This window comes from Rhinopithecus roxellana, chromosome 11 (assembly GCF_007565055.1).
Source record: "Rhinopithecus roxellana isolate Shanxi Qingling chromosome 11, ASM756505v1, whole genome shotgun sequence".
In the NCBI taxonomy this organism is placed as follows: Eukaryota; Metazoa; Chordata; class Mammalia; order Primates; family Cercopithecidae; genus Rhinopithecus; species Rhinopithecus roxellana.
In genome coordinates this window covers 105,883,786-106,027,964 of record NC_044559.1, presented here as the reverse complement: position 1 = coordinate 106,027,964, position 144,179 = coordinate 105,883,786, and the positions used below count along the sequence as shown (strand labels likewise).

Sequence of the window (144,179 nt, the reverse complement as noted above, 5' to 3'; positions counted from 1 at the left end):
CAAAGCTGTTCTTCCTGATTAATTGAAGGACTGTGACTTCCCATATGGCTAAAATTAAAGTCGACACTTTGTCTTATTATTGCTTATTTGACTGAAAGTCTACATAAGCAAATTGGTGATTCTGGCCATCCGGAGTCACGGGTTCTCCTTTGGCTGAGGAGGGTTGGTTCTCTGTACTCATGGGCTTTCTTCCACCTGCAGAGGGTGCAAGATGCTGGCATCTGGCAAGGCTGGGCGAGAACAGGCAAGAATGGCTGATGTTTTTGAAGAGAGGAGGATTTTATCTTCTGAATCTGATGGAAACTGTGGACCTCTTCCAAAGACACATTTCCATACACAAACTTTTGCATAAATTTCTAAAGATTCATAGACCTTCCTGAACTCAAATTTAAGGTCCCTTGCTAGAGAAATAACCTTTTCTTTTTTTTTTTTTTTAGCTTTGGTGCTAGGCGTTCATGGAAGGTATATTCTAATGGAGCTGAAATTAAAATTATCTAGTTTTCAAGAAAACAGTGGGTAGGCTAGACAGCAACAAATGTAAAATATTGATAAGTGTTGAAGCTGAGTGATGTTTGTATGAGGGATCATTAATCTACTTTCTTTGCGGTATGGAAGTAGAACAATAACAAATATTTTTTTTAAATCTTATTTTCTTCTACCCAATTCACATTTTGTGTCTTAGTTATTGAGGGAATCTCGGATGCCAATTGAATGTCAAAGAAGACTGATCAGGTCATGTGGACAAGATGCAATTTGCAAATTTTGCAGCTGTAAAAAAATCCTGTATTGCACACCAAACGTCAGATTCCACTTGTAATTTACAACCTGTTCTATTTTCCAGGGATTTATGTCAGTCAATTGTTGCCACAAAATTCTGCTTACTATGCCATCCTCAAACTCAGTGGCATACAAAAGTAAACTTGTATTTGGGATCATGTATCTGCTCGTCAGCTGGGATAGGTTGTCTTCAAACTTCAGGCAAATTGGGACAGCTCTGATGATTTCAGCAGGTCAAATGTGTTCCAGGCATTTCTCATTTTCTTGGAATTGTTGAACTACCCATAGCAGGTTTTCTCATGACAGAGGCTCCAGGGAGCAAGCCACTGCTTGTAGTGTGTTGCCGACATGCTGTCGAACAAAGCAAGTTACATGACAAAGCCCAAAGTCAAGGGGAGGAGAAGAACATTCGACCTCTAGAAGGAAGAACTATAAAGTCACGTGGCAAAGAGACTGGATACAAAATAACCAATAATCTGTTAACTATAGGGCTAGTGCATTGGTTTTTCATTTCCAATAAAACATAGTGACCTCCCATGGGTACTGGAAGCTATCCAGGCCTCAGTTTCAGGTAGAGGAACCCATGACAGACCTCTTTCCCCAATCCAGATTTCCCCTCCCTTTGGTTTCTTTGGAGTTTGGCAGGATCGTTTCCAATCCTGTTTCTCAAATCTCCTAAAAGAATTATGTCAGTGATTAGGTGGTTATAACATATAAAATCCAAAAGGCTGTCAAATTGGGTGCAGACATGTAAGAGATAAATAGGCACACAAATAGGATGAGTATATAATAGATATTAAAACCCACTAGGTCTGTGTTTTCAGGAAGCTGTAAGAAGTCTGAATGTACTAGCTCACACCACCAAAAGTTGGTAAGCTTACTTCCTGTTGTGAATGCAGATTGTGGAAGGTCCTTTCTTCCCTCTGATAAAGCTGCTTTTCTTTAAGGCCAGATGGGAAAACACCCAACTCTTTAAACCTGAAATTCAGGTGAAAGGTTAGTATCTTTTCTTTTTCTTCTACAACCTGCCCTGGTTAATGAGAATATATATATACATACACACACACACACACACACACACACATATATATATATATATATATATACATTTTTTTTTGGTCACTAGGAGGCATATTCCAAATCCCCTTTAGAAAAATACTTATAGTAATTTTCCTTTTGGGACTTAATGTTACAGGCATCCATCGCTGAAAATGTATTACCTTTGAGTGTAGATAGGACAAAGATTTAGGGTAAAGTATAGAAATAGTTACTGTTTTCTTCTAATGAGGAAACATAAGGCTTATCTGTGCCATCCATGTAGGGAAAAGGTTTGGTGGCTGGATTATAAAAACGGCCCCACTTCTCTACCTCTTCCTGGATCCTCACCCTTTGCAGTGTGACTTGGAAGCAACTTCCTCCCACCAAGAGATAGAGTCTGTTTCCCCATCTCTTGAATCTGGGCCAACTTTGTGACTTGTTTGGTCTAACAGAATGAATGCTCTAAAAGAACGTTCTGAGTCTAAATTTGAATAGGCTTTGCGCACTTCTACTCTTGTTTAGAAACTTTCCCTGCAGCCATGCAATCAAGTCCAGGTCAGTCTACTGGAGGATGAGGGACCACGTGGAGCAGAGACGGTTTGTCCCAGCCAGGCCCCAGCTGACCACGTGAGCCTAGCTGAAATGAGCCAGGCCTGCCCAGATCAGCACAGTTGTCCAGTTGACCTATACAACTTCTGAGTGAGCAAAAACAAAGATTTATTGTTCTATGCTACTGCAATTTTGTGGTAATAAACAAGGAACATGGGAGGAGTAAGGGAACTCAATTTAACATGACGAACCTGCTGAACAGAGAGAATGATCTCATCTTCCTGGTGGGATTAAGTGACAGTGGGGACCAGATTAAGGGGGAGGACATCAATACAAAGAAAATGAATTAGCTAACTTTAAGGTGCCCCTGGATGGTTGACAATGATATGTTATTGTAACAGCAGATCGTTTGTTCCACAGTATTTTACAAATATTATAATGTGTCAGGATTTTTAGATGAAATTAAACTCTTAAACTGATGGGTTTAAGAGTTCTTTCTTCTCCTTCTGCTGGGTGCTAAAGTGCTGAATGGAAGGGCAGACTGAATGTGGAGGTGTGGGAACCACAGGGCGGATTGGCTAAAACCCACTGAACCTGTGCCAAACCTTTGAATATCAAAGAGGACCAATCAAGTCACATGGATAAGACGTAATTTCCAGATTTTGAGGCTGTAAAAAAGTCCTGTATGACACACCCAACATCAGCTTCCACTTATAATTTACAACCTGTTCTATTCTCTAGAGATTTGTGCCAGTCAACTATTGCCACAAAATGCTGCATAACATGCCACCCCAAAACTCAGTGGCATAAAAAAATAAACTTTTATTCTGGATCATGTATCTGCTGGTCTGCTGGGGTAGATAGTTGTTGCATGTGTTATAAATGCCCTGTTCCACCTTCCAGAGATGTGTTCAGAGAGTTCAAAAGAGTTCTTTCAACTGACTCTTGGTTCTTGGGAGACTCTTTCATGGAGGCCACAACTCCGTGTGATCAGGGTGTGTGATGAGTGCCTGATTCTTTAAATGCACTGGCATTCTAGGTAGGCCTTAGATAAGTTGAGGAATTTGTCTTCTGAAATGACGGGAAGTCTACTAAATGGTTCATGTAGTTTCTTCCATGAATAATCATTCCAAAAGCCAGTCAACTTCTCTAGCCCTTCTCAACAGTGGAAGACAGATAGGTCTGAAACGTGGGATTGCAATTCTCACAAGTCAGGCTTCCTCTGAATTTCCCACATGGAAAACTACATGGCAGGAAACTATGAGGCAAGGCTCCAGATGTCCCCAAGCTCCAGTCCTTTCAGGCCAGCTGGCTTCATGCAAATCCAGAACAGAGTCCCCTATTCCTTTCTCCACATACCACCTTCCATCTCATACTGGCCTTCAAGAGACACTAGAAAAGCTGCTATATCTTACTACAGGTTAGTTACCTGCTCTGTGTCCTCTACCCACTGCATGAGTTGCCTAGAGTAATTTGGCAACAACACATTCCTTATAATTTAAGGCACTTCGTGCCTTAAAGTTTCTTTCTGTTCTTTTCTTATTTTATCTTTTCTTTTTTTTCCTTCTCCTCCTCCTCCTCCTTCTTCCTTCTCCTCTTCCTCCTCCTCCTTCTTCCTTCTCCTCTTCCTCTTCCTCCTCTTCTTCTTCTTTTTTAGTTTTAAGAGATAAGAGTCTCAAGCCTGACCAACATGGTGAAACCCCGTCTCCACTAAACATATAAAAATTAGCTGGGGATAGTGGTGGGCACCTGTACTCCCAGCTACTTGGGAGGCTGAGGCAAGAGAATTGCTTGAACCTGGGCAACAGAAGTTGCAGTGAGCCAAGATCATGCCACTGCACTGCAGCCTGGGTGACAGAGTTAGACTCTGTTTCAATAAATAAATAAATAAATAAATAAATAAATAAATAAAAAGAGACAAGGGTCCTACTCTGTCACCCTGGCTGGAGTGCAGGGGTATAATCATAGCTCGCTGCAGTTTCGACCTCCCAGGCTCAAGCAATCCTCCCACCTCAGCCAGCTAAGTAGGTGGGACCACAGGCACATGCCACCATGCCTGGCTAATTAAAAAAAATATTTTGGGGGGTATTGCTGTGTTGCCCAGGCTGGTTTCAAACTCCTGGGTTCAAACAGTCCTCCTGTCTCAGCCTCCCAAAGTGTCAGAATTGTAGGCATGAGCCACCATGCCTGTCCTAAAAGTGCTTTCAATATCTTGTCTTAAATATAAAAATGATTTGGTAGGAAAGAAAGGTTATTTTATCGACAATGGCAATGGAGACACAAATACTCAAAGGTGACTGCAAGACCCTTGTGACTAACCCGTAGCCTGATGCTTTTGTGACCCAAAGACCAACATTGCATGTGCAGTGTTGACTCAGCTCATAAATGTCATAACATTGCTCTCATGTTGAAAGACTGCTGCAGAACACATCTTCTCAGAGCACCGGAATTTTCCTAGAGCGGCTCTTTTACTTTGCTAATTTGAGGATTTTTGTTTGGATGCCTTAGAGTAAGTGACAAGAGAGGGGAAAGTTTATTTTAATGCTGCTGAATTTAATGACAAGTAATTGGTTCCACAGGTACTGTATTCATTGACCTTTTTCCATATGGAGCTCTCAGAAAATTCCACTGCTATTGATCCCCTCCAATTTTAATGCTGTAATGATGTTGTTCCCACATACAAGAGAAATGATTATGTGCTGTGACTGCTATACTTTGAATTGTGTGAATAACTGTATACATATTTATATACGTGTCTTTGTTGTCCTAGTGGAGTTCTCAATGCACTTGAAATGGTTTGTGAATGTCTTTTCTAAATCCCCTCCAGATGTGTCAAACAGCATACTGTAAATCAGACTTTTCTTTCCATTTTTTTCTTTTTCTTTTGGTCTGCTGGTATTTGGTTTTAACGTGCCGAGCATTTTGGATTATACAAAGGAGATTACTATAGAAGGGGTTTGTTCTCTCTGCTGTTTCCCCTTCTCTTCCAAATAACTCTTTTCAATGTAAGAAGTCAACAAGCTTCCTGTGTTATTCTTTGGATTTCTCCCTACAACATTCAAACCTTTGTCTAGGCCAGAAGAAGAGTCGAGGAGGCTCCCTCCAGCCTGGCAGCCAGCTTTCAGTCTCCTCTTTCTAAGTGAAGAAATAAATTAAAGGTGACACTTGGAGTATGTGTATGCCTGCTGCCTTTATGTTTGTACTCGAACAAGCTTATTTATTTTTGGTCCATTGCAAAAAGATTTATGACCCTTAATTATGAATTCTGACACTCTTGTGCTACATGGATGCACTTAGATTGGTTTTTCACTTGCTGATGGCTTTGAAAAGCTTTCCTTTTCAACTTGAAACCCTCAAGGGCAACAAGGGTCCCTTTTTACAGAGGGTCTGGCCAGAGCCACCGCCTACAAAGGCTGTGTTTGCAAGGCTCAGGCTTCTGCAGGGCCTGGGGATTGATGGATGGATGGTAACCTTGGCCACGGCTTTATTTACTCTTTTTTGGTCCTATCCAGAGAATTCAAGTGAATATATAAAAATGTGTTTCTAAATAAAAGCTGGCAAGCAGAGTGTCAGCCTGGAAATAACCTTTTCAAGACATTTCAGGAAAACAAGAGCACTTCATTATTTGGAGTTTAAAAAGATAACACTTGATGGCTGATCTGGCTGGGATTGTGGTATTGGCTCAGCAAGTGTGAAATTGCATTGATTTTGCAAAACAGAAAAACTGACGTGACTTTCACGAACAACTCATCCAAACAGACATGGGAAGATATGAGACCCTTGTGTATTCTTCTGCTAACACACTGCTGCTGCTTCTTGGCCACGCCTCTTCCTTACCTGTCTGACATGATTTGGCTGTGTCCCCACCCAAATCTCATCTTGAATTCCCACTTGTCATGGGAGGGACCCAGTAGGAGGTAATTGAATCATGGTGGCAGATCTTTCCTGTGCTGTTGTCGTGATAGTGAATAAGTCTCACAGGATCTGATGGTTTTATAAGCTGGAGTTGCCCTGCACAAGCTCTCTCTCTTTGCCTACCGCCAACCATGTGAGACGTGACTTGCTCCAGCTTGCCTTCCACTGTGATTGTGAGGTCTCCCCAGCCACATGGAACCGTGAGTCCAATAAATTTCTTTTTCTGTGTAAATTACTCAGTCTTGGGTATGTCTTTATCAGCAGCATGAGAACAGACTAACACACTGTCCCTAATGCCTATTTTCCCACATGTGGTTATGATGAGATAGACCCTGCACTTGACCATGTCTTCAAAATTAAGCAAGGAGAGAAGTCAGTCTGATGGAACAGTAGTGGTAGAACTTGGCATTGGCCTAAGCCCTGAGTGTCCTGCAGGTAACATAGGAGTTTGCCCTGCAGAGAGGGGTGACATGAGGAACTTGAGCATCATCTAGAAATCCAGGCATATACTGGAACATGGGCCAGATTCTTGACTCCTCCATTTCTGCCTCCCTTTCTCAGGCCAATCTCCATTTACTGCATTTTTGGTGTGTGAACCAGATTCTTGGGGCTCAGGATGGTGGTGGTAGTGATGGACCTAGAACCTGGCCTTTTTCGCTGGAGAGCAGGTGGAATATTTTTAATATTTTTTTGCCAGAAAAATTGTAAGAGAAAATAAATAATTTAAGTGTAAATTTAATTATAAAATTTAGAATCAAACATAATTATAAATTTAATTATAAAATTAAGAATTAAACATCATTCTAAATTTTAAACCAAACCTATGTATATTATGGAATAGGAGGTTGAATAGACATAACATTTACGGGCAAGGTGTGGTGGCTCATGCCTGTAATTCCAGCACTTTTGGAGGCCAAGACAGGAGAATTACTTGGATCAGGAGTTCAAGACCAGCCTGTGCAACATAGCAAGACCCCATCTCTACAAAAAATAAAGAAGTTAATTGGTCATAGTGATGTGTGCCTGTAGTTCCAGCTACTCAGAAGGCTGAGGTGGGAGGATCCCTTGACTCCAGGAGTTCGAGGCTTCGGTGAGCTATGATTGTGCCATACACTCTAGCCTAGGCAACAGAGCAAGACCCTGTCTCTAAAAACAACAACAACAACAAAAAAGACATAACATTTATCAGAGAGTCTAAGCCTGCAGTGAACAGGCTACCTTCCCAGAGGTCACTGTCACTCACCTCCAGGTGTCAGAATAGTTTGGTGGATAACTTTGCGAAGCAATGGTCTATAGCACTTTCTATGGCTGTTCCCCCAACCCCCACCTGCTAGCTGAACAGGGTTAAAATAAATTTCCTTGCTGGAGGAAATGACACAATTTCTTTGGTAAATTCATCCTTGTGAGAGGACAGCAAGTCAAACAACTCCAACTAAAGAAGTCACCTTCTTCCTCCTTCACCCCTGACATTTGCTGTCCTAAGTGATGCTCAAGCTACAGTGGGGACACCCTCAAATGCCTGGGCCAGGGCCCCTAAGCCTGGTCTCCAGGTTCCTGAAGGATTTCTCTAACCAAGAATTTTGCATAACTTGTTCCAAAAAATCCCCCAAATGAAATAGTTGCCATGAAGAGCCCTTTTGAAGACCCCTGCTAACCACAATAGAAAGCTTGCTGTTGTGACTTTTCAAACCATGAACTAGAATGTCCCTAGTTTTCATTACATGGTCCCATAAGTCCCTGTCCCCATAAGTCTTTCAAATGCCAATTAAATCACACCACTGTCCTGCTCCCTTGCACCTCTCTGATGATGTCCCATGAGCTGGAAACAAAACCCGGATTCCTTGCCGTGGCCTGCATAACCGACACGACCTGCTCCACTCTTCCTTCCAATCCCATCTCCTATCTCTCTCCCATATCCCACTAAAAGACAGCCACAGTGGTTCTTTCTCTAACCTAAATGCGCTCACTTTAGCTTAAGGAATGTGCATCGTGTGGAATGTTCTGTGGCCTCCCTCTCTGCATAGCTGGTCTGTTCCTGTCACCTCTGTCTCTATGCAAATGCCTCCTCTCAATTATGCTTCTCTGACAACTCCATGGGGTGAGGGATCCCACCTATCCCCACCCCATCCCCCAGGGCTGCATTCAGAAGCAGATCACTCTCTTTTACTTTCTTCGTGGAACTTAACAGTATCTGAAGTTTTGTTCATTTAGTATGTACTTATATATTGCCCTTCCTCGTCTCCTTTTCTAACCCCAGAATTTAAACACCATCAGAGCAAAGAAAGCCATTTCTGCCTCATCCTGTACAATCTCTGTAATGCCGGGGATAACTCCTGATACACAGGAGCACAGTGAACAGTTGCTGAATGAACAAATGAGCAAATGAATGCATGAGCCAGACACTGAGCTGGTGACTGAGAAGCAACAGTGAGCAGAAACTGTCACACACCCACCTTACTGTGACTTGCAAGCCAGTGGAGAAAGCAGAAGATCTAACGTCCACGCTCCACAGTGGCCCACGGTGACTGCTGCGGAGGAAAATCTCAGGTCCAGCAAGAGAGTTTTTAACAGGAGACTCTGGTCTGGTTGGAAGTATCCAGGCTGCTCCTCGCGGAAGTGAAGTTTGCAGATATCTGAGGCATATGAGGGATAATTTCTCCAGATAGTAGTTTGGTATTAATTTGGTTGTTAGCTCAGCTTGAAGAAGATAACATACTGAGAGAAGGAAATCAAATGGGAGTTAGCAACACCTTGGAAAACCTGCTGAGTCTCTCCCAGCGCAGTAGATTTCAGTTTCACGTCTTTTTACACTTAAATGCACTGACTTGCGGGGTGTGGTGGCTTACACCTGTAATCCCAGCACTTTGGGAGGCTGAGGCGGGCAGATCACCTGAGGTCAGGAGTTTGAGACCAGCCTGGCCAACATGGTGAAACTCCGTTTGTACTAAATACATACAAATTAGCCAGGTGTGGCAGCACGTGAGACACAGTGAAACTCTGTCTCAAAAAAAAAAAAAAAAAAAAAAAAAAAAATTCACTGAATTTCCACTTTCCCCCTTTTATTTCCTCGTTTCTCTCCTTTTTGTTTGTCTGCAAAGCATTAAGGAATTTTCCTCATCAAACCTTTTTTTTGACCTACATTTGCTTTTCTTTCTTCTTGAGTTCGTTTGTTTCCAACATTGATACTTTGAACATTATCTTTTCCTACACGTATTAATCTTTTCTATTTGTCAAACGGCGATAGTCAGAGCCGAGCCAGGCTCTGCCAGGCACATTTTTGTTTTTCCTTAAATTCTGTGTGCACTACAAAAGAAATCTCTTTATTTAAATCAGCCACTGAGAATGGTGGCTGCAAGAGCCATTTGAAGCTTCCTAAATTCCTAGATGCCTTTTTACCTTTCTTAAAGCAGAGCTGGTGGAAAGCAGTAACATTAAGTGGAGCCTGGAGATTTAAGAGCTGCTTCAGGTTTCCCATGCTTTCACCTGGGAAATCCATTGTTACCTGACTCGTAGGGCTCAGTGATTGCAGGGGAGGGTTTCTTTGCAGCTGTCTTTACATCAAAATGAATGAAGCACTCAGGTGACTATTCCTGCCCTCCATGCCTGGATTACCTGTACATTTCAAGGAAAGGATTTCTTGTCCAGAATCATAGACAGACTTCCGTATGGCCAGTTAGAAAATGCCAGTTCTCTGGACCAATAGCTCAAGGTCCAGCTGCCACACTAGATGCATAAGTTGTTTCTCACAGCTCTGAATTACCAACTGCCACCCTATAGTTGGGCAAAGGTGTGAGCACTGGAGCCCTGCATATGAGGCAACCTCTGTGTGCCATAGGCCAGGCGTCCAAGCTTTCAAGTCATCGAGTGTCCCATGGGCTTTTTTTTTTTTTTTTTTTTTTTGAGACAGAGTCTCGCTCTGTCGCCCAGGCTGGAGTGCGGGGACGAGATCTCGGCTCACTGCAAGCTCTGCCTCCCGGGTTCATGCCATTCTCCTACCTCAGCCTCCCCAGTAGCTGGGACTACAGGCGCCCGTCACCACGCCCGGCTAGTTTTTTGTATTTTTGGTAGAGACGGGGTTTCACCGTGTTAGGCAGGATGGTCTGGATCTCCTAACCTAGTGATCCGCCAGCCTCGGCCTCCCAAAGTGCTGGGATTACAGGCGTAAGTCATCACGCCCAGCAGGGATTCTTAAACAAAAAGAGCAAACATCCCTCTTATATCCCTCTTTGGAGCCGTGGGGATGCATGCTAAGTGCTAACTCTGCAAAGGCAGAGATGTGTACAGCCTGTGCATCTTGAACAATTACCTAAATAAAACGTTGATGTGGATTTGAAAAACACAAAGTTTCTGGTCAAAGGGTCGGATCCGAGAGGAAGAAATTATAACAAAGAAAAAGATCCCACTTTTGGGGGTAAGTGTGCTTAGAAGCTAAGAAGAAGACATGCTCTGGATGAAAATGTTTTCTGAGATATTCTTGCAAGTAAAGATTGGTCCTTGCTTTACGTAAAAATTGAAATGGAAAGAAAAACATATTCAGGGAGACAAAAAGCTTACAACAGAGTATTGGAAAAAGGTCTTTTTAGACTAACGCAGTTTTGGAATTGTTTTTTGGAAATTGTCTTTTAACTCTTTGATCTGAACTTGTGCTTAAAATTTTGCAGAATAAAGAATCTTTTTGGTGTTGGCTGCATAGTGTCCTATTAAGAATTCAGCAATTATCTTATCAAAAGATATAATATTTGATCTAATAGAACAGAAACATTATCTTTCTTTTTATGTTTCTTCGAACTGAGAGAATCTGAATTCAATATGAAAAGCAAACTATGATGTTCATCCTTCAAGGGGCAGCCAGCTTGGTTAGCAATGGCATCTCAAATCAAGATGAAGTTATAGTCATAGCACCAGGGATAAATCCTCCAATCTTTGTCTCAGAAATTTATAACACCCTAGAAATCAGGTATTTCTGAGCTGTTCGGTTTCCATTTCTAATGGAGTTTTAAAATTTCACTGAAGTTCCCCTACATGCTAGATTTCTCAATACATGTTTCTTGTTAGATGTACCCAGTATGTTTTAGCTTTTGCTTGTTAAAGTTATTTACATGGCTTTAAGGTCAAATGGTATTGTTTCACATTTCGCTCAATGGAAATGTCACGCGACTCCATTGTTTTTATAGGAAAGGATCAGTTTCAATGAGGTGGTAGTGAACTTCACTTCTAATGTGTTTGTTCAGCAATACATTCACCAGACATGCAAATCTCCTGGAGAAACTATAAAACCATGAGCTCTGTGGTCTGGGGGTCCGATGTGGTGGTTCCTGATCAGAGCCAGGCTGGTTCTCACATTGTCATGCTAGCACACCAGCAAGGGAGAAGGTCAGGAGTAGCATTCTTTCCAAAAGAGGCAATGGAGCAGTGGCGTTGCTTGCTTGAGGATTATGTAAGAAATTGAGATGTCTAGAGGTCATCGATGGTAACCGGAGGAGAAAGTGGAATTGAACAGGCTGCTTCCACTTAGCAAGCCTCCTCTAGGAGATGATTTACAAGTCTCAGTCCAGCTCTGGTTGAGCTCAGTGTTACGGAGTTGGAGAAAAGCTGTAAAATAAGCTTAAATCAGCCCATCCAACATTTGAAAGGGCAAAAAAGAAAAGGCGGCAGGCAGGGAGAAAAGAGGAGTGGGGAGAAGGAGGAGTGGTTCCAAAATCTGCTTAATTTATTCCTTTCCTCTTTGTCTGTGTTCCCTTGGCTCTCATCTCTTTCACTAAGTCTGCAAGTAGAGCAAGAGGGGGTGAATGGCCAAAATGGTAGCCATCTCTGCTGTTCTGGTTTTAAAGCCTCTAGACTTAGGCGGCCATTTTCTCTTGGATCATGGATGTCCAAAGTCATATTCTATTAGCTCAGCAGCACATGCAAAATAATAACCATAAACCCAGAAATGTGCTGTGGAATTTTCTCCAGCTCTCTTAACGAGCTTTGCAAAGTTCCTCTGTCAAGGAGAGTGGGGAATGTGTAATTTCAAACACATTTTTAATAGTTTCTCTTGGCTCCCTCTGAAGAAGAGGGAGGCATGCTGACGCGGCCCTCGGAGAGGCAGCAACTTTACAAGAGCAATGTTAAACGAATCACCCAGTGCTGGTCGCCCTTGGAAAGCAATGGGGGAGCTGCCTGGGAAACTACGGATTGTCAGGCAAAACGCAGCACCAGAGTCTGACATGTAGCTCTAGAAGTCAAACCCGTGTGGCCTATGGTGGGAACAAATGGAGACAGGCAGCTTCAAAGCTCCCCCATCCAAATTATTCTCAGTTGCATCTGCTCTCCAGTCCTTTTTCTTCTTATAACAAAGCAGGATTTTGAGAAACAGAAGAAAGAAGTAGCAAGCGTGGAAATGGTGGCAGGTGCCAGACCACCAAGAAGCATCAGTCAGGATGCCTGGCGTTCTTGGCTCTCGCCTGCTGCAGCAGATAGATACCTAGTGCAGCCCAATGTCTTGGACATGTCGAATGGGATTCAGGAAGCCTGGAAACCAGGAGAGAGGAGATGCATGACTCCTGGGCTTTTTTTTGCTGAAGAACCTCCCATGTGAGTCCATTGTCACATATCTATAAAGAACTATCTGAGACTGGGCAATTTATAAAGAAGAGAAGTTTAATGGGTTCACAGTTCCATGGGCTGTACAGGAAGCATGGTTGGGGAGGCCTCAGGAAACTTATAATCATGGCAGAAGGTGAAGGGGAAGCCCACACGTCCTGCATGGCTGGAGCAGGAGAGAGAGAGGGAGTGGGTGGGCATGCTACACATGTTTAAACGAACAGATCTGGTGAGAACTCACTCATTATCATGAGAACCGCAAGGAGGAATTCCGCCCCCATGATCCAATCACCTCCCACCTGGCCCCTCCTCCAACATTGGGGATTACAATTCAACCTGAGATTTGGGTGGGGACACAAATCCAAACCATGTCACCCCTCCAAAAAAATTGACAAGAAAACCTTATACTAAGGACAAGAACAGTCACGGGAAATGAAAACTCTACACTCTCCTACCTCTCTCCATTTCCAACCAGCATTTATAAGTAATTAGCCATATTTTCTTAACTGAATGTTAGAACTCACCATTTGAGAGCCAGTCAGAATATTCAAAATTGGGACTATTTTGAAAAATCCCCTGTGACTATAGTCACTATAATAATAGAGGTTTACTTCACTGAATCTACTGAAGTAATTATAATTTTCAAATTAGGAAATGCCACCTTTATTGAAAAAAAATATTTTTTTATCTGCTAACTGATCAATAAAAAAGTGATTTCCTCATGTTCAATTTCAATGTATTATCTATTTGTAAGGAAGATAGAAGTTAGGGAGTGGGGTTTACTGATGCAGGGGGCTGGAAACAGTGCTCAGGTTCATCTGTTCCCAGCCCCTCGTCAGAGAAAAAAATGACCTCAAAGAAATGGCAAAATCTGTAGCTGGGAAACCCAGGGCCCCACTGCCAAGTGCAGTGTTATTTCCACTACATTCTGCAGCCCGTTGTCTATCTGCTTCATCTGGGCCAGTTCTGTCATGAGGGGTTACTGGCCATCAACCCTTCCCTCTCCTTGAGTTTCCAGTGGAGACAGCAGGCTGCTTCTTTTACTCCCAAACCATCCGTAGCATTGCAGCCCAAGTGGGATCCTTGGGAAGGAAAATGCTAAGTGGAGTCTGGCTTCAGTACAAGTAGGCTAATCACGGCAAATGGCTGGTTGGAGCTCTGAGAAAGACATGAGCTCTGGGCAGAACTGTTTTCCTCCCCCAAGTCCTGAGTTTGTTGTCCCAGTCTCCTTTGGGTCATCTCTTTCTTCCCTGACAAAAACATCTGGTTGTTTCAAAACTGAAATTTTCATGCATTTCAACTCATGCAGGAATGTTGAAAAGCTGTTCTGAAAAATATAGCTCCTCCCTGTGCCAAACCAGTTGGGCTGGAATGAACAACTGTTGTTATAAATCTCCGCTCCTGCCTTCTTCAGCAGCCTCAGAAGGTACAAAATAGAATGTTTCATGAGACCATCCAGACAGATTGAATCAGACCTGCCCAGAAGAGCGCTGGGCCTTAAGAGTATGGAAACACCCCTTTCTCTCTTCCCTCCTCCCACTCTTTTTCTTTCAGACAATTTCTGGGACTGCTGATGAGACGAGGGCATGTCAGGGTTCTCTGTGTTCATAACAAACTCTTTTGTGTCTTTCAGTGGAAAAATATTTTATGACATGGCAGAGCAATTTCTTGTTCTATGAGTGATTCACAAAGAAAACTCAGCAACCTAATGATGTGTGTTCTTGCCAAAGCCAAGGGAGGGAAAGGGATTTAAAAAAAGACTACCCAGAATCAAAAGGCTGAGACGAACCTTGGAAGTCACTTAAAATGCCAGGCCACCTTGTCCCTTGAGAACTCCCAGCAGTGGACCTTCCTCAACCGCTGCCCCTTACTTCAAACCCATTACTCAGTTTTCCTTGTCCAGAGTGAAACACCCACATCAACATTCCATGCACAAAACATCTTGTCCGCTTGGTCTTTGTTTTCGTGTTTTATTCACTAGTCATTATTTCCCAGGAATGTGCATTCTCATCAAGCTTGTCTGTTGTAGCTCTTTGTTCTGTAGATAATTAAGTGCTATAATTTCTGTCTGCAAAGTATCTGTCTGCAGATGACTTTGATTTTGCCACCACAGAGAGCTCATGCTTTGCAAGGCAGCCCATATCATTCACTGTTAAACACCTGTAACTGCAAGGAAGGCCATTCTCTCGTTGAACGAGTCTGTCTCCCTGCCTGTCCTGAAGAAGGAAGAATTCTTCTGCAAAAATGTCTTCCTCTTGATAAGACAGTCCTTTAAATATTTGTAGGGAATGCTTCCATATCATCAAACAATGATCCCAAGCTGCTCATCCACTTTTTTCAGTCATTTCTCATATTTTTCAGAACATACCCTGTTCAGTCTTCTTCCTGTGCGTTCATTCTAGTTCTTCTGAATCCTCCCATCTTCTTCATAGGAGTCTATGCCAACCTGAGTATCCTCCATTCCGTTTTTCTGTGATTTATTTTTGGAGAACAAATGTAAGACTTTACATCTCTTCTCTGTTGAGATTCATTCCATCAGTTTTAGCTGGTTATGAGACCGTTGACAGCATTTTGAATTTTGACTCTGTATTCTATAGTCCTGGCTATCTGTCTTGAAATTTTTTACTTGCATTGTTGACACAGTGGGCCCTCCCCTCTGCAGATTTTACATTCTTATATTCAACCAACCATGGATGGAAAATATTTGAAAAAAAGCAATAAAAAATAACCATTCAACAATAAAAATATTACAAACAGAAAAACAATACAGCATGATAATAATTTACATAGCGTTTGCATTGTACTTGGTATCATAAGTAATCTACAGATGATTTAAAGTATATGGAAGGGTCTGTGTAGGTTATATGCAAATACTATGTTATTTTTTATCAGGCACTTGCGCATCCTCAGATTTGGGTATGGAGAGGTCCTGGAACCAGTCCCTTGTGGTTATTTGTTATCTTTATGAAATGTATTTTGTGTCTTCATAAAAGTCATTGATGAAAAAGTTGAAGATTTAGAAACTATTCCCTGGATGGTATCAGGCCAAGAATCAGTCTTCAGATTCAATTGTTCATCAGTTTCAAATCCAGCCCCTATTTCACCATACTTTCTATAAAAAGATTGTTAAATATTTCATCACAGGTTTTGCTGAAATTATTGCATAGCATGTCCACCACAGTTTTCTCATCAACTTGGAGACGCTGGCAAAAATGGGAGTAAATTTAGCATGGAGAGACTTCCCTATAGGAAGCTGTGGTGGCTCTGCCAATAGAAATTTTCTTTTCTAAGTAGAAAAGAAACTTCTCATAAACCCATTTTGTTAGCTGCCTTTGTTGCTGGCATCTTCCTTGGCTTCCCTTTGGCCCCCACACCCTGCTTTTTTTTTCCAAGCAGGATCTTGCTCTGTCACCCAGGCTGGAGTTCTGAGGCATGATCATAGCTCACTGCAGCCTCAAACTCCTTGGCTCAAGCCATCCTCCCACTCAGCCTCCTGAGTAGCTGTGACTACAGGTGTGCACCTCCATGCCTAGCTAATTTTTAAGTTTTTTGTAGAGATGGGGTCTCACTATATTGCCCAGGCTGGTCTTGAACTCCTGTGCTCAAGTCATCCTCCTGCCTTGGCCTCCCAAAGCACTGAGATTACAGGTTCGTGAGCCACTGTGCCCAGCCCGGAACTCCTTCTAAATGACAGAGTACCAAGATGCCTTTTATTGACCATTAAAGAATTTACCTAATTCCTTTCCAGTATGACACCTCTATTTAATGGTAGCTTTCTGTGCCTTAACCCAAAAGAATGAGTAAAGGGAATTTGCGGTAACGCCAGTTCTTGGTGTCATCACATTGCCTGGGAGGCTCTTATTTTGCAGAGTTGACTCTTCTCTTCACATTAAACATTGTTTGTGCCTCTGTACTCTCCACCCACAACCACCTCCCCAAACCCTATGCTCTAACGTGGGCAAACATGGGAATGCCTGTGGCACAATGGGAATCTTCAGTGTTCCCCAGGTCAGGCTTCTTTTAGCTAGATTTGAAATGGTCTCAAAGGATTTTTTTGCCTTCAAAGGTAGTTTCTAGATGATGCTATCCTAAGTTAGACTGGTTAAGGTGTTTTTATTTGCTTGTTTGTTTTGTTTTAAGGATCTCACTCTGTTGCCAAGGCTGGAGTACGCTGGTGCAATCAGCTCACTGCAGCCTCCAACTCCTGGGCTTGAGTGATCCTTCCACCTTAGCCTCTTGAGTAATTGGGTTTACAGACCTACCAGATGCCCAGCAGTTGTGATTTTTCAAAATGTCCACCTCTTCTTTTTCTCATTGCCTTTTCTAAGAGCCATCATCATGAGCAGCAAGCAGGAAGGCTCATTCATTCATTCATTCATTCAGCAGAGTCATGACATACCTACTATATGCCAGTCCACAGTAGGCACACAGGATTCAGAGGTGAGCAGCGCAGGCAAGCCCTGCCCTCGGGTTGTTACCAGTCCAGCTAGGAAGACAGAAATTACACACATTAAAAACAACAGTGTGGGATGGAGGTGATGGGAAAGATGGCAGAGCATAGTTCAGCTGAGAGGCTGGGGCAGTGAGCAGAAGGTAACCCAGGAAGGTGATCACCTGAGTGTGCTCCAGAGCCTAAGTGAAGCCAGCTGCCCCTGGGGACGGTGCCAGAATGATGTGACCCCCAAACTCTTCTGAATGCCCCCAGGGTTGAGGGTTTGTCTGCATCTTAGAGGGAATCTAATACGGTCTCATTTCATAGCCCATCTCAATTTAAACTCCGGGGCTTCACAGCCTTTGTTTATCTACAGAATATTTACCTAACTGTGGGCTTATTTGTTTTTTGGAGGACGGCGTCTGTAGCACTTCCATTTCCTTGCTGCCATTTCCAGATCTCCCCACCGAGACTCCCCTTCCTCTTCAAAACACCGGTGATGCCCAGAAGTGCCCTCAAGTCACCTTTTATAATTAGACTTTCTGACTTCTATCCCAAGGGCAGTGGATTTAAGAAACCAGAGCTGGGAAATGTGTTTTTGATGACCATAACCAAGGCTTCGTTTATATGGCCTGACAGCCTCAATGGAGTGCACTGTGCTTCTTACCCCCTTACTGGGGGCGTCAAGGTCTCCTGCGCTGGCACGGAGATGCCCAGGACAGAAGAAAGAAAGGCAAAAAGGAATTTTACTAGAGGACCTTTCTCAGATTTGTCTGTCTTTGCTCTTGCTCTGCTCAGGTAGGGGCTGCTCAGATCCTAAGTGCAGACTTCCACTCCTCTGGGTCTGGCCCCTGCCCCAGAACCCTCCCCTTAACCAGACAAGGTGACTCGTGCAGACTGTGGCTGGATGGCCACTCTGTCGTCTCGCCAAACATCCTTGAATTCCTCTTTCTCAGACCATCCCAGGGCTCGTTCACTCCAGAAACACCCAAAACAGGAGTGAGAAGCTTTGCACAGAAACCTGGAGCTGCAGAGTCACAGAACGCGTGTGCAAATGTGGAAAATTTCTCTTTTGCACTCTCCCTAAACATTTGACAAGAATTAAAGTTTCCCCTGGGGGAACCAATTTCACAGATTGAAACCAAACTTTTTTCCTTCTTATATGGTCTCTCTCTCTGTGTCTCTGATTGGAAAGAAAAGATTTCCTATGAAATAAAGCCGCTTGTGCTGAGAGTGCAGTGGTAAACACTGCCTGCCTAGAATGCCCCCGGTTTAAATTAGGGTGCTGCGGCCAGGCCCATGTTTACTGTTCTGAATGCTTTTCAGAGCTGTCACAAGCCATATCCTACCGTGGCACCAAGGCCTGGCCAAGGCAAAACCTGTTTTCCCTGGAAAAATAATAAAATGCGGAGCCGGGTTCTTTTAAAATGGCTTCTGTTTCACAATTCCAGTTGACTTTTCTGTTGGGAAATGATTCCCCATTAGACCTTCAAGGTGGAGGAAGGGGCGGTGAGGCAGGCAGTGAGGACAGGGAGGGGGATGGAGGGGCAGAGGAAGGCAGAGAAGGCCCCCTTTACACGCTGTGCTCTCTCTTTCCTCTGCCCTGGAGCCAGGCTGGCTTGTGCTGAGCCCTTCCTGACTGGGCTGGGCTCACCTTGTCTGACAATGTGGGACAATCGAGGCACCGCAGAATCTACGTTCAACAAAGAGCAGCAGTTGTCCTCTGTCTGTTCTTATGCAGCTCTGGCTGGGCAGGGCTCCCTTCAAACAGGGACAGGGGCCAGCATCACTAGACAGAATCTACATCTGTAATGAAGCTGAGCTGCCACTGCATGTCAGCAGCTGGTGTCATTTTAAAACCATGGGGATGGGCCAGGGAAAATCCCAGGCCTCCAGGGACAAGTCAGCTTCCAGGAAAACAAAAAATACAAATGAGGGGCATGGGGCTGGGGAGGAGAGGGGCAGGAGTCCACTGAGCAGAGATGTACAGCCATAAATATGCATGTCTGGCGATGCGCATTGCAAATTGAATTCTAACGCACATACACAGGGTATATTGTAGCATGTTTATGACTATCCCAGAAAGGGTGGGGAGCTCAAACACACATTTGGAATTTTCATTGGAAACACATGTGCAATTAACAAAAATGAAGGCATATCTTAGAAGAATTAAACCTGCACCTAAGCACTGGGCAAGCTGGCTTGTTTCAATTTGCTCTGTCGGGGAGCATTGTAGCACCCTCCTGATGTGGTGGTGGCGGTACAAGTCGAAAAGGCTTTGGGACACCTTTAGCCCTAAGGCAGGCTTTCCAGAGTCATGCTACCTACGGGTACAGCAAAGGATGCTGGGCCCAGCCTTTTATATTTAACACCCCATGAGTCTCCAGTTATCCAGTTTGGAAAAGCGATTTAGAGAGAATTGACTCATTTTAATTTTAAACTTTTTGTTTCTCAAATTGAACACATCGGTGTGACCAACCTCTTGGCCATGGAAAAGAATGTTAGTAGCGCCCAGAAATCTCACTCAACTTCTTTTGCAGGTATCACCTTCTCCTTCTTATTCATTACATTTTATTATTTATTTATGTATTTATTTATTTATTTTTAGTGTTGGTGGGTATGTAGTTTTTCTTGTTAGCTACTGAAGATGAGGGTGATTTATCTTGTGCCAGAACTTCAGGGCAAAGCCAACTCAAGTCCCCAGTGCTGTGATGTGCCAGGCCCATGCTATCCTCAGCAGCAGTCTCGGCTTCACTTCCCTGACTGTGCCTCCAGCCTCCCAAGGCTCCCAGATGTTACCCAGTCTTCAGGGACGGGCTCAAATACCGTCTCCCTGCAAGCTCTCCAGATCTCTCCCCTCCCAATTCCAATGGCACTTGGAGTTCATTAATTCACTCATATGTATTGAGAGTCAACCAGTTCCAGGATGTTTACTGTCAAAGAATTTAGCACCATCTATGGGGAGATACACAAATGGTGATGATGCACTGGGAAAAAAGACAAATAACATGCTATCATCACTGCCAGGGCTGGAAAGTACAGAAAGTGAGAGGGCATCCAAAGTGGAGCACTTCTCTCAGTCTCAAGAGGTTAGGGCTCAAGACCAGCCTGGCCAACGTGGTGAAAAACCATCTCTACTAAAAATACAAAAATTAGCCGCCTGGGATTATAGGTGGGCCCCTATAATCCCAGCTACTCAGGAGGCTGAGGCACGAGAATCGCTTGAACCCAGGAGGTGGAGGTTGCAGTGAGCCGAGATTACACCACTGCACTCCAGCCTGGGCGATAGAGTGAGAGAGTCTGTCTCAAAATAAAAAAATAAAAAAAAAAAAAAAAAAAGAAAAAGAAAAAGACGTTAGGGCTGCTTCCGAAAACGAGAGGAGCCTCAGCAGGGATGAGGCACTAATTCAGAGCTGTCTAGGTGAAGTGGCCAGTGATAAGGAGAATAGAATTCGAGGCAGTGTGAATAACATATGCAAAAAGAGGAAAAGACTGGGAGGTGAAGTTGGAGAGATTAGCTGGGATTAGATCATGAAGATATATCCATTTGTGCTCTGGGTGACTATGCATATCAGTTTGCCCTAGGAGACACTCTATTTGCACCTGTGGTCTCAGCATAACTATTATCATCTTCCCTCCTTCACATTCAGTAAAGATTGGTTTGGCTGGGTGCAGTGGCTCATGCCTGTAATTTCAGCACTTGGGAGGCTGAGGCAGGAGAACTGATTGAGCTCAGGAATTTGAGGCTGCAGTGAGCTATGATCACACCACTGCACTCCAACCTGGGTGACAGAACAAGACCCATCTCTTTAAAAAAAAGTGACTGGTTTAGACAACTAGTGATCTGTCACCCCAGTTAATCCATGCCAAGGTATTTAAACTTAATCCTGAAGATAGGTCCAAGGAGCCAGTGAAATGTTTCCAGAAGGAAAGAAATATGATCAACATTTGCATTTTAGGAAGATTATTTTGGCCACAGTAGAAGAAAATAATGCTGGAGGCAAGAGATGTTTTAGGAGATTATTGTATTCATCCGAGGTAGAGATGGTGGTAGTCAGGATTAAAATACTGACAGTGATAATGGATAGATTCAAGATAAATGATAACTATTGAGAGAGAGGAATCACAAAGACTTGGTGATTTCACTTACTCTATGTTCATTAGCTGTTTATATATGTTACTGCCTTCTAAGATTTAGATCTAGATTCTGCTGGTAGCCTGGTGCTCAGGTTCCAGGAACACAGAACCCTTGCAAGAGCTGGAAGAAGAAGGGAATGAGAGCAAGCTCCAGTGTGGTATCTTCCCTGTCTGGAACATAGAGCTGTCCTGTGTTGAGTAGACTCCCAGAAAATGGTTCGGGTTGAGTCCAAGGTCATGGCTGGGGCGGGGTAGTACTAGTTTGGAGTGTTAGAGACAGCGTGGTAGCAATGGCGTTCTCCCCAAAGATCTCACCCTTTGACTAGGAGGTGGGTTTGCATCCTGTAGCGCTGAGGAATGTTACAGGCTTGTGAGTTGCATTTTAAAAAGTATTTTATCAACACTCCTAGAGTGGAACAAACTCCAGTCAGTGCCACATGTGTTTTCCATGTGCGTTCCAAGTGTAGAGAGTAACCAAACAACTTTATATTGAACTTGTCAGAATATAATAAAAAATTCCGCTAATTACTTCAGCATGAAGCCAACTGAACACTCGCCCTTAATCATCAGAAGCAGGTCCTATTAGTGAGCACCTTGGCTCAATAACACCTCTTCATTGTGTTTCTTGGATAACTGCAAAAGCTTATCTTCCACTGAAAGTTTTTCTCATTTTTGGATCCTTTATCCCCCTAATAGTCATAATTACTAACGACATCAAGGGTTCAGTGCTGGGAAAAGTACCATGCCAAGAAATACCTGAAATGGGAATGGACATTCATGTTGGAGCAGTGATGTTTGCCAGAAATTGAACTCTAGCAATGAATTGAGTTTTCTAGGCTGCCGATTTCATTGCCTGAAAGTGCAGTAAGTATAAAACTCTGCCAGTGTGGACATGCTATTTAGCACGTTTGCTTTATCTCTGAGAGACCAATAATAATGACAGAACAAAGTTAAAGGAGCTTTGAGCCTAGGAGGAAAAATTAAAAGGTTTGTAACATTTACAAAGAAAAACAATTATTTCTCTTGATCTTTCTCATCTCTTGTTTCATGAAGCTCCCTTTAAGCATCTACACGATCTGGAAAAAAAAGAAAAGAAGAAAGAAAGTGAAAGCAGTGAAAAGAAATAGTAAGTTCTCAAGTACAGAAAAGGCATAATTATTTATATGGATATGAGAGAGTTACAGGGCAGAGTCTGTAAATGTTTATATTTGGTTTTAAAATGAAATATGGTAAGTTCCATTTACTATTCAAAAATCCAAATTTATAAAACAGATTTTTTTTTGTTATTGTTGTGAGTGGGAAGAGGAGTTGGAAATGGTTGGGATAGGAGTTAATACATATTGCAAAAAAAAAAAAAATCCTTTATTTTGCAAAATGATTCACTGAAAGCTTCTCTTAAATAATAACTCTGCTGGTGCATTTAATTTACCAAAAAAATCAATTTTAAAGAGAGTTTTGGAATAACGTCTGTGTTAAGCAGTGGAAAGATTGCAGGCATTTGAAAATAAAAACAGACTGGGGTGAATATTCAAGTAAAGTTGTATTTTGTTAATAGACTTTTCCTAGGCAAGTGCAAGGATGAGGGCCTAAAACTGTGATGGGAGGGTCAGTGTAAGGGGAGAAACCTGAAGGAGTAAAGTGGGTAGGACTGGGGTAAGAGCACCAACTTATACTTAAAAATTGGATATAATATAATCTAAGGAATGAATTATAATATGAAACCTTGCTTCAGTAAAAGTAAGTTTAAAGATTTCTAGGCCAGGTGCGGTGGTTCACACCTGTAATCCCAGCACTTTGGGAGGCTGAGGCGGGCAGATCACCTGAGGTCAGGAGTTTGAGACCAGCCTGGTAAACATGATGAAACCCTATCTCTATCGAAAACACAACAAATTTACCAGGCATCGTGGTGGACGTCTGTAATCCCAGCTATTCAGGAGGCTGGGGCAGGAGAATTGCTTGAACCTGAGAGGCGGAGGTTGCAGTGAGCTGAGATCACACCATTGCATTCCAGCCTGGGTAACAGAGCAAGACTCTGTCTCAGGAAAAAAAAAAAAAAAAAAAAAAAACATTTCTAGGTCGAGAGATGATCCTTACATTTAAGCTGGCGGGGAATTTCCTTTCTCCTTCCTAATTCCCACTGAAACAAACGAATAAATATGCAACACAGAAGTCTGCATCAATATTTACCTGGTTTCTACAAAAGCAAGTATGTCAATTAGAAAAGAGCAAAGAGTGGAGAGAGAGTTGACCCTGATGGCTTCAGGCTGGTATTCCCGGGAAGACTGACAAGTGTACTTGAAAGGTAACATAAATAAAGTAAAATAATTTATATTCATAATTTGGATCTAAAAGCTTAGATTATGTTAACAGTAATTGGGAGTTGGGAGATGAGAGATATAAGACTGTTAAAAGTCTTGTTTTACATAATGGGAGGGGAGAACAGTGAATAGATATAATTTCTTGCTTAATTATGATCAAGAATTTAGGCTTGACTTTTACTGAAAGGCAACTTTTTATAGAACAAACAAAGGAATAGAGAGAGAGAAAAGAATTACAGCGTAAATCAAGTCAGTGGGAAAAAGCAGTCTTCCTATTGATTGTTTCTATTAATACAGAGGTAATTTGGGAGGAAAGACTGAAACTGAAAATCACAAGCAAATACTTTGGTGCTGGTAAGCATACAACACAGAGATACATGTCCCTTTTCTAGCTTAATGTGCCAATCAGTTTTTGGATCTACAGAGGTAGGTAGAATTGAATAGAAGTGAAGAGCTAAAAGGCTGCCTACACAAAATTCGAGGTCTGTTGAGAGAAAGAGGTCAACTTAGCAAGTTAAGAGAACAGTTCCCTGTGGAAAAAGGTGACTTCTGAGTGATCTGTAAGGCCAGGATGATCAAAGAACTTTTAGGAGGAGATTCACCTCATTTGATAATACATTGATTGCTTGGCTATAATTCATTATTCATTACCTCAAGTCTTCAGAAAAGACTTTACAGAAGGTTTGGAGGTAAAAAAAAAAAAGCTTAGTATAAGGTTTGAGGTTAGGCATGGTAGCTCATGCCTATAATCCTAGTGCTTTGGGAAGCTGAGGCAGGAAGATTGCTTGAAGCCAGGAGTTCAAGTCTGGCCTGGGCAACATAGCAAGATCCCATCTCTAAAAAAAAAAATTGGAAAAAAAAAAAAAAAAGATTAGCCAGGCACGGTGGTGTGTGTCTGTATTTCAAGCTACTAGGGAGGCTGAGGTGGGAGGATCAGTTGAACCCAGGAGTTAGAGGCTACAGTGAGCTATGATGGTGCCACTGCACTCCTGGGAGACAGTGAGACTCTGTCTTAAAAAATAATAATAAGCAAATAAAAAAACAGGCTTAGAGTGGTTAGGAGGTTGGGGGAGGGTATGAGAAAAGGGAATAGGGAACACATCTGGGCCAGAATGAAGCTGCGGGGATCATGCTATGGGAATCACTGCTAGAGATGTTCAGAATGGAAGACACAAACATTCAGAAGCAAAATTCTCCATGAAAATGTAAGCTCCTGCAATCTCGGAAAGGGCGTTCAATTTCTTATTGAATACAGTTGAGAGAGTCAATAGTTTTGTTCGTTTTGTGTTTAGGTATCGAGGGGCCATGTGACTTCTGGGGGTATACAATAGAATATCTGTATTATTAGAGTTAAAAAGATAAATCTATCAAAAAGTAAAATGAAAAATAGCCACAAACCATTAAATAAGATAATAGAATTTAGATCAAATAAAGCAGTTATCACATTGAATGTGTATAGTTAAACTTGCTATTAGATCAGGCAGAATGGCTCACATCTGTAATCTCAGTGCTTTGGGAGGCCAAAGAGGGAGAGTCACTTGAGGCCAGGAGTTCCAGACCAGCCTGGGCAAAATCGCAAGACCCTGTCTCTAAAACAAATAAATAAATAAATAAAAATCTGGGCATAGTGGCACGTTCCTATAATCCTAGCTACTTGGGAGGCAGAGGATAGGTTCTGGCCAGGAGCTTGAGGTTACAGCGAGCTATAATTGCTCCACTGCACTCCAGCCTGAATGATAGAATGAGACCCTGTCTCTAAAAACAAAAACCAACAGCAAAAGCAAACAAAACAAACAAAAACCTTTGCTATTAAATGACAAGACAGAGGCTTGCGCTTCATGGAAGGATGTAATAGGTCATAATAGCCCAATGCTCTGGCTGCAATAACTAAAGAAGAATCCCAAGATTTTCCAAAATTATATTTTTAAAGACATAGGAGAATTGTGGAAACAAAGAGACTAGATGAGTTGAAATTCTAAATGTGAAGTGAAAATTGTGAAGTGAATTTGCAATTACTAACTCTTTCCTTTGCTAGATGAATGGGCCAATTTGGTTAAAAAAGAAACTACTATATGCTGTTTGCAAGAGACATACTTTAAATACAATACTGTTTATGAAAGACTTATTGATAAGGACACAGGAAAATGGAAAAATAAAAGAATGAGAAAAGATATGTCATGTAAACACTAAACAAAAGTTAGCTGATACAGCTCTATTAGTATCACATGATGGGACTTATGGAAAGAAATGTTAATAGAGACAGAGTTTTCATAATAAGAGAGGTAATTCATCAAGGAAACATGATAATTTTAAATTTGTATACACCTAATGTAGTTAAAATATGTACAGCAAAAGTTCATAGATCCAGAAGTAGAAATTGGTAATCCACAATTATAGTCAGAGATTTTAATACATCATTCTCAGCAATTGATAATAATAAAGAAAAAATATTAATAAAAACATGGAAGATCTGAATCTGATTCACAAGTATAGAGCATCACACTCAATAACTGCAGAACATATTTTTTTTTCAAGTTTATATGAAACCTTTTTTTTTGAGACAGAGTCTTGCTCTGTCATGCAGGCTGGAGTACAGTGGAGTGGTCTCGGCTCACTGCAAGTTCTGCCTCCTGGGTTCATACCATTCTCCTGCCTCAGCCTCCCAAGTAGCTGGGGCTACAGGCACCCATCACCACGCCCGGCTAATTTTTTTTTTATTTTTAGTAGAGATGAGGTTTCACCATGTTAGCCAGGATGGTCTCGATCTCCTGACCTCATGATCCACCGACCTTGGCTTCCCAAAGTGCTGGGATTGCAGGCGTGAGCCACTGCGCCCGGCCTACATGGAACATTCACCAAAATAGAGCCTGTGCTGGATCGGGTAAGTCTCCCAAAATTTCAAAGACTCAGAACATAAAGAAAATGTTATTTGACTACAGTAGAATTAAACTTGAAATCAATAATAGAAAAATAAGTAGAAAATCCACAACTTCAATAATATATGTATTAGAAAAGAAGTCATAACAGCAGTTATGAAATATTTTCAAAACTTATGGAATGCAGTTTCTGACCAAAGGGAAATTTATACTTTTGAGTGAAGAAGGTAGAAAAAGAAAAGTCGAAAATCAATGATTTCAGTCTCCTTTCTGAGAAACTAGAGAGTGAAGAGCAAATTAAACCCAAATAGGAAGAAGGAAAAAATAAAGCTAAGGCAGAAACCAATGAAAGAGAAAGCAAAGATTATTCCTAATAGCCCCAAATGGAAACAATTCAAATGTTGATCAGTGGAAGAAAGGATATATAAACTGCAGTTTGTTCTTACTGTGAAATATTATATAGCAATGAAAAAGAATGATTTCTGCTACATGCAACAACATGATGAAATTCACATATGTAATGCTAAAAAAAATAAACTAGAATGAAATTAGTCCATACTGTGTAATTCCATTTAAAAGAAATGTAAAATCAATCAAAACTAATCTAAGGTAACAAGAGTTAGAATGATGTTTTTCTTGGAGGGTTTTCGACAAGGAGGGTGTGGTACACATGAAGAGGCCAGATTCCTCCTTCAGCTGCAAGGAGTGCTGTCAGCCAAGAGCCATCAGCTGTCATTGATCTAGGGATTGCGTCAGCAACAGAGACATGCCTTGACCAGGGTCACACACTCTTCTAGAAGCAGTTTACAGCTAACAATAGATCCAGGTGGGGGTATAAAGACAAAGGACTGGCCATTTTGGACAGTCACCTGTCCATTGGACAGGACAATTCAGAGGACGCTTTCAGCTCCAGAGCTTTCCGTGGATTTGGCTGAGGCTGAGGGTCCTGCATGATACCTTTACATTTTCTACCCAGGCCTGTTTCCTTCCCTCATGATCAACAGGTATTGATCATGATTATTCAATAACAAATATCCTGGACACAAAACAGTCTCAGAGTCTGCTTCCAAGAGAACCCAATCTAAAATATGGTGTTAGATGGGATCCTGCTAGGGTGCTGGAAATGTTCTATAATTTGACTTGAAAGTTGGATACACAAGTGTATGAATATGTAAAACTCCATTTAATTATACATTTAAGATTTGTTCACCTTATGTAAATTGTACTGAAGAAAAAAGAAAAAAATGGCAAAGACTCAAATTGAGATTTTAAATGACTATATGGTCTTTTTAAAAAGACACACCTAGAAGACATAGCAAACAAGATATATTACCACCATTTTGGAAGCTGACTAACTCTAGAGAGAAAGTCGAAATCTAAGCCTATGAGCAAAAAAACCAATAAGGAGTAAGCCAGTTTCTACGCATAGCCCCAGAAAAGCTCACCGATTCTAGGTGTCAGGTTATAAAGACAAGAGTGTAGAATGTGGCTGGAGTTGGAAAGATTGGTTGAAAGGCCTTACACCAAGCATTTAGTCTCCTGAATCCTTCCTTGACCCCATACTGCTGTGTCATGACTTCTCCCCATTTTTAGCAGCCTGAACTTGGCACACAGCAGAAGCAGAAAAGTGAGTGTGAGGTGCCTGCCGAAGCCCTTGGGAGCCCATCTTTTGCACCAGTGTGCCCTGAATGTGGGACGTGGGGTCAAAGGAGACTTTTTTGGAGTTTTAAGATTTAATGAATGCCCTCCTGGGTTTTGGACTTGAGTGGGGACTACAGCCCCTTTCTTTTGGCCAGTTTCTCCCTTTTGGAACAGAAATGTTTACCCAAAGGCTATACCCACATTGTATCTTGGAAGTAAGTAACTTTTTTTTTTTATTTTACAGGCTCATAGATAGAAGGAACTTGCCTTGTCTCAGATGAGACTTTGGACTTTTGAGTTAATGCTAGAATGATTTAAGACTTTGGGAGATTACTGGGAAGGTATGATTGCATTTTGCAATATAAGAAGGACATGAGATTTAGGAGGGGCCTGGTAGAAGCCGTTTGGGTCATAGAGGCGGATCCCTCATGGCTTGGTGCTGTCCCTGCAATAGTGAATAAGTTCTCATGAGGTCTGGTTGTTATCAAGTGTTGCACCTCCCCATCCCTTGGTCCTGCTTTTGCCATGTGACCTGTCTTCTCCTGCTTCACCTTCGTCCCTCCTTGTAAGCTTCTTGAGGCCTCCCCAGAAGATGAGCAGATGCTGGCACAATTCTTCCTGTATAGCCTGCCCAACTGCAAGCCAATTAAACCTCTTCTCTTAGAAGTTGCCCAGTCTCAGGTATTTATGTATAGTAATGAAAAAATAGCCTAATATAGTGCCATATTGAAAATAGGCAGATCAAATGAAAGTTAACATCTTCAATAGTGAGACCTCTGGTCCTCTCCCTTCACTGGGGTCTCAGAATACCAACAGTCAGCATTATTCTCTAGCAGAAGATTCATTGATTTCTTTTTAAGGGAGCTGACCAGCCCAAACGAAAAGGTCTCATTCTTTCTTTCTGACTGCAAAATAGTGCTGTGTTTTTGGCACTCAAGCTATTGACTTTCAGCAGGACCCAAGTGAGTCAAGTCAACCAGGCTATTGGTTCTCGACATTCTGCACATTGCCTGGGGAGCTTATAAACTATACCTCAACCTCTCCTCATGGCTTCACCTCCTCTGGGTTTCTCACTGTATTTGGGAGAGTGTTCAAGGCAATTTAATTAGAATGTCAAGATATTTGCTGAGTGCAATTGACATCTGGGTTATACCTACATGAAGAAAACAGAAACATTTTAAAAGAGGAATATTTTTAAAATAAATAAAATTACAATGATGTTAAATGCACTCTGATTTTATATGTAAATCCTAATAGAGATTTTTATCAAAATCAGTCAAATGATGATAAATTTTACCTCAAATAATAAAAATAAAAGAAAAGGCTTTTTTTTATTATTATGCTTTAAGTTCTAGGGTACATGTGCATAACGTGCAGGTTTGTTACATATGTATACTTATGCCATGTTGGTGTGCTGCACCCATCAACTCGTCAGCACCCATTAACTCGTCATTTACATCAGGTATAACTCCCAATGCAATCCCTCCCCGCTCCCCGCTCCCCGTGATAGGCCCTGGTGTGTGATGTTCCCCTTCCTGAGTCCAAGTGATCTCATTGTTCAGTTCCCACCTATGAGTGAGAACATGCGGTGTTTGGTTTTCTGTTCTTGCGACAGTTTGCTGAGAATGATGGTTTCCAGCTGCATCCATGTCCCTACAAAGGACACAAACTCATCCTTTTTTATGGCTGCATAGTATTCCATGGTGTATATGTGCCACATTTTCTTAATCCAGTCTGTCACAGATGGACATTTGGGTTGATTCCAAGTCTTTGCTATTGTGAATAGTGCCGCAATAAACATACATGTGCATGTGTCTTTATAGCAGCATGATTTATAATCCTTTGGGTATATACCCAGTAGTGGGATGGCTGGGTCATATGGTGTTTCTAGTTCTAGATCCTTGAGGAATGCCATACTGTTTTCCATAATGGTTGAACTAGTTTACAATCCCACCAACAGTCTAAAAGTGTTCCTGTTTCTCCACATCCTCTCCAGCACCTGTTGTTTCCTGACTTTTTAATGATTGGAAAAGACAATATTTTTTTAAAATTATTGAGATATAACTTAATGTAGTGAAATGCACAAATCTTGGGTGTATAGCTCAATAAGTATTTTCATATGTATACACCTATACAACCACAATCCAGATCCAGTTATAGAACATTTCCAATATTCCAGAAGGCTTCCTTGCACCCCTCTCAGTCAGTAAATCCAACAAAAGGCAACTATCTCCTGACCTCTATTACCATACATTGGTTTTGTTTATTTTGAATTTCTTGTTAATGTAATCAATTAATACACCTGATAACATTAATAAGATTATCTTTTAATCTTTTGTGTGTGGCTTTTATTCAACATTATGCCTGTAAGATTCATTGATATTGCAGCATGTAGCAGTAGTTTATTCTTTTCATTGCTTCACAGTGCTCCATTTCATGAATATACCAACATTTTAAAAAATAAATTCTTCACTAGTGGTAAACATTCAGGTTGTTATCATACTCATGTGCATGTCTTTTGGTGAAAGTAAATATTCATTGTTACTTTAAATATACATTGAAAGCCAGGAGGGTTAATGTTGGGTCATAGAGTATACAGTACATATGTTTAGCTTTAATAGACACTGCCAAACAGTTTAGAAACATCTGTTCTAATTTACATTCCCATCAGCAGTATTTGAGAGCTCTAGTTTCTCCGAATCCATACCACCACTTTATGTTGGTATGGATTCTTTATGTTTATTCATTATTTTTAGCCATTCTGGTAGATATGAAAGTAGATGTGTTACTTTCATTACTTTTTTTTTTTTTTTTTTTAGACAGAGTCTTACACTGTCGCCCAGGCTGGAGTGCAGTGGCGTGATCTCTGCTCACTGCAAGCTCCGCCTCCCGGGTTCATGCCGTTCTCCTGCCTCAGTCTCTTGAGTAGCTGGAACTACAGGCGCCTGCTACCACGCCCAGCTCATTTTTTGTATTTTTAGTAGAGACGGGGTTTCACCTTGTTAGCCAGGATGGTCTCGATCTCCTGACCTCATGATCCGCCCACCTTGGCCTACTTTTATTACTTTTAATAGCAAAAACTGCAATTGCTTTTGCACCAATCTCATAGAAGCTGTTAAAATTATTCATACAGTCACAGAAATTAAAAGTCTGGGGCTTTACTGCCAGAACACAGAAGTTATTATAACAACGTAGAATTAAATATACTTCAGTAAATGACAAAAGTGGTCTTTCACATCAGTAGGGAAAGAGTGGATTGGCCAATGAATTGTGTTAATAATCAGTAAAAAAAAAAAAAAAGAAAAGAAAAAAGAAAAAAAAAAGGAAAGTGAAATGATTTTGTTTCTTTTTCAATGGTTAATTGATGAAGAGTCAATGACAGCTGGGCATCCTACATCAAGGTTGGTAATCTTGACTACTCCCAGTATCTCTATTGGTAAATAAAATATGGTTGAATTCGTTGTCTGATGAGATCAGCTCAAACGTTCTGTAGTCAGTCTACACTGAGATGGTTGCTGCTTTTGTCTGTCTTTTTCAAAACGCAATTAAGCAGTGGCATTTGGTAAATCAAAATAGAAAGACAAAAGTAAAAATAAACTTGTCTGGCTTCCTCTCTTGAAAGCAGAGGAAAGATGACTGAGATGGGCCCATTCTCAGCCCCAAGGGCCTGAGGGACTCCTGGAGCTTTTTGACATGCACTGTTTGTTTTCAATGGGAAATTACTCAAAATGTAATAAGGAAATATTTTGCTGAGTAAATAGATTCGTTTACATCTTGTGGCATGGACGGTTAGAAAGAATCCTGGCCTTTTAACTCACTTGGCTGAAATCCCTAGTCAAAGAGAGGGATTTCTCTTTTCACCAGTATTTCTGTCTTTCCAAGGGGTTCTTCCTCCTCCTCCTTTTGAAATTAGATATTTTCAGACACTTGAAATCCAGGGAGGGAAAAGAGACTTTATTCTACTGTGATGGGGAAGAAAATTATTAATGTTTTGTGGTCTCAGCCTTTCCCGTACCTCCCTCTGCCTCTCTAGAGATAATTATAGCTTTGTCAGTTCAGAGCTCAGGGTTTTATAATGCAGAACTGAGTTAATGGTGAGCCAGAGACACAACTGGACAAGTGGGACATAGGGATTACATTGGAAAGAACAAGATTATTCATGAGAAAGAAAGCTGGAGAGGAAAGGGAGGATGAATGGAGGGATAATGGGTAGTAGCAGGACTTGGCCAAGGAGAGGTTTGGATTAGGAGATGAGAGGAGTGAAAAAGAGGTTTGTGGGGTCAGTAGCCATTTCTGTGGTGAGTTTTGAGAGTGGAGGAGACCCATAGAGAGGATGCGGCATGATTTGCTGTGCACTAAAAGTGTAGTTCCCTCCACATTTCTTGGCGATTTTCTTCCTAAGTAAAAGTTGGAACTGATTTAATGTGTATTTTCCTTTAGAGTGCAGTTCTTTGAATTAAAACGTATGTGCTGAGGCTAGGCCTGGAGTGGGGGTGGGGGGTCCTAGTTGTATTTCGGTTACACCATAAGAGCCAAAGCTTGTATCACTCTTGGCCTTTTACTCTCACTTCCCTCCTGGCCTTGCCCCATATTTTCGCCTCGCAGGAAGGATCTCCTATTTCTTGTCCGCTGGCTGTCTCTCTGCAGCACACTGCCTGCCACTGATTCCTCAAATGCTAATAAGGTACAGATGCATCTTTTAAAATATCAGTTTAAAATACCATCAATGTCACCTCATCATTGTCCTCATTTGTAGTCTCTGGAAAAAATCATGAGTTTGGAAATGATTATTCCTTTCAAAATGACTTCAGGATCCCCCTATCAACTGGCTATTCACAGCCATAATGATATCCCTTTGAATGACAAAATCCATATGTATTAGTTGATTCTCATGCTGCTAATAAAGCCATACCTGAGACTGGATAATTTATAAAGAAAAAGAAGTGTAATGGACTCACATTTCCACGTGGCTGTAGCTGGGGAGACCTCACAATCATGGCAGAAGGCAAAAGGCACGTCTTACATGGTGGCAGGCAAAAAGAGAATGAGAACCAAGTGAAAGGGGTTTCCCCTTATAAAACCATCAAATTTCGTGAGACTTATTCACTACCATGAGAACAGTATGGGGGGAAACTGCCCCCATGATTCAATTATCTCCCACCAGTTTCCTCCCACAACATGTGGGAATTATGGGAGCTACAATTCAAGATGAAATGTTGTTGGGGACATAGCCAAACCATATCACCATGTCTACAGTGAAAATGTTCAATACCACGTCCTTGCTATCTCACATATCCTTTTCTTGCCTCCAAACACTATTCCAGTGCTATGGATATAGCAAGACAGACTGAAAAAAAAAATCCTGCTGTCATGGTGTTTACAATCTAGTGAAGTTATATATATATATATAGTTTTTAATAATGGGAAGAGCTAAGGAAGGTGGTTAGCAGGAAGGTGTCTTCCAGAGTGATTGCAGAAGACTGAGTTAGGGAAATGATTTCAGAGAGGTTATGGGCAGAACGGGGAAGATCATGTAGAGCCTGGTAGGTTAAGATGAGGACTTGGGTTTTTATGATACTTTATGTGAGATGGGAAGCCATTGGAAGGATTTGTGCAGAGAAGGTACATAATGTGACTTAAATTTTAATAAGATCACTTTGACTTCTGTTTTGAGAATAGACTGAAAGCAAGGAAAGACACAAGGAGACAAGTTATGAAGCTTTATAGTAATCTAGATGAGGGAGGATGGAAGCTTGCACCAGGGTAGTAGCTGTGGTTGTGGTGAGAAAACAGATTCTAGCTTATTTTTAAGGAACAGCTGATGTGATTTGCTGACAAGCTAGATTCAGGATGTGAAAGAAATAGAGGAATCAAGGATGGTTCTAGGTTTTTGGTAGGATAAATTTGCTATTAACTAAGAAAGGGAAGACTGTGGATGGAGCAGGCTTGGATGGAAATATCAGGAACTCAGTTTTGGACATATTAAGTTTAATAAGACTTCTAAATGGAGATATTGGGTAGGCACTTGTATAGATGAACTCAGGCAGTAGTTTGGGCCATCAAAGTAGATCAATGAGTTACCATTACATGGATAATATTTAAAGTCATTTGACAGTTTATGATCACCAGAGGAGTATTTATAGACAGGATAAGAGACTCAAGGAACTGGGGTACATCAATGTTTAGAAGTAAGGGAGATGAGAAAGAACCAGAAAAGCAGACTGAAAAATGTGTCCAGAGAGAGGCTATCCTGGAGGCACAGTGAAGAAAGTGCTTCAGGAAGGATGACATGATTGATGTTAAACCTTGCCAATGAACCAAGTAAAATGAAGATGAAGTTGACCATTGGATTTAGCAAAGAGGAGTCCATCAGTGGTGTGGACAAAAGCAATTTCAGTGAAGTGGTATAAGGATGAAAACCTTATTGAAGTGCTATATAGAAATGATTCAACAGAGAGGAAAATTAATATAAAGGGGAAAGAATTACTGGAACAATATCTTTTAATAGGCAAGAGAAGGTGATATATGACACTAGTAAAAAGGGTAGGTGTATTATTATGACAGGAGAGAAAGTAGAGAATATGGGAACAAAAGACAGATTATAGATGGATGTGGTGGTTGGAACTAGTGAAATACATTTCTGGTTGCTTTCATATTCTTGGTGAAATAAGAAGCTAGGTCACAAGCTGGGAGGGAAGGGGAGAAAGAATGGGGAAGAAAACATGAAGTAGTTTTCCAGAAGTGTGGAAAAGTGATCTGACTGGAAAAAAAAATGTCATATAACCAACAGAGAGCATTAAGTTCCCACAGTTCATGATAATGAATTAAAGCCAATGAACATAGTTGTGCTTTTTAAAAATTCACCCCTAGGTAACTGCACCAGTGAAGATGCCAAATAGATACAGAGTTAGATTTAACTAGGGTCAAGATTTTTATCATGAGAGTATTCTGAAGCAAAAGAAGAGCAATTTTGTCAATTTTTCCTTCATGTATTTTGGGAGTCTGTTATTAGGTGTACAAGTGTTTCTAATTATGTCTTTTTGCTATATTGAAATTTGTATTAATATGTAATAGTAAAATCAATATACCTTACATTTAAAAAGGTTATAAGAGACAAAGCAAACATTATGTATTAATGTCTCTTGTAAAGTCTTCTTTGTCTTTTGTAAACTTAATATCTTCTTTGTCTTTTGCAACCTTCTTAAATTTAAAGTACATTTTGTCTGATGTTGGCATAGCCACCCCAGAATTCTTTTGGTTACTAGTTGTGTGGAATATATTTTCTCATCCTTTCACTTTTAACCTATCTGTGGAGTTGGAGCTAAAGTGAGTATCTTGTAGACAGCAAATGGTTGGATCACTTTTTTTTTTTTTAATTCATTCTTCGAATATCTGTCTTTTGACTGGAGATTTTAATTCATTTATAGTTAAAGTAATTACTAACAAGGAGGGTTTACTTCTACATTTTGCATTTATTTTCTATATTCCTTGTAGTTTTTTTGTTCCTCATTTCCTACATTACTCTTTTTGTGTGTTTCATTGATTTTTGTAGGAAAATGTTTTAATTCCTTTGTCATTTTCCTTAGTGTACATTCTATAGTTATTTTCTTCATAGTTACTATGGGTATTACACTTAACATCCTAAAGTTGTAACACTAATTTGAATTTACGGTAGCTTAACTTCAATAGCATACAAAAATTCTGCTTCAATACAGCTCTGTCCCCATCCTCTTTCAGTTATCAATATCATAAATTATATCTTTATACATTTTGAGCCTCAAAACATAGAGTAATAATTGGTTTTTAAAACACATTTGTCTTTTTAATCATGTTACAAAAGTTACAATAAAACTAGATTTTTTAATTGTCCATGTATTTACTTTTACTGGAGATCTTTATTCTTCATATGACCTTGATTTACTATTTAATGTCCCTTTATTTCAATCTGAAAATCTTTTGAGATTTAGTGGTAATAAACACCCTCAGCTTTTGTTTATCTAGGAATGTTTCAATTTCTCCCTTATTTTTGTAGGACAGTTTTTCTAGATATAGAATTCCCATTTGACAGTTTTTTTTCTTTCAGCAATTTGAGAATACTTTTGAATAACTTTCCACACTTCCTGCACTTTGAAACCTTCAAGGTTTCTGAAGAGAAATCTGCTAATAATCTTGTTAAAGGTCCTGTGTGGTGATGAGTCACTTATCTCATCCTGCTTTCAAGATTCTCTCTTTGTCTTTTGATAAGTTTATTATAATGTGTATTGGTGTGGTCTCTTTATTATATCTGGAATTTGTTGAGCTTCTTGGGTTTGTAGATTCATATCTCCCATGATGTTTGGAAAGTTTTTGCGCATTATTTCTTCAAATAATCTCTCTGCCCTGATCCTTTATTTATTTATTTTTTTAAGGTTCCCACAATGCGTAGGTTGGTATTCTTGATGACGTTCCACTGTCCTTGGGCTCTGTTTACTTTTCTTCAATTTTTTTTGTGTGTGTGTTTCTTAGATTCAAAATTTTAATTATCTGTCTTTAAGTTGATTGATTCTTCTGCCTGCTCAAATCTGCTTTTAAATTTTTCTAGTGAATTTTTAAAATTTCAGTTATTGTAATTCTAAACTCCAGAATTTTATGTTTCATTTTTTATGTTATCTCTTTAATGATATTTATATTTTGTTCATATCTTATTTTCTTGAGTTTATCCATGTCTTACTTTAGTACTTTAAGAGTCTTTAAGACAGTTGTTTTCATGTCTTTGTCTAGTAAAGACACCATATTTTCTTCTGATTTATTTTTTTCCTTTGAGTAAACCATACTTTCCTATTTCTTTATGTGACTTGTGGTTCTTTTGGTGGTTGTTTAAAACTGGACATTTGAATCTTACAGTGTGGCAACTATGGAAATCAGATTCAACCCCTTCCCCAGGGTTTGCTGTTTTTCTGTTTTTGTTTTTGTCTGGTTTGGTTTTTAAACTGTTATAGGGTGTCCCTATGCTGGGATCAGCTTGAGGTGTAAACTTAGGGTAGCATTCTGAGCTGGTGTCTTTCCCTGGGCATGGGCAGTGACTTTCTAAATTCCTCCACATGTGCAGTTGCTTTACAATGTCCTAATCCTTAAATATGTAGCTCAGCAAAAGGAAAAAACGGGGGCAGAAATGAAGGGTGAAAACAAACTTTGTTTCTTTACATTCCCTGGAAGCCACTTCAGCTGCTGGGTGGGACTTGCAACAATGGCAGCTTACCTCTGTGTCTATACCTCCACAGTCAGAAGCAGCCACCAGACGTTAGAACTGATCCCAGAGTTTTTCAAAGGACAATGTGTTTTCTAGCTATCCTAGTTGCTATAAGTTCCTCTAGGAATGTTGGCACAGCTGACTGGCACAGGGCTCAGGTTTGGCAGCTGTGGCTGGGTAGCTGCTACCATGCTAACTGCTGAAATTGACTGAAATCAACCATGATTTATAGGAAAAGACTTCCCTTGGAAGCTGCAAGCTTTCAAACAGACTACAGATTTCCGAAATACGTACATCAGAGAAATCCTGCCAACACAATTGTTGTTTTGGTGAAGAGATGAACTCCTGCCACTGCCTGCTCTGCCATCTTCCCTAATGTCATTCCTTCACTATGAGTGTTTTTAATACTATTGCCAGCAATCATGTCACAATATCAAGTTATGAATAAATGTTTGGTTATTGTCTGATTCAACAAATAAATAACTCCATGGATGTTGGTTAATATTTTCATTTAGAAGAAAGTGAAGCAGTCAAGAAATATGTCAGAACTTCATTTGTTTGTCAGTGATTGGAGGGATATCTTTGTGGAGTTGGATAATAGTTTTTAAATTCCAAAAGGATATTTTCTTTTTTGTGTGTGTGCTAATTATAATGTAACACTAAGAGACACAACACTCTTAATTTTAACATTTAAGAATCTGAATTCTTCACATTTTCTTCTGATTTTCTTCAATCTAGGCCAGATCAGAAAAACTATTTTTGTAAAGAACCACACCATATTTAATCTTTGCAGGCCATGTGGTCTCTGTTGCAATTACTTAACTTTGCCATTATAGCACAGATTAACCATAGATAGTGGTAAACATGACTGTGTACCAATGAAACCTCATCTATAAACAGTAAAATTTACAATTAACATAACTTTCACATGTCATTAAATATCATTCTTTTTCTCCCCTAACCATTAAAAACTAAAAATTAATTTTAGCTTGTGGATTCTAAAAAAATAAGTGGCAAGCAAGCTGTGTTAGACCACAGTTTGCTAATCCCTCATTTAGACAATTAAAAAGTAGCAATAGTAAAAGCAAAACAAAACAAAAAAACAAATCAAGGTCTGATTTATAGTATTTGTCAATTCCATGGGCTAAGTACTCTTACCTGGCTCATTTCAAGCTACTAATGTGACGTCACAGAATGTGAAGTTGCACCCCAGGAGCATTATACAGCCATTTTTTCCATCATGCAGACACAACAGACAAAAAGAAACTTAAGACATAGCTAATAGTAACATATAAAAAATAATTAGAAAGTAATGAGTTTTGAGTATGTGTGTTTTTTTTTTTTTTTTAATTGAGTCTTGGTCTGTTGCCCAGGCTGGAGAACAGTGATGTAATCATAGCTCACTACAGCCTCGAACTGCTGGGCTCAAGCAATCCTCCCACTTTGGCTTCCTGAGTAACTGGGACTACAGGAACATGCCACTATATCACCCACATAATTTTTTAAAATGTTTTTTAGAGGCAGGGTCTCACTTTGTTTCCAAGCTGGTCTCGAACTCCTGGCTTCAAGTGATCCTCCTGTCTCAGCCTCCCAAAGTGCTGGGATTACTGGATGGGTGCCTTGCTTTACTTTCATTTTTAATACTGTTTCTAATTATGAATTTATGTAGTTTAATTTTTAATAGGGCTGTGTTTAACAACTGATCAGAAAATTCCTGAAAATTTAACAATTGGTTCTTGGAAGCCAGTATGAAGCCACCTCTAGCAGACTCTTATTCTGGGGAATCTCAAATGACTTCAAGTAGTGAAGGAGAGTCTTTCACTGTGGATGCTTTTATTTCTAGGGCACAGACATCCTCCTTGAGGCTCCAGAACCTTATCCTCCACAGAGTTAGCCCTGAGCCCTTGAAGAGACATCTTTTCTGAGCTCTGATCGGCTCACTGGCATCCCTTCTCTGGCCCTAAATCAGGTCTGTTAAATTCTACAAGATTTGGAATTCAAACTAACAGATGGCCAGTTATTGTTAGCTGTGGTTGGAATGATACGACATAAACCCCAGTGCCATTAGGGCAGAGAGACAATAAAGGTAACCCGAAGAAAAAGAAAGAAATGAAACAGATGCACATGAAGATGGTGGTTTTCAGTTGTACCAAGTGAAGATGATGGTTTTCAGTTGTACCAAAACGGAAGGACTTCTTCAGTTTGCCAGTTCCTGCTTCAGGTGTCCCGTAATGCCCAATTGTCCTTGAATTCTATGAGTATATTTTTGAACGCATATCCTTTTTTTTTTATGTTTAAGCTAACATAATGTTTTCTACTACTTGTAGTTAACTTTAATGAGTTAATGAGTAAAGAACCAAAAGTAATTCTGCCGTTTTCTGAATCCCCTCTGCATTTTACCCAGCACTCATTCTTTTCTATATTGTATGACAGTTGTTTATATGTACATTTCATCTCTTCTATTGAAGAGAAAAAGGTGTAAAAAGTTATTGACGTATAAATACCATATTGTTAACTTTGGCACTTCTTTCACTGGCTTTGGCAAAATAGGGTGATTCATAGAAAAAATAAAAATTATAGATATCTTTAAATATAATTGAGGCAAATTTAAGACATTACCTCTTTTCTCCAGAACATTACACACCTATTTGGAGAGACAAGACGTATTATACCCATGAGACAATCACAGAAAAATGCAATGATGCAGTTCATCTGTTCACCAAACTAGAAGCAGATTCCAGAAACATCAAGCACATAGTAAGCCTTCTGTAATTATTTGTGGAATGAAGGGATGAGGCAGTGATGTGAGTGCTGAGGATTCAGAAAAGACCAGAACTCAGTTTGTACCCTGTGGGAGTTCTCCATCCCATAGGGGGGAAATGGACTTCCAGGCATACGTACAGCAGCGAGGTAGGTGGTATACTGGAGTGTGTCCTACAGGAAGCCTTCTGTGCACAGGGGAGAGCATTTTAGTGCATACTCCAGGCCAGATGCTGCTTGAAACCTTTAGAAATTGCCATTTATTCAATCCTCATAATGACACTATGCAACATGTACTATTATTATCACTCATTTTATGGATGATGAAACCAGGGTACAAAGAGGTTATGCAACTTGCCCAGGGTTACTTGGTTAAGTAGGTGGCCCAGCCAGGGACACAGGCGGCCTGACGGCCAAGCACGTACACTTTAACATTGTGCTGTGTTGTTTCTCTGTGTTTGCTTGTATGTGCCAGGCAGTTTGGTGGCAGTGGGAATTTTCACTCTTACCCACCTTGCTACAAGGAATAGGCAAAGAATATCATACAGATGAATTGGGGTATGTGAAGACTGACAAGACCTGGAGTCATCTGGAAAGAATTTATAGGAAAAATTGAATAAAGAAGGACCTCTCTTAAGTCATGAAAGGATGACCCCCAACACTATGGCAGGGCTGCATTGGAAAAATCCCAGTAAATTAGAACGTTTTTTTCTGACCTATTTTTATGACATTCTTTGGATATAATAAATATCTGCAGATTGATTTTAGAGATCATTAAATGTCATAGAAAACTAAATTTTTTTTTTCAAAGAGCAAACCTCATTCTCTTTGTAATACAAACAGGAGGTTGTGAACCCCGCTTGCATTTTAGGTGGGTTTCCTTGCATAGTGAGTTTGGTTCTTTATTCTACTGGGAAGTAGAGTAAGTTAGAACATTGGTGGATGTTTTCTGTGCTGTATTTATATTGCTGTTTTGGAAAACCTGTTATAAAGTCAAAAAACAGCAGGTGTTGGTGAGGATGTGGAGAAAAAAGGAATGCCTATACACTTTTTTTTTTTGAGATGGAGTCTTGCTCTGTTGCCCACGCTGGGGTGCAATGGTGTGATCTCAGCTCACTGCAACCTCCACCTCCCAGGTTCAAGCAATTCTCCTGCCTCAACCTTCCGAGTAGCCAGGATTACAGGCGTGTGCCACCACACCTGGCTAATTTTTGTATTTTTAGTAGAGACAGGGTTTCGCCATGTTGACCGGGCTGGTCTCGAACTCCTGACCTCAGGTTATCTGCCTGCCTCGGCCTCCCAAAGTGCTGAGATTACAGGCATGAACCACCACTCCGGGCCATTTGTACGTTGTTGAAGAGAATGTAAACAAGTACAATCTCTGTGGAAAACAGTATGGAGAGCTCTCCAAGAACTACAAACAGAACTACCATTCAATCCAGCAATCCCACTACTGGGTATCTACCCAAAGGATAAGAAATTATTATATCAAGTTACCTGTGCTTGTATGTTTGTTGTGGCACTATTCACAATTGCAAAGCTATGGAATCAATCTAAGTGTCCATCAATGGATGATTGAATAATAAAACATTCCACATAGACCATGGAATACTATTTGGCCATAAAAAGAATGTCTTTTGCAGCAACATGGATAGAACTTGAAGCCATTGGCCAGGCGCGGTGGCTCATGTCTGTAATCCTAGCACTTTGGGAGGCCGAGGCAAACAGATCACGAGGTCAAGAGATCGAGACCATTCTAGCCAACATGATGAAACCCCGTCTCTACTAAAAATACAAAACTTAGCCAGGTGTGGTGGCAGGAGCCTGTAGACCCAGCTACATGGGAGGCTGAGGCAGGAGAATCGCTTGAATCCAGGAGGCGGAGGTTGCAGTGAGCCGAGATCGTGCCACTGCACTCCAGCCTGGTGACAGAGTGAGTCTCTGTCTAAAAAACAAAACAAAACAAAAAAACAAACAACAAACAAAACAAAACAAGAACTTGAAGCCATTATCTTAAGTGAAATAACTCAGAAACAGAAAGTCAAACTGCATGTTCTCACTGATAAGGGGGAGCTACATAATATGTACACACGGGCATACATTGCGAAATAATAGACATTGGAGACTAGGAAGGGTGGGAAGATGGAAGGCAGGATGAGGATGAGAAATTACTTAATGGGGATGATGTACACTATTTGGGTAATGAATGCGCTAAAAGCCCAGACTTCACTGCTCTGCAATACATCCATGCAATAAAACTGCACTTGTATCCCCTAAATGTATTTTTCAAAAAGCTGTTATAAATAGCTAACATCGGACCAGGTCATTTTCCCTTTTTCCCCAACCCCAAATCCCCCTTTCTGCCAAATCCTGGCCCTGGGATAATGACCATGGGGACTCCATAATCTGGTCACCCTTTTGCTCTGGCTTTGGTTGGGTTCAGCCAATGGAAGGCACTAGCAGGAGACAGGAGGGTGGGAACAGAAAGAGGTGGGATATTCTCTCCCCATCACTTCCTTACTCACTGTTTTGCAACCCCCTGCAGCCATGGCTGCATTCTTCTATGACGTCATCTTCTGTTGAGTGATCCTTTCTCTATGGCTTAGCTCCCGCTACTCTACCTCTGCATCACCAACTCCCGGCCTTTTTTTTTTTTTTTTTTTTTTTTTTTTTTTGAGACCAGGTCTTGCTCTTTCGCCCAGGCTGGAGTGCAGTGGCACCATCTTGGCTCACTGCAACCTCAGCCATCTGGGTTCAAGTGATCCTCGTGCCTCAGCCTTCTGAGTAGCTGAAACTATCCAGCTAATTTTGTATTTTTATAGAGACAGGATTTCAACATGTTGGCCAGGCTGGTCTTGAACTCCCGACCTCAAGTGATCCGCCCACCTCAGCCTCCCAAAGTGCTGGTATTACAGGCGTGAGACACCACACCCGACCCTTTTTAAAGGTGTTCTTATCCTTCCCAGGTTCTGAATCTTCAACAACCCCTGTTAATTCCCTTAACCTTGCTTTTAAAATAAACCCTTCATTGCATTCTTTCCAGAAGCTCATTTAAGGGGCCTCTCATTTCCTGTGGGGCTCTGGCTGGTCCAGTTATCATCACCAAATAAAGTCTCCTAGTTCTGTATCTAATTTTCACCACTGTGGCTATAAAGATCTACAGGATCTGGTCTTGCCCACCTCTGTGACTTCCTGTCTTACCACTCTCGTCTCTCTCACTGAACTCCTCCTAACTGGATCTTCTTTTTTTTCTAGAATACACACACACTGAGCTTGAGCACTTCCAGGTCTTCCTGCCTGTGATACTCAAACCCCGCTCTTCCCATGGCTCCTGTGTGTCATTTGGGTTGGTTTTTTTCTTCGTTTTGTTTTGAGACAGGTTCTCCCTCTGTCACCCAGGCTGGATTACAGTGGCATGATCACGGCTTACTGCAGCCTCAAACTCTTGGGCTCAAGCCATCCTTCCACCTCAGCCTCCTGAGTTGTTGGGACTATAGGCACACTCTACCATGCCTGGCTAATCTTTTTTTTTTTTTTTTTTTTTTTTTTTTTTTTTTAGAGATGGGAGTCTTCCTATGTTGCCCAGGCTGGTCTTGAACTCCCCAAGCAATCCTCCTGCCTCAGCCTTCCAAAGCCCTTGGATTATAAGCATGAGCCACTGTGTCCAGCGTCATTTAGGTTTAATTCAAACATTTCCTCAGTGAAATGTTTGGACTAAATATTCCTGACTATTCTAATTGCACACCCTACCCCAGCTCATATTACATTCTTCCATATGCCCTCTGCCCCTCATTTGTAGTTTGTTTTCTGAGACAGTCTCAGAAAACCACCCAGGCTGGAGTAGAGTGGTGTGAGCATAGCTCACTGCAGCCTCGATCTCCCAAGCTCCAGAGGTCCTCCTACCTCAGCCTCTGTAGTAGCTGGGACTACGAGTGCGTGCCACCACACCCAGCTGAATTTTTGATATTGTTAAAAAATAGAAATGGGGTCTCATTCTGTTGCCCAGGCTGGTCTTGAACTCCTGGGCTCAAGTGATTCTTCTGTGTTGACCCCGCAAAGTGCTGGGATTACAGACATGAGCCGCTGTGCCTGGCCCCGTTTATAGTACTTTATACCACTCAGCACCAGTTGGAATGGTTTTGTTCATTTGTTTCTTTGTTTACTCTCTTTTTCTGTGCATTAGAAAGTAAGCATCAGGAGAACAAAAATCTCATCGTTTAGCTTCTTTTCTACAGTATCTATAATAGTACCTGGGATCTAGTAAATTCTCAATAATTACTTTTTAAAAGAAAGAATGGAATTTCAGTGGTCAATCCATATTCACCTTACCATGACTTTCATTCTAGTATGTTTTCCTGAAACAGTGATGTGGCTTGGGTCTGTATCCCTGCTCAAATCTCATGTCAAATTGTAATTCCCAGTGTTGGAGATGGGGCTTGATGGGAGGTGATTGGATCATGGGGGTGGATTTCCCCCTCAGTGCTGCACTTGTGATAGTGAATGAGTGCTCTCTAGATTTGGTTGTTTAAAGGTTTGTGGCACCTCTTCCCTTGTTCTCTTCCTCCTGCTCCAGCCATGTAAGACGTGCCAGCTTCCCATTAACCTTCTGCCATGACTGTAAGTTTCCTGAGGCCTCCCCAGAAGCTGAGCAGATGTCAGCATCATGCCTCCTGTACAGCCTGCAGAACCATGGGCCAATTAAACCTCTTCTGTATAAATTACCCAGTCTTAGGTATTTCTTTATATCAAGGTGAGAACAGACTGATACACAGAGTCAAAGAATATTTCACATGAACAGTGATGTGGAGAATTCCTGTTCTGTTTTGCTCGTGAAAAAACCTGCAAAGAACCATGCCCTGAGCACACACTCATGTCTGCAGGAGGCCCCATAGCTCCTCACAGAAGGAGAGCAGTGTTTCAGCTCGGGTGCCTGCATAAGGCCATGCTCTGTTGGAAGTTGGTTAAAAAATATTTGTGAGCACTGTTTTCCTTAGTGTTTACAGCTAAGCTGTAACTTTTAAAGCTGTTATTTTAAAGGTGTTGTATGAGGCCAGTCATGTTCCTCAAACGGGTTCTCTATGAAACAGCTCGAAATGAGTTTTGGGCTCTCTGGAGACTTTTTTGATAGAGACCAAATGTCACAGTTCCTGACTTGGCCACATTTGCTCGGGGAGACTGTCTTGTTTGTCCTGCTCAGTAATTGTGAGGCAGAGCTTCCTGAGACACCAGCCAGGTCCACGGAGGGTTTGTGTGCAGGCTGACAAGTTTGCTACCCTCACAATGTGTTTTAAATCTGTCTTCTGGCTCCAGGTGTCCTGCTGACCCGTGTTCCTACAAGATACTCTACTCAAAGTCCTTTCCTTTAAAACTAACCTGTGTCTCTGTCACGATCTTGGAAACAACATTGTGGGGCATTTCCAAATATAGTTGATCTTTGAACAATGTGGGGATTGGGGTGCCAAAGCACCTGCATACAACTTTTGACTGCCCCCCAGTTTAACTAATAGTGTACTATTGACTAGTAGCCATACCAATAACATAAAGTCGATTAACACATGTTTTCTAGGCTGGCCACATGCTGTGGCTCATGCCTGTAATCCCTGCACTTTTGAGGCTGAGGCAGGCAGATCACTATAGGTCAGGAGTTTAAGACCAGCCTCGCCAACATGGGAAACCCTGTCTTTACTACAAATACAAAAAATTAGCCAGGCATTGTGGCACATGCCTGTAATCCCAGCTACTTAGGAGGTTGAGGCAAGAGAATCTCTTGAACCCGAGAAGCAGAGGTTGCAGTGGGCTAAGATCGTCCCGTTGCACTCCAGCCTGGGTGACAGAGTGAAACTCTGTCTCAAAAAAAGAAAGAAGAAAGAAGAAGAGAAAGAAGGAAGGAAGGAAGGAAGGAAGGAAGAAGGAAGGAAGGAAGGAAGAAGAAGGAGGAAGAGAAGAAAGAAAGAACAAAGAAGGAAAGAAGAAAGAAAAAAACGAAAGACAGAAGAAAAAAAAAAGAAAATAAAGACCCGAACTAACGAAAGAAAGAAAGAAAGAAAGAAAGAAAGAAAGAAAGAAAGAAAAAAGAAAGAAAGAAAGAGAAAACTGTGTATATTTTGTAGGTAGGTTGCATGCATCACGCATTGTGTTCTTACAATAAAGTAAGTTGCAGAAAAGAAAAATTCTTAAGAAAATTATAAGGAAGAGAAAATATTCACTAAGTGGAAATGGACCATCACAAAGGTCTTTTTTTTTCTAGATTTAATCAGAAAATTGTATCTACAATAATTGACAGAACTCACTTCTTGTCCTTCATCCAACTCATCAAAAATTATTGCATTTTCCCAGACCTGCCCCCAGGTCCAGCAGAGGAGCCTCTTTCAGCAGCTACTGACTGAATAACCACTTTAAAAGGAATGTGAAATTTAAATAATAAAATACAGAGATATAGAAATATATTATATATTTTTCTGAGATTTTTGATATCTCAGTCTGCATCCATTCTTCAGGTCGTAGCATTTGGAGCAACAACAACAAAAAAAGGAGTTTGCTTTTGTTGGGACATAAAGGTCTTCATCCTCATCGTCTTCATGTTAAGTAGCCTGAGTAGGAGGAGGAAGAGGAGGAGCTGGTCTTGCTTGCTCAGGGGGTGGCAGAGGCAGAAGAAAATCCAACTGCAAGTGGACCACCACAGTTCAAGCCTGTGTTGTTCAAGGGTCAACTGCAGAGTGTTTTCAGTATTCTTTGCCACTTATATCGTACGCTGTAGAGTGATAAAGTAATGGAAGATCGTTAGTTTGAACATCAGTATATCTAGCTCAGCCAGCATCCTTACATTTCGTAGGTAGCTGCTGCACTCCAGAGCCAGGTAGATCAAGCAGATTTTTCACAGATGTCTCAAACTCATCAAGTTCAAAAATGAAACCACCCTTACCCTACTGGTTTGCAATCGACGTTCACTACTTCAGTTCTCCTCTCATTCTTCCAGTCACCCGTCAGAAAGGCCTCAGTATGGCTCTCTTTCTCTCCCTGACACCCATACCCAGTCAGGCACCAAGTGCTGTCATTTCTCCTAAGCCATTCGTCCTCTTCTCTCTGTCCCCTCTGCCATCACCTAGTCTGGGATGTCTTTGTCCCTAGCCTTGACTGTAGCTACAGTTTTCCAGTATTTGGACTGGCTTCCCTTTTACTTACTGTAGCCAGGGTAATTTCTTGCTAAAAGACAAATGGGATGCTGTGACACGTGTTTGCTGGGTGCCCCTTCCCTCAGCCTAGAGTGTGGTTGAGTTGTCATGCAAAGCCCTCTGTAATCTGGTGCCACAGCTCCCAGATCTCTCAAAACACTCCCAACCTTGTTCTCAACTCTCCACCCACTCCCTGCCATGAAGGCTGTACATGCACCTGGCTTTCTTCCACTTCGAGACCTCCGGTTGTGCTCTTCCTTCTACCTTAGAGGCCCTTCCCTGCACCTCCCTTGTCTGTCATTAGCCCTACTCACTCCTGTCACCTCCTGAGCTCAGGCCCCCTCTTAGATATACCCACACAGGAAGCCTCTTTGGACCACTGCCACCCCTAGATGGGAAGACATGCCCCTCCTCCCTGCACACCCTGCATGCTCTGCCCACCCTCCCTGGCCCTGCCTCTGTTCAGGGAGTGCCTCTTTATTTGCCTGTTGTCCTGGTGGGGCCATGAGCTTCTTGGGACAGGAGCTTTGTCCTGTTCATTTGTATCCTTAGAGCCTTGCAGGGTCCCTGGCTGTGGTGGCCTTGCAGGAAAGAATTAGAGAGGGTCTCAAACTCCATGAATGTCTGCTGGGTGCAAGTGTGAGGACAGATGATGAGACAGAGAGGCGACACCCTCTTAGAGGACTTTAAGCCATTGTAAGAGAGGCTCAAACCACAGGTCCAGATGAAGAAACCCCCTAGCAGTGCTGGGGGATGAGGCCTCTTCAGCAGGAGTAAGGATCTTCTTTCAACACATCATCTTTTAGGAGGATAGGTCAGGGTAAAGCACAGGGTTCCAGGAGCCCTGCTAGGCAGTGGTCAGTGCTGGGCTTTTGGAAGTTTCTTAGGCAGCAACGTCAGGAAGCAGGCCAAGCAAAGAGAGGCTGACTGGGGGAGGCTGGGTGGAGAGGCTGGAGGGGAGGTTATGTTGGGGGAGGCTGGGTGGGGAGGCTCCAGGGGAGGCTGGATGTGGGGGGAGCTGCCCCTGGAGAGGCAGATGCAGTGGGGCCATGATGATGCAGTCACAGGCCCAGGAGGAGGATCAGTGAGAGCAGTTGGCACTGGAAGGGCAGCTTCCCCTAAAGCAGAGAGGAGATGTGCTGCCAGGGAACCCCCAACTTCCTACCTCATTCCTCTAGTTAATGGATTGCACCTGCTTAGGAATGGCAGGCATCTTCTGAGGGGCATCAGAGAGGCATTCTGTTGTTACTAACACCAGGGCTTCAGTCTAGGTCCCATTGCTTGCTGCACAGAAAGCCAATCATGGAGACAATGAGTACTGCCATGGAAGAAGGCTTTCTCGGGTGACAACAGCCAGAGAAATGAGAGCAAAACCTCAAATCCCTCCCTCCCTGCAGGTGGAAGTTAAGGGTTTATACAGCTGGGAAGGACAACAAGAAGGGTGAGGAAGAGGAGGTGGTCATCAGGCAGTAGGTGGTCAAGTGAGGGGTCTATCTCATCATAACCACATGTGCGAAAACAGGCATTAGGGATGGTGTCTGTTCTCACGCTGCTGATACAGACATACCCGAGACTGGGTAATTTATACAGAAAAAGATTTAATGGACTCAGTTCCATGTGACTGGGGAGGCCTCACAATCACGGTGGAAGGCAAGGAGGAGCAAGTCACGTTCAAATGGATGGCGGTAGGCAAAGAGACAGAGCTTGTGCAAGGAAACTCCTGCTTATAAAACCATCAGATCTTGTGAGACTTATTCACTGTCATGAGAACAGCATGGGAAAGACCTGCCCCCATGATTCAATTACCTCCTACTGGGTCCCTCCCATAGCACGTGGGAATTCAAGATGAGATTTGGGTGGGGACACAGCCAAACCGTGTCAGATGGGTTAGGAAGAGGAGTGGCCAAGAAGCAGCAGCAGGTGCATCTCATTGTGCAAATGTAAGTTTCTTAAGCTTCAGTTCTATGAGCATTCAGCTTGTCGGAAAATTGGGCTGGTTTCACTTTCAGCCCAAATACTAGGCCAGTAGAGAACACTGATTGTTCACAGAAGAGTGGGGAGGAAGCGAGTCCAGCAAGCCAGCACGATGGAGGTGGCTCCCCTCTGCTTCTCCTCCTCTGCTCTCTCCCTGCTCTGTGTCCCAGGCTCCCTGGCCCATTGGAGGCTGAGGGTGGGAGGGAGGGAGAAGCCAGGACATTCCCTCTCTTTATCGGAAGGTTCCTCGGGCAGTGGCCATGTCTCCTTCGTGACTCCAGCTCCCTAAGTGTTACCTCTCCCTCTGTGGTCTCAGCTCCCCGAGGCCAGCTCATGGGGGTCCCAGCTTCTTCACGGTAGCCTGGCTCCTGGTCTCCTCTGTCTCTCTAGTCCTCAACATCCTTGTTTGACCTCTCATCTCCTCCATCACTTCTATGACCAATTCTCTGTATGTAGCTTCCCAGTTTCAACTATCTAGTGTGTTTTGTTTTCCTGACTGTACTCTGATTCATACAGGTCCTAGGAACAAACTGTAATGTAAGAAAGAAAATATAATGCTCAAAAGGCAATGAGAACACACTTTTGTAAAAGATTTGTTGCATTAAAAAGAAGTCAATTTTAGACAGCATCTGCTATGGGCTCTTACTAACATTTAAGAAAACATGTGGTCTATGAAATAGGATTGAAATAAGTCACCAAACTGAGATTTTAAAAAATATATTAAATGGAACAAGGAAGGAATACTACAAAATTCAAGAGGAAATGAAAGATTTGAATTAATATCTCAGAAAACCATGATAGTAATATGGGGCCTGGTGCAGTGGCTCATGCCTGTAATCCCAGCACTTTGGGAGGCCAAAGCAAGAGGATCACTTGAGGTCAGGAGTTCACAACCAGCCTGGGCAATATGGTGAAACCTAGTCTCTACTAAAAATACAAAAATTAGCTGGGCATGGTGGTGTGCAACTGTAATCCCAGCTACTCAGGAACTTGAGGCAGGAGAATCGCTTGAACCTGGGAGACGGAGGTTGCAGTGAGCTGAGATTGCACCACTGCACTCCAGCCTGGGAGACAGAGTGAGACTCCATCTCAAAAAAGAAAAGAAAAGAAAAGAAAACTATGTTAGTAATATGGAAGACAAGCTGAAGAAGTTTTTCCAGAATGAAGAGAAAAGGGGAAAAAATATTCTGAGGGAAGATCATTTTGGAGGTCATCTATGTAAACTTAGTACAAAGTTCTATATTTTGATAAATGAAAGATGGAAGATTTATTATGAAGCCGAGGGAACTTTAAGGAAAAATCAGTTGAATTTTAACCAAAAATTTATAAATATGTGTCATAGTTTGTATCAGAAATTCTGAAAACCAGTTGTGACTCAGCTTCACCTGAGAACTGTTCAACAAACAAACAAACATTTCCTCAGTCTTATCCTCAGAGATTTTACTGAGTAGGTCTGGGACCAGAAATGAGAGTTTATGTTTTAAACAATTATCTCAGTTCATTTTGACAAAGGTGATCGGGACCAGGGTTTTAGACGTCTGGTTTTTAACAGCAAAGTTGAAGTACTACGCCACCTGGTGGCAGCATACCCCACTTGCAGATTCTCTCTATGTATGTGTGTGCGTGCGTGTGTGTGTGACACAGAGAGAGAGGGAAAGAGAGAGAGAGAGGGAGAGAGAGAGATGGGTGGGTTTACTGGCTACAACAGTACATGATTTCTTTTAACTGAGTTAATTCTCTTGAGCAAAAATTAACTGACTGCAAATGTTTTGGAAAGGAAGATGGAGACCATTAAGTGAATTGAGCAGGGACAGGCCAAAGAAATAAAACTTCCATCACGACATAAGACCAAGACACTAAAGTTAGCATTAGAAGGAGATTCTCCTTTTCCATTCCTGAGTTACTTCACTTAGAATAATAGTCTCCAATCTCATCCAGTCACTGCACAAATCACCACAGAAGAACTTAATCATGTCACCAAACATGACCTGTTCCCCAATAACCTATGGAAATAAAAAGTAAAAAAAAATGGGGTGGGGGGATTCTCCTTTTCGAGAGAAACTCCAAGTCTGTTCTTACCACAGTCTCTTCTCTGTAGGGTCATGCTGGTGGCTTCAAGGACACATGCATCCTAAGACACTCAGACCTAAACCCTGGGAAAGAAATTATTTCGTTGGCTAGGTGAAGAAAATTAATCACGGATGGAGATAACCAGAGGGGAATACATTCTGAAAATATTAAAAATATAGGTGGTCTGCCTTGCAAGGTAGAGCTTGCAGTACAAAGGTCACAGATCCAGGTGGACGCAGGTAGCAAATCCAGTCTTGTTTTGCAACGTCCTTTTCTAGGAGTCAGTTTGAAAGTGCCATATTTCACATTTGCTGTTCAAGGGTGATCCCCCAGACATTAGATTCCGTGATGTCTGACCAAGAAAAGCAGAGCCTTCCTTCAATCCTACCTGGGTAACCGCTCTGGGTTTCAATCTCCTTTTTGAGCTTTGAACTTCTCTCCTAAAGAAGTTGGTCCAGGAATCAATCACACGGTCTTTCCAGAGAGACTTTGCCTACCGTTGGGAGATGCAATCTGACCCTTGTAGCTTCAACAGTGAAACCATACTGAAACATGGCACAATGCTGTTTTCATTCTGCAGGTTACCCAAATACGGTAGAGAGGAGTTGCCATAAGAACATTTTTACACCTGGGATCCTGGTTTTGCTTTTTTGAGCTTTTTGTTTGTTTTTAGTACAAGAGCTCTGATTTCAACTTGGAGACAAAAGATCAAGAAGCTACATAAAGAGGAAAAGGGAGAGAGAGGAAAGGGAAGATACAGGATTGGGAGAAAAGATTTAAAAGGGAGTAAGAAAGTAAAACGGGCGTGGGAGCCGGGTGGAGATGTAATGTGCCTGTGTAGCTTATTTCTGGGAATAATGATGGCAGAAAAGAAAGTGAAGTGTAATTCCAGAGACTTTAGTGCTGAACACTTTCATCTAACAGCACAGTGCAGGAAACAGCCAGCCAGCTCCGTTCTGTTTTAATGTGATCAAGAGCCTTCCCTCTGGGATGAGATGCTAAATCCACTGGCTCTTTTCTGAAAGGCCTTAATGAGCCAGCTTAAAGCTGAGGTTGTTTCTCCATTGGTCAATGGCAAAAGTATGGAAAATTCCAGACAGCGGATAAATAATAACCTCCCAATGTATTTGGCTTTGGATTGCATGATATATGATGGCCTGGTTTTCAGTAGCAAATTTCCATCCTAACGATGTTTTTTTTAAGCTAATAAGCAGTACCCCTCTATACTCCTGCCTGACCCTGGCTGCTCAGCCTACTCTGCCTCCTAAGCTTGGCCACTTTGTTTCTCTCCACCTTCACCTGCTCGTGTGAAAGTTCCTCTGATAATTCCTTTTTGGTGTTTGTTTGAGAAGGAGTCTCTCTCTGTCTCCCAGGCTGGAGTGCAGTGGTGCGATTTCAGCTCACTGCAACCTCTGCCTCCCGGGTTCAGGTGATTCTCCTGCCTCAGCCTACCAAGTAGCTGGGATTATAGGCATTCACCACCATGCTCCGCTAATTTTTTGTGTTTTTAGTAGAGATGGGGTTTCACCATGTTGGCCAAGCTAGTCTCAAACTTCTGACATCAGGTGATCCAGCCACTCACAGGCATGAGCCACCGCACCCGGCCTCCTCTGATAATTCTTAGCGAATTTGAGCAGATGCATGCAATTACATTCCACTTCTCCAGAGTTCGTGGAGCTCAGCACTGGAGCCTGGAATGATTCGTCGTGACTAGGTAATATCACTTGTATTTAGTAACTATATTGGCATGCTAGTTTTCTCTTGCTATACTAGCGTAACAAATGCTGTTGCTGAAAATCAATTTCATGAGGGAAAATTCACTAAAAATCAGTTTGCTTAATGACCAAATTCCAGAATTAATGTGGAATTCCCCCAAATTTTTGGTGTTGTCTTGGACTCTGCCCACCTCTATCCTGGACTGCCATTTAGTATACAAATGGGTGGCTTTGCTTCAACTCCACAACATAGCCTAATGTCTTTTCTACTCTGGCTGTTGCCCCTGCCCTGGCGTTTGCCTTCACCCGGGCATTTGCTTTGCCCCACCTCTGCTGCATTTAGGGAAAGGACTAACCTTTCCTTTATTTATTTATTTATTTATTTATTTATTTATTTATTATTATTATTTTTTTTTGATACAGAGCCTCTTTCTGTCGCCCAGACTGGAGTGCAATGGTGTGATCTTGGCCCACTGCAACCTCTGCCTCCCAGGTTCAAGCGATTCTCCTGCCTCAGCCTCCTGAGTAGCTGGGACTGTAGGCGTCTGCCACAATGCCCAGCAAATTTTTGTATTTTTGGTAGAGATGGGTTTCACCATGTTGGCCAGCCTGGTCTCAAACTCCTGATCTCAAGTGATCCACCCGCCTCGGCCTCCCAAAGTGCTGGGATTACAGGCGTGGGAGTGCCAGACCTAATATTTCCTTTAAACACTACTTAACGCTTCTCCATTTTTGTGGATTGGTGCCATGAGCTGCTCCTGCCCGTCCCTGCCTTTACCAGGGTCCTATACCTGCCCCCTACTTCTGGTGGTGAAGCTAAAGAAAACTGTTCTACCTGGTTTGAGGGCTTTAGGGCTGGGCCAGGGGTCAAAGTGGTCACCAGCCCAATTGGTGGTTTGGCATGCTGCTTCCAGAGATTTGGCCTGTTTTCCGCACAGGCAGTGGGGCCCAGGCTGTGGCTGCCCACGTAGTCCAGGTGCTGTTTTGTTTCTCAGGAAAGGCTGCAGAGTGGGAGGAGCTGTGGGCTCTGCCCTGAAGGACTTTGTGGCAGCACGGAAGTGGTGAGTGTGCTTTGTTAAATCTAAGCAGGTGTTAGTAGGAATGATCATACTCTGCTTGGCAACATTCAGACTCAGAAGTGAGACAGGGGCCGGACACAGTGGCTCATGCCTGTAATCCTGGCACTTTGGGAAGCCGAGACAGGAGGATCACTTGATCCCAGGAGTTCCAGACCAGCCTGGGCAACACAACAAGACTCTATCTCTACAAAAAAATATGGAAAAATTAGCCTGGCATGGTGGTGCATGCATGTAGTCCTAGCTACTTGGGAAGCTGACATGAGAGGATCACTTGAGCCTGGGAGGTCGAGGCTACAGTGAGCTGTGATGGCGCCACCGCACTCCAGCAGGGGTGACAGAGTGAGACTGTCTCTAAAGAAAAAAAAAAAAAAAAGCGAGGCAGGGGAGGAGAGTCTGAGAACGATGGAGGAACAAGTCAGAGGAACGTGGGGTGAGACTTTTCAGGGAGGGAGAGAAGGAGGAGAGAGGAATGGAGCAACTTCAGAGGGTGAAGAAGATAATGAGTTGGACTGTGATCCACTGAGGGAGAGTCAAGGGTCTCAGCATTCTGAACGACTGGGATCCCATGGCAGGGCCCCAGGATGTGCATTTACTCACTGTATCCCAGAAGGTAAGTCTGGAGGAATCAAAAGTCCTAAAGTTACTTCTTGACAATTATTTTTTCAAAGTAATACATTACTTTACTAAAATAAACCATTTTAACTAATTTTAAGTGTGCAATTTACTGCCATTAATTGCATTCATAATGTTGTGCAACCATCAGCACTATCTATTTCTACAACTTTTTATTATCCCAAACAGAAACTGAGCAACCATGAAGCAATCACTCCCCATTCCTCCTCCCCCAGCTCCTGGTATACTTGAATCTACTTCCTGTCTCTATGAATTTGCCTATGCTAGTTACTTCATCTAAGTGGGGTTATAAGACGTCTATCATTTTGTTTGGCTTATGTCACTTAGCACAATATCTTCACGGTTCATCCATGTGGTAACATGTATCTGAATTCCGTTCTTTTTTATGTCTCAGTAATATTTGACTTTACTTTTATTTTATTTTATTTTTTTGAGACAGAGTCTTGCTCTGTCACCCAGGCTGGAGTGCAGTGGCATGATCTCAGCTCACTACAACCTCCACCTCCCGGGTTCAAGAAATCCTCCTGCCTCAGCCTCTCGAGAACCTGGGACTACAGGTGTGTGCCACCATGCCCAGCTAATTTTTGTATTTTTAGTAGAGATGGGGTTTTACTATGTTGCCTAGGGTGGTCTTGAATGCCTGACCTCAAGTGATTCGCCTGCCTCTGCCTCCCAAGGTGCTGGGTTTACAGGCATGAGCCACCTCACGCGGCCAACATCTTTTTTTAAACCACTGGATTTCCCCTACTTTGGATACCTTTGCAAAAACTCAGAATACCTGATAAGATGCATGAAGCTATGAATGTAATTGAAGCATTTGTTTTAAGACCAAAGGGTTGGTGAAGGAGCAGATCCCTTAGTAGCTCAGGCTGGGGTAGAAAAAAGCTTCTACCTTAACAGATCCATTCTTGGTTTCCAAGGAGGTCTCTACCCACTCGACAACTGACCACATTTGACCTTTTGAGCTTGGGCAAACTTGGAAGAATGCGCTGGCAGGGAGTTAACTATATGGAGAAAGATGACTCAGGATCCATTTTCATCCTTGCCTACCATACCTTAAAGGAAAAGAAATTTTCCTAATTGTGGTTATTTACAGCAGTGTAAATCAAGCAAATGCCATGAAGTGCCAATAAAAATTTTTAAAAAATCAGCCTTAAATAGCTAAACTCTCAACAGCAGCTCATAAAGTGAGGCTTGGCAGTTGTTAGGTAGTTATGGTTAAGTTGACAGTCCTTTGGGGAATTAAGATATCCAAAAAGCAGAGGTAGTTAAGACTATAGTGATAAATGGTTGAGCTTGTTGGTTGAAGAGATTTTATAGCACACAGTTAAGCTGAAGGCCTGTGAGAAAGTGAACAGGAAATAGAGGTTATCACTTCATAGCTACTCCCTTCATTATTGACCTCAGGGGGGTATTGTGACATACCTGGAAAGTCACGACTGAGGCTGTTTGAAGAAAGAAATCATTTGAAGGTAACATGATAGTGTCAGGTCAAAAAAAAAAAAAAAAAAAAGAGAAAGTGTTAAGAATTGTACAAATCTAGCAAAGAAAGTAAAAAAAAAAAAAAAAAAAAAAAAAAAATCAGAACAGGAATTTTTAAGACCAGAATAAAGAAAAATAATAAGACTATAATTTGCCCCAAGACTTCTGGTAGGAGACGATAGCATAAAGTTATACTTACCTTATGCCCTTTGCTAGAGCCTTCCACAAGCACAACAAGAAGGAAAACAGAAGGCAAAGTTTCGTCTTTGATGAAACTTGATTTAGACCCAACTACAGCATGTGAAGAGTATCTGTACCATGCAGTGAAACTTTGACTAACTTGAGAGAGAATGTAAGAGTTGGCACATGCCTTTCTACATCTCAAGAAGCGTATAGATTGCCCTAAAAGTAAGTTAAACAAAATCCTAAAATATTCAACTAATAATCCCTGACTTAGAAAGACAAGGACTTGAGTCATGAGTAGACCACAGGAAAAGGGATAAATCCCAATGGGAGTTTAATTTCATAACATAGAATTGGAAGGAAAAGTGGGGCTGAAAGGCTTATTTTTTTCTATCCTCAAAATTGACTAGAAGTGAGGCAGGCTTGAAACAACAGAAAAAACAATAATCAGATTTGCAATTGCTGAACTGAGTCACGTGAACAAAGAAATAATCTGTGAGAACTACCACACTTCACTGTAAGCCTCTTTAATTCCTGCCTGGGAGATCTGCCCAGCCTGGAAAGGGGAGGTCTATCCTCACGCAGAGGCAGAGATTTGCTAAGAAATATCATGGTGTTGTTCTAAGTCCTACCATGGACACTGTGCCCTTCCCACCCCCACAACTATTTTTAAGCAAAGAGTGTTAGTAAGTATAAAGGGTGAAAAGTGAGACTTGAATTTTATTCTCAAGGAGGAGAAGAGCAAACATAACAAGGAAAAAGCAAATGAAGAACCTGCATGAAGAGCAATTCTCCAAGGAAAAGAAAATTTCTGACAGATATTACTCTATATACTCCAAAAAGTTAAAGAGGAAATAGATTTTGAAAAGCAAGCTCGAAGAGGGGATGAAAGAGAGAACAAGCACGGAGGGGAGAATAACAACAGTGAGCCTCCTAAGGACAAGGAAGAAATGGAAGATAATACACACACAAAGCCAAAGCAAAATCGAGAGACATGAAAATAATACCATGAAAATGTGATACTGCTAAAAATAAGTATGAGAGAGGCAGGAGATTGATCGAGAGAGAATTGTACTGCACCTTTTGTTCACGTTATTGAACACCCAATACTTTTAGTAAAGTGCCTGGCAAATGTAGGTATGCAATAAGTAACAGTTGAATAAACAAATACAGCAAATTGGCAACTTTGAGAAAACGAACAGAAAAAAAGGAACTTAGGAACTACTTTAGATCTAACAATTTTTTTCCTGAAATTTAGATATAACAATTTTTTTTCCAGATTTCAGTCTGTAGATCCACGACATATCCTGTGTAAGTGAGTGAACTTTAGGTGTAAATAAGGAATTGTATGTGCCCTCCGGCAAAGCAAAGACAAAACCAAAACCAAAGCCAGAACAACCCAGCAGACAATGTATCAGGCTGAGGTCAGAATTTGCCACAGCAGTATTCAGTTCATTGTGGAGTGATGACAAGAGTTCTGAAAGCAAAAGTAAAAGCTCAGCCTTCCATACCTAGTTAAGTTACCAGGAGTATATAAGGGAAAAGAAGACAACTTCAACGTGAGGGAATACAACATTCACATGATACACGTTAAAAACAAAATTAATGATAACATCCATCTAATCAAAAGAAAACTCAAAATAGAGACCTCAAGAAGGGGAAGCAGCTTATGGAAGTATTCCCAACAAGCATCAAACCTATTTCAGTAACTGTAAGAGTTATAGTTTCAGATAATAGTTTAAGTAGCATAAATACTGACAATGTAAAATTAACAAGAAAGTGTTAAAAATGACATGTGAGAATAGAGGAACTATCAAAGTTCTAGTTATGTCACCTTTCATATTGAGGATTCAAGGTTTGTAGCTTAAGAAATTGAGGCTGGAAAAACGGCCACCTTTGTGTATCTCGACTGCCTTGCCTCTCAAACCCAACTCCAATTCAACGACCTCAGGGAAGCTGCTCTTGAAGTTGTTAGGCAGAGCCTGTGGAGTTGAACCAAGGACTTGGCTCTGCAAGGAAAGATGTAGGAGAGAGGAGAAGAGGACAAGAGGGAGGGAGGGACAGAGATCATTTGTTAGTTTCCCTCTGTCAAGACTAGAACTTGGATTGCTGTAGAGGAGAACCCCAAAATGGGCATCAAGTTGTAAGTTCTTAGAAAAAGCGTGGCTTGTGAACATACAGAGGCCTCTGAGAAGAAGGCAGCACTAGACCGTGTGAAGTCTTGACCCTCAAAGTGCTGTGGGGTTGCTGAGCAATTGGCCAAGTTCTTCTTCCATTTGCAGTTCTGCAGCCTGGAGAGCAGAAGGGATATGTCTTGGTGCCTTAACAAGGGAGTACAGCTTGTCAGCTGGTCTATCTCCTGATCACAAGGGCTGAAAGTGTCTGCCCCATCCCTTAACTCATAGGATTTCCACTGCTTAAGATGGACTTAGGTTTCAAATTGAAGAAAGTCTTGTGCATGCAATGAAAAATGGTGATTGTGCAGCTGAAGAGAGAAAGAAAACACAATATCCCAGATAGGCAGTTTCTACTGAAACGGAACCATTGAAGGAGAACTATTACAACTTGACCATAAATAATTAATCAAACAAATGCATTTAAGGAGATTCAGTTGCAGCAGGATATTTTTCTGGAAGACGCTTGCTGTCTCACACACACACACACACACACACACACACACCCCTGACAAAGGATTCATATCCAAAATGTATTAAAGAACACTTAAAAATAAGTAAAGAACAAACAACCCAATGCAAGAGTGGGGAAAAATCTTGAACAGTCACTGATGTGAATCCAAATAGTTAGTATTTATCAAAGAACATACACTGGGGAAATCATAATTATCCAGAATATATAAGTAACTCAAGCAACTCCACGGCCAAAAAAAAAAAAAGAAATAAAATAATCTGATTTCAAAGGGGACAAAAGACTTTAAAAGACAGTTCTCAAAAGAAAACCTAAACATGGCCAATAGGGATATAGAAAAATGCCCAACATCACTAATTATCAAGGAAATGCAAATCAAAACCACAATGAGATACCACTTAACTCCAGTTAAAATGACTATTATCAAAAACACAAAAGAAAACAAGTGTTGGTGAGGATGTAGAGACAAGAGACACGCGTTGTTGGTGAAATTATAAACTAGTACAGCTATTATGGAGAACAGGATGAAGCTTCCTCAGAAAATTAAAAACAGAACTACCATGTGATCCAGCAATCCCGCTACTGAGTATATATCCAAGGGAAATAAAATCAGTATATCAAAAAGATAGCTGCACTTCCATGTTTATTGAACACTAATTATAATAGCCAAGATATGGAATCAAACTGTGTCCAACAATAAGTGGATGGACAAAGAAAATGTTATACATATATATATATATATATATATATATATATATACATATATATATACACACACACACATACATACACACACACACATATATATATACACACACACACATTCAGCCATAAAAAAGAATGAAATCCTGTCATTTGCTGCAACATAGATGAACCTGGAAGACACCATATTAAGTGAAATAAGGAAGGCACAGAAAGACATGATATCATTCATATATGAAGTCCATTTAAAAAAATGTTGATATCATAGAAACAGAGAGTGGAACAGTAGTTAACAGAGACTGGAGAGGGAAGGGGGAAAGAAGAGGCTGGTCAGAGGTTGGTCACTGGGTACAAAGTAACAATTAGGAGGAATAAGTTCTGGTATTTGATTGCACAGGAGGGTAACATGCTTAACAGTAAGGTATTGCATGTTACCAAATAGCTAGAAGAGAGGCTTTTGAATGTTCTCACCACAAAGAAATGATAAATGCATGAAGTGATGGATACACTAACTACCCTTATTAAATCATTCTACAACATATATACGTGGAAACATCAAGCTGTATCCCATAAATCTGTACAATTATAATGTATCAATTAAAAAAAAACTTGAGGCTGGGCACAGTGGCTCATGCCTACAATCCAATCACTTTGAGAGGCCAAGACAGGTGGATTGCTTGAGACCACAAGTTCAAGACCAGCCTGGGTAACATGGCAAAAAACTGATTCTACAAAAAATAAAAAAAATTGTAGTCCCAGCTATTTAGGAGGGTGATGGGGGAGGATCACCTGAGCTTGGGAGGTTGAGGCAGTGAGCTGTGACTGTGCCACTGCACTCCAGCATGGGTGACATAGTAAGTCCCTGTCTCAAAGAAAAAAAAACTTGAACAGGTACTGCCACAATATCCAAATATGACATATTAAAATCACCAATTAAATATCAATTAAATATTCATATTAAACAATATCAGTTTGTTCTTAATGTTAAATCATAAGATGCCTCTACAAATCTACTATAAAAGCTAAAACATTAACATCTGAAAATACCAAAATTAGCAAGTCTATGGAGCAACTAGATCTCTCATGTCTTGCTTTGGAGATGTAAACTGGTGTTACCAGCATGGAAAACTGTTTGATAATATCCACTACAACTGAACATAAATCAAAAAGTCTAGCTCCAGTCTACCAGAAATGTATACATAAATTTACCAAAATAAATATACGAGAATGTTTATAGAAGTGTTATTCATCATAGCCCCCCAAATGGAAAACCCACATGTCCATCAACAGGAGGTTGTATAAATAATTTGTTTTATGTTCACATAATGATGCAATTATATATAGCAATAAAGAGGAATGGATGCTACAAGAATAAATTCATTCAACAAGATGGATGAATCTCACAAATACAATATTGATCAAAAAGATAGAAATACGAATGTAACTCTATGATTCAGTTTACTTTAATTTCACAACTAGGTAGAAGTCAGAAAAATAGTTACATCTGGGGTAGGAGCTTCTGGAACACTTATAATGGTCCTAATCTTGACCTGGGTTTTGCTTTCACAATTATATTCTCTAGGTTAAAATTTGTTGAGTTGTACATTTATGGCTTGCAAATTTTTTACATTATAATTTAATAAAAAATGTTTAGGAAAATATTCAACATCCATTTATAATAAAATATTTTAGTCAATCCAGAATGAAATAATATTGTCTTAAAATATGAAAAAGAATAATTCTCAAATCAATATCCATTACAGCATAAATATTTAAACACCAGAAGTGATCCCATTAAAGCGAGGAAAAGCACAAGAGAGCTTACCATCTCTGTCATTAAAAATTGTTCTGGAAATATCAGTGAATACCACAAGGAAAGGAAAGGACTAGGGCATAAATATTAGAAAAGGATCAGTAAATTTTCATTATTTGGAAATAACATGATGGTATACCTCAAAGTCCAAGTGAAATATTTGGAATATTAATTTTTAAAAGAGAATCCTAATGAAGTGTCTGGCTAACAAAAGTAATATTTAAAAATCAATAGTTTGTCTGCAAACAAATGATAATTAAGATTAAACAAAAATGGAAAAACTATACTGACAGATGCAAGACAAAAATAAACACCAATGAATGAGATTAATGAGAAATAGGAAACAAAACTAAAACTCTACTGAGATCAAATGAAAGAAGAAAACTGAATAATAAAACTCAGCGTTGCAAAGTATAAACTCATCTATATATTCATGACCTCCACAAATGCCAACATTATTTTGGGGGCAGTAGGGATTTGATAATATAATGTATCATGTATATCCTTAAAAGTTAAGATGTAGAAAGAGCCAGGAAAATTCTGAGGAAGAATGATATTGAAGGATTTGTACTCAGTACTATGGTAAGGGCCTGAGGAGAGCTCAGAAGTAAATACTGAGATCAGTGGATTATCTAGTAAACAGTTTTGAGACAGCCAGCTAGGTTTTCTTTTGCTGGGAGGATCAGGGAGAGAGCCAGATACCTAGCTTACTTCTTAGCCAAAATAAATTGCCAATGGATACAAGATTTAAATATACAAAAATAAATAATAAAACTGATAGTAGAAAACATGGATGAATCTTTTTACAATCTTGGCACTAACTATATGCCAGGTAGCATTGTAAGTACTTTATATATAATAACTAATTTAATCCTCACAACACTAAGAAGTAGATATTATTATCAACCATCTTTTACAGATGAGGAAACTGAGACATAGATGGGTTAAGTGTGTTGTGCAAGGTAATAGAGCCAGTAAGCACAAGAGAAGTGACTTGAACCTCAGCAGTCTGGTTCCAGAGTGTATGCTCTGAGCTACCACATGACACTGCTTCTATGATGGCCAGATAGATGCGGTAGCATCCTATGTACCCTAAATATACACACAGACGAGGCTCAACCTTCCGAATTTCAAATTACGATAAGTGAAGTTAAAAAAAACCCTAGCAAATTGGGAAAACACTTATAGCATATATTACAGACAAGGTACTAAATTTTCTTTAATATACGAAGAACTCATACAAATTACTTACAAATGGACAAGTAAAGGTAAAAAAGAAAGAAAAAGAAAAACATGAACAAGCAGTTTACTGAAAAGAAATACCAATCAGCTTAAGTGCAGTGCCACTCATCTTAAATAAGCACAAGTTAAAACAATGTTGAGACATCATTTTTATCAACCACATTGTCAACTATTGAAAAGTTTACTACTACTCAATGTTTTGACCAGGTTGAGGGAAAACAGGCACACCCTATTGTTGGAAGTGTAAGTTGGTAGAATTTTAAAATACTAATTTGGTAACATTCATCAAAAAATTTAATGTGCTTATCTTTTGACCCATTAATTCCACTTCTAGCTATCTATTCCATAGATGTATAAGTGGCTGAAGACAAACAGGCGTAAGAATGTTCATTGAGTCATTGTTTTTTTGTTTGTGGGTTTTTTTTTTGTTTTTTGTTTGTTTGTTTGTTTGTTATTTTTGAGACAGAGTCTCACTCTGTCACCCAGGCTGGAGTGCAGTGGCGTAATCTCAGCTCACTGCAACCTCCGCCTCCAGGGTTTGTTCTCCTGTCTCAGCCTCCCGAGCAGCTGGGACTACAGGCATGCACCACCACACCTGGCTAAGTTTTTTGTACTTTTAGTAGAGATGGGGTTTCACTATGTTGGCCAGGCTGGCCTTGAACTCCTGGACCTTAAATGATCCACCCGCCTCGGCCTCCCAAAGTGCTGAGATTACAGGTGTGAGCCACTGTGCCCGACCTGAATCATTGTTATCAGTGCTACTTAATGTAAATCAACTACATTGCTAAGAGCACTGTACATTCAGCTGACATTTTTTTTTTCTTATAGAAAGACTTTCTTGATGAAGAAAGAAATCCATTTTGGTGCAAGCTCCTTATTCCAATGTGAAACAGCACTTTGAGTAGCACTAGTTTATAATAATTAAAAATTCAAAATAACCCAAAAGTTCATCAGTGGGCTATCTGCTAAATAAATTATAATAGATCCAAAAATAATAGATCCTCATGTAGAGCTTTTTCTTTTTACCCTTCTATACTGTTTACATTTTTCTGCAATTAGCATAAATTACATCTATATATTTTTAAAACACTTGTAATTTAAAATTTAAATGTTGTTTAAAAGTCAAGAATATCTGTCAGATTAGACTCAGTGTAGGTCAAATTTCCAGAAACTGGCTTTGGGCTACAATTTGTTGTAGAAGACCTAGTGAGACCATCTTACATGGGTGAATTCCCATGGAGTCATTGTGCAAAATGTAAAAATACCTCAGCATTTTGTTTTGTTTCCAAACTCAGAAATCTGTTTTTCCTCGCCTTGAGAGAAAAAGTTTATTGTGGCCAATTCACCCTTTTCCCAAACCAAAGTTTTAATCCATCTCTGAGATGGGTCTCAAAGCTCACAGTAGTGAAGTCAGGATTCTAGTCCCACAGTGTGGCAATCTATCTTCTAATTCTAATCATAATGGTTACAAAGAAGAACAGAACTGGCTGGGCATGGTGGCTCACGCCTGTAATCCCAGCACTTTGAGAGGTCGAAGCGGGTGGATCACCTGAGGTCAGGAGTTCGAGACCAGCCTGGCCAACATGCTGAAACCCTGTGTCTACTAAAAATAAAAAATTAGCCAGGTGTGGTGGCACACCCCTGTAGTCCCCGCTACTTGGGACTGAGGCAGGAGAATTGTTTGAACCCAGGGGGCAGAGGTTGCAGTGAGCCGAGATTGCACCACTGCACTCCATAAGCCTAGGAGTGACAGAGTAAGGCTCTGTCTCAAGAAAAAAAAAAAAAAGAACAGGACCAAGAAATTCTTAGTGGTCACAAGGACCCAATGTTGGTGACCCTAACACATATTTGACAGAGTCTAGGGGTCCTCTATGCTTCATGGAAACCACAGTTTACAGTGCCAAAAAGTGTGAGACATGAGGTCTTTCAGAGCTGCGTGGAATACAGTCATAATCGCTAACATTTGTACAGTGCCATGCAGTTTGTAAAGTGCTTTTATATCGACTGCCTCATTGACTCCCCACAACAGATCGTTGGAGTAGGTAAATTTCACAGATTAATTTTATAGGTGCAAACAATGGGTATAGAAAGAAGGCTCATGCTTATTCCCCAAAGGTACTAAGAAGTGAAGTAGTAAAGCCAGAGCATGCCGGCCCAGGTTCTTACCACCACAACACGCTGTCTTCCAAGGCATGACTTGCCTATGCCATCCCTGGCAGGACAGCCTGGGGGGCTTGCTCTTCTTCTCTGTGTTTATTTGCATGCTGTGACACCATTGAGCTGGATAAGTTTAAAAGCAGGCTATGGCTGTTGCCACCGTTTGTTAAACATTGCTACTTGGAGCAGACAGAGAACACAGGCAGCAGCTTGAGTTTTTCTTAGCCATCTTGAACAGTATCAAGCAGGACAAATAGAGGGAAAGCAATTCTTGGTTATCCCAAAGAAGGAAGCAACCGCATGTATCGTGTTTTCTGCTGGAATGTCTGTTCTGCCTTAACTTTGCAACGCTTTATGCTTTTTGCCTGGAAATTCAAAGTGATGATGCTAAAATAATCTTCCTTGAAGGCCTTTCTAACTCTGATACCAACTTTCACCCTTGCACAGCAGCTTTTCTTGTCAGGCATCTCTCCCTCTCCACAGCTGTTCATTAAACTACCCATGTCTTATGTTGCATTTGTTTTAAATATTTCTACTTTCTTGTGCATAAAGCCTGGATAGAGGAATTGTAACTACATAATAATACGTTCCAGTTACCAAGCACCTATTATCTGACAGACACTACATACATAAAGTGGTAGGCACTTTATGTATTGTATTTTATCTCAATCTTATTGCGAATTCTAGAAGGTATAGCTCCTTACTCCCACTTTGCAGATGAAGAAACTAGATAAGAATGACTAAGTCGCAAGGGATAAAGCTGAGATTCAAAGGTAGTTCTGTCTAGCTTCAAAGCCAAGGTTTTCTCTCCAGTGCAGAGCACGCCACAAACGCTAATTGTATTAGTGAGGGAAAGAAGGTATTATGTGAAAATGCTCATTTTAAAGTTACGTATTTTAATAGTCAACATCACACTCCCTTTTCCTCAGTCTTTAAAAGCTGGATTGGTGGCCTAAGGTGATGAAATTCAAACCTAATACAAATGCAGCACTCCCATATCATATCCCTTAACAGTCTAAGGAGAATTGCTGCATATAATGGGCCCGTCTGTTCTACTGCTTCATCTACCTGCTCAGCTCTCAAAGGAAAACAAAATCCATACGATCATTGAGGTCTAGAAATTGACTTTTATTTTAAATCTGTCAAGAACTCCTGGCAGTTATTAATTTTATTAAAATGATTACATATGGCAAAACAAAGAATAGAGGTAATTCTATTTCTCTACAACATAAATTATGAGTTAGATTTTCAGCTGCTGGCTCAGCATTGTTCAAGATTCTTTTAAAGGACTGGGGGGATTTTAATATCCAGAAAATGTTAAAGCAGCAAAAGAAAAAATAAATTAAAAAGTCATTGCAATTGGAGATATTGCCAAGGATGTGCTTATTATAAAGTCTTCTTGACATGTTAATTATAAAATCTTCCAACCTTTGGTATTAAAAAAAATCATGTGAATAGGTGTCCTATATTGCCTTGTCATCTATAATTTATAACATAGAAGAAATTTGCTGATTTTTTAAAAAAGACGGCAAACATGAATCATGACTCATTCAAATAAAATACAACCAGCATTCATTCATCTAACTGAAATATGTCAAAACAAAAACACTTTTATTAACATATTTAATACCAGAATAACTTATAATAGTATGAAAAAGAGTGAAGTATTTGTCTTTAGTTTTCATTGACATGCTCACATTTTGGCAAAATTGTTTTGTAAAGATTCCAAAGTTTTTATCAGAGATCTCTAACTATTTAAGGATGCAAACCAAAATAACTCATACTTCATCTGATCATACAGTCATAACTTATATATTTTGCTTTGCGCTTACTGTTACTGCAAACAGCAATTTAGAAAACAAAGTAAAAATATATATATACACAAAATATTTTTATATCAAATTATCTTCATTACACTAAATAAATCCAATCCCCAAATGCTATGTTACATGAAAAAGTGTCCTACAATTTATATCAAGACTGATACTGTCCGTCAACTAGAGCAGCCTTTGGTTTTAAAAGCATTTTGCAAAATAAAGAAAAATGTCACCACTTGGCTGCACTATTGACCCTCATTCACACTGACAAAAATGCTTTCCAGTTTAAAAAAAAAAAACAGATTACATACCCAGAAAAAAAAATCCCATCATAAAAGAGTCAAACCCTTTTTACTTCTCTGTAGCGCATACCCTCTGTTATATCTGGCATTTCCACTGTTTATTCAAGTTTCAAGTCTTCCCAAGCTGATTAGAATATTATTGTTTAGTTGAGAAAGATAGTCTTCTTTCTTGATATTGATTATTCTCACTCAATGGTAGTCTAATTTAGAAACAAAATGTTTTCTTTCAATGCACGATTTCACTTCACTTTTACATTAATATCCAACTTGGCAAAATTCAAACTGTTCAATGTTTTGTTTTCCGTATGTTTTAAATTTAAAAATCAGTTTTATGTATGTGTATGTATAGCCGCACAGAGATATATTTCTTTCATTCTCTTGTTCTCGCTGCAATACAAATTGTCCATCAGCAATTGTAATTTGAAACCAATCAAATAAAAGATTTTTAGTCATACCATATGAACACAGTTTCCATCACAAAAAGACAGTGAGCTCTAATGCAAACAGGATTATGTTTTAAAACTACAGGTTTAGTTTTACACAGGAAAATTTTGAGTTATTTATATAATAAAGTTTTTTTTTTTTTTTTAAACTTCAGCAGAACTTGAGAAAAAAATCCAGATTAATTCTAAAGGGCTTTGTGGTGCTTTCCAACAGTGCTTCAAAAAAAGTTTTCCTGATCACCATGTATTCATTGAAATTTTAAATTAGCTTGAAGGAATCACTTCTTAAATGTACGACGTTACGTGGATCGCTGCACCTGGAATTTTGGAAGTTTGTAACATATCAGATATGCAGGCAAGATACATGCATAAAATTCTCACTGTCACTCTGAAAAGCACATTGAACAATTTTCAATACTGTAGACTTTTTTTAAAAGGAAGATTTCATTTGGGCTGAACAGATATCCAAGTTTTAACTTGTGAATTATTGAATGTATTTCAAGGGCTTTCAGCGATTCTGGTTTCAGTCCTGGAATGATTAGGTCCGTCTGGAATGATGCACACAGGCTAATAAGCATATGGCGTTGGCATTTTGAGGCATAGCTGTTCAACTATGCCCACGTTGGAGCTTATTTTTGGGAAGCAAGGCACTTACTGTAATGGTAATGCAGACATTTTATGCATAGTTTGAGTAACATAAAATAAGTTAATATTTTTGATTAAAATGAGTTTTTTATAATTTATATGTCTTTTACAGAAGCAACTAAATGATATATTTGGGATAATTAAAAATAAGAAGAGGTTTGGGAGAGAGTCATTTTCATCCCTGCTTCGGCTCTTAGGATGAGGGTTGACGAAAACACTGGAAAGAACATCCATTGGATCTGAAAAGCAACAAGCTCTTAAAACTGCTGCACCAGTGGCACTTTGACAGTCTTTACTTCTGCTATATGGGACGACTTTTGGATGATGCAGCTGGTAGTTCCCTGCAGTTTGTCCTTTCCCTGTGCAAGATTTGTTAAGGCCATAGCTGCGTTGATCTCCTTCCAATACGTGTCATCTTTGCTCGGTCCCTTTCTGTTAGCTGCACTGGAGTTAAGCAAAACAGAAAGTAAACGATCAAACTCACTGCAGTTTGCATTGAAAATTTTCCTGAAAAGCAGGAATGGCCAATGGGAACATTTTGCTCACCTGTCACCCTTATTGGATCCGTTTTCCAGAGTGTCTGTAAAGAAAAGCAAAAATTCAATTATTTTTATTTTTTTCCTTTCTTTTCTCATCTCAGGAGTTTCATCACTAATGACCAGAAGTAACAGTTCTTCAGGAAATATGGTTGAAAATTAGTTAGGTTTTAATAAAGATAAAGCAGTTTATATTAAGATAAAAAAATTGCAAAGGGGCAGAAATAAGATGACAGTGGGTAGTAAAGAATAAAAGGGAACTCTCATAGATATACAATCATCTGAAGTTATTTACTCTGAGAAACTGGGGCCTTTTGGATCAGGAGACAAGCAGCATAAGGAAAAGAGTGCTGACTGTGCCTGGGGCCAGGTTCTGGCCTTGCCCTACTACCCACCTGCAGTGTAACTTGGGGGCAGATGATGACCTCCCACAATGTCTGGGATTCAGTTCTCTAACTATAAAATCAGGAAGTTTTGGCTGGGCTCATATCTGTAATCCCAGTACTTTGGGAGGCCAAGGCAGGGGGATTGCTTGAGCCTAGGAATTCGAGACCAGCCTGTGCTACATTGTGAGATCTCATCTCTACTAAAAATAAAAATAAAAATAGCTGGGTATGGTGGGTGTTCACCTGTATTCCCAGTTACTCAGGAGGCTGAGGTGGGAGGATTGCTTGAGCCCAGGGGGTTGAAGCTGCAGTAAGCAGGGATTGTGCCACTGCACTCCAGCCTGGGCAATAAAGCAAGACCCTGTCTCTAAGAAAATTAAAATAAAAAACTGGGGGTTCTAGACAATCTTGGGGGGTGCTTCTGGCTCAATGATTCTATAATTTCATGGTTATCAAATTTTCTTTTTTCTTTTTTGTTTTTTTTTTTTTTGAGATGGAGGCTTGCTGTGTTGCCCAGGCTGGAGTGCAATGGTACGATCTCGGCTCACTGCAACTTCCACCTCCCGGGTTCAAGCAATTCTCCTGCCTCAGGCACCTGAGTAGCTGGGATTACAGGCGCCTGCCACCACGCCCGGCTAATTTTTGTATTTTTAGTAGAGACAGGGTTTCACCATGTTCATCAGGCTGGTCTTGAACTCCTGACCTCGTGATCTGCCTGCCTCAACCTCCCAAAGTACTGGGATTACAGGTGTGAGCCACCGTGCCTGGCCAGTTATCACACATTTATTTCAAACAAAGGATGGGCAAATAGTTCCCTCTGCTAGTTAGCAAATGAGTAACAGACCCAATGGTGATAGCAATACAGGATTTCCTGGCATATTTATTAGAAGAAGCAGGCACCAGTCCTCAATTTCCAAAAGAACGCCTCCTCCTGCTGCTGCAGGAAATGAAAGTTAGGATGTTAGCTTTTGCTTCTACACTCACATCTTTGGTTTAGATTTGCTACTTCACTCAGAACACGAATGTCTCTCAACACCACATAAATATAAAGAACCCACAAAAATGGGTTCTCGAACTCCTTAGGCTAAAAGAATCTGGTATGAGTAACACAAAAATTTCCCTACTGAAGGGAAAGATGTAGGAGGGTGGTAGATAGGCTACTGGCATGGCGTCCTAGCAAAGGAGTAGGGTCGAGACTCCAAAACCAGATAGTGGGTAAGCCCCTCTTCACCACCGTCATCATCCACAACAATAATCAATATTACTGGGGAGCTACTGCACGTGGCACTGTGCTCCACACAGGAAACTTGGAAAATGCAAGGCCCTCGGCTAGTTCTATGGCCTTTACAAAACTGTCTTTTCCTGCCCTTAGTCCTCTCCCTTCCTTTTACCCCACCTCCCGTCCCCGCCAACCCAATATTTCTCACAATTTCTTTTTCTCTACACTGCTTAAGGATAGTTAGCATCCTAATTTCCAATTCTGAGCTCTAAGAGAGTCACAGAACTAGAAGAGGTTTGAGAAGAATAACGTCAACATGATCGTCATATAGTCTAAGCAGGGCAAAATTTCCCAGGGAAGAGGTGGTCAAGAGAAAATAAATGATATGACCATGAGGCAGCCAAGCTTCAATACCCTGTCTGAAGGAAAAAAATGGGGAAAGCCTGCTGACATACCCTGAGTTAAGCCTTAAGGTATAGACCACGAGACAATCATGGGTCACTCTGAGCTCTTTTCACAACCCTTCACCTAAGGAACTTAAATAAACAAGGCCAACAAACAAAACAAAAGAATTTAGTGAACAAATGGCAAGGTTGTGAAGAACACATGAGATCATGTGTGTCTGGCCCAGAATGGAACGAGTATTAGTTCCCTCGGTCTCCTTTCACTGACTACTCAGGCAGCATTTTATAAGGTTTTAGGGATCCTTTGGGGGAAATAATTGGATCTGTGAACAGTTAGATCGTTACCTTCTGCAGCTCTGCCAGCTTCTGGCTCTTACAGGGTCAGCCTGGATGCTTAGCTATACCTCTGCTACTTTCCATAATTTTGCAGTTATAAAGTAACTCATGTAAATGCAGGACAAGAATGATCATTTGTAATTTGCAGAACTCTGATACTACTGATTTACAGATCATTTACTACGTGCCAGGCACAATTCTGAGCACTTTGTGGCCTAATTTATTTACGATTACTGACTTTGTGTATGGATAGCAAGTCTCCCTGGTATCTGTGAAGTCATTTTTTATTGAGTTCTATTCTCCTATCTGTAATCTTCACTCAGTAAGGACAGAGACAAGGTGCTACCAGAACAGAGAACAAGTTAAGGCTTTCGTCTGGGAGAAGGAAAGCCAGCAAATCGCACATTTTACAGACGAAAAAAAAATGAGTTAGGCCTTTGCTCCATTTTGCCCACAAATTGCAACAATTCTGTTGCCAAAGTGAAGCAATAGGTTATGGAGATATTTATTCAATGGAAAGACTTGGCAAAAGCAGAGTAAGTTCCATGAGGCTTAAATAACGTTAGGGAAATAACAAAACATAATTTAGAGAAGACTATGTAACTGACGCTCTGGCTCCCAGATGAAGCCATCTCACATAGGCGAAGGAGACCAGAACCCGGTTCCCTACCTGAACTGTCAACCTCAAAGTGGTTACTGCACAGACAAGAAGAAAGCCTGTGGCTATCAAATACGTTATGGGTTACAGAACCTGTCAATGCATCAATGCCATCAATGTATGGAGCCTGCACGTGGAAGAAGAAGATGTAATTCATGGCTCAGGTTCACGGAGAGCCTCTATTTAGGATGAGGAGTTGACTTGCATGTCTTACAGCCCCGTGAGCGCCTGGCTGTGGCTAGCACTCCCTGTGGCTGACTCCTTGGACTTGTTCCACTGAGAAACATGTTTACTACAGCCAACTGTGAAATTATAAAATTCTGCTTACTCTTTGGGTGTATGTGTTTGACACTTTGGTGCCTATAAAAATACCTTTGAAGTACAAAAACGTAGACTCAAATCCCCATGCAGGTATTCTTAATTAGGTTTTACAAATCTCAACAATGTACTACACAGGATTCAATACACTGAATTCTGTATTTTATTTTTCAGGCAGATGGGCACATTCAATGTCGCTAGGTATAGATTGGGTTCCTTTACAGTAACAGAAGAAAATTGTTTTACATCACACACCGGGGCCTTTCGGGAGGTGGGGAGATGGGGGAGGGAAAGCATTAAGGGAAATACCTAATGTCAATGACAAGTTGATGAGTGTAGCAAACCAACATGGCACATGTATATCTACGTAACAAACCTGCACGTTGTGCACATGTACCCTAGAACATAAAGAATAATACAATAAAAAAAATTTCTATTTAAAAAAAGTAATGGAGAATAGAGACATGTTGCTTCTCTATCAGTAGTCAGTGTGAAAACTGCATACAACAAAGCTCAATCTCAAAGACTGAAATCAACCAGGAAAAGCTGCTTACCACCACTTGGGAAGTGCGGGGGGTGGGCAGTCTCTGTGTCCAAAGTGTTTTAGTTCAAAAAATGAATTGATGTTAGAAGGGCACGCTCCTCCTGAGGCTGTTACTGGTGGGCTGCCCAGTGTCACTTGGGTATTTTGAGTCCAAGAGCCACCTCCTGTGGAGTAATGTGTTCTGGTTCCCAGAAGAGCCAAACCGGCAAAAGGAAGATAGCAAACAGAGCCCTTTGACTCTGAAACATTTGTGCTTTTTTCTATGGAAAGCAAGGACTCTAAAGATCTGGGAGTCTGGGGAGATTTTTTTTTTTTCTATTTGTTGTGCTAAGATGAAATCTGGAGAAATGTCGCAGTTTTTAGCGAACTGATATCATCTGAGGGGAATTCAGAAAATTTACAATCTTCTCATTATACTAACTGGCAGTATTAATGTTGTAATTTTTTTTTTTCTTACGCTCTTTCCTTTTGAAGTAAAAACTTATCAGCTCTTCTCTGGCTCAAGTGTGCTGTGTCGTGTGTCTTTTCAGCTTATGGTCAGTATTTGAGGAGCAGTGGGTCTGTGTACCCACCCCTGGTGGTCATGGGGGTCCTGACACGTCTGTCCACTGCTGACAGGTGGTCTCACCGGCTCCGTTCGAGAAGTGGCACCTAGTAGCTCCAGAAACAATCAGACAGGAGAGGGAAGGATCGTGCATGTTGCTGAAAGAGGGAAAACGCAAGTTGGAGCTAGCTCCTGGTATGTAGACTCTTGAGAGCAGTTCATTAGCATGCACAGACTCAGGGTCTGACTGCCCCACATTTGGCTCGGCTGTATCTCTTACTCTGCAAGTAGCTTGGCTCAGCCTCTCCAAAGTCTGAGCTAAAATGCCTTTTTAGATTCCAAGGTTCCAAAAATCAGCTACGCTGTCAATTACCATAAAAGCAACTGGTTGGCAGGAACGGCTTATTGAACCAGCCAAAAGAGCGTGTTTTAAGGCGAAAAAAGAAAAGAAAAGAAAAAAAAGGAGGTGTGTAGTTAGGAAAATCTTGGATGCTGCAAAACCCAAACCATGTTGAAACTTAAAGTGGGGCTATCCTCAGTTTGGACATGTGTTTCCTTCTACAGTTAAGTAGAGAAAAAAATTATACAGAAAACCCAGTTCCAATGCAACTCGAGATAGCTAAGCAAAAAGCTCTGTGGCCAACTGTGAAAAATGCAACTTAGAAGCACATCAATTCTGATATATATTCCCGATGTTATATTTGTAGCCATAAAAAGAGACAAAAATGTGACCAAATCTTTTTCTCTGAGGTTTTTAAAAAATTTAATAAATAAGCCCTAAAGGGGAAAATGTTTTAGTTTCACATATGCCACTGAAATGTAAATAAATGAGGTGAGATTAAGAATTCAGGTTTTTAAATTAAACAATCTAAAAATTATATGTGTTTCCCTAAATTAAAATGGAGGGAGTAGAAGAAAAAAACTTTGAGATCACAGAAAGGGAAGTAAATGAGTCAGTGAGAAATCATTACTGAAATAGCTCAGCCAAGGGGGAAAACAAAGACAGTCCACTACGATTATTTGAGTGGGAAGAAGAAGCCACTCATATTTTAAAACAATAAAAGAAGGTACAGTTGTGCACCACCTAACGATAATTTGGTCAGTGACAAACCAGACATATGACAGTGCCCCAGAAGATTATAATGGAGCTGAAAAATTCCTGTCACCTAGTGACATCATAATGTAGTTGTGCCACACATTGCTCGTGTGTTTGTGGTGATGCTGGGGTAAAGAAACCTACTGAGGCCAGGCACAGTGGCTCACGCCTGTAATTCCAGCACTTGGGGAGACTGAGGTGGGTGGATCACTTGAGTTCAGGAGTTCGAGACCAGTGTGGCCAACATGGTGAAACCCTGTCTCTACTAAAAAATACAAAAACTTAGCCAAGCATGGCATTGCATGCCTGTAATCTCAGCTACTCAGGAGGCTGAGGTGGGAGAATCGCTGGAACCCGGGAGGTGGAGGTTGCAGTGAGCCAAGATCTCGCCATTGCACTCCAGTCTGGTGACACAGCAGGACGCCATTGCAAAACAAACAAACAAAACAACACCTACTGAGCTGCTAAATGTATAAAGTATAGCACTTAAATTATGTACAGTACATAATACTTGGTAATAATCAATGACTATGTTACTGGGTTTATGTATTTACTATATTTTTTATTGTTATTTGAGAGTGTGCTCCTTCAACTTATATTTCAAAAGTTAACTGTAGCCGGGCGCGGTGGCTCACGCCTGTAATCCTAGACTTTGGGAGGCCGAGGTGGGCGAATCACTTGAGGCCAGGAGTTCGAAACCAATCTGGTCAACATGGTGAAACCCCATCTCTACTAAAAATACAAAAAAATTAGCTGGGCATGGTGGCGGGTGCCTGTAATCCCAGCTACTTGGGAGGCTGAGGCGGGAGAATTGCTTGAACCCGGGAGGCAGAGGTTGCAGTGAGGCGAGATTGTGCCGTTGCACTCCAGCCTGGGCGATAGAGCAAGACTACATCTCAAAAAAAAAAAAAAAAAAGTTAACTGTAAAACAGCCTTAGGCAGGCCCTTCAGGAGGAATTCCAGAAGAAGGCATTGCTATTATCGGAGATGACAGCTTCATGCATGTTACTGCCCCTGAAGACGTGGAGGTGGAAGACAGTGATATTGATGAGCCTTACCCTGTGCAGGCCTAGGCTAATGTGTGTGTTTGTGGCTTAGTTTTTAACAAAAGTGTTTAGAAAGTAAAAACAAAAAATGAAAAATTTTAATAACAGGAAAAAGTTTACAGAATAGGATATAAAGAAAATATTTTCATATAGCTGTCCAATGTGTTTGTGTTTTAAGCTAAGTGTTATTACAAAAGAGTCAAAACGTTTTTTTAAAAAGCTTATAAAGTAAAAAAGTAACAGTAAGCTAAGATTAATTTATTATAGAAGAAAAAAATTTTTAAATAAATTTAGGGTGGCCTAAGTGTTGAGTGTTTATAAAGTCTACAGTAATGTAGAGTAACGTCCTAGGCCCTCACATTCACTCACCACTCACTCACTCACTCACCCAAAGCAACTTCCAGCCTTGCAAGCTCCGTTCATGGTACGTGCCTTATACAAGTGCACGATTTTTTAATTTTTTACCAGCAGTCCTAAACCTTTTTGGCACTAGGGCCTGGTTTTGTGGAAGACCATTTTCCCATAGACCAGGGAGGGAGGCAGTTTCAGGATAAAACTGTTCTACCTCGGATCATCAGGCATTAGTTAGATTCTCATAAGAAGCGCACAACCGACCAGGCGCAGTCGTTCGTGCTTGTAATCCCAGCACTGTGGGAGGCTGGGGAGGGTGGATCACAAGGTCAGGAGTGTGAGATCAGCCTGGCCAACACAGTGAAACCCCATCTCTACTAAAAATACAAAAATTAGATGGGCATGGTGGCATGGCCAACACAGTGAAATCCCACCTCTACTAACAATACAAAAATTAGCTGGGCGTGGTGGCAGGCACCTGTAATCCCAGCTACTTGGGAGGCTGAGGCAGGAGAATTGCTTGAATCCAGGAGGTGGAGGTGGCAGTTAGCCGATACCTCATCGCACCACTGCACTCCAGCTTGGGCAACAGAGCTAGACTCAGTCTCAAAAAAAAAAAAAAAAAAGAAAGAAAAGAAAAGAAAAAAAAAGAAAAAGAAGTGCACAACTACATGTGCAGTTCACAATAGGGTTCGCGCTCCTGTGAGAATCTAACGCCAGTGCTTATCTGACAGGAGGTGGAGCTCAGATGGTAATGTGAGCAATGGGGAGCAGCTGTAAATACAGATAAAGCTACTTATGCAGCTCCTGCTATGGAACCTGGACTGCTACTGGTCCATGGCCCGGGGGTGAGGGGCCCCTGTTTTATAACATATTTTACTGTGTCTTTTCTATGTGAAGGTATGTTTAGATACATATATATATATATTTTTTCTTTCATCGTACTACTTTTCTACCCTTTGGGAAAACCCAATTAATATGTAAAACATTTCTTCTAGTGAGTAGGAATTACTTTCTATATTTTTAAAGTATTCATTATCATAAGATTCCCAAAGGAAATCAGGTCCCATTTCTGTTAACTCTTTTTTTTTTTTCTATTGTACTTTAAGTTCTAGAGTACATGTGCACAACGTGCAGGTTTGTTACATATGTATACATGTGCCATGTTGGTGTGCTGCACCCATTAACTCATCATTTACATTAGGTATATCTCCTAATGCTATCCCTCCCCCCTCCCCGCTCCCCACAATAGGATCCTGTGTGTGATGTTCCCCACCCTATGTCCAAGTGATCTCATTGTTCAGTTCCCACCTATGAGTGAGAACATGCAGTATTTGGTTTTCTGTTCTTGCGATAGTTTGCTGAGAATGATGGTTTCCAGCTGCATCCATGTCCCTACAAAGGACATGAACTCATCCTTTTTTATGGCTGCATAGTATTCCATGGTGTATATGTGCCACATTTTCTTAATGCAGTCTGTCACTGATGGACATTTGAGTTGATTCCAAGTCTTTGCTATTGTGAATAGTGCCGCAATAAACATACATGTGCATGTGTCTTTATAGCAGCATGACTTATAATCCTTTGGGTATATCCCCAGTAATGGCATGGCTGGGTCAAATGGTATTTCTAGTTCTAGATCCTTGAGGAATTGCCACGCTGTTTTCCACAAAGGTTGAACTAGTTTACAGTCCCACCAACAATGTAAAAGTTCCTATTTCTCCACATCCTCCCCAACACCTGTTGTTTCCTGATTTTTTAATGATTGCCATTCTAACTGGTGTGAGATGGTATCTCATTGTGGTTTTGGTTTGCATTTCTCTGATGGCGAGTGATGATGAGCATTTTTTCATGTGTCTGTTGGCTGTATGAATGTCTTCTTTTGAGAAGTGTCTGTTCATATCCTTCGCCCACTTTTTGATGGGGTTGTTTTATTCTTGTAAATTTGATTGAGTTCTTTATAGGTTCTGGATATTAGCCCTTTGCCAGATGAGTAGATGCCAAAATTTTCTCCCATTCTGTAGGTTGCCTGTTCACTCTGATGGTAGTTTCTTTTAGATACATATTTTTAATGCTTACCATTAGCTCTGATTGCCTACAGTAGTCAGTATAGTAATCTACTGTACAGGTTTGTAGTCTAGGATACATTGTTGTCTAGGATACTGCCTGATGATGCATTTGCATTTCTTAGAGCACATCCCTGTTGTTAAGCAACACATGATTATATTCACCTTGCTCATGAGGCCTGGCCTAGTGCCCTTGCTGAGCAATTAAAAATCCGGGGCCTGTGATAATGTAAGTCAGGGCTCCAAAGTAAGTTCAGATGCTTGAAAACTGTGCTTCTGCACACCTGTTAAGTTTCGGGGCCATTACTTTGATAGCAGGTGTGCAGAACCTGCGTCTAGTGTGTTATTGACCTCAGAAATCCAGAGAGCCTCTGGGGGTACCAGATCAGTTTCTGGAGTTATTCACATACTTGGAGCAACTGAGGATAAGAACAAGACTCTGGTGAGTAGGGCAGGAATAAAACCTCACTGAAGATTCGGAAACACTAATTGCTGTGAAGTTGCAGTGCCTTACCAAATGACCCCCAGGGCTCACAAGCAATCCCCAGGGCTCCCTCCTCACATGGCTACAGTCTCCATCTCTACTTTTCCATACATGGAGACTGAAGCTGGGCTTCCACACCCCTCTACAAATTGGTTCTACAGTGACTATACAGTTATTTTTATAAATAGCATTCATTGGTTGGATACAGCAGCTTATGCTTGTAATCCTAGCACTTTGGGAGACTGAGGTGGGAGGACTGCTTGAGCCCAAGAGTTTGAGACCAGCCTGGGCAACACATATGGTGAGACTTCGTGTCTATTAAAAATTTTTAAAATTAGCCAGACATGGTGGTGTGTGTCTGTAGTCCCAGCTACTCAGAAGGCTGAGGTGGGAGGATCACTTGAGCCTAGGAGGTCAAGGCTGCAGTGAGCTGAGTTCATGCCACTGCACTCAGACCTGGGTGACAGAGTGAGACCCTGTCTCAAAAAAGGAAAAAAAAAAAAAAAAAAAAAAAAAAAAATATATATATATATATATACACACACATAAATATATAGCATTTGTTGTTTTTTTTTAAATAAGAAAGTAATACAGCTTTCCTGCAGAAAATCTAAGAAAAAGTGTAAAATAGAAAATAAGGGGCAATCAGGGATAACTAATATTAACATTTGGATATATGGCCTTCCAAACAAGTATTATACACATTTTTTAAAATGGCATCATTCTGGACATGTGTTACAACCTGCATTTTCTACTGAACTTCCATGTTCACCTGACCTTCTGTTAATAAATAAGACAATAATTTACCCTTTGGCCTTTCCCAATGTGGCGGTGAGTTTTGCCTGTAAAATAGAAACAGCCTGAAAGAATTCAAAATCCAGCTCCATCCAACTTAAACTTAAATATTAAGCAGTGCAAATGTTGCAAGAAGGAGTTATCTTTAAAATAACCAGAGACTGGTTTCGTAGAAGACAGTTTTTTTCATGGAGCAGGGAGTGGGGGGTTTGAGATGAAACGGTTCCACCTCAGATCATCAGGCATTAGTTAGATTCTCATAAGAAGTTCACAACCTACATCCCTTGTATGCACAGTTCACAGTAGGGTTCATGCTCCTATGAGAATCTAATGCTGCTGCTAATATTTATTGTATGCTTATTCTTATGCCAGGCACTATGCCAGAAACTCTACAAATGTTATCTGATTAAATGCCTGCAATGACCCTGTGTGATAGCACCACCACCCTATATTTACAAATGACACTGTAGCTTAGAGGGGTCCAGGAACTTGCACCTTTGCAAGTCGTGAGACTCAGCGCGAGGTCCCCTGGCCCTGAAGGGCATGTTTTAAACCCCTGCATGGCACTATCCAAGTAACCTCTGTCAATAAAGCCACCTGCAAAGACCGTAGCAAGGCTTAATGCATTGTATACATAGAAAGCCTATGGCAACAGAACCTATTAAAAATGGATTAAACTTCTCTGTACTTTTTGCTAGGATTTTAGACCACAAAGAGACCAAAACCAGATTTTTTTCTCCTTATGATTTAATATGTAATATCAAGGAATCTGTCCAAATTGTAGAATAGGACAAGTAAGTTGTCTTGAGATCTTCTTTATACTTTCAATAGAGTGATTTCTTTTGGATTTTTGTTTTGTTTTGCTTTGCTTTTTGTTTTTTTGTTTTTTTGTTTTTTGTTTTTTGAGACGGAGTCTTGCTATGTCGCCCAGGCTGGAGTGCAGGGGCGTGATCTCGGCTCACTGCAAGCCCCACCTCCCGGGTTCACACCATTCTCCTGCCTCAGCCTCCCGAGTAGCTGGAACTATAGGCGCCCGCCACCACGCCCAGCTAATTTTTTTTGTATTTTTAGTAGAGACGAGGTTTCACTGTGGTAGCCAGGATGGTCTCAACCTTCTGACCTCGTGATCCACCTACCTTGACCTCCCAAAGTGCTGGGATTACAGGTGTGAGCCACCGCGCCCGGCCCAGTAGAGTGATTTCTAATCGATGTGTGTGTGATATCCCTATAACTACTCCTCTATGGCCCTGAGTGAATGACTGCTAAACAGTTCCTAGGCGTCACTTTTAGAGGAAAAGTGCTGCGTCACTTTTAGAGGAAATTTTTGTGGTTATCCTCTCTTTGGGACAGTAAGATAAATCATTCTAAGTGATATTTGCCAGAAAAGGAAGTAAAGGAAAACCACCCAATAACCCATAACACTTATTTGTTGATGACCAGACTGCTTCTACCAGTCCCACTGACCTAAGTGAGTTTGACTCTAAAACCCTGGCATGACAGGAAGAGACTGCAACTAAAGCCTGGTGAAGGTCAAGGCTACTAAAGATTAAAGAGTTATTAGAAGCCTGGATTTTGTGGGTCTGGAGATAAGAGAGCTTTGGAAGCTTTCTAAGTGGTGAGAAATGAATAATGAATAATAGATGAATAAAATGAAACCCACCCCATATTCATGGATGGACCTAGTATTTTTTTTCTTCTTGCAATAGACTAGCTGAATTATTTATCCTGGGGGTATAAATAATGAGAGGTATCTAAAATTATTTCAGAATTTAAAGAAAGAAAGAGAGAGAGAGAAAGAAAGAAAGAAAGAGAAAGAGAAAGAGAGAAGAGAAGAGAGAAAGAAAAAGAGACGAAAAGAAAGAAAAGAAAGAAAAAGAAAAGAAAAGAAAAGAAAAGAAAAAGAAAAGAAAAGTCTTTTCTTTCTTCTGAGACAGTCTTACTTGGTCACTCAGGCTGGAGTGCAGTGGCGAGATCTCGGCTCACTGCAACCTCCGCCTCCTGGGTTCAAGCGATTCTCCTGCCTCAGCTTCCTGAGTAGCTGGGATTACAGGCGCCCGCCATCATGCCTGGCAAATTTTTGGATTTTTAGTAGAGATGGGGTTTCATCATGTTGGCCAGGCTGGTCTCAAACTCTCAACCTCAGGTGATCCGCCCACCTTGGCCTCCAAAAGTGTTGGGATTATTGGCATGAGCCACCGCGCCCGGCCAACTCTTTTCCAAAAATAAAGCCAATGTTGCCTCCAGCCATGACTTCCATATTCTGGCCAGAGATTCTTTTCCTTTCTGCCACCCCTTATGTGGGCTGGCCCCTCGTGATGGCTAATGACACCCAGATGTCCTGGATCCACAGGGTCCTTACCTTCAACTGCCTTTCTGTCAATGCATAGTCCCCTCAACTAGCTACTGCCAGAAAATAAAAATTGAAAGCCACATCTCTCTTTTTTTCTTTTTTTCTTTCTTTCTTTCTTTTTTTTTTTTTTTTTTTTTTTTTTTTTTTTTTTTTTTTTTTTTTTTGAGACGGAGTCTCGCTCTGTCGCCCAGGCTGGAGTGTAGTGGCCGGATCTCAGCTCACTGCAAGCTCCGCCTCCCGGGTTTACCCATTCTCCTGCCTCAGCCTCCCGGGTAGCTGGGACTACAGGCGCTGCCACCTCGCCCGGCTAGTTTTTGTATTTTTTAGTAGAGACGGGGTTTCACCGTGTTCGCCAGGATGGTCTCAAATTCCTGACTTCGTGATCCGCCCGTCTCGGCCTCCCAAAGTGCTGGGATTACAGGCTTGAGTCACCGCGCCCGGCCTCTTTTTTTCTTTTTCTTTCTTTCTTTCTTTCTTTCTTTTTTTTTTTCTGAAACGGAGTCTCGCTCAGTCATCCAGGCTGGAGTGCAGTGGCACGATCTTGGTTCACTGCAACCTCCACCTCCTGGGTTCAAGCAATTCTCCTGCCTCAGCCTCCTGAGTAGCTGGGATTACAGATGCGCACCACCAGGCCCAGCTATTTTTTGTATTTTTAGTAGAGACAGGGTTTCACCATGTTGTTCAGGCTGGTCTCAAACACCTGACCTAGTGATCCACCAGCCTCGGCCTCCCAAAGTGCTGGGATTACAGGCATGAGCCATTGCGCCCAGCCCACACCTCTCTATTTTGAACCAATAGTGAAGAGCTCCCTGGTTAAGATGGGGCTGTTTCATATCTCAAAGCTCTCAGGCTAGGTTATAATTCCATTAATAACAACGATAGGACATCTTTCTTTCTGCAGGAGTACCAATGCCTTGGGTAGACCTGTGAAAGTGCTGCTTGGCTCCTTATGTTAGGGAGCTACTGCCCTGGCTGGTCGCTCTTTAGTCATTTCCTGATGTTTCTTTTTTTCTGGTAAAATGCACAGCTCTTCTGGCCTCATCAGTCTGGGCCAGTGGAGGTGCAGGAAGTGGGACTTGTAACTTAAAAGTAGCTGTTCAGAATAAACAGAACACCACCCAGTGATCATGTTTCAATTCACTTTTAATCTTTTTCACTAAGCACATTAAATATTCTTGATGCTAAGTCATTCAGCATAGTCCCATCTTCCAAGATTGCTCCTCTGTGATCTCAAAGGCTCCATCTTCCCCAAGTTTAAAACGTTCAGCCTGAAATTTCACTTTGAAGATTTGAATGTAGTCTATGGGGAGGCCAGTGTCGGCGGGGGTTCAGAAAGGGGGTCTGGAAATGTTAAGTATTCTTGTTTCTATTCTTGGCTCTTGGTATTCTCCACAAGGGTGGTCTGGAGGGAGCCTTAGAGGCCGTGTAGTGTAATGGTCAGAGCCCAGACTCTAGACCTAGACAGCATGAGCTGCACCCCTGCTCTCTCACTTAGCATCCGCGTGCCAAGCTGGCCAGCTGCTTGACTTCTCTGTGTTTCATCTTTATCACCTATTAAACGAGGATAATAGTACCGGAGTCATAGGGTAGTTATGTGGACCACATGAGTTCATATTTTGTAAAACACTTAGAAGAGAGCTTGAGCACATATACCAAGCAGTATAGAAGTCCTTGTTAAAATAAAGAAAAAGTTTACCTCCCCTCTCACTTTAATTTTCTACATCTAGAAAATGGAATTAAATGCAGTCACCAGAAAAATTAGTGTTATTCGATGATTTAATATGAAAACCATTATGTAAGGAGAAAATATTTTAACTCTGGGCAAAAGCCCATCAGCTCAGATTAATGGATTAAGTGTGCAGAATCTATCATCTTCAAAGACAAAAATGGCTTTTCTGATGGTCCTTTGTGCCAAAACACCACAACATGCCAAGACAAAGAGACCTGGAGCCACATTAAAGAATATCTATTAGCTTTAAGTATCTAATGGATTTTGTTACTTCATTTTCTCAGGGGGAATATTGGAGATGTTACCCAAAGTGTTTCATCCATGAAACCTAGATTTCCAGCCAAAGTCTCAGAAAATGAACTCCTAACTATACATGAATAAGTTCTGTGTGTGCTTATATGTTGCAAAGAGCATTAATTGTTTATAAGCACTCCTTTTTACATGCAGGTTGGGCTACTAGTTCTGAAACCTACATGCATTTATAGTGCTTCTTAGCTAAACCTTAGTTTTGTCCCCACATCTTAATATTGATATTCATCCTTTCAGTTATATAGCACAAGGTTTATATCTCCCAAGATTCACTTTATAGTTACCACACTGCTGTTTTGGAAGGGTTGACTTGTTAATAAATATACAGCTGAATGGTGTTAGGCTACAAAGGACTAATATGACTTCAGAAAAAAAAAAAAAAGACTCTTTAAATGGAAAAAATGTGCATTCATGATCTAGAAGTTGGCTGGAAAGTCTGGGTCCTCCATCTATTTTCAAACTCCTCAGTATCTCTAAAAAAACCATCAAAAAGTATTTTCCCTTTGATACATGAACTGTAGTGTATCTTTGAATTGGCTCATATTATTACCATGCTTTTCAAATTCTTCAAATTACCATCTCCAGAAATGACACTTCAGACTAGGAGATCTCTGTGTTAAACCTGTCTAAATGATTACACCAGAAATGACACAATGAGAGAGCTGACGCTCACAAACTTCTTGGTTCTTTCACAAGATCAGCAAATGGCAGTTTCTCTACTCACTGTTCATCTGCTGTATTTACTACTAGAAAAAAAACCCCACATTTTAGATATAAGATGAATACTATTACCAGTCTTTCTTCTACATTTCAAATATGCTTCAATGTTCTTAATAAACTTAAACCTTAAAACTGTACTTGGCATGTCAGTGTTCTAGGTTCACACATTTCTATGTTTAAAGGTTCTGCAATTTTCCGCTTTTAATTTAGGAACAGTATTTAAAGCCTAAACTAGGGTGGAGGTATACTTTGAAATGAAAATGGGAAAGATTTCTGCTGATGGTATTGAAGTGCATAAGTTAAAAAAGAACTGTGAATAAAGGCGGGGTAAAAGTCCTTGTCCGTGGGAAGGTGGCTAGAGCTAGGTTACAGAGCACCCCAGTCTAGCGGTCCTCCCACGACCCCTTTTGACCAAAAGAACACTAAATAACTCCTCTCCACTTTAAATCTTGCTGAGAGATCTACTCTAAATTTTGCCCAGGGATGTACATCCCAAACCAAGAAGAAATGTTACCTCCAAAAAAAAAAAAAAAAAAAAAAACAAAGGAAGAAACTGGTCACTTCTACTTTTTAATGAGAACCACTCTGCTCCTAGAGAAAGATTCCCTGCCAAGGAGAACCAGTTCTGGCTGAAGGAAGCCACGTGTGGGTGACTGGGGACAGCTCTTGCTAACTGGAAGCATCTGATTATGTTCCTTTCCTATTAATCTATTAAATATACACTTACTAAATTTCAATGGCATACAGATCCTTTTTCTACAATTACCACCTAAACAGAATACAAGAGATTGCTAGAAAAAAGTAACTGATAAATTGCTTAAACCTAACAAGTTGGTTGGGCATGGTGGCTCATACCTGTAATCCCAGCACTTTGGGAGGACGAGGCCAGAAGACCACGACGAGGTCAGGAGTTCAAGACCAGACTGACCAACATGGTGAAACCCCATCTCTACTAAAAACACAAAAATTAGCCGGGTGTGGTGGCGTGCACCTGTAATCCCAGCTACTCAGGAGGCTGAGGCCAGAGATTCATTTGAACCCAGGAGGTGGAGGTTGCAGTGAGCCGAGATTGCGCCACTGCACTCCAGCCTGGGCAACAGAGCGAGACTCCATCTTAAAAACAAAAACAAAACCCTAACAAGTTGATCTTTTGGGAGGAAAACAAAAAAATATTTCATAGATCCAAAACCACAGGCTCATACAGTATTTGTCTGAGGCACTGGATTCGTCCTAGGCCCATGGGAACATAGTGGACTCACTAAGTACATGACCTTGGACAAGTTATTTACACACACTATATTTAGGTTTCTCCACCTATAAAATGGGGATCATTGTAACACCTACTTCGTACGGTTGCTGTGAGGATAAAATGAGGTATCAAATGGAAAGCTCTTGAAACAGTGCCCAGCACAAAGGAAGGGCTGTGGCACTGTGCTTCCTGACTTGAAGAAGTCAGGCCCCTTTGTTAGCCAAGGGGCCGCTCCAAGCTCCACAAAGGTACTAAGCCCCCTACTGGGTCTCTCCTGTCATACCTTAGGCCTTGATACGGTTCGCCTGTGTTCCCAAATCTCATCTTGAATTGTAATCCCCATAATCCCCACATGTCGAGGGAGGGATCCAGTGAGAGGTGATCAGATCATGGGGGTGGTTTCCCCCATGCTGTTCTCGTGATAGTGAGGGAACTCTCATGAGATCTGATAGTTTTATAAGGCAGTTTTCCCTGCTCTTGCTCACTCTTCTCTCTCCTGCCGCCTTGTGAAGAAGGTGCCTGCTTCTCCTTCCGCCATGATTGTAAATTTCCTGAGGCCTCCCCTGCTACGCAGAACTGTGAGTCAATTAAACCTCCTTTGTTTATAAATGACCCAGTCTCAGGTAGTATCTTTATAGCAGTGTGCGAATGGACTAATACAGGCCTCTTACTCATTTTCTTAGGATGCTCTAGAGAAGAGAATAAAATTCTCTGGGGAAGTCTTCAAAGGGGAAGGTTCCTGGATCCCATCTCTGAGGTTGTGTTCAGGTAGGTCATGGCTATGGCACTTGAACAAGCTCCTCAGGTGTTCTGATGCTGATGATGAAGGGGCTGCCCTATGAGAACTATGGTGTGGAGCATTAGAAATGGACTGTTTTAGTAAAGAACCATGCTGGAATTCCTGGTGTTCACTCAAGTATAGCAGCACAAGGCACTCTTACCTTGTCATAGTAAAAAAAAAAAAAAAAAAAAAAAATATATATATATATATATATATATATATATATATATATATATTATTGGATTTCTAATATTCCAGCAAGGGCCAACCAGCCATCTTAAGCCTGTATTGAATGAACCAATATTTTTTTGTAATAATTTCAACTACTATTTTAAATTCAGGAGGTACATATGTAGGTTTGTTACACAGGTATATTGTGTGATGCTAAGGTTTGGGGTATGAATGATCCCGTCACTCAGGTAGTGAGCACAGAACGCAATAGGCAGCTTTTTAGCCTTTGCCCTCCCTCACTCCACCTTTTTGGAGTCTCCAGTGCTTATTGTTTCCTTCTTTGTGTCTATGTGTACTCAATGCTTAGCTCTCATGTATAAATGAGAACGTGGTATTTGATTTTTTGTTCCTGTGTTAATTTACTTAGGATAATGGCCTCCAGCTGCATCCATGTTGCTGCAAAGGATATAACTTAACTCTTTTTTATGACTGTGCAGTGTTCCATTGTGTATATGTACCTCACTTTCTTTATCCAATCCACTATTGATGGACATCTGGGTTGATTTAATGTCTTTGCTATTGTGAATAATGCTGCGATGAATATACAAATGCATTTGCCTTTTTGGTAGAATGATTTATTTCCCTTTGGCTGTATACCCAGTAATGGGATTGCCGGGTTGAATGGTAATTCTGTTTTAATAAACCAAGTTCTTGATTCTAATTTAATATGAATAGCAGACACAACACTTTTATAAGAAAATATCACCCAGAAATCGGTAACTCCAACTTCAAAAATACTATTTATTGTTTATCTTTGCTTACATATGGATATAATACCTCTAAAAATGCTTTTTGTCAGGTAAGATGGTAAAACACCTCACTTTACTTACTTTACTTTTGCCCTGTCTTGCAAGTTTTACTATGCTATGACATATAAATCAGGGAGAATTATTACTAATACACACTTGAGAACAAAGGAATCCAAGATTTTCATTGTGATGTATTACAAGATACTTCAGAATATGCAAATCATCCCCCTTCTTCTAACTGGAATAGCCATGGTAATGATATACTATCATGAGATCTGTGTTTTCTGTTTTGAAAATAAACATGTTGGCCCAGTGCAAAATTGCTGTGCTGGTAGGGCCTTTTATTTTTATAAGTCTTTTACTTTTTTTCTTAATCTTTCCTTTGGGAAAATAAGGTGACAAATAGTATTCCACATCGGGTCATCAAAAACTAATTATTCAACCTAACATAGAATTTCTTTCTAGGGTAGGATAGTAAGCTTTTATAAACTAAGGTGAACTTAGTTTCTGCTGTTCTTGGAATATTTTATTCAGGCCTGTCTCAAAAAGAACAGAGCATTGTTTTATTATACACTGACATAGTGATGAGGTTTTACGAACAGAGTATTTGGTTATTTTTAGTCTGTTATTTCTAGGGCAGCCCTGCGAGGTAGCTAGAGCTACATAGTCTCTAGTGAGGAATAGGGACTGGGGTAGAGATCCACCAGGCAAACAGCTTGGCAACTGCTCGACCAAAACCACTGAGGCAGAGCACAGAGGTTAGGATCCTGGATTGAATTGTGATGGAGGATAGAGAGGGTCCTATCTAGGCCTGCTGATGGCTTTGCTTTTGAACAGCCGCAGAATGTCATAGCATCAGCTTCTGGAACCACAGGGCTGAAAAGGACTAAACTGCTAACGGCGGCCATCTCAAAGGCACCTATATGTCTAGGGACAGAGCCTGAGATCTGAGAACAACTCTTGACTGTGTGTGTGCTGAGAGATGAGCTGGGCTTGTGCCTCCCCCAGAGCCTGTGGGGTCATTCTGTGCTGAGACTACTCCTCCCAAGGGCCAAAAATTAAACATAGCAGGTCTAAAACAATGAGGATCTATACTACAGAGTTAAGAAGTATAATATGCAGGAGAGGTATTTTTGTGAGCATCACCAGACATTCAAACTACAGTACTTAAGCATGAATCAAAGAAATTATAGACAAAGAAGGGGAAAGAGAGAGAGAACAAACACCACGATGATCTTAGATTTAAAAATACCACCAAACAAGAACTGAATGACTACCAGGAAAAGGCAAGAGCAAGAAGAATACACAGAAAACTTTTTGCAAGGCCATTTCATGGAAATTTAAGTACAAAAGAATGCCATGGTCACATGATTCAAATGTATTTAAATGCCAGTGGACCATACATATTGCGTTACAGATGTCACATATTGTTATAAGTAAATAAGACACCTATAAACAAAAAAGAAAACACATTTTAGTCACTAAAAGTTACTGATTTAGAGAAATGGCCAATGAATCTAATACTTCTGGGGGATTAAAAGCAATTTTCTGCTCTTTCTTATCTTTTCTCCTCTTTGTTATATCTTTTGATGACTCATATGGTTTGGCTGTGTCCCCATCTAAATCTCATCTTGAATTGTAGCTCCCACAATTCCCATGTGTCCTGAGAGGGACCTGGCGGGAGGTAATCGAATCATGGGGGCAGGTCTTTACCATACTGTTCTCATAGTAGTGAACAAGTCTCACAAGAGCTGATGATTTCACGAGGGGTTTCCCCTTTCGCTTGGCTCTCATCTTCTTTTGCCTGCTGCCATGAAAATGTGCCTTTTGCCTTTTGCCATGATTGTGAGGCCTCTCCAGCCATGTGGAACTGTGAGTCCATTAAACCTCTTTCTCTTGATAAATCACACAGTCTTGGGTATGTCTTTATCAGCAGCATGAAAATGGACTAATACAATGATTATAGAGAGAAATGTAGTATTTTAACAACCACTAACATACTCTTACCGATTTAAAAATAAACAACAGAAACAGAGAGAAAGGCAGAAAGCTGTACAAAAGAGAAAAGGATACCATAAAAACCCTAGAAGAAAATCTAGGTAGTACCATTCAGGACATAGGCATGGGCAAAGACTTCATGTCTAAAACACCAAAAGCAACGGCAACAAAAGCCAAAATTGACAAATGGGATCTAATTAAACTAAAGAGCTTCTGCACAGCAAAAGAAACTACCATCAGAGTGAACAGGCAACCTACAGAATGGGAGAAAATTTTTGCAATCTACTCATCTGACAAAGGGCTAATATCCAGAATCTACAAAGAACTCAAACAAATATACAAGAAAAAAACAAACAACCCCATCAAAAAGTGGGCAAAGGATATGAACAGACATTTCTCAAAAGAAGACATTCATACAGCCAACAGACACATGAGAAAATGCTCATCATCACTGGCCGTCAGAGAAATGCAAACCAAAACCACAATGAGATACCATCTCACACCAGTTAGAATGGCAATCATTAAAAAGTCAGGAAACAACAGGTGTTGGAGAGGATGTGGAGAAATAGGAACACTTTTACACTGTTGGTGGGATTGTAAACTAGTTCAACCATTATGGAAAACAGTATGGCAATTCCTCAAGGATCTAGAACTAGATGTACCATATGACCCAGCCATCCCACTACTGGGTATATACCCAAAGGATTATAAATCATGCTGCTATAAAGACACATGCACACGTATGTTTATTGCGGCACTATTCACAATAGCAAAGACTTGGAATCAACCCAAATGTCCATCTGTGACAGACTGGATTAAGAAAATGTGGCACATATACACCATGGAATACTATGCAGCCATAAAAAAGGATGAGTTTGCAGTCCTTTGTAGGGACATGGATGCAGCTGGAAACCATCATTCTTAGCAAACTATCACAAGAACAGAAAACCAAACACCGCATGTTCTCACTCATAGGTGGGAACTGAACAATGAGATCACTTGGACTCGGGAAGGGGAACATCACACACTGGGGCCTATCATGGGGAGGGGGGAGGGGGGAGGGATTGCATTGGGAGTTATACATGATATAAATGATGAATTGATAGGTGCTGATGAGTTGATGGGTGCAGCACACCAACATGGCACAAGTATACATATGTAACAAACCTGCACGTTATGCACATGTACCCTAGAACTTAAAGTATAATAAAAAAATAAAATTTAAAAAAAAAAAGAAAGAAAAAGAAAAGGTGGTACATTGGTACATGTATACAATGGAGTACTATTCAGCCATACAAAAGCATGTCATTTTGTTATTTGCAACATGGATGGAACTGGAGATCCTATGTTAAGTGGAATAAGCAGGTGTAGAAAGACAAACTTCATATGTTCTCACTTATTTGTGGGAGCTAAAATTAAAACATTTGAACTAATGGAGATAGACAATAGAAGAATGGCTACCAGAGGTGGTTACCGGAGGCTGGGGAGGGTGCCAGAATGGGTGAGTAGAAGTTGGATAGCTATGGGACACAATAAAGTAGTTAGAAAGAATGAATATAACCTAGTCTTTGATAGTATAACAGGGTGACGGTAGTCAACAATAAATTATTTATTTTTAAATACAAAAAAAAAAAAAAAAAGAGAGAGAAAAGGAAGCAAACACAACATTTCCAGGACAAACCAGATCCATTTATCTATACCTTTTGGGTTTGGTTTTGGAATATACTACACATACTCCAAAGTGCTTTAAAAATTAAATCTCCAAGCCAGGCGTGGTGGCACATGCCTGTAATCCCAGCACTTTGGGAGGCTGAGGCAGGCAGATCACGAAGTCAGGAGATTGAGACCATCCTGGCTAACATGGTAAAACCCCATCTCTACTGAAAAAAAAAAAGATGTGGTGGCGGGCGCCTGTAGTCCCAGCTACTCGGGAGGCTGAGGCAGGAGAATGGCGTGAACCCAGGAGGTGGAGCTTGCAGTGAGCCGAGATCATGCCACTGCACTCCAGCCTGAGCAACAGAGTGAGACTCTGTCTCATAACAACAACAAAAAAAAAGTTTAATCTCCCAATTCTAAATTCTCTCCAGGCATCCAGAAGTAGATAGTGAATGAGCAATGAGAAACAGATAGTAGTTACTGCCTTGAATCAAAGGATCATACAAAAAAGCCTGGCACTCGTACACAAGAGTAAACAGACTACATAATTTCATCATAGAAGCACAAACAAATTGCCCTCTTTTTTTTTTTTTTTTTTTTTTAACAACAGCCAGGAAAACCCTCCATTCCTTGCAAGAGTCCCAAGCTCCTGCAGGTGTGTGGTAGTTCTAGTTACTTTTCCACCACTCAGAAGGTGGAAGCAAGAGGGGTTGAGAAGCCAGCCTTGCATTCAAGGGCAGAAGGTTTCTCACAAGAAACCAGGAATTGTGAGGACCTCTGAGCCTCAAAAGGTGCCCCAGCACCATTGCTCCTGACATCCCCTATTATTTTCAATGTCTGCCCAGTTAGACCCCTCCCAGTTAATGGCCAGCAGTAGTGTGCCACTGTCTGTGTTGCATGTGGTTTGCACACGAGTCCCAACCCAAGGGAGCTGAAGACGTCTACTGAACATACAAGGAGAAATGCTCCTTCCCAGGCCACCCACAGTGGGAGCTGAAAACAAGGCATGACACAACACACACGAAGAAACGAGCCACTGTCGCAGGCCTCTGGGCAATGTTAATTACACCGCCCACAGCATAAGATAAGACTAGGAGATAAGAAAGCATAAATGCTCCGTAAGGCTTAACAGAAAAGAGAAGAATCTCATATTTTCCATGCACTCAGTAACCAGTTCTATTATCCAGCCAATTTTCAGTTTAATTTAGGAGGTTTATAAAAATCATCCTACAAGATAGATGGTTTGTTAGGCAATTTAATATATAGACTCTTATTTGGACAGGAAGATGCACATAAAATGAAAAATATTTCCAATGTGAAAGGAGCAAGGAGTCTGTATTTGTGTTGACTTTTAGGAGCTCGTGGAGAAAGAATAAAGACAGGAGAGATGAGGGATGAGGAAAGGCCCTACTAAGGGTAAAAATGCATTTAATTAATTATTCACATGACTAATCATAACGATAATAAAGAAAATAGAAAAAGCAGAAAGTGGGCCAGAGTTGGAAAAAGTTGATTTTTTTATACTGAAGAAGAAAAGGGTAATGAGAGTTGTGTGGGACAAGGGCTGGAAGCATGTATCAAAAGGTTACTTTACAACTGGGAGTTTATGATTAATTGAAGAAGTATTCAAATGGAAATTCCACGCTGACTTTAGTAGTTACAAAGGCACACAGAAAAATAATAACCTATTAGCTATTTGAATTCCTAAAGCGGCTCTCTCGTAGGATTCATGCCTTTTTTGTCGTTGTTGTTTATCTTGAATTAAACACACCTGTTTACTGCTAATCAGTACAAATTTAACCACACTCTATTCCTCAAACAGTAAGTTGAACTGGAAAGATAATAGATTTGGGACCTCAGAGACTGGGGTTTGAATCCCAGTTCTGCTGGGATTTTATTCAAAAAGGTTTGGGGCAAGTTACTTAATCTCTCTGAGTCTTTTTTTTTTTTCTCTCTCTCTCATCTGTAAAATAGATATAAGAGTAGCAAACAATTGGGACTCTTGTGAAAATTAGAAGTAGTCACTGTCAGACACCGGGTACCCAGTAACGTTCAATGAGCTGCAGCAATAATTACTCCACAATTGCAAATTCTGTTTTTGTAGTGACAGCAAACTTTTAAGATTTATCTTGAAATGGAACAGAAAACAAGTAACGCAACAATCCAGAATAGTTTTTGTATTTGAATCGCCTAAGCTGGGTCAAGGGCAGTTATGTTATGTCTATGATTGATGCTCGAGTGTGGAATATTATCAAAAGAGCACAAGCTGCATATTACAAAGATTCCAGTTTTAGAGACTCCTTGGAGAAGGTCACTTAAATTGGTTACTAGCCATAATACGCAAAACATTAGGATGGAATCTTCACCGAGAGTAAGAACGTGCATACCAAGGCTAATTCCAAAATTATGTCAGCAGCTAGTCTTCTCTTCTCTTTTAGAGCTGGTGCATGAACTAGCATCATATGTAAATCACCCACTAAATCATATAGGTATGTGACAGTGTTTTACTCTTAGTGGCTTGCAGAAAAGTTTTAAATGTAAAGGTTCTTACCCAAGAAGAGTATGGCATTTGAATGTGGGGGACACCTTTGGAAATTCCCAATTTTTAAAAGCTACTTCTCTAATCTGTTAGTAAGAATTTTCTATGAGGATCTAACTGTTATACTCATCCTTTTCACAACTGTTATACCTATTCTTTTCACAAAATGACCACGTGTTACCTAAAAGACTTGAATTGTATCACTGCTTCATCCTTAACCAGTATACTTGGTATCCTCAAATTCTCAGATTTACTGCTGCAAGAATGTATATATGTTTTCAAATAATCCTGGTATTTTACAAATAGGCAGACAATCCCAAACCTTCTTCGCCCTGCCTTGCTGAATGGGAAGAATATTCGATTTTCCTTGGAATTATTGTTGTCATCCTTCGATGCTCGGCACTTTGATAGGGAACATGTAATCACATTACAATGTATCTGAAGTTATTCAAATGAAAACCAAATTATCTTTTTGTGAGTGTTGTATGGAAAACTATACTTTGCATGCAGAATGTTGCCTCTTTCTCCCCCTTTTTGATATAACAAAGGGCCAGGACACCTTAATATAACCTGTGATGATAATAACAGTATTTAGGGAGTGTTTTTCAAGTCACAAACCTGCAACTTATCTCATTTCTTTTTTGTGCACACTTACATTATTTTCAAAACAATCCCCAATTTATAAGTGGAAATCGAGCCTCAGAAAAGCCCATTGACAGGTCCAAGGCCAAATTGTTAGCCAACAATAGGGCTAGCACTAGAAGTCAGATCTTCTCATTGCAAGTACAACAGAATTTGCTCTTCTCCATGTTGTCTTTGTTTACTTATTCACAGGTTCATTGGTTTATTCAGCAAACATTTACTGAATGTGTACTGTATACCGAGCACGTGACGGGCCCTCAAAATACAAATTGCAAATGGATCTCATCACAAAGAAGCTCACTTTGTGATAAATGAAAGGCAATAGCTCATTGTAGTAAGTATGGTGGGAACAGAGGCGGGATGGAGCAATGGCAGGGATAAGGAGGCAGTGGTCATGAAAATTGCTCTAAAGAAGATGACATCAGTGGGGCAGCAAGGAAGAGACTCCAGGTAGTTGCTTCCAGCAGCAGGCAGCCTGCCCTGGTCTTGCCAGTGTTCCCAACCAATGTTATCATTATCTAAGTGCCAAGACATGGAAAAGGTGGGAATGCCTCAGCCTAAGGTCAAGGTGAACAGGAGTTACTGAGATGAACAGATGGAGAAGAGCAACCCAAGGAGAGGGGCGAGCTGTATGAAAGTAGAATGTCTTGACTCCTCTGGGAAAATGTTTGAGTTTTTATTTGAGCTGAAATGAATGAAGAATATGAAAGGACAGCTGGAAAATGAACCAAAAGAGATCAGCAGAGACCAGACATTGAGGGATTTGTGGTTCTGTGTGCCAAGATAAGGAAAGTGAACTCTATCCTGACAGGCACGGGGAGTCACTTGCTAATATTTAAATAATAGGATCAGATTTGGATGTTGGAAAGATTCCTCTTGCCCTAGTGGAAGACCAGATTGAAGGAGCCAGGTGGGATCATGGCAGGAGCCCAAGGGAGACGTGAGGAGTCCTGGGGATTGAGGGAGTAGCCAGGGGGGATGAAAAGGCAAAATTCGAGAGATATTTACAGGAGAGACTTGTGGACTGACCACATGGAGTTGGGGGAATGGGAGCTGGGAGTCTGAAATGTTTCTCAGATTTCTGCCTTGGGTGACTGGGCGGTTGGCAATGGCATTGTCTGAGGAAGGGGGGCAAGGAAGAAGGCCAAGCTTCACTTTGAAGGATGCAGGACATAAAGTGTTTGATTTGGACGTGTTGAGAGTATGTGGTGTCTTCAGGACCTTCCTGTGTAGCTGTTGACGTACTCAGAGATGTCTGATGCAGCTCTTTGCAAAAAGAAAACTGCGATGCAAAATTACTTAGCAACATATTTGGAAAGACAGGGTGTTTTGATATTTTCTCCTCAATGCATTCCTTTTAATGTGGAAAGTCAGTCGCATATAGAAGAAAAGAAGTATGTAAATCAATCAATCAATAAGAGTTTTATATAAATCAAACTACAGTATAATATCTTACCACATAGATCTAAATATTTTTCCATATGCTCAGCTAATATTATTCAACATGTGATTTTTAAAAAGTGTAAAATGCCAAAGTCTTGAAAGATGAATTATTTAAAAATATTTATTAGTCACACATCCTTAATACATACTCTATTTACTCTTAGAAAGAAATGTACACCCAAAGGGTGAAGCAGAAAGTAATAGTTTCCTTAAGTGAAGAAACAGAAAGAACAGAGGATCTGTCTGGCGAGCAGCCAGTCAGAGAATATTGAAAAACTAGAAGTCTCAAGGCAAATCTCTACTAATCCATCTTTTACCAAAGTTCTCACTTAAAGTCCCACCTTTTGACATGAAATATTTAATAGGAGTTTTATTTTAGCCACAAAGTGCCCTTAAAAATTTAATATTGGACTCCATACTAGACTAAAAGAAGGAGGTATTCAGTGACTGAAAAGAAACATGTATGTCAAAAAGAAAAGGAGAAGAAAAAAAGGGACTTGTGGAAAGTGCAGAGAAGTTAATGAGAATTTCTATTGAAAACCAAAAGTCAATGACAACACAAAGCTCCTTTCCTATTGAGGACAGATGCTTCATGAAGAATGAATACATTGATAAAGTTCACTTGCTATTGGCATATGGAACCACAGTTGTAATCTGTCGAAATGGCACAAAGACAAATTTTTTTTTTTAAAAACCCGCAAAATACAAATAAACAGCAACAAAAAAGGCTTTCTTATAGAAAGAAACTCCATTTAATTGGCTTCCACATGCACCTTCCTAGTTTAAATTCAGCTCCCTAACATGGGAATAACTCCCTCAGAAAGATGGTCTTTGGGGGTGCATGCGTGATGTTCATTTTCATCTAAAAATTAGAATGTAACAAGCTTCTAATCATCACTTGTTAATTTGAAACCAAAAAAAAAAAAAAATTCTTCTTTCCATGGAAAGCAGATTGTAGTAAGAAGTCAGCATTCTTCAAGGTCATATGCTATTGGCAAAGCTCAGAAAAACCTTGTAGTCCAACTTGCTTATGTTCAGCTGTGTTTACTTAGACTTAACTTGACAAAGTCTGCCTCTGATTATAGAGAGCAGTCATCTGCCCGCAGATAAATAGATGTTACACAAACTTTTGGAGGGAATGACATTTGGCCTCCATAATTCTGGAATAATTTACTATGTACCCTCAACTTAAAACAACAAAATGATTCACAATATGTTTTTGGGATTGAAACATAAATATTTCATTTTACAAAGGGAGCAGTCTCCATGACCTTTATGGATTTTAGATGATTTACTAACAAAGTATGGTATTACTTTGGAAGGTGTGGAGTAGCCCTAAAACAGGCAGTTTCAGGCAACATTTATTTCAGTCTTTTCAATAACCATCAAGATTTCAAGGAATTTCTGTAAACAAACTGTCACTTAAAGAAAATAACTTTCCATCAATTTTTGCAACAAGTCTCCAGAAGAGAACATGCATATAAAAATAAGAGTTAACTAAATTATTTCCAGAGACTACATCTTGGAGTAATGTTTACACTATCGGTAAAAAGCAAAAGCTCAATGTTTTACCACTGTATCTTACACTAAATGCAAAATTGTGCCTTTGGAATAATGTAAACCATTTCCGTTGAATAGAGCCTGTTCCTCATTACCCAAGAATCGATTCTGGCCCTTCATGCTTTCTTTGCTTGCTGTTATAGCTATATAACAAAAGATAGACATACTTTCCTCTTTAAACTAAGAGTGTTTCAAAGGTGGAAGTACTTATTATATTCCCTAGTGATCAATCAATAAACCGATCAATCAACAGATTTTCATTGCATTTCGTTAACAGCTAGTAATACAGTAGTGAACAAGAGGAAGGTGGTTTGTGTCCTCTGAAGTTTACTTAATGAGAAAAAATCATCCATTAAGCACATACTCTCATTTCCTAGGTTGTTCATTTTAAATTATACAATAATAAAATGTTTTCCCCTACCAAAATTAACACGTTGTCTTCCCTGACTCCTGTTCTATAATTTTTAAAAAATTTTTAATTTTTGTGGGTACATAGTAGGTGTATATACCTATCTTATTATTGAATAAACTTAGGGATGAAGCCCTTCATTTGAAGTAGTGGTCTGTTAAGGTAGCCACAAATAATTTCCTAGGCTGGATGCCTCTAGCAGTTCAGGCTATGTCTACAAAGGGGTTAAGTTTTAAATGGATTCGCTTAATTGTTTCTATTTTGACTTTTATTCTAATTTACTAAATCTGCTTTGATAAGCACTCTGTGAAGTTAGCTAACATAAACGATGGCACTGCTACTGTTGGTACAATTGCTACTTAATGTTTTAACAAGCAAGGGTTTTCAAAGGACTTTCCCTCTAAAGAACTGAAGCAGTGCACATCACGGCACACAGCACATTCTCACATGATTTTACCTCATTATGTTTGAGCTTTGAGAGTCACAAAAGATGATTTTATATATATATGTATAAGATTATGAAATATAACAGATTTTACTATATATAATATATATAAAGTACATAAGTATATAAGATTAAATATATTATATGTAAAAGATGTATAAATAAATAATATATAAAAGATATATTATATATCTAATATCTTTATATGTTTATTTAGATATATAGATATAAAATAATGTAATAATTTTATATTATAAATACATGTATACATATATAACATAAAATTACTGTTTTAATATTTAAATAATTAATTATATATTTATATATTATATATTGATATGTTATTTTATATTTATATTTATATTATATTATATATAACATATTTATATAATATAATATATAGAATTATATATTACATATAAATTATAAATATATAATATAAAAAGAAGTTTACAGAGTTATTTTGTGTGTATGTGTATATATATACACACACAAAAAGAAGGAATATGTTTTCAAATGTACATGTATATATATATACACACACACGCACACACCCACACACACACAAAAAAGGAAAATGTTTTCAAATGTGCTTTCCTTTAAGGTCAGTAAACGAATCCACAGCCCATCTGGAGACTAGAATGTCCTCCTCCTACCAATCTCCAGGAGAGAATACATTAAGACCTCATTAACTTTCAATGCAAAACTGATCTCCACTCCTTCCACAAAGGGCAAATTCCTCCTATTTGAAGTTAGCTGTAGAACTGAATCCAGGAAAATGAGGGAGTACGAAACTCTCTTCTGAAGCCAGGCACAGACAAAGCCAGAAGCATCTCCCAAAGCCACTGATAGGCCAGGAAGCCAAAGGAAAAGGCGGCTGCTGCTGGAAAAACAACTTTCCCAGCTGGATGCGAGGTCCTAAGAGAGAGAGCTGTCTAAATAGGAAGGTTAGTGGTGTTAGGAAACACAGGGACATACCAATGACCACATATATTACTTTGCAAGCTAGATGCCTGCATGGGAGGTGCAGGGCGGGGGCAGTTGATATGTAACTAAAACCCTTGAAGGAGTGAAGCCACTTGCTGGGTGGTTTCTTACAAAGGAAAAGCAAATTTGCAATCTTTATCAGATTGGACCAGGACACAAAACTATGCACAGAAACTAGCTATGGAAGCTCATTTTTCAAAAGGAATACAAACATCTTACATACCGAAGTTATTATACATTCAGTCAAGGCTATCAGGCAGCAGTGTTGTGTCTAAGGGTGAAAGAAGAACCACTGTCCTATCTCTAGACATGCAGTTCATTCTCTACCAAATTTAATGCAAGAGAAGGAAAGAGAAGGAAATTTAATGCAGGATCACAGATCAGAATTAGTTCGCAGAAGACTTACAGCTGAATCAAACTTACATGGCCTTCTCAGTGTTAACCAAAGTGGATCGGTGGGCGGGGGTAAGGAAAGTTTTTCACAACCAAAAATCTTGAAAAATCTGCTATATTTTCTGGTTTCATTTTTCCCAGAACTGAAACACCACAAAATAACAACATGCCAGTGCACTCACTTCCAGCTCAGTCAGGAAGTGCCGAGGTACATAAACATTTTTTATTTCACTTTTTTACAAGAAGGTGACCAACATTTTCTTAGGCTTCCAAAAAGCTTCAGGTTTGGAATACATTTTGGTTAAATGTCAGCAAAGGAATTTGCTCATCGTTCAAAAAACACTTTTTCTTTCCAGCCTTGGAGTATATGTAGAAAATGGAATTACAAAAAGGCGCAGGACCACAAAGGGAAGTCTAGTTTTATAATTCCTAAAAGAGTGCTGTAGAAAAGCAGGAAATGGAGGAAATGGGAATAACAAGGAATTCTTATATAGCACATTTACTAAGTGCTTTCTCCATCGTTCTCATATTGGAAACTTGAAACAACCCTGGGAGGTAGGTATTTGTATTGCCTTCATTTTATAGAGATGAATGAAAATCAGAGAAGTTAAATGTTTCACCTAATGTTTTTCAGTGAGTGGCAGAGAGAAAAATTGGAACCCAGGTCCTCCAAGTCTAAAACCATAATCTGAGCAGGCATTGATTGAAACCCAAAGGCCAGCAACTTACATAACACCACTAAGTTCAATGGAAATATAATTCAATGTAATAAGCTACAGAAAGACATCTATGGCAAAAAAAAAAAAAAAAAAAAAATCAAAGAGGTGGTAAAATCATCACTCTTTGCAAATATGATTGTATTGCTAGAAAACATAGAAAAATCAACTAAAAGACTTCCAAGCTGGCAGGGCTTGGTGGGTCACACCTGTAATCCCAAAACTTTGGGAGGCCATAGCGGGCAGATCACTTGAGGTCAGGAGTTCATTACCAGCCTGGCCAACATGGTGAAACGCCATCTCTACTAAAAAATACAAAAATTATCCAGGCATGGTGGCGTGCACCTGTAATCCCAACTACTCGGGAGGCTGAGGCAGGAGAATCACTTGAACCCAGGAGACGGAGGTTTCAGTGAGCTGGCATCGCACCACTGCTCTCCAGCCTGGGTGACAGAGCAAGATGCTGTATCAAAAAAAAAAAAAAAAAAAAAAAAGACTACCAAAATGATAAGCAAATTTATGAGGGTAGTAAAATACAAGAAAACACAGAAAAATAAACTAAAAGACTACCAAAATGATAAGCAAATTTATGATGGTAGCAGAATACAATATTAATATACAGAAATGTATGGCTTTCTTTTATAAAAAGCAGTTAGAAAATGCGATGGAAGAAAGGACCTGCTTATAACAATAAAACAGATAAAATGCATACGGATAATTTTATAAGAAATGTTCAAGGCCAGTTTAGAACATCTTAAAACACTGTTAAAAATGACAGAAGAAGACATGAACAGACATACCAAGTGTTTGGATAAGAGGATTCTACATCCTAGAAATATTGATTTTTCTATAATTACTTTGTAAATGTAACACAATTTCATTAAAAATAACAGAAGGTTTTTTTAAATAGACAAGTTGTCCCTAAAGTTAATATGCAAAAATAAGCAAGACTGGCTAGAAAAACTATGAAAAAAGAACAATGAGAAAGAATAAGCACAACCAGACATTAAACATATTCTAAAACCTCCACAATTAAAACTGCATAGGAAAAAGTTTTATGAGTAAAAAGAAAAATTAATAGAAGAGAATAGAAAGACAAGACCAACTCAATTTAAAATATGATATTTCCAATTAGGGAGGACAAGAAAGATTGGCCAATAAATGGTGTTAGAATAACTGGGTGACTGTGTGGAAAAAAATAAAGTTGGACATTTTTGTCACACCATATTATACTATACCTCAAACTAAGATATTCCAAATTGATGAAAGATGTAAAGTGAAAATTGAGACCATAGAAATCCTTGAAGAAAACTTGCAGTACTCCCTTTAAAGTTTTAAAATGAGGAAGTTCTCGCTATCACTTAAATTCTAGAAGCTATAAAAAATAATCAGTGTAATGACATTTCAAAATGGCTACATAAGGAAAAAAAATCTTCATTAAAATAAATATGTACAATGACATATAACTAACTTGGGCAAAATATTTGTTAATGAATATTAAAGGCTCATCTCCCTCCATAAAGAGCTGTTCAAATTAATAAAACATTATCCATGAGAGTCCTTATCAAAAGCAATATGAATATGTGTGCACAGGAAAATGGAATTATGAACGACCCTTAAACATACAGAGATGCTCAGACTCATTCTTCACCAATCAGATGGATAAAATAATTAATGAGTTTCATGACACTGCATCTAGAGGCTGTAAGGAAACAAAAATTCCCATCCTTAGAGTGCAAACTGATTCCGAACCTACAGAGAGCGATTTGGAATTGGGATTGAATGCTATGTGGCTGTAAGAAAAAGAATGTGCATACTCTCCATGTGCTATTATGGAAACATCTCTAGCACACATTATTAAATTTGAAATCTCAAAGTAAAGGGATATATACCTGTTTTTTTGTTTGTTTTTTGTTTGTTTTGTACAGAGTGAATCTCACTCTGTCACCCAAGCTGGGGTGCAGTGGCACGGTCACACCTCACTGCAGACTCAAACTTCTGGGGCTCAAGTGATCCTACTGCCTCAGCCTCCCGAGTAGCTGGGACTACAGGTGTGCACCACCATGCCTGGCTGATTTTTAAATTTTTTGTAGCGACAAAGTCTCGCTATGGTGCCCAGGCTGGTCTTGAACTCATGGTCCCAAGCAATCCTATCACCTCAGCCTCCCACAGTGCTGAGAATACAAGTGTAAGCCACCATGTCTAGCCATATGCTACCTTTTTTAACAATGTAAAACAGAGTAATTTTTTTATTGTTAGTATCTCTATACAGTATAAACTGTGGCTATCACTATTGTTTTTTCTGGCTATGAGATAAATACACTAGTCATCATAGTCCAAATCAAAGACAGATAATTCTAGCCCATTAGCAGCCTGTATGATCTGAAATTGCTCTGATGAAGGCTTCCTTTAAAAAATTGTGGTAAAATATACATAACATAAAATGTATCATTTTAACCATTTTTAACCCTGCAGTTCTGTGGCATTAAGTACATTCACATGGTTGGGCAACCATCACCACTATCCATCTCCAGAAATGTTTTCACCTTCCAGACTGAAACTTGATATTCATTAAACCATTACTCCTCATTCCTCCCTCCCCCAGCCCTGGGTGACCACCATTTTTTTTCTGTCTCTATAAATTTGACTATTCTGGGTACCTCATACAAGTGGAACCATACAATATTTGTCATTCTGTGACAGACTTATTTCACTCAGCACAATGTCTTGAAAGTATATCTATGTTGGAGCGTGTGTCAGAATTTCCTTCCTCTTTAAGCCACATTTTGCTTGTCCATTCTTCTGTCGATGGACAATTGGGCTGCTTCCACCTTCTGATTGTTATAAATAACGCTGCTACAAACATGGGTATATAAATATTTGTTTCAGTCCCTGCTTTTAACTCTTTCTGGTATGTACACAGAAGGTGCATTGCTGGATCATATGACAACTCTAATTTTAATTTTTTGAAGAAACACCGTACTGTTTTCCATAGCTGTACCATTTATAATCCCAGCGGTGCACAAGGATCCTGATTTTTCCCCATCCTTGACAACCCTTGTTAATTTCTCTCTCTCTCTCTCTCTCTTTCTCTCTCTCTCTCTCTCTCTCTCTGTGTGTGTGTGTGTGTGTGTGTGTTTTAACAATAGCCATCCTAATGGGTATGAGGTGGTATATCATTGTAGTTTTCATTTGCATTTCTCTAATGATTGGTAATGCTAAGCATCTTTTCATGTGCTTATTAACTATTTGTATATCTTCTTTGGAAACATGTCTATTCAAGCCCTTTGCTCATTTTAATTGAGGTGTTTGGTTTTTTTGTTGTTAAGTTGAATAGCCTACCTTTTATATAAAAGAGGGGAAAAGAAGAAACTATATTTATACTTGCTCTTAAATCCATAAAGAATCTCTGTAAGAACACAATAAAAGTTAAATATTTTAAAGATGTACTTAGATGAGATCTCTCTGTCCCGTGCTGTATGCACGCTGTATTTCTGTGTAGCATTTTGCACACTTCCTTGTTCTGTGCTCATCTACCACAAAGTACTGTTTGTCCTGGTCACTGCGTCAGCCCCAACTCACAGCAGAAAGGATTCTCAATGATTATTTGTTAACAGATTGACGAACTGATGGGGAGATATTAATTTAATACTTTAGCATACAGCATGTTATTAGGATGCTAAACTGTCAGATGACAAAAAGCAGTCCCTTTGGAAAACAAAAAGATGTGCCCCAGGGGATTAAAAAAGTGGGGTCAGGCCTGCATTATGACTTTCGTAGGCTCTAGTGCTTGTGTTTTGGTGTGCCCTTTCCTACATAAAAAAAAATTAAAATGATATTTTACAAATGCATTGGTATATAGGTGCATATAATCCAGGCTTATGATGTATTCATTATTATTATATTCATTTTTCGTTTGATTAAAAAATTGAAATTGAAACATTTTCGTGGACCCTAGGCACCATGCTACTGTGCCTAACTTGGAAAGTTGGCCTTGGGTAAGGTAACCCAGGAAAAAGTAGTGGATGTGGGTATCTCTTAAAGAAATCAGGTCTGTAATGCCCAAGGTTGGGTCTTGGGTAATTAGGGGACAACATGAGGATGTGGGAACCCAGCACAGCTGTGGTAAGGAGAGGTATTAATAAAAACAACATAAAAATTCAGCCGCTTCCAGGTTTGCCGCCCTGCGTCCACATCGCTGCATCCTCTCTGACAGTTACTGGCGGCAACACTTAACATCCACTGGCACTAAGTATAGGTTAATTCTGCAAAGCTAACTTGGTAAGTTTTGAATTTCAAAGAAAAATGAAAATAAAATAGAACTTTCCTTCCACCCAAACTGAAATGTTCCTCTAGCTAATCCATTTGTGTTTTTAAGGGCATTTTATTTTTTAAAAAGCATATTTTTCTAAATGGAAGCTTATATCCTCTAAACAAAAATGCTTCTGTTTGAAAGTACAGTGACTTACGTCATACACGTGCAGATGAAATTAAACAGGTCTCTGCATTATTCTATCAGAAATGAATAGGTTAAACCAAAGCCAACTTTGTATCCTTAAAATAATGGGAGAGTGGGAGATGGTAACCTTTATACATTTTCTAAATAACGTTCTTCTACATTTTGTTCCTAAAGAAGGAAACTGTTACCTCTCTTAGTTGTTTTAATTAAAAAAGAAAAAAAAAAAAAAACTAAGAAATCCTTCCAATCAGAGAATATTGAAATATTTAACAGCCAGTATGGCATTCACACCAAACAATCACAAGAGATGCTGGCTGTAGAGAACTCAGAGCGACCACTGGTGCATCCTGGCAAGTATCTCACCCATTGTAAAAAGTACTTTACTTCTCACTTCACACTGTTTTTCCCTGGTTTAGCTCACTGACCATGACAAAGCCTTCTCCCGTATACCTGAGCCCACAGAAATTAATAATGGTTTATTGTGCACCATTAATTTATTCGTTCATTTATTCATCTATACATTTTCTATTTCTTTAACACATCAAAAAATCAACTATAGGCCAGGTGCGGTGCCTCATGCCTGTAATCCCAGCACTTTGGAAGGCCGAGGCGGGCAGATCACAAGGTCAGGAGGTCGAGACCATTCTGACCAACATGGTGAAACCCCATCTCTTTTAAAATAAAAATATTAGCTGGCCATGGTGGCATGCACCTGTAGTCCCAACTACTTGGGAGGCTGAGGCAAGAGAATCACTTGAACCCAGGAGGCAGAGGTTGCAGTGAGCCAGGATCACGCCACTGCACTCCAGCCTGGGTGACAGAGGGAGATTTCGTTTCAAAAAATAATTTAAAAAAATCGACTATATGCCAGATAATATGTCGGGTACCAGGGATGAATGAGACAGAATCTATACAGTTGGAACTCCATGTCTGCATCTGCAGATTCAACCAACAGTGAATTGAAAAATATTTGGAAAAAAAAAAACAATAAAAAATAGTAATACCGGTCAAGTGCGGTGGCTCACACCTGTAATCCCAGCATTTTGGGAGGCTGAGGTAGGTGAACCACCTGAGGTCAGGAGTTCGAGACCAGCCTGGCCAATATGGCAAAATACCATCTCTACTAAAAATACAAAAAATTAGGCAGTTATGGTGGTGGGCACCTGTAATCCTAGCTACTTGGAGGCTGAGACAGGAGAATCACTTGAACCCAGGAGGCAGAGGTTGCAGTGAGCCAAGATCGTGCCACTGCACTCCAGCCTGGGCGACAAAGCAAGACTCTGTCTCAAAACAAAAAAGTAAATAAATAAATAAATAAATAAACAAACAAACAACAATACAACCAAAAAACACAAATAAAAAATACAGTTTACAATACAAAAAATATAAATTAAAAATAGCAACTATTTCCATAGCATTTCCATTGTATTAGGTACTATAACTGATCTAGAGATGATTTAAAGGATACAGGGGGATATGTGCAGGTCACATGCAAATACTATGACATTTTACATAAGAGACTTGAGCATCTGTGGATTTTGGTTGGTGGAAGAAGCAGGGTAAGTTCCTGGAACCAAGCCTCCCAAGATACGGAGGGACGACTGTACTGTAGGGTAGTCGACATTTAATGAGGGGAAAAAAACAGTTCTTTGCACTGATTTCTGGTAGGACTGGTAACAATAACAAAACAAGGGTGAGCTGATCTGAGGATGTGGCTCTGTTCCCCATGCGTGAGTGACCATGAAGACAGCAGGGCTTCCTGAAGATGAAGATTCTGTGCCCCTCTGGAGTGGGATTAAAGGGATATCTGCCAGTTTTAAGCCAAATGAAACTCTGACTTCCCTCTCAATGCCTCTTCTTTGAGTTGGAATAAAAGCCCTTTCCATAAATTTCCTCCCACCACCACCATTTGGCAAGCCCCATGACTCTAAGGCAGTGCTGTCAATAGAATTATAATGTGGGCTACATGCAAACCACGTAAGAAATTTAACATTTTCTAGTAGATGCACTTACAGTAGAAGAAAAAGATGAAAGTATTTTTAATAAAATATTTTATTTAACCCAATATATATAAAATAGTGTCATTTTAACATGTGATTAGTATTGAAATTATCAATGAGATATTTTCCATGCTTTCTTTTCTCATATATTTAAACGTATCTCAATTTAGACTAGTCATATTTCACGTGCTGGGTTGCCTCGTGTGGCTATTGGCTACCATATCGAACAGCACAATTCTAAGGGCTCTCTAGGCAGAATGAACAAGTGAACCACTCTGTGGGCTGTTCCTTAAATCTCATAGTGACATAGTGAATTCTGAGGATGCCTCAGAAGTACAGAGATATCATAGTTTCCTATAGAATTCCTGTGGAAGCAGAGATTCCTAGAATTGTCCTGCAATGAAAAAGTTGAAGATGAGCTAGGGCCTGATTTGTGGCCATGTGCTTTGCTTCCTATTCTTGATCTCTGGTTTAAAGGAAGTTCCTCTTCTGGATTCATTACTGACTGGTCACAAGGACAGGATTCCTCCTCTCACCAGCTTATCTTTAGTTTCTGCATTAGCATAAGAAGGACACACTCCCCGATGTCCTCCAATAGATCAATCAGAGAGTAAGCTAAAGCCTAAGGCTCACAGAAGGGACTCTTCCTCTGGGGGCAGCATGGGCAGGGCCAATTCCCAATTTGAGAATTTCTACATTTCCACACAACTTCAGAATTAGCAATGGGTCTAATTCCATTTCTGGTCTATCTCTAACTCCATACTTCTGCTAGTTTTTTATTTTTTATTTTGATTGATTGATTGAGATAAAGTTTTGCTCTGTCACCCAGGCTGGAGTGCAGTGGTACGATCTTGGCTCACTGCAACTTCCACCTCCTGGGTTCAAATGATTCTTGTGCCTCAGCCTCCAAGTAGCTGGGACTAGAGAATGAGTCACTACACCCAGCTAAGTTTTGTATTTTTAGCAGAGACGGGGTTTCACCATGTTGGCCAGACTGGTCTCAAACTCCTGACCTCAAGTGATCTGCCTGTCTTAGCCTCCCAAAGTGCTGGATTACAGCCGTAAGCCACTGTGCTCAGCCAGTTTTTGTTTTTAAACATTTGTGCTTCCCAATTATATTTATAAGTCATATCATTGGACTGGTAAGAGTTTCCTTTAGAAACATGTTCAATCTTAGCCTAATCATGTCATTACTTTTCAAGTAAGATGATAATAATTATTTTGTACTATCCAATCACAGGTATGAATAAAACTAGATGTGCTAGAATACTCAGGCAACAGTGCTTTAAAGTCACAGACCATCAACAAGAAGAGAAGCTTTATCACTGGGAAAAGAATGCATCTCTCAGAATAACATAGCTTTAAACTTAAATCAAATTAAAAAATATAATAGTTAAAACACTTCTTCCGAAAAGCACGAGCGACGGGGAAAAACGAGGGAGAGACAGGAGGGAGGCTTAGGCAGAATGCAAGGGGGAGGGGGAGTGGGAGGACGGGCCGACGGAAGAAGGCTACGAAGTCATCCTTCCGACGGAAGGAGGGATTCGGGGCGGATTTGGGGGGAGGAGGGGGCTTTTGCTATCTCTCTCTCTTCTTCCCCCCCCCTCCCTCCCTCCTCCTCCCTCCCTCCCTCCCTCCTTCCTTCCTTCCTCCTTCCTTCTTCCTTCTTCCTTTCTCTCTCTCCTTCCTTTTCTCTCTCTCTATTATGGAAATTACTCCCTTCCTTCTTTCTTTCCTTCTTTTCTTTCTTTTTATTTTCTTTTTTTTGGGGGGGGGTCTTGCTTTATTGTCCAGGCTGCAGCATAGTGGCACAGTCATAGCTCACTACAGCCTTGAACTCCTGGGCTCAAGTGACCCTCCTGCCTCAGCCACTCCCCAGTAGCCAAAACTACAGGCACCCACCACCATGCTCAGCTAATTTTTAAAACTTTTTTTTTTTTATAGAGATGGGGTCTCGATATGTTGCCCAGGCTGGTCTTGAACTCCTAGCCTCAAGCAATCCTCCTGCTCGTGGGTGCTGGGATTATAGGCATGAACAACTGTGTCCATCCTTCACTTTTTCTTATAAAACAGTTATCATTTTCCATAAAGGACAAGAAGCAGGTAGACTATAAGCATGAACCAAGGTAGATTTTTGTTGGATCAACTGACCTGTTTTCTTTTTTCCTAGAAGCTTCCATATCACTCCCTGCTTCTAGACTGGCCAGGTGAAGGGGACAGGCAGGACCATAAGCATGGGATCCCGTGGTGCCCCACACCAGCTGTTGTGGCTTGGATACAGCTCTGGAGTGGTCAAAAGAGCGCTCTGTCCCTAATCATCAACTCTGCTCCAAAAAGGAACCTGAATAAAGCTCTAAACTCACAGATCCAAGAAAACCAGTCACTCCCATTGCTGTCTTCGAACGGGATTCTAAAGCCAGGGGGGTGATGTTTTAGGGAATCCTTGAAACTCCTACAATTATAAACAGGTGTGTATGAAGAAAATAAACTACCATTTAATGTCCCAAACACCTTATAAGGAAGGGGAAGGGGACCTAGAAAGCCCCTTAAGTTTGCTTAGCATCTCAATAAGTGATCTGAGCATGGAACAGAATTTGGGAGTTGAAGCTGGAGAGACCTGGGTTACACTACAGGTAAAGAACAAGGGATTTTGAGGCAACTGGGGATTAGGAGGTAACAGGAAAGGGTGGGAGGGGGAAGAGTAGAGCCAGTGAGGTGCTGTGAGGCTGGAGACCCTGGGAGATGAAGCAGGCAGGGAAGATTCCCATGTTGGAGAGGCCAAAGGGCACTAAAGAATGAAGACAAGTAGTGCTCTGTAGGAAATCATATAAACTGCTGTGCCCAGGCACAGTGGCTCAGGCCTGTAATCCCAGCACTTTGGGAGGTTGAGGGGGGAGGATTGCTTGAGGCCAGGAGTATGAGACCAAACACAGCAAGACCCCGTCTCTACAAATAAAAAGTTAGCAAGGTGCAGTGGTGAATGCCTGTGGTCCTAGCTACTGGAGAAGCTGAGGTGGGAGGGACGGCTTGAGCCCAAGAGCTCAGTGAGCCGTGATCATGCCATTGCACTGCAGCCTGGGTGACAGAGCAAGGCTCTGTCTCTAAAAAAAAGCAATAATAAAGTCATACGAATTGCTGTGATAGAAGGTCCTCCTTCACTCCCTCTGAATTTTCCTTCAAGTGTACCACGTGCACAGGCTTTCTGAGATTGGGGATCTTCTGGCATTTGAGGAAGGGAGTACATTTCACATCTGAATCCACGTGATGCGGAACAGGGAGCACATATGTGCAATGGCAACACGACTCATGCACCAAATGTACCATATGCTTAGAAGACAGAGCCCTTGGGCATCTCTAGAAGTCTTCAGAAGTGTCCAACTTTCCATAGTGTGCAATCAAGTGTTTATGGGATTGCTATTTAGATGGAAAGGATCAGAGATACCCTTGTTGCCATCTGGGCTACACAACAGTGTCTATGTGTTTGTGGGGGTTTAGGGGGGTGGATGTGCATTTTTATGAAGAAGGATCCAAAGTTTTTTACCCAATTTTTAAAGCAGTCCATGTACAAAAGGAAGTTAAGAGTCACTGCTTTAGAGAGTTCTATTCTGTAAATGATTTTTTTTTTTTTTTATTTTGAGTTGACTTAACCAGGATGGAAAACACAGTAAAATCGAGTGGAAAGAACCCGAACCAGGAGCTTAGAGACTTAAATTTTCTTTCTGGCTCTGCCATTAAGTAGCTGTGCAAGAGTTGATCACTCCCTCCCACCCTGCGTGAAAGCAGGAATAATTATCCTTATTTTTACCTCATAGAGTTATAATGAGAATCAAATAAAATAACAGATGTTCAGGTACTTTCTACAGTACACAGGGCAACACAACATAAGATATTATTAGATCTAATCTGGCATTAGATTTGCTAATCTAATACCAGAATAGTAAGTACAAAAATGACCTTAGTAAAAATATTTTTACTATTCAGCCGTAGATATTATCCCTTCTTCTTGCCATAATAAACAATGGTGTTCTGCTTTAGATGGTATTTTCATCATATATCCAACATTTGGAGTTTCACTGTGTTCTGGCCTCACTTTACAACTTCTATTTTGTGACTTTTCTTACCTCTCGCCTGCTCCTCCGTAGGCGAGTACAGCAAATTTGTGCAAAGACAAAAAAAAAAAAAAAAAAGAGGCTTTGCTTGCTTTTTCTCTGCATGGCAACAGGCATGACATTTGATCTGACACAGGGATTAAGTCATTCATGAGTAGAGCCCAAAGGGAGGAACAGCTCCAAAAAAACAACCAGGCTCACTGGTACTACAACATCCAGAAATTCATAGTCGCTTCTGCTACAGTTATAATTTGCAGTCTGTCTGGCACTGAGAAATCTAACTGCAGTCTCTGTGGTTTAAATAAAACGTATGTAGAGCAGCTTGGAGCCATGTTTTAAAATGTTCCATGTTATTTTAGTTCAAGGACAAGCTTTTAAAAATTAAAAAAACCTTTGGCCTTAATGATAGATTAAAAGTGAAGGTTATTTTTAAAGGAATGCCATTGAGTCCCACTGTTGGAGAAAGCACTTGACTTTTTTAAAATTAATTATTCTCTTAAAGTAACAATCTTCATTAATATAGGATGATCAAAAACAGAGTATGCACTTCCTCATCAAGACAACATTTTTGTGGTTTTCAAACTATGGTAGTCACAGTTCGCCCACTTAGTATTATATTTTCCAGTGATTTCAGTTATACTTTACAACCAGGATGCAATATTTTAGTAGCCGTTACTGCTGACACAATGACAGGCTCAACCAAAGGAAGTTGATATGGCTGGTTAACATTAAATGTAAGAAAAACTCAGTATCTTAGAACCTAAACTTATGAAACAGAAGTGGACTTACGCTGCACATATAACAAAACAATTTACGGCAAGATTAGTTTAAAACACCAAGTGTCTGGGCTGTCCTTAAACCTTGATTAGATGTAAACCTTTTGTTTTTGAAATGTATCTATTCTGAAAATCAAGGCGCAACTTTATTTTCTGTGGATTTACAGAGTGATGTGAAGTAAAGCGTATAAGTCAAATTTACAGGCAGGGGCAGTGACTGAGGGCCTGGACCCCAGACCCCAGGCAGGGTCTCTCTTCCTTTCCTGCCTTTGGCATCCTGAGACCACTCAGATCTTTAGGCCATAAGAAAGAATTTGACTGCAGTCCTGTGTTCTTAACAGACTTGCTGTCCCTCTCAAAGGAGCAGCTCTCCCTATTAATAAGGAGCCTGTAACCCTTGTTCCATGCAATTGCTGTACTTTCCTTTATCATAGTTTTGGCCTCAATGGCCCTCAGGAGAATTGCTGCAGGCAGATGCTTGCTTTGCCCTGGACAATCTGTTATGTTGCTGGAGTCCCTTTCCTCTCTACAGAGATATTGAATGTCCCCTCCTGGGATTCTAAGACCAAAATGCCACTGGCCTGTGCTACAGAGAAGGCTCGGTCCTAATGGCATTCTCTCTAGCCTCAAATGCTCACAGTGGCACTCTGGGAGAAAGGATCTGAAGTAAGACGAAGGAAGGATGAAATAAATTCTAGACTGAAGGCTGTTACTGAAGATAAGGGTGCTATGTGGCTGATCCTAATCTTCTAGAATGAGGAAAGGATTAGGGTGGCCCGGAGAAGGCAAGGAGTCTCCCTGCAAACTCTCTCACACAGTTAATCCCCTCAGAGATTTAGAAATTCTGCTTTCAAAATTCCCTGTGGGAAATGAGGATAATAAGGTACCTACTTCGTGGGGTATTATGAGGATTGAGTAAGAAAATACAGGTAGGGTGCTTAGTGCAGTGCCTGGCACAGGGATCCCCAGCTATTTTTGTCATTATTATGCCCTGGTATAAGCTATTTTGATGGTGCTGTTTTCATACTTCACTGACATCAGCTGCCTGAGATGAGGACCTGTCGTTATCGATTGACAGATGGAAAACCACTTACTCCAGAAGACTGAAGGGCAGACAGAGGACCTATGGGATGGGCTGGGGGCTGGGCATAGCATAAAGACATAGGTTGCTCTGGGCATAGTGGGAAAAAAAGGTAGAGGAAGACTTATAAAAGCGGGTAGAAGGATCTGTCAAAAATAAACTGCCATCTTTTCCCAGGATTGGGAAAAAGTAAAAGATAGTGCTGAAGAAGGTTTTAGAGTCAAACAGATATGAGTTCAAATCACAGTTCTGCAATATCTCAGCTTATATGAGCACATTCTGCTATTTAAGTCTGTTCCGTCGTCCTTAAAATAAGGATAATAATATGTACATCATAGACTTATTGTAAAGACTAACTAAATAATACCTGCAAGTGTAGCACATAGCACAATGCCAGGCACATAGGAAGTACTTGATAAATAGCAGTCATTATTATGTGTCATAAACATTCATCATGCCATGGGGAATAATCTAGCCAGATACCTTAGAAGCACATTTCCAGGCTACTAGGGAGGCTGAGATGGAAGGATCACCTGAGTCCCAGGAGGTTGAGGCTGCAGTGGGTCATGATCATGCCACTGCACTTCAGCCTGGGTGACAGAGTGAGACTCTGCACCCCCCCCCCCCAAAAAAAAAAAAAAAAAAAAAAGCACATGTCAATTGCCTGATGCTAGCCTGCATGTGAAAATGCCTACTTCATGTTATGAGATAAAATACAAATAACCTAAGGAAAGCAAGATTGACTGAATGGATAAAGAGAACACGTGTTTTCTGTGCTCATGTGTAAATAATTATGTAAATTTCAACTAACTTATTTAGACAGGATTTGATTACTCCATTTATAGATTAGCCATACCAAAAGCATTTGAAGCAGTACATTTTTTATACTTTATAATTACAAGCTCACACTCATCATAATGTTAATTGTCTAAACATTTGTGGCTGTACGGGCAAAACCTTACCCAAATCCCGCTGCCGCATGATCTGTGCTGGGGTAGAAGAATTTTGCCCTCATGACTTTTCAACCTGGTGTTACATCTGTTAATATGTTACGTTCCACGTTAAAAGGAACTATACAGATGTAATTAAGATGATCAATCAGTTGACCTTAAATAGGAAGATTATCTGGATGGGCTTGATGTAATTACATGAACTCTTAACTGCAGAGCTTTTTCCTGGGGGAATGCAGGGGGAGAAGTCAGAGAAATTCAAGCCTGAGAAAGACTCAACATGCGGGTGTTGGTTTGAAAGTGCCAGGAGGCCACAGGGAAGGGGGCTGGGCAGCCTCTAGAAATTGAGAGGCAAGGAAATGTGGATCTCAGTCCCATAACCACAAGAAAATGAGCTGTGCCATTGGCCTGGATAAGCTTGTACGTGGGTTCTTTCTTAGAGCCCAGAATGACTGACAACCTTGATGTCATCCTGGTGAGACCCTGAGCAGAGAACCCAGCTATGCCATGCCAGACTTCCGACCTCCAGAACTGTGGGCTTATAAGTGGGTGCTGTTTTGAACTACAAAATTTGTGATAATTTGTTATGCGGCAAGAGAAAACTAATACATATGCATAAAAACTGTTCTCTGATTTAAAATTACAGTCATCAGTTTTCAACCTGACATTGTTAATGAATTCAGAAACCACATACTGCATTCCTGACTGCTGTATGCAAGCTGTCTGTTCCTGGCCATGTAGGTGCCATGATCTCAGGCCGGACGTCTGGCACTTCTTTTGCCCTTCTTAGTTGCAGAGGCTTCACTTAATATTGTTCGTAGAATATGTGTGTGGAGATGACGCTGCCCATCACCATCTCCAACAGGATATACAGAAACATTGGAAAAGAAAACCCTTCAAATTCCCACATTCCCAGGGAAAGCCTGTTGGAGGAGTATGCTGCAATTGTTTGCTAGAAATTAGGTCTGGACATTTGCTGTTTATGATTTTTGCCCAGTGGTGAGATCAACTAGTGATAACATGTAAAACTCAAGCTCATCGGAGTGATTTTAGCACCTTAAAGGATGAACCAGAGAACTAGGTCTATAATTCAGGGAAAGACCCATGCAGCGTTAACAGGGACTGCCTAACACAATGACGATAAGTGCCCTGCAAGCAAAGAACTCTAGAAATGTTAGTTACTCCACTGAAAGCTTGCTGCTCTTGGAAAGATCTTGGGAACAGTGGCTTATTTTAAATTCGTTACTATGTAAGCATCACAGTTTCCTCCTGCTGACAGATGAACAATCAAACTTATTCCTGAAGGAAGAAAGAAAACTCATAGAAAAATAGTCTATGGTCAGTTCACCACTGCTCAGGGACGTAGAAGTATGGTGAAATACTCAGTCAGCTCATTCACAGTCGAACAAACCAAGGAAGAATCTAAGCCTCTGAGCAAAGACAATGCACTGTATTATTATTAAGAAGAAGAACTAATAACGAAGGTATTAGGGGAAAGCAAAACTATATTGACATTTTCACAATAAGCCAAATATGCAAATTTAAATATGTATTTCATTGATATGTTTTCAAAATACGATCATCTTTTCCCTCCCATGGTTTTGTTTTATTTTGATGTATAATTTTAGTCAATTATAGCCAATTATAGTCAATAATATTTAGTCAATTTGTAGCACTAGCTGAAAATTATTAAAATAACCCAAGTACAAAAGGGTAAAAAAGCAATATGAAGCATATGATATTTAACGCTCCATTAATTGATAATTTTGCTTGAAGGAACTATTGGCAAGAAGGAGTGAAATTCTTAGCTCCTTGTTTTACTTTAAAAAATCCCAGCAGTCCGCACTCAAACAAAACACCAAGTTTTCCACTGGAAGGACAAAAATAAAAGTCAGGTCTAGCATGCTACATGCTTAATGATACAGTAAAACAGTATCCACCTGGACTCCAGTCACATTTCAAAAGTACAGTAGAGATTAGGTGCACAACTGCCAAGTAATAATATACCATGTTATAATTATGACATTTTTTATTTAACTAAATTATATTTATCTCTTTATTCAAGTACCATAGTTGAGGAAGTCTTACCTATCACAATGCATCATGTTTATGTACATGAAACCTACCAGGAATGTTGCAACAGTTTCCACTGCTCCACTGTGTGCACAGTTACTCTGTATTTATTATTCATTGATATTCAGAATCTATGCTTAATTTTGAATGTGTGCAAATTCTCCATAAAACCTCTCAGAAGTAAAGAAAACATCTTTTACCATAAAATCATTTGCTAAAAGTCTATGTTATGGAATTACCCTTTAAGAGGGGGTACTGAATAAGCTTTATTAATTTCTCCCTTGAAATCTCATTAAATTGCAAAATGTAAATTTGAAAACAAATACATGCTTAATGGGGCTCAAAAACAATAAAAGTTACCATTGCCAAGTCAGAAAAGATGAGAAATTCATGGAAAGGAAAATACATATGGCATCAAGTTGGTGGGAAAATCCGAACAGGGAACCACAACTCAAAACAGGTGGAGGGCAAGACCGTGGAGAGTGTGAGCTGCCTCTCCCAAAAGGGCACAGATGTTCCAAGTGCACAGTTCACAGAGAATAAGTGGCCTACCAGGGGAATCAAGAAGGTTGTCAGATACGAGACAGCTGTCAGAAGAGCTAGGGCATACCTCTTCCTCCTCTCTGAGTCCACAGAGAGGTTTTGGGGTCATCTAACCCCAGGATAAAGCTGCTACAAATACTCTTTAAATAGGTTAGGGGACCTGTCTAAGGGGGTCCCTAGAAAAGGCTTTAAGGCCATTAAGAGGTACAGAGTAGAGATTCTAGTAACTTCTGATCTCTACAGGGATCATAGCTGATATGACAAATGAGTGATAAGATAAAAAAAAGTTCTTGGAGAATAAAAATAAGATACCCAACTTAAAAGAAAACCTGCAGTAGAAAAGTTGATTTATAGGGCCAGGCATGCTGGCTCCCATCTGTCAATCTCAGAACTTTGGAAGTCCAAGGTAGCAGGACTGCTTGAGGCCATGAGTTTCAGAGCAGCCTAGGTAACATAGTAAGATTCCCATCTCAACAAAAAAATTTAAAAATTAGCGGGGCATGGTGGCACATGCCTGTAATCTCAGCTACTCTGGAGGCCCAAGATAGGAGGATCGTTTGAGCCCAGGAGTTTGAGGCTGATGTGGGCTATGATTGTGCCACTGCACTCCAGCCTGGGCAACAGAGGGAGATCCTGTCTCAAAAAAAAAAAAAAAAAAAAAAAAAAAAAAAATTAGAGAGAGAGAGAAAGAAAAAAAAAGTTGATTAAAGAATGAATGGGGGAAAAGTTAAAGACCAAATTATTAATAATAATCTGGAAGATAAAGCAGAAACTGTTCAGAAAATGTAGAAAGATGAGAGAAACATAAGAGGAAAAGTAAAGAACCAAGGAATCTCAGGCTAAGATCCTTTCACTGGTGAATTATTTTAAACTTTCAAGGCATCAGGAAGAGCTAATCCTTACTTTATTTAAAATTTCCTAGAGTAGAAAAAGATAAAATATGTTCCAGCTCATTCCATAAGCCTAGCATAACTTTAATACTAAAACTGTGCAAGGAGACCATTAGAAAAAAAAAAAAGAAAGCTAAAGACAAATCTCAGTTAAGAATTTCAGTGCAAAATTATTAAATAATATGTTAATAAATGGAATCCAGAAATATATTAAAATAATATTATATTGATATGGAATAAAAATTTTCCCAAGAATTCAAGGATGATTAAGCATTAGGAAATGTACTACTGTAAATAACTTAAATAGATTAAAAGAGGACAACTAGATGACAATCTTAAAAACTATATAAATAGCAGTTTGTCGTAAATGCAATGACCTATTCAGTTAAGTGTATGGTTAGGGAGATATCTTATGAAATAATCTAGGAATGGAAAGAGAAAGCCTTAACTCAATAAAGTGATTACACAAGAAAACTTCTGCAAACATTATACTCAATGGTAAAATATAAGACAAATTTTCATTAATGTGTGTTATTACTGCTGTGAGTCAATGATGTTTTGTAGGACCTGGCCAACATGATACAATAAATGGAGGGAGGAAGGAAGGGAAAGAAAAAGAGAGTAAATACACAAAACTTACTATTTGAAGATGAGATACTTGTGTACTTGAACAATGGAACTAGATATAAGAAAAATATACAAAATGCAACAGCTTTCCCGTATATCAATTATAGCTATTATTGAAAAGAATTCATCTGCAATAGAAACAATAAGAACAACAAATAAAAAACCAGAAATTAACCTAATGAGAAATATGCCAACCCTATATAAAGAAAATATAAAAACTAATGACTGTCATAAAAGATGACCAGAATAAATGGAGAAATCTGCCATACCCTCAGTGGGAAGATTTGATATAAATATCATGGACAAAAATATTCCCCAAACTAACATATAGAGTCAATGAAATCCCAAACTAACTTCTAACAAGATTTTTAAACATAGAATTATCAAACTTATTCTAAAGTTCTACTAGAAAAATAAATTGAAGGACCTAGATGAGAATATTTTGAAAAAAAAAACTGAAAGTAGACAGACCCTGTCATACATCAAAATGGACAATAAAACTACAGTCACAAAAATGGTATGCTATTCTATTCACAATAGCAAACACATGGAACCAACCCAAATGCCCATCAATGATAGACTGGATAAAGGAAATGTGGTACATATACACTATGGAATACTATGCAGCCATAAAAGGAATGTGATCATGTCCTTTGTAGGGTCTTGGATGGAGCTGGAAACCACTAGCCTTAGCAAACTAATGTAGGAACAGAAAACCAAACACAGCATGTTCTCTCTTATAAGTGGGAGCTGAATAATGAGAACATGTGGACACAGGGAGGGTAACAACACACACTAGGGCTTGTCATGGGGGGTCCAGGGCTAGGGAGAGCATCAGGAAAAATAGCTAAACCATGTTGGGCTTAACACCTAAGTAAGGGGTTGACAGGTGCAGCAAACCACCACGGCACACGTTTACCTACATAACAAATTTACACATCCTGCACATGTGTCCCAGAACTTAAAATAAAAAGGAAATAAAATGCTATGCTATTAATATATGTTATAGTTTGATAGAATACAATAGAGTCCAGAAATAGGTATACATATAAAGGAAGTCAGTATATAATAGGGGTAGCATTTCAAATCAATAAGGAAAGGTAGAAGTATTCAGTAAAATGTGTTGGGACAATTGGCTGTTCATTTGGTGGAGAAAAAAGTAGTCTGATCACGATCTCATATAATTTACAAAAATAAATTGTAGGTAGATTATAAGTATATAATATGTACTTAAAATAAAAATGTCAGAAAATATACTTCTGATAAAAATTATCAGAAAAAGTAAAACATAGCATACTTCTATAATCTTGGGAGAAATCTCCTAAAAATGACACATGACATAAGGCAAACATTGCCAGATTTAAACACGTGACATCTACCCTCTTGGCCTCCTACCCCATGCTCAGGGCCCAACACCCCCACGGGGCAGAGTCCTTTATCTGCCACCAGGGAGGTTTACTGGTGCCATGCTGCCCAAAGCTCCTTTGCAATGTCCCTGTCTTGTGGCTCAGAGCCCAAGTTCTGTTCTAATAGAGACATTGTGATATGCATTTAGCTATGACTTTCTATAAACTGTGGGCTTCCTTGTCTCCCTATGCATTGCACAGAATTGCACTCTGTCAGAGGCGTAAGGTACTTACGGATTATCTTGTCATGTATCTTCGTTTTACAGCTAAAGGAACAAAAGCCATGATTAATAAAGGGACTTGCCTTAGAACACATACCCAGTTGCTAACAGATCTGGCCAATACACAGAGCTGCTGATTTCTGAGGCACTGCTCTCTGCTCTATCCACATTATAGCTTCCTGTGGTCTCATCTACAGGTGGAAAATTTCATGTAGTTAAGGAGGCTGGCTGGAGAGAAAACTGGGGCCCTGCAAAGTCATTTTCCAAATCACAAGTTGACGCAGCAGGAACTTTACTATAATCAAAATATACATTCAATGTGTATTGCTTCAACCCAGCCTCTGCCCAGACCTTTATGCTGTCATTTTAATGAAAGCAGCTGAGAGACAAGGTGAGGTCAAACATAGCACAGACGGGTCATATGCCTCTACGGTTCTTCTCTGAGCTTCCTATGAGCATTTCACTGAGTCTGTGTGTTAGGGGGTGGGGATTAGAATGGAATTTAAGGGTTGGTAATACGTCGTGAAATCATAAAGTTGAGCTTTTTTATATTTTCCTAATGAGAGGAAAGTTATTGTAACTATAAACTAAATTTTACTGCTTCAATCATAGTAACCATGAAATAGTCCTCGAACACCTTTCAAGATAGTTGAGAATTACTATTCCAGATGATTTATGTTTATACTTTTCTAAGCACATTTTAAGAAAAATATATACATACAAAATCTTCTGAAAGAAAAAAGTACACAGTTGAAAGAAAAAAGTACACAGTTAGATAAGCTAGAGTCCCCATGAGCTGCTGCATAAATATGAATTGGTGCCATATTTCTAAAAAGGTCTAAAATAAATGAACCCAGGAGACACCATCAAAACTAAAACAAGACCAGTTGCACTAGTGACAAGGTTATGAAGAAACTCCTTGACCCATCTGGATAGATTTAGCACTCAGAAGAGAATTCTAGGAGAGGAAAATATAGTAAGATTAGATGCAACCAAAACAATGATAAGAAAAAATGGAAAACAATCATATCATTCAATCTTGGTTGCAAATTAGCAAAGGGTGTGTGGACTCTAACAGCAGCCACAATATTGCAACCATCCAGTTTCCTGCTAGGCTCAGGCATCACAGCAAAGACACTTGGCACCAAATAGCTTCTGGCTAGGAATTTTACATTTAGAAATGTAAGCCCCAGTAACATTTAAGGAATTCTCTCCCTTGCCAGATAGCCATCCTCTTGCTCTGAAGCCATGTGACATACCACTTTGCCTTTTTGTGCATCTGTTGTCTACATCAGTGTAGAAACTGGGACGAGAGACTCTGAATTTTGGCCCTTAGCAAAAGGGTACATTTTAGTATCATGACAGTCTTGGCAGAACAGGGCATTCTTACTTGAAATGTCTCTGCCACACTGGGAGATTTGTTCACCATCACCTGAGACTGGCTCGGCTGAAGGGACTATCAGTTCTTAATACACAGGCAACTATGTGAAAACTTAAGAAGCAAGCTGCTTCTTGGAAATATCACTTTATGAATGGTTGTCTCTGACCACCTTTCAGCATTTTAAAAGGTTTCATTTTCGTTTGAGTTCTGCTTTTCCATTTTAATTTTGTATTACTAAAATATTCCTCTCTAAATCACATTGTAAAAAAGTTCTCTTTATTTAAATGAAAACTGATCGAAATTTTCATTTAAAACACAGCACACACACACAAAAAAATTGTGTGTTTTTGGACCAAAAGTGACCAAAAAATGAACACAAAGTGATCAAAAAGTGAACACAGTGTGTAAAAGATGTATGTCTTCATCACTGTATCAAAGACACTCAAAAGTACTGAAGTCAGTGGGCAAGGGGCAGTTTTTACCCCTATCTGCAGTCCAGCAATTCTGAAAGACATGAATAAAGTGCTTAAGAGAATCATGGCCCATTGCTGAGGTGCTACCCAAGTCCATGAGCCTGTGAAATCTAAACTTCAGTTTTGCTTTTTTTGGTTGCATGACCTGAGCAAATGCTAAAAGTGAATTTCACCCTGTAGCACCTCCTACTGGGCTTGGAAAAAGTTACTGACTCACTTTGGGGAAGACTCCAAACTGTTGAAAGTAGAGAGGTGTTGCTGCTTGAAACTAAGACTAATGTATCTCCCCAAAACCACTTTCCAACTGGGTTGTTATCCCTCAAATTGTTTCTGGCCACTTCCTGGTAATAACTTCAATGTCTCCAGTGTTATGTACAAGGCGGAGGGGAGATGCCACTGATCGTCTTCAAAAGTGACCTTGTTTTTCCAACTATGTTCAATTTCTATTACTGCTACTACTACTACTACACACACACACATACACACATACACACCGCAGAAACCTTTGGCCACCAGTATTAATGGTGTGGGATCTTCTGCAAACCATTTCTATTTCCCATAATAACCAAAGATAATCCCTAGGTACTGTATCACTATTACAACCCACAATTTATAATATCAACTTGTGTAAAAACCTTTCCACTCTAGCTATTACAACAGAGAAATTTTTAGAAAGGCACACACAGCTACTCCAAGTTCTCAAAAGTTCAACACTAATGATTTAAGTATTTTTTAAGTAAAAGTCATTTAAGTGCCTGAAGCTGCCAAAAATTGTTAGAGTTACTATACAAAGGATCAGGATCACATCTCCAAGCAACAGAGCAACTCATGGCCAAAAGTGAACATTTTCAGGGCCTTGTATAGAGGCCAAAGCAATTTCCTAACCTGAAAAATATGGGATTGATCTGGAAGATCCTTTAAAAGCTGATTGCTGGATTTACAAAAATCCCTGACTATTTACCTGTTTAGTACAATGAAACAGAGAAATTGGGTAACAGAAGCCGTCAAAGAGGAAAGAGAGAAAAAGTTCATTACGCAGTTGTTATTTAAACACACCACCCTTCATTTAAACTGAAAACTGAGAAAAATATTCAAATTTTGTGAAGGAAATTGGGCAAAGTGAGCACATTTATTATTATATTTTTTCTCTTCCTCAAAACTCACAATTATAAATGATATCATTTATAATGGAAAACAAGAAACCAGGCTTCCAAAATTAAAAGTACCAAAACTCTGGACTGGAAGAAAGCACATATTTACCCTGTGTAAAAATTCTGTTACATCAACAAGACAAATTTTAACCCAGAAAAATACCTGCTTAATTTTAGAAACAAAATAGGGAGACAGAGGGAAAAAACTAACTGCAACTAACAAAAAAAAAAAAAAAAAAAAAGAAGAAGAAGGAAGAAAAGAAACCACCTCCATATTCATTGGGCTATATTCATTAAATAGAATGTCTTGTTGTTTTCACAGACAGTAAATCTTTTTTAAATTCTTTTTAATCTTGGGCCACAGAAGCGTCAATGGATCTTATTTGGTCTTGTCAGTGTATAAAGCGTTTACAAACCTAACTAAATATAGAATTAATGGTAGTTAAGCTTTATATTCCTTATATATAGGAGAAGAAAAAAAAAGGACCCCTTTATGCCAGCTTTGAGTTTGGCTTGATTTTTTACGACTTATTTAGAAGCCCTAGGGAATGAGAAAGCCTCTTAATGGAAATACTGACACAGTCTTAAATATAGTGACATGAACAAGAATTCTATGAAGCTGCCTCAGGATGTGACTGACCACTGAAGCAAGTCTGAAATGCACTGAGTATCAGAAAGTCAAATATGATCGATTTGCTGATAAGTATCAGTAGAACGGTAATGCCAAAATACAGAGAATGGCTTTGCAAGATCAAAATTTCAGGTTGGTAACTTGTTCTTAACAGGAAAATATCAAAAATGTACGGGATCTTTGCTCCTGCAAATGGAGGAGAGAGAAAGTGTAAAATTTCTGTATGGACTTTCTCCTAGTCTCATATGCAGCTAAAAATAGTCATTCTTAAAAAGTCACAACTTTGACTTGGGGTTCTTGTCAACCCTGACAGTAAGTTGTCAACCCTGACAGTAAAGGTGGCAGCAGGGTTTACATGAGTGGATTTAGATCTGTGCTTTATTTCTTAAGTCTCACCTCCAAGGCTATGTATGGTACTAGGTAAACAATAAATCCCACTACTTAGTGAAGTCAAATTTGTGAAAGCTCCATTTGTTTCTATTTGTCTGTCGGCTATGCTTTTTATTATTTGGTGGATTTTCTTTAAACTAGCTAAATTTTTCCATTTTTCATCCTTGCATCTCTCTGGAAGTTTCTCTTTTACTTGAAAATCGATTTAGTTTCATTTTATTCTTTCTATGTTTTTCTTTTGACTCTCTTAAACATTTCATTGTTTTCAGCTTCATTGTTTAACTTTTTTTTTTTTACTTTACGTTTCTCTTCTTTTTAAAACTTTTTAAAAACCAATTCAAACTTATTCAGGACCCTTCCTCTTGTTCTGTTCACAAACACAGATCAACATATACTTAAGTAAATTTAAATTTTTTTATGATTTAAGGAGCAGACATACTAAATCATCAAAACATGAATTCATTCACTTAAGAAACATTTATAGAGTAAGTACGTGAAAGACACGGTAGTAAGCGCTAGGGGAATTATAAAAATTAATACAACACCATTTCAGGGCCTCCAGGAACTCTGAATACATACAAGGCAGTGAGAGCCAGTACCAAAGGAAAGAGATAGGATGCGGCTGCATTTCGGAAAACAACTGCCCACATTCAGCCAAATATGAAATCAGCGTTGCTATCTTTTTTAGGTACCACAATGTAAAAGGACAAAAATGTCAGAAGCTAACACAACCCTAAAATATCTGTACAGTTTCTAGGCTAAACTGCCTCATACTTTCGATTTGTTTGTAAGCCATACAGTATGAAAGTGCAAGTCTCAGCATCTATCTACATGTAGGATTTTTCAGGCTCTCATGTGATACCAAATAACAAAGAAAAGGGAATAGAAAGCCACCCCTGAAGGAGCCAGCACACAGCTCGTGTTGCCAATATTTCTTCTTTTTTCTCTTCTTGTCTGCCATTAATCTCTCAGTTCTTCAAAATGGGTGAAACCCAGGTACAATTGCATTTGGATTTTTGTAAGTGAAGCCAGAAAGAAATGTAATTTTCAAACATCAAATTAATTTGAACTTCAGAAAGAATTCACGCCAATGTGTTTTGCTTCTACCATGACTCCTAAATGTTTACTAAGAATCTATGGTATTCCGAATAGTGCTTAAGCTTTTATAATTCTATAGTAAGCCCATGCATATTCAAGGATCAGCATTTGTATAAATCTCATTTTTAAAGATTCTGCTTAGAAATAAGTAATTAGAAAAGTTCCCTTTTAAAAAGGCTGTCAGGAAGACAAGGCTCGTTATTCAAAGGAGTGAGGGGCAAGTTTCCGATTGTGATTAACCCTGAGGTTACTGACTTGAAAGGGTGGAACAATATAAGAAATACAAGGAAGAGGAAGTTTAGAGAATAGAAAGATCATTAAAGTACCTCTCCAAAGCTGTGCTGAATAGTGTAAGTTTAGAAGAGAAGAAAATTCTCTATTTTTTAAATTGGTCCTTAAATTTCTGCTATCTGGAAATTGGACTTACGTGAAATACCTCATTCCCAGATGGCCTTTGTTAGGTAAGGTACAAGACAAGGAATTGGACAACCTTTCAAGTATCCTTTAAATGTCACTCGCTGGACTGTTGATAGAGGCTTTTATTATTCTCTGCTGGAGTACATCAACAGTCATTTGCATGCCAGGAAAAGAATGTCTGGAATAATCCAAAAAGGCAAAGCTTAATTCTTTCACTAAAACCAAGAAAGTGACAGCACAGAAAGGGAAATAAAATAAGAAAATAAGTGTCCGAGGTAGACTTACTGGTAACAAAAGCCCAAAAGAGAAACCGTGCGTGTGCACCGAGGCACTCAACGCAGGGCCCTTAACACAGATGGCTCTTGATGCCGCCATAAGACTTTTTTTAAGCTACCCCCCAAAACAAAAGTTGAAATGAAGGAAACAGATATTGTCGGGGGAATATTCACTGCTCAAAAAGATCTGCCAAGGCATCTTTTTAAACCTTTCTTCTGGTTCATTTAAATATGGTTTCATGGATAGAGTGGCCAGCACCAAACACAGGCCTCCAGTGAGTCTAAGCCAGAGCCTTCATGGAGTGGCTCTTAATTATCATTTTTGCACGTGGAATGAGTGCACATAGGAGCAGCACCTCATATACCAGTGGATTCTGTCCCAGAAGGGTCCTTGTTACATTGGTTGTTTAGAACGGAGAGTACATTTCTCCAAAGAAACCATGCCATAAATTAAGCTTGAAGCCCAGGCAGATCCAATGGTTTATTGAACTCATGAGCATACCTAGATTTTACTACTGATATCAGCTTAAATTCTAAAGTACACAGTGTGCAGGAAGAGAGAGAAAAAGAAAAAAGAACATTTTCTCCCCTGAGGGTCATTATGAGCCAAGAAAAAAGGTTTGGAGATGGCAGTTGGACTTGTTATCCTCCCAAACTTTCTACGTCCTTGTTCCTCTTCCCCAGTAACCAAAATGCCTTGTTCTCTCGTTTCGTTCCACGTCTCCAACTGCAGCAGGACATCCAAATGGATCCTACCTCCCAAAGTGTCCCATGCACCAATAAATGACTTCTTTTTTCTCTCAATCAAAATCTTCATTTCTTCCCAGGGATATTCACCTCCATCAAGCAATGGGAAGTTAGCCCAATTAATTCATACTAACATAGAAAAGACTCCTATCTGCCTAGATGCTTTGGTTTATACCATATGTGCCTAATTAAGAGGGATTTTAGAGAGTTTAACAAGATGAAGTTTAAACATTCAGCCTCTTGGGAGCAGGATAAATTTATGAAGTATATACTGACAGAGCCATGGGGCTCATAGAGCAACCATTCTAATGCAATAGGCTTTTAAAATTTTGTTTATTTATTTTTTTGAGACAGAGTCTCATTCTATTGCCCAGGCTGGAGTGCAGTGGCATGATCTTGGCTCAGTGCAACCTCCACCTCCCAGGTTCAAGTGATCCCCCTGCCTCACTCCCCCTAGTAGCTGGGATCACAGGCACGCGCCACCATGTCTGGCTAATTTTTTTGTATTTTTAGTAGAGATGGGGTTTTGCCATATTGTCCAGGCTGGTCTCGAACTCCTGACCTCAGATGATCCACTGGCCTTGGCCTCCCAAAGTGCTGGGATTACAGGCATGAGCCACCAGGCCTGGCCTGCACTAGGCCTTAATAAACTAATCATCTGTGATCTGTGAAAGGGAAAAATGCAACAGGGACTTGTCTTCAAGTCGAGCAAAACAAGAGGGGAACTCCACAGGTTTTATTTCAAGACTTGCCTGATTTACTCATTCTTAGAAACCTCTTTCCTCTTCAGTAGAGAAAGAAATTTCATAGGCTTGGTTCTGAGGGTAAAGTCAAACTCTAATTCAAGTTAGGAAAGGTTCCAGTGAGAATCCACTCTGTAAGGTGGCAAAGATGGTTCCATATGGAGAATTTGAACCCTGGTTCAACAGGAATGGAGGTGGATATTACACTGGGACTCCTTAGCCTGGCACCTCTGAGAGCAGACCAGCTGGAGGCTAGAGGCTTGGAGGTCAGTTTGTAAGGAAATTCACTCAGTCAAACTTCTGAAAATTGACATTCGCTAAGCTCACATGATAAAAACATATTATAATTTTAATTTAGATGACTTAATTCAATGGATGACACTGAGTGACTAAATTTCCTTTGAGTATTAATTACATTTAGACGCAATAACCTTAATAATTCTGATCAATTGTAATGGTATAACTACTGCTGTCAAAAATGTTTTAACCCATCTGTATTGAGAGTGTGCTATGTACCTGGCATGAAGCCAAAGACTGGATTACAGAGAAATAATGTCTACGTAAAATCAGTAAAATTATGTATGCATTTGCTTTGATGTTTCTAGCAGTATCTTCAATTAGGATTACTACTTTATAATCCACAAGACTTCTGCCCCCTAGAATTTAATAAAAATAAGTGAAATAAAATTCAGTGATGCATTATCCTTTCTTACACCAACTTTCAACTAGTTTTTTATTTTTTTCTTTGAGACACAGTTTCACTCTGTCACCCAGGCTGGAGTGCAGTGGTATAATCTCCTCTCACTGCAACCTCTGCCTCCTGGGTTCAAGCGATTCTCGTACCTCAGCCTCCCTAGTAGCTGAGATTAGAGGCGACTCCCATCATGCTCAGCTAATATTTGTATTATTAGTGGAGACGGGGTTTCACCATGTTGGCCAGGCTGGTCTCGAACTCCTGATCTCAGATGATCTGCCTGCCTTGGGCTCCCAAAGTGCAGGGATTACAGGTGTGAGTCACCGTGCTCGGCCTCAACTGGCGTTTTGCTTCCATGTATTTAATAAAACTCATGACAAAACAGCCACTCTAACAAAAATGGATGAATAAATGGATAAAGTTCCTTAGCAGCTGGGCGCGGTGGCTCAAGCCTGTAAACCCAGCACTTTGGGAGGCCAAGGCAGGCAGAGCATGAGGTCAGGAGATCGAGACCATCCTGGCTAACACGGTGAAACCCCGTCTCTACTAAAAACACAAAATATCAGCCTGGCGTGGTGGTGGGTGCCTGTAGTCCCAGCTACTCGGGAGGCTGAGGCAGGAGAATGGCGTGGACCCAGGAGGAGGAGCTTGCAGTGAACCGAGATAGTGCCACTGCACTCCAGCCTGGGCGACAGAGACAGACTCCGTCTAAAAACAAAGAAACAAAGAAACAAACAAAAAAGTTCCTTAGCAATAAATTGTAACAAAAACAAATAAATTGTAAAGTGTTCTTTTAAAAAATTTGAAAGTTCAGAATCTTTGTACTACTGTAGCACTGGGGGTGGGGGTGTTAATACAGACTTAGAAAATTTCTATTTAGGTGAGGGAGGAAAGAAAGATATAACCAGATGGAATTGAAAGAATTCAGAAGACGGTTGTATGCCAGAGAAAACCACAGCAGTTGCTCAGAAAGTATTTCTTGAAATCCCCTGTTTTACTATTTATACATGCCTGGTAACCCAGCTACAACTGCAGCAACGCTGTCACTCCATTCCCACAGAAGACAGCCATTGATTGTTTTGATCTGAAACCCAGCAGACCAGTCTTAGGCCACCAGTCTTTCTCAATTCTCCAACCATAAAAACAAATCATTTAGTCTGCCCTTTTTAAGTTGATGCACATGCAGGTAAAACCAGAAGTTTACATGTCTAGGTTGCTTTCTCATTGCTTGCATAACTAAAAAAAAATAAGCTTTTATTTAAAAATAGAATTGGCAAATGAATAGTCCATACATTTGGACAAAGTGCCTTTGGAATGCTTTAATAAAAATAAGCCACTGAGACATTTAACTTTCAAAAGAATCAACTACACAGGCATGCTATTCATTCTGGCTTTATATTTTGTCACTTTTGAAATGCATTTTCAGAAGACTCACCACACTAGGAAAATTGCATAGTCATTAACCTATGTTTTTACTAGGCAATGTTAAATATTGTATAAGAAAAATATTTTTAAATAAAAGATTACCAATTACCAATTACTGTGTCTCATTAAAATTAATGTATTTGTCATTTTTTTGTATTTGCCTATGCACATTTGTACTGTTATAACTGTATTATAGTGTTCCCACAATTTTGAATTGTTTTTCAATTAATACTACATTATAAATATTTCTCAGGTATTTTCATAGTATCAGTATTATAAATAAAGATTTTGACTTTTATGGAGTCTTAATCTGGTTTGGAAATAAGATAACATTTACATTTTTAAAAAATTTGATATTTTTATACATTCCAGAAAAATGCATAAAACACAAGCATTAATTCTTCAAAGTTTGAAAAAAAAACGGATGAATTAAGTCATGTGTTTTGGGAATTGGATTGACCAAAAATCTTAATTTTTCGTGAGTTATTGGCCATTTAAAACTTTTCATGTTTATGAACTTTTGTGTGGAGAATGCCAATTTATTTAAATACACATTTACATATAGTATATTGCGAAACAATTGTGTGTAGTACTTCATCATAATTTTTTAAAACCTTTTTTGTTTAATAACTATTTATTGATTGCTGTTTCCTTCCTTTGTAATTTCCAATTTTAATTTGTGTCTATTTTTGCTTGTTTAATTTATTTTTTTCAGCTTATTTATTTTTCAGCTTTCCATTTGATCTTTTTTGTTTTATTTTTATTACTTTTTTTCAATTATCTGTATTTGAACAATGTGATTTCCTTTCTCGAAAAATAAACATTCATAAAACTCTGAATTACTTTCAAGTTCTCTGGTTAAAATAGTTAGATGTTAATATGTAGTATCTTCATTTTCTTTTTTCTTCTTTTGCAACAGGGGCTCCCTCTGTTGCCCAAGGCTAGTGTGCAGTGGCACGATCACGGCTCACTGCAGCCTTGATCTCCTGGGCTCAAGCAGTCCTTCCACCTCAGCCTCCCAAGTAGCTGGGACTGCAGGTATGCACCACCATGCATGGGTAATTAGAAAAAAAAAATTGTAGCAATGGGGGTCTCACCATGTTGCCTAGGCTTGTCTCAAACTCCTAGGTTCAAGGAATCCTCTTGCCTCTGCCTCCCAAAGTGTTGGGATTACAGGCATGAGCCACAATGCCCAGCTTCATTTTCATTATTGGCTAAATTTCCTTTTTTCTTCTTCCTAGATCCAATTATTGTTTACAAGACGATTTCTGTATTTCTGAGTGTTTAGAGTTTGTTTTTATTGTTAGAGTTGGTGATGCAAAGAGAAAATGAGGTTGATTTAAGTCTTTAGAAATGTATTGCTATTTTCTCTGAATCTTTGTAGATCATTTGTCTCATATATATTTGTAGACATTTGAAAATCAGATTGCTGGTGAAATGATCTACAGGGTATATTAACAGAGCAACTTTAGATTTCTTAATAAAGCCCCACTGTTCACAGACCAAGCTTCTTGATATTATGAAGAAAAGATGTAGTAAAATGTGTATAGTTTATATCATAGGGCCTAGCATACCGTAACTACTGTATACATGATTGGTAGTAGGAGGGATAATAATAGTGACTACAGTAGTGATGTTCTTCCTATCTTTTGTGCAGACTCAGAGATCTGGAGGAGAGTACCTACTATGTGTTCTTGGTCTGGGTTTTCTTATCTGTGATGTAATGTCCCTGTTCTAGATGCTTTCTGAGGTTATTTCCAGCTCTAATAGTCTAAATCCTATTTGCTGGCATTTTCAGGACCCAGACTCTGTCTACACCAGATGTAGATGTAGGTCATGCATATTCCTTGTTCGAAAGTCACCTCATACACTTCTTAAGAGCAAACCTCTCTGGGAACTGAAGTCAAGATAGAAATTTTTACCAAACCTACTACTCTATCTGAAAGTTTTGGACAGGTTGGAATCAATTCTTTATTTCTGGAAGGAAAGTAAAATTTTAAAAGCTATCTTTCAGCCCTGCTTATGCTTTTCAGGAATGAGAGTAAAATTTCCAGAGCAATGGAAGCCAGACCTATACCTTTCTTTCACAAAAGCTTGGCACCTCTATTAATTTGTTTTCATTTACCATCACTATTTAGCAATCAAAGCATTTAACAGAAAAGACAAAATACAAAGTATTTGCAGGACTGGCCACAATCTGGCACTATCCTCTATTATGAATTATTTATAAAAGCCAGTATATACCTCCCCTAAACATTGTTATTATGAAGATTAAAATTATCATTAAGAATGAAAATTTTCCATCTTGAGTTAATTTTTGTATAAAAACAAAGCGAAAATATTAAAAAATTAAAATTAAAAAATAGAAAAAGAATAAAACTTCTTGTCCTTAATACGAAAACTGAAAATTTCTCAATAAGACCATAATCTACTAACAAATGTATCCATTGGCAATTATAAACAAAACAAAAGCTTTGAAACTGAATTATGGGCAATATGTGAATAATCTGATGCCTTTATACCTGTCAAAATAAATCCCTCTGATGCAGTTTTCATTGTGCTTTAAAAAGGTATCACAGGAATTACTACAGAAAACATGGGCTTACCTGTACGATAGACAAAGTTGCCTTCGGTTTCTGAGGACGATGGAGACACTAATTCTTCCTCAAATTCATTGGAGCTAAAAGATCCCGAGTGGTTTCTTTGCCTTGTTTTTCCCATCATGGTAGTGTTCGTGGCCATGACATGTCTCAAAGAGTCATTAAGGTAACGGTTCAACAAGCTGCTCTTGTATTTGGGGGGTGCCACGTAGTCCTCACTGGCCTGTGACTCTGGCCTCACTCCTGCTTTGATGACCGAGCTCTCACTTTTAATCACGGGATGGTGAACTGGGGTATTATAGCCCCCTTCGTTCATGTGGTTTCTTGGAGGATTTTCTCCATCTACAATGGAACAGTATCACTAAGTAGGATGGTATGTATACTTTCCCCCAGCCACCCAACTCTTATATTTAATCCTTTAAAATATATAAAGGAAATATATTTAAAGTATATAAAATTATCTTTGATATTCAAGATCAATTTTTAGGCAATGAAAGCAAATATTTATGTCATCTCTCACTTATGGTATTTTAATTTTAATGAATTTCACTGAATATGTTATTCTGACATATGGTATATCTATAAACAAGAGGAAATGGCCATCATTCCTTTGGTCATTTATAGTATTATAAAAATGAAGTTACTTCATGCAATAAAAAAGAACCGTTATAGCACCATCATATTTTGTGAGAGCAACCTTAAAAATAGCAATTATGGTGAACTTGCTATAGAGGCAAAACAAAGGAAGCAAAATAAAAATATTAACAAACCTTCAGAACACGAGTCATCACTGCTTACGCTAAGCCGTTCAGCATTGCCTTGAACATACTTGTTGTATAACTTTATTCTCAAAGCCCAGCTTAAATCTGGCTGTCGAACGGTATTCTTAAGCCGACGTCTTGCATTAGCAAACCAATTTGACACCTAAAACGGTATTATTTTTCAATTAACAAAACTTAAAAACATTATCCATGGTGCAATTATTTTCTCATAAAGGAGCTAAGCCTCTCTCAGCACCTCTGATCATTAAATATTCTTAGGACATAAGAATACTGGACATTCATATCCATTCATTCATTCGACAAACATGTTGCTTACTACAGACACTGAGTGTATTTGTGGAATAAGGAAAAATGAAGAGGCCTTGACCTCAAAACATTCTAGTAAGAGAAAAGTCCAGTCAGAGAAGTAGGAGGGTATACAAATAGCTAATATAAGAAAGAATGTGATGAATGGCATATCAGACATTAAAATGATACAGGAGTCCAAAGGAAAGAGGGGTTACTTTCATATGTGACTCCAGCCTTTTTGAGGAATTTAAGTGAAGCTTTGAAGAAGGTCCAGAATAGGTCAGGTTGAGAGGGAAGGGAAGTGCATTCCCAATAAAGAGGACACAGGAACAAATGGAAGTGAAATTCCAGAGAAATTGTAGGGCCTGAGGAAGAGGGAAGAGTTAAAGATGACCTTGAGTCAGCAAACCTGTGTAACCAAGAGAAAGGTAGTGCATGTGGGGAACGAGATAAAACTTTTTGAGGAGAAAATGATGTGTTTGGCTTGGGCAATGTCTAGTTTGAGGTGCTAATACTGGTGACATGTCTGGTAAGAAAATAAAAGTGGTATCTGAGATTGAAGGGAGGGGATGACCAAATTCAAGAGGAAAAGGCACAGAGGTAATTATCAAAGTTGCAAGAGTAGAAAGAATGAAAGCAGGGTCAAAGACCAAGCTTTGGAAACCATTAGAGATGAAAAAGGTGGGACCTGTTTGCTTCCAAAAGACGAGCTAGCAAAACAAGCAGAGGCAGAGCCATCGGTGAAGAGGAGGAAAATAAACCAAAGAACTCCTCACTTTAAGCTAAAGGTCAAGTGTTGCTTAGACAAATAGTTGAAGGCAAAGAAAGAAACATTTCAAGACAAAGAAAAGATACTTTCATTCTTTTTTTGAAGATGCTACTGGATTTGATACTTGAGGTTTCTTCTAAAATATCAGGTTATCATCAGTGCAGAGATTTTTAGAAACTCAAAAGGGCAATACTTGCCTTTAAAAGAATGAAACATGGGAAGAGAATTAAGTCTTTCTGCCAGTTTGGTCCAGAACATGACCAAACTGAGGAATTTAAGCTAGGCTTTGAAGAAAGGCCAGATTACTATAATGGTTTGTGTGGCAGTGTTTGTACTGGAAATTTCTCCTTTTTTTTTTTTTTCTAGATTTATACCATAAATAAACATTTTTTGTGCATTACTCAAATCCTTATTATTCTACTTTTAAAAAACCCTCAAATTATACTTTTTCTCCCTGTCCTCGTGGGTAAACACATGGTGGGTTTCCCATATGTATTTAATATTCAATATAGTCAGTATTACCCTCTTTGTACCTGAAGCAATGATAGTCATCCTTTCAAATTTATATGCAATGACATATTATCTCACTATGGCATTTCAGAAGTCAGTTTTCATCAACACTTCTTCCTGCTAAGCTATGTTACTATTACTATGATTCAGTCTGGCTTCAAATTCTCAGTCTGAATTCAAATTCTCAGTCCTTCCCATTCTCAACAGACAGACAACAAAATTACTGAGTGACTATTGTACTTTAGCCATGGTGTTAAGTTCTAGGAATGAATAAGCTTTGTCTTTTGCACTCCCAGAAGGACTAGCAGAAAAGAACTACACATAATTAACTGGGATACACCAGTGAACATTAGCTGTGGAAGCACAAGGAGCCTGATCCCTTTCTTCATGAAATTTCTCAAACTTCCCTTGGATTCTTCAACTCACTGTCAAAATCTTTATCCAACTACTTTATCCAACTATACTACTAACTGGGAATTTGAAAACATTTCTCTTTCTAACTCCCCTCTCTTCCATTCTGTTCTCTTAAATGGATCTTAGCAACTATCATCAAATTCAAGAACTGATGCACCATTTTGATTTAATCACTTCACTTCTTCAAATCCTCATAAATGTCCTGTTATCCCATAATCACCATACAATGGAAAAGGACCTGGCTTCCTGTTCTGAATTTGCCAAAACCATGTGGTATGAATTTGGATACGTCATTCAACTTTACTGAACTTTGAATCCTTCATCTCTAAAATGGATTTGATGGTTCCTAATATCCTTGTTAGCTCTAAAAATTAAGATGGGCGAATACAGCCCAAGTTGCCCTACAGCAATGTTAATTTCTTTTATACTAGGTACTAACCTCCCTCTGTTGACCAGTACTGTCTCCAGCAAGAGTGTTTTTGTCCTTCTTTGCTCCTTTCACACAGAGTACAACCTGCAACTTCCCCTAGATCATTCATATTTACTAGAATTCAACTCCAAAACATTTTTGTAACTTTCTTTACTAAACAGGATATAATTCAGACTAACCTTAAATCTTCACACAGCAACCACACATAGTGCAGTGTAAAATCCAATTCTTATGAAACTCTTCTTATAATGAAAATGCAATGGCCTTCTAATTTTAAAAAAAGTAATACACTATCCTTCTAACAGACAAAAATGGGGGAACATTTAAATGATTTAAATGTCATAGGGGATTAACTAACTTTTTATACATAGGAGTCTTATCTCTTTTATGTTTTATATACTCATAGTCTTTTATTTTTTACCATATTATAATAGTTATACATTAGGTGATTTTCCAGAAAGGTTTGCTGATGTCTAATATAGACTGTTTCAAAACTGATTTCATAAATTGACCACCATCCAATCTGGTAATATATGTATTCTGCTGGGGTTTTTTGTTTTGTTTTTTTTCAGTACAACCTAACAGATAGATACACTCCAAGGTCTTTAATGTGTATTTGCAGTAGGTCTTGCAAAGAGCAAATAGCTGGTTAACAAATTTGCATATTCTTGTTTTGCATTTCTTTCTTGATGAATTAATGCAAATTCCATCTGTTTCACTGAAGGTAAAAATATCGGTTCAAATTTTCTACTTTTAATCTACTATGGATTCCTTCGGGTTGTCATTCATATTCTCTTCAAATTGTATTTTACACGAAACAGATCTCCTTACCAAGGATAGGTTCTGGAACAGAATTTTAATGTCAAACTGAATGCTATATGTGTATATATGTATAGATGTTTGGGCCTCTAAGCTTTCACTATAAAATATGGGAGATAGTTAGATATGACTAATTTATATAATTATATTTTATATTGGTATCTATCTGTCTATCTATCTCCCATATTTTATAGTGAAAGATTAGAGGGCCAACCATCTAGAAGCTGGGAGGGAAAACTAAATAATATTCATCCTACTTTAACAAAAGTGTTTACATTCATCATTGTTATAGTACACCCAAAGGGATAAACTGACATCTGTCCATCTTTGAGCACACTGAATTAACAAACTTCTGAGCTATTCAACTGAAATATTGAGCATTTCATTCCCACACCATGTAATATAACACTTGGAATAATGAATAAGGACCGATCTGAGATTTTGTTGAATATTTAACAGTTGTTAGAAGCCTTATAGCTGATAACAGCATATATATCTCAGCAGGCACACTCAGTACCAACCAAAAACAGAGTTATGTCAACAGTGGAGACAGAATCTTGGAACATAGCAGTTTTAACAAATCATATGTGGACAGATCACAGGAATATGAGACTTCCATTATTAGAGGAGGAAGCATTAACATCTACTCATTGTTCCTTGCTAAGTTCCATATCCTGCAATAATACAAACCCCAATCACATACCATTTTATACTATTCCACAACAAAGCTGTTTATATTCAGAGTGTATTTCTATAGCATTTGAACAATGATCAGCCATAGGATCAGTCACAAGATCCATTGGTAATTCTATACATTTTAATTTTTTCCATTTATCACTTTAAAGCTTCAGAAACCAGCTTCATTAATAATAAAATTTGAAATAATTATACAGTTGTCATTTATTATTATAAAAGTTATTTTACCCCACTGAAAATTACATGTTTTTGTGCATTTTTATTTTCTGAGGACTAGTGTAAGAGAAAAAAAGTGTTTTGAATGAAAATTTCATGTAAAGCATATTTTAAAAATGTAATAGCCTCACCAAGATCTAAATGTAAAAAGCATTTTTATTTGTATTTGAACTATCATTACAGGTGGCAAATAATTTTAAATTACAACTACTTGTATTGCAACTCAACAAAAGTACTACGTAAGAAAGTTTAAATGGCTCTCCTAATGACAAATGCTACTTCATAATTTAAAAACGTCCTAAAACATGTCATAAATGTTCTTTTGCTTTCTGTATGAAAGAATAGCCATTATTAAATATAAAGCTCTATATCAACCAAAATAACCTAGTCTTTCATTGCTGACATCACTGTGAAATATTCAAATAACTCTATAAATTAGTGTATTTTAAAAATAAATAGCATACTTATTTAAACAAAATTTTAACATAGGTTATTTATTTTCATAAGTCAGGTTTTTCTGACTGGAATAATTTATTTAGAAACTACTTTGGTAAATCACTAAAAGATTCATAGTTCTATGTTAAACAGTTATTAAGCCAAGAACACTAAATTAATTTTCCCCTCCACTGCTGCAGCAAATCACTATTAATACCATTGCCTGATAATATGAAAGAAACAGATGTTTTTGTATATAATTATATTCTGAAAATAAGCAGAAATTACATATTCTAGTATTGATAGCCTGACTATAAGTCAACTTTCACACCTTGTCAAACTTTCCAGTAATTCCTAAAGGGAAATTTTAAATACTCCAGAAGGCAATTCTTATTTTATCCACTAGTTCCTTTTTTCTTTTTGGAGCTCCTGCTTACTGTAAATTTAGTGGAATGGCCAAATTTTCACAATCAGTTAATGCTATTGTAATGTGCAAAAGTTCTCACCTGATGTAGCTCCTCCTCCTCTTCTTTCTGAATAAATTTGCCTGCTTGCATGTAGAAAAGTTCAAACCACCATATTTATTTTTTAAAAAAAAATGTGACATGATGGGAAGAGCATTTGATCTGGAATTATTTATTTCCAGGCCTCTGTCTTTTACTGACACAACTGCCCCAAGTCTTGGTTATGTCAAGTGTAAAATTCTGATAGTAACTGCCTACAACATCGTGGTTTTGTGAACAGTAAGATTCAGTTTTGAAAAGCTAGTCAAATGTAAAGTAACGCTGTTCACCAGAGAACACAGAAACTTTGCACCATTTCTCCACACTTGGCAAAGTAACCCAACCATCTGAAATCTGCCTCCTCTCCTTAAGCCCAGCAGAAAAGCATCAGGAGCAAAATGCTGTCGATTGCAGCAAATGTTTAGGATGCTTCCTATTTAAAAAAAAAAAAAAAAAAAAAAAAAAAGTTTTTCGGGGTGGGGGAGTGGGGGTGGGTGTTGATCCAAACACCATTTCTTATCTTTCTATCCCCTACTCCTAGCTGTTAGTAATGGTAATTTTGAAAGTTACTCTGTACCTGAGCTTTAATACTTGGCCTTAATATGGAGTGTCACAGTGCACGGTTCTCAAAGTGGGGTTCCTTCCTAGCCTCAGCTTCAGCAACACCTGGGGCCTTGTAAGAGATGCAAATGATGGTCTCACCCCAGACCTGTTGAATCCGAAACTCGGAGGTGGAGTCTAGCGATTTGTGTTTTAAGCCCTCCAGGCGATTCTGATGCTCACTAATGTTGAAAATCACCGCAGATGGCATCATCTGGATTCATCTATATGTGGCTCTTGAATCCAGATTCCCAGTTACCTTCTCATAAGTCTGCAGTTGACTTTTCACTTCCCTCCCTGACAGCGCTTCCTGCATTCCTTCCTGCACGGAGCATCTGCACTGAACTGAGGGATGAGGGTGAGAAGTAATTCAGAAACTCCCACAGCCCGGCTGCATCCCTCTCCAGGTAGAAGTGCCACGTGGGGAGCCTCACGAACCGTAAGCGTGCCCGCTCTTCAGCCCGTCGCCGGGAAACGGATCAAGGGGTTAATGAGTCCTGATTACCTGCACTAGCGTCATCTGCGAGCCGAGGGCCAAGAGTATCTTCTCGGTCTTGGTGGGATACGGGTTGTCACGGTGCTTGTAAAGCCACTGCTTGAGGGGCCGCGCCATGTCTTGCAGGGCCTGCCGCTTGTGCCTCACCTTCCCGCCATTCTGCCGGGCGCTGGGACATAGGGAGAGGAGGATGCCCTGGTGAGCGACGCGATTGCCCGCCCGACCCCTCCACGTACCGGCCGAGCCCGAACCCCACATCCAAGCTGCGCAGTCCTGCCTTGCGCCCCTGCTCTGCGCGCGCCCAGAGTTTGGGAGAGGCAGGAAGTGGGAGCCTCAAAGTTTCTGGATGGGGAGGTCATTTCGCTAGGTTTATCTTGAGTTGGGGGATATTTTGAACTCAATACCCCAAGGTTAGAGGTTTAGGAGACGAAGGTCGAGTGATTTGAAGAAAACGGCTATTCCAGTCGCGGATCTGGGGAGCGGGGCTAACTGCTACCCTTCCCTCGCCCGCTGGCGCCGCGCCCTCGAGTGACCCTGGCCTGGCAGGCCTGGCAGGGTATGTGGCTGGCTCTCGAAACTTTCCTCGGGGATCTCTTGTCTGCTCCCAGAGGCTTTCCGTCGCTTGTGGTCAGGGGAAAGGTCGCCGACTGGACAGAGGGAATAAAGCAAAGGAGCACTGCCTCCCCCGCTCTCTTTAAGCTCTGTATTTCCTTTAATCTTTTAGGAAAAGGGGGAAACTTTCCAAAGGAGGCAGTGGTTTGTGGAGGAAGCCTGCAGAACCCAAAAACACTGTCGGGCCGTTTCCCGACTAAGGGAGGGTTAAAAGTACGGCAAGCTCTGTCACATCAGGTAAAATAAAAAGACCTCAGGAAAAGCATATTCAAAGGAGGAGGAGGCAGAGGCAGCCACGAGCCTGGAGCCCGGAGCCTGGAGCCCGGAGCCTGGAGCCCGGAGCCTGGAGCCCGGAGCCTGGAGCGTGGCCTGGGGCGATGCGCTCCCGCACCGGTCCGGGAGGTGTCGCGCGCGGCCGCCAGCGCGCCCAGCCGCTCCCCGAGGCTTGCGCGCCTGCGCCGGAGCCTCCTGGGTTTCTGCCTCTTTAAACACTTTGAAATGCAATTCCACCCGAAGCGACTGGTAGTAACATTTTGACGAAACCGAATCTCTATTTTACTAAGCAGCGACGCCGCAGAACAAGCAGCTGATGCAATCGTTCAGGTGGAGGCGGCCAGGACTGCCACCCCTCCCCAGCGGGGCGCCCGGGAAGCCGCCGGGATCCGGCCGGGCATAGCCTGCCCTCCACTCACCGGCAGTCTGAGCGGCTGGCCCACCCGCAAGCTGCCGCCCCCCAGCATCCCCCTCATCCCGCTAAACCCAAAGCCTGTCCCGCAGGCCCGGAGCCTCCCCCTCCGGGTTCGCTGCGGGCCCCGCCGAGCTGCGCGGGCGCCCGGGACTCCCTGCGGGGGGCGACCTTCCCGACTCCTTGGGCCAGGCGAGCCGCGGGGCCCTGGCGAGGGGCTGGGGTGACCGAAGAGAAGTTCGCGGAGCCTGAGCCGGGACTCCCCAACTACTTGGCTTCGCCTGTTCCTCTGCACCCAGCTCAGTCCTTTTTCCTCGCCCTCAGCCGCGATCCGGCACCCGCAGTCCGGAGAGGGGCAAATAACCCCCAAATCCGATGTCCAGGCAGCGAGGACCGAGGGGCAGCTCCTGGCGCCCTCAGTCTCCACCAAGCTCTTTGGAGCTGCCCCGACGAATTGATCCCTCATGTTGTGAGATAGGAGCCCGTTAACATGAGAACGCGCGAGCCCTGGAGAGGCAGACCTGCACACCCAGGGAACTCCGGGCCCTTTGCCCCCAACCCGCCCGCGTTGCCGCGGGACCCCAGCACAGCTCACCGCCCCCTCCCCCCGGGAGTGCGCTTACCCTGTCCTCCGGTGTCTCAGGCCGAGGTTGTCCTTGAGGGGCGGGCCGTCGGGAATGCCCACCTCGGGGCGGGCGTGAGGACTGTCCAGGACACTGCTGTAGGGCCGGCCACCCCGCTCCCGCTCTTGGGCGCCTCCGTCCTCAAACAGCACCGCACCGCTGAGCTTGTTGAAGACGATGGTGTTCATGGTGCCGGGTGGCAGGGACACGCTGCGCGGCCGCAGAGCCTCGGGGCTTGGCCGCCGGGAGCTCCGCAGCAGGGCTCGGCTTCTAGAAGAGGAAGGTGCATCTCGTTACTTACTGGCTGAGAGTGCTTAGACCCCTGCAGGTCCTGGGCCTTGAACTTGGCCGGGTCGCCGGGCTGCAGAGCCGAGGGGAGGAGCGGCGCCGCCGCAAATGGCAGGGACCCTGCGGCTCTCCCCAGTTGGCTACACGCCCCCGCCCCTGCAGGCTCCCCGGACAGGTACTTGCCTTCTTCTTTGCCTGGGCGATCGATCCCCCCATCCCCTCACTCCCCAGAACTACAACCGAGAATCATTCACCCGCAGAGGCAAAGGAAACGAATTCCCAAACGAGCCTCTGGGTTTCAGTTTGTGTCTGGGAGAGGCATACTCCGGACTGCGGAGCCGGGACCGGCGTGAGGCCGCGCGTGGTTCTTCAATCACAGCAGAAGACTAAAGCCTCTGGGAGCCCCAACTCGGGGCGTCAGGAGGGACTGGATGGAAGGGAAGAGTTGGGGTAATGTGCCAACCGCATCCGCAAGGCCCAGTTCATGAGTCCCAGGCCATACCGGAATTTGGGGGATTTTCGTGTTTTCTAGATCGTGGATGGTTTGGTTGAAACCCCCGCATCTTCTGTCCGATAAGGTCCCCCGGGGTGAGATTGGGTTCAAGGACAGGGAAAAGTTAAGTGGTGTCAGGACGAAAGCACCACTTCTCCCGCTTCTCGCCCCGAATCTTCCTATCATCCCCCAACGCGCCCCCGGGACGTGCATGGTCCTAAGGTCCAAGGCGCCAGGACCCAGGTCCCGAGAGCCCTCAATCAGTGCCATTCTCTTCCGCAGCACGGGTGTCAGTCGTGGGCTCGGAGCCCCTTGACACTCGCCCCTCTCTGGGGTCTCCGGGGACCCTTTCAGAGGCTGTAAAGGTGTCAGAAGCCCAGGTCAGGAGGCAGCTTGGTCTGCGCACCTCCCGGGCTGCGGCTGCCACTGTCGGGGAGAGCCAGCAGCTCACCTCTGGGGTCGCGGAGACCCTGAGCCTTTGCCTGCCGCGCACGGGCGTCAGGGGCAAGTCCGCGCGGCCGCGGAGCCGCAGAGTTACAGCCCCAGGGCGCGCGGCCGCCCTCGCCCGCCCCATCTCCCCGCCTAGCGCCTCGGGACAGCTCCCGTTTCCTCCGAGCGGCCTCCGCTTCGCTGCCAGCGCCCCCTTTGCCCGTCCAGTCGCGGCATGGGCTGCTACTCCACTAACACACGCACGCGCGCATACACACACACACATACACACACACACCCCCTCTGCCTCGCCGAGTGCCCACACTCGCCAACACCCCCGCCCCGCCCTCCGGCCACCGCAGCAGAGGCCACGCGTGACATTTAGGACTGTGGCCACCGCGATCAAACTACCGCTACGGTCTGTGTTAGTAGGGAAGTGAAGTAAGACCTCTGCTGGATGCCGCGTGTCCCCTAGGACTGCGTCCTCCCGCGCAGACAGGTACGTGCCTGGGGTATGCACACAGCCTCGGCAGTAAGTGTCAAAGAGAATTTCCGCGCTCGCAGCCCCTGTTCTACAGTCAAGACTAGCGTTGCTGTTTTCTTTTAATATCAGTGCCCTTGGGGATGTGCGTTCATGCTGCTTTATTTGTACAAGCCACCCTTCCCTGGCCCGGCCTTCTCCGCACCACCCCAGTGCGTCCTCCTAGATGCGACGACGTGTTTTTACTAGCGAAGTCATCACGAGGTTAGCCACCTCGGACCCTTCCCCGGCAGCCCCAAGCCCACGCAGAGATCGCAGACACAGACAACCGGCGCGCCTTAGGTCTGCAGGCAGCAGGCTCAGAGGCAAGCGATGGCAAAGGTCCGAGCGCCGTCCTGTCGCAAGGGGTCCGGGGGCGTGTGAACCACACTTCCTGACCCTCCCAGGACTCCCGCGCGCGGCCACCCGCGCCTCTTCTCGAATCACTTACCCGGATTCACTCCAGACTGTGGCCGGGGAGGTCACTCCCTGCAGAAGTGTCCCCCTCCCCCCAACGCCGGCGAATAATTTTAAAGCGAAGGAGGCGCGGCCAGGTGGGCTCCCAGTCTCCGCGCAGGCCCTTGGGTCAGGCTTGGCCGCCACCCGAGCGCGTCTCCACCAGACCTTGGAGGGAAGTTGGGGGAAGGGCGGGGAGAGCACCAGCGCCCAGGGCACAGTGAAGGTGGGGCGCAGGGGCCAGAGCGAGCCTGGCGTTCCCCGGCAGCCGGCTGGGACTCGGCGACGCGAGGGCTGTACCTGTGGCTGCGGGGCCGGCGGCCGGCTGCAGGGCGGCTGGCTCTCCCGCCTCGAGACTAGGCGCACTCCCATCCCCGCCGCATGTTCTCCACGCGGGCTCCGGCGCGCTCACCACCGCCACCGCTGTCGTCTCGGCTTTATTTACCCAGCCCGGCGCGCGCGGCCCGGGAACAGGAATAGCGAGGCCTTCTCATGTTTCCTGACTGCGCGGCCCAGCCGGCGAACATCCTGCGGGCGCAGTATCCACGTTCCCGGGCGGGTGAGAGGAAGCGTCCGCGCCCGCCCGGCCGCGGGGGCTGCTGTTAACCCCTAGCAGAGTAGCAGCTGCCGGGGAGCCCCGGGCCCGCCGAGTCCTGCGGAGCCGGGCGCGGCTCCCAGATCCGCCGGCCTCGCAGTCGTGGAGCAGACGGGGCTTATCCCTTCGCACTTTAGGAGAGAAATTGGAGAAGCTGCCGGGAGCGCTCGGCTTCGGCTCCAGAAGCTGGGAGACTGCGGTGCAAATCCCGTGTCTTAGCTGGCCCGATTGCCGGAAATTTCACCGCGCGTGGCTAGGCGGGAGAGGCCACTGTGACGCGCCCTGTATTTTCCTCTCGATTAGCTGGAGGGAAGTTAGAGCTTGGTTTTGCACCTACAGCCCTGGAGCGTATTGCGGGAAGTGCTAGCGCCCAGGAGCCTCTTTTCTGATGTCACTGGGCTTCTGGGATCCTGGTTGTCTCAATCAAAGCCAGGCACACGTTCACCTCCGGGGCAAGAGTGGTGAGGCTGCCCTCGCCGCTGGGTGTAGTGATGGGGGAAAGCAAGGATGGGGTGAGTTGAGCCCAGGTGGCCAACCCGCGGTGACCCAAGTGTAGAAGAGGAGACGCGCCAGAGCCAGGAATCTGCACTCAGCAAAGGAGATGGAACTTAGAAGAATCACAAGCTGGGACACAGGGCAAAGAGAGAATGGCTACCAGATTCTCTAATTGATGACACTTTGCTTCCTAGCATTACCGCAAATATAAGTAGCAAAATCGGCGGTTTAGGTGCAACTGCAAGCTCAGAGCTCCTGGCAGCCCAGAAGATCCCCAAGGTGCCAACAACGAAGCTGCCTGCGCTCTCGCCGCCGGCCCTGTGGTCCCAGGGAACTTTCGCCCTTTTTAAAGAACAAACTTAGATTTCCTCTCACTAAGCTTAAAGAAATAGCACCATTTGTCCTTTTCCCCTCTAAATGTGGCTGGCCAGAGCCGGGGCAGTGGCCCACCTTAGCTGCTGCTGCTGCTGCTGCTGCTGCTGCTGCTTCTTCTTCTTCTTCTTCTTCTTCTTCTTCTTCTTCTTCTTCTTCTTCTTCTTCTTCTTCTTCTTCTTCTTCTTCTTCTTCTTCTTCTTCTTCTTCTTCTTTTTGTGTGTGTTTAGAGGGCGGGGATGCCTAGAAGTGGTTAAAATATTTATCAAAGCTATTATTTTAAAGACTAATCACACCCTCAAATTTCATATGTATCACCTACCAAATTACGCGATAGCAAACCGTTGTGCAGTGGTACAATGTAAACCATAAAGGAAGGCTGGTTTACATTTTTGCGCACCAGGAAGATACAAAGTATCATTGGAGCACGTTCTGATGTCCTCGGTTCTCTTTTGTTACATAACTTGCTGTT

General features: G+C 40.7%; 1 protein-coding gene across 2 annotated transcripts; it reads right to left on the bottom strand.

The window, feature by feature from the left end:
• Window positions 1-66,234: 66,234 nt before the first annotated feature.
• On the bottom strand, window positions 66,235-142,688 carry MKX (mohawk homeobox). 2 transcript variants are annotated; one of them, XM_010381411.2, is made up of 7 exons: window positions 142,546-142,688; window positions 140,060-140,329; window positions 138,149-138,308; window positions 131,952-132,105; window positions 131,188-131,523; window positions 68,879-68,912; window positions 66,235-68,776 (listed from the first exon to the last, which is right to left on the bottom strand). In XM_010381411.2, exons 2-7 carry the CDS (start codon window positions 140,245-140,247, stop codon window positions 68,590-68,592), a joined length of 1,059 nt encoding a protein of 352 aa, XP_010379713.1. In that variant the 5' UTR covers window positions 140,248-140,329; window positions 142,546-142,688; the 3' UTR covers window positions 66,235-68,589. The 2 variants fall into 2 exon arrangements, with proteins under 2 accessions (XP_010379713.1, XP_010379714.1); XM_010381412.2 differs by having other exon boundaries at window positions 66,236-68,776; window positions 140,060-140,326; window positions 142,546-142,658.
• Window positions 142,689-144,179: the final 1,491 nt, after the last annotated feature.

What these genes read in the sequence shown, in the direction of transcription:
- MKX (XM_010381411.2), bottom strand. Translation starts at nt 140,247, where the DNA reads ATGAACACCATCGTCTTCAACAAGCTCAGCGGTGCGGTGCTGTTTGAG. An exon ending in TGATGACTCGTGTTCTGAAG is followed by an intron (nt 131,524 to 131,951) that starts GTTTGTTAATAT and finishes GTTCCATTGTAG; the next exon opens with ATGGAGAAAATCCTCCAAGA. An exon ending in CAACTTTGTCTATCGTACAG is followed by an intron (nt 68,913 to 131,187) that starts GTAAGCCCATGT and finishes TTTTCTTTACAG; the next exon opens with ACACTCTGGAAAACGGATCC.